At 41.0% G+C, this 121,896-nt stretch overlaps 3 protein-coding genes across 3 annotated transcripts in view; 1 reads left to right on the forward strand and 2 right to left on the reverse strand.

The window, feature by feature from the left end:
• Nucleotides 1-6,860, reverse strand: part of ajm1 (apical junction component 1 homolog) — a 16,975-nt gene extending 10,115 nt beyond the window's left edge. Inside the window, exon 1 of the mRNA XM_085414740.1 lies at nucleotides 6,599-6,860. The gene's annotated coding sequence lies outside the window, so the exon portion shown is untranslated. The remainder of the gene's footprint in view (nucleotides 1-6,598) is intronic.
• Nucleotides 6,861-40,413: 33,553 nt separating this feature from the next.
• On the forward strand, nucleotides 40,414-45,818 carry minar2 (membrane integral NOTCH2 associated receptor 2). The gene is made up of 3 exons (XM_085414741.1): nucleotides 40,414-40,571; nucleotides 40,964-41,209; nucleotides 44,714-45,818. The coding sequence occupies exons 1-3, from the start codon at nucleotides 40,425-40,427 to the stop codon at nucleotides 44,906-44,908; spliced, it is 588 nt and encodes a 195-aa protein (XP_085270867.1). The 5' UTR covers nucleotides 40,414-40,424; the 3' UTR covers nucleotides 44,909-45,818.
• A 344-nt stretch (nucleotides 45,819-46,162) lies between these two features.
• slc12a2 (solute carrier family 12 member 2) lies at nucleotides 46,163-111,201 on the reverse strand. Its single transcript, XM_085414743.1, has 27 exons — nucleotides 110,170-111,201; nucleotides 85,180-85,299; nucleotides 82,291-82,366; nucleotides 79,423-79,518; nucleotides 79,198-79,337; nucleotides 78,917-79,027; nucleotides 77,986-78,094; nucleotides 77,732-77,856; nucleotides 77,416-77,500; nucleotides 77,169-77,326; nucleotides 76,942-77,049; nucleotides 76,663-76,786; nucleotides 74,965-75,066; nucleotides 72,040-72,195; nucleotides 70,468-70,567; nucleotides 69,316-69,427; nucleotides 68,082-68,222; nucleotides 67,552-67,658; nucleotides 62,785-62,864; nucleotides 60,211-60,354; nucleotides 58,666-58,713; nucleotides 57,696-57,818; nucleotides 55,059-55,170; nucleotides 51,993-52,079; nucleotides 51,278-51,413; nucleotides 50,928-50,995; nucleotides 46,163-49,813 (listed from the first exon to the last, which is right to left on the reverse strand). Exons 1-27 carry the CDS (start codon nucleotides 110,716-110,718, stop codon nucleotides 49,678-49,680), a joined length of 3,453 nt encoding a protein of 1,150 aa, XP_085270869.1. The 5' UTR covers nucleotides 110,719-111,201; the 3' UTR covers nucleotides 46,163-49,677.
• Nucleotides 111,202-121,896: the final 10,695 nt, after the last annotated feature.

A 121,896-nucleotide genomic window follows, 5' to 3' on the forward strand; every position in this document is an offset into this window, starting at 1 on the left:
CAGGAGGTTTTCCAGGAACACCCAGTCAAGTCATAAGCAGAAAGAATAAACAACTGTTGAAACAGACAGGCATAACATTACATGGTTTTGAACTACTAATGCTGCTGAGACCAGTTGGGAACAAGTACAACTTATTGCCAGCAATGTGGACCAAGCTCTCACGACAATGGCTTGTAGTAAATACTCTGTACCCTGAAGGATGTGTTTTATGCCTTCAGGTTCACAAAGCACATGTAGACTGGTTGGGAGAACTCTCTGCAGACTCAAATATCCTCAAGAGGAAAAAGAGCTGGTCCAGTGTTCTACTACCAGGAAAAAGACCACTGAAGCTGATGTTCCAATAGGACAAAGTCTCCTTTCTAGTACCTTGGCATTGACCTTCTTAGGGAGGCTGAGTAGTGTGATGCCCCTATAGTTGGAACACTGTTGGTGATCCCCCTTCTTAAAGACAGGAATCACCACCCTGGTTTCCCAAACAAAAGGTTCTGCTCCAGATTTCCACGTGATATCAACCAAGACAGCCCTACAACAAGTAAGGCCTTAAGGAGGTAGATGGCTCCATTCACCTCTGGTTTGTTGGTTACCACCTCAACAGGCACTGTCACAGAGAGCCTGTGAACTTTCAGCACACTGCAGTGTCTTTAATCTATCTGTTGTGTATATTGCTACCACATTACTTTAAAAAAAATCATCAATGGAGTTGCTAAAAGCTCCACCTGGAAAAACCTCAGGAACTGCCACACCAGTCTGGGTCATTTTGGACTCCTTTTATAGTAAAGTTCCTTGGTGGTTCGATTCCTTGTTCCTCCATACCAAAAATCCTCGGACAAGACACTAACCCCCACCTGCTCTCCAATGCATCCATTGGAGTATGAATGCGTATGAATGTATGTTAGTTAGAAAGCACCGACAAAGCATAGACAACAGTGCTTGTGTGAACGGGTGTGTACGGATGAATGTGGCGTGTTGTATAGAGCGCTTTGAGTACTCCAGGAGATTAGAAAAGCGCTATATAAGAATCAGAATCAGTCAACAAACTGCTCGAAATGCATTGACAGAAACAGTTCAGGTATTTTGAGTAATTCTGCACTCTAGATGCGTCAATTGTGTTAATTGCAGCCAGCCTTCTCGTTGACCCCCATGGGCACACCTGTTCCCCCAAATCCACCAAGGGCAGAGAGCTCAGGTCCATCGAGACCGGGGCTCACAGCAACAGCACTACCATGGCCCACAGAGCCCACATAACCCATTCGACCCTACTGCAGAGGAAAACTACACCCACCCCAACATTCAGTCAACTCACAGACTACACCTGCAGAGTGTATTCCACAAGAGCAGAAACCACCTGCAAAAGATGGTAACAACCTCCCCGCCATCTAAAGAGGCCCTAGCTCTACAAATGCACCAAAGGCCCCGCGTCAGTGCCAGGCCCCATTGCATGCACCCACGCACAACTCCGGTGATACACCAACCAGGAACCAGGCCCCCAGGCTAGCCAGAACACCAGCTTGGAAACAAAGCACCCACAGAACCCCAAGTCCCCAAGCCTGGCCCGGACCCGCACTGCAATGTCTGCCAGCATAGACCTCCCCGAGCCCTGCTGCATGCAGCCACCATAAAGACACCACCCAAGAGCCACCAGAGCCCCATCCCAGCCAGCACTACAGCCCCCAGGTCAAGACCCCCAAAAAACCCACTCCTAGAGAACCCCCAGACAGTCTGCTTAGGATTTGCAGAAGGCAGTGAGAGCCATGTGGACTGTGTTCATCTCCATAGTGAAATCATTTAAGTCACTCAGCAAGCAAAGGGGAGGCTGAAATGTTACATTTCAGACATTGATAGTCTTCGCATATCCTGCGCTAAAATGTCTGAAAAAGTGGACAGAAGCAGAGAGCGGGGATATAATTGTCAGGTGTATTGTCTTGACAGTGTGCGCAGAAGATGTAAAACCCATCCTGAACATCCGCTGACCTGTATAGTGCACCCTGTGTAGTATTTTATATTGTAGACTGTGATTTCTAATCAAATTAAATGTTTTTAAACATGTCTGAAGAAGAACATGTCAGAAGCTGTTGTCCAAGCTGACTGATAGATCCGCCTCCTATTTCGCAATAGGAAGTGATATTGATTCATTTATTTAGGAGTGTCCTGTATATTTTAGACAGTAATTTGAGGGGTTTTGAGATTAAGGAATTATACCACACTTGGTGGTGTTTATAATTTGACTTGATTAGGCTTAAATTTATTTTTTACTATAGATTTAATTTGTTAATATTCTAAAAATCTATTCTTGATAATTCCATATTGTTTAGCTAATCTGTCAAACGGTATAAAGTCTGTTTTTTTGATTATTCATAACTGTTCAAAGTATTTAATTCGTTTACAACTCAAATCTGCAAAGTTTATCATATCATTGTTCTGTAGTATGTCAGGGTTGTTCCAAATGGGTGTTCGAAGACCATGGGATCAATGAAGACTCAGTCATTTTTAGAAACTCCCACCATGCTGTTAGAGAGGAGCTGATATTGATGCTTTTAAAGCAATGAGCTATCATCATTGAACTACCGTTCATTAGCTCAATGATGATTGAGCTAATGAACGGTAGGATTTAAATCTCTACATTTTCCATAGTTCCAGTTCTACATCCACTACTCACTCCACCACACCAATCTTAGAACTGAAGAAGCTTCTCAGATGAGAGGTGAAACATCTTCAAGAAACTAAAAGAAGTCCAGATGTTTTTCTTTCCAAGCTACTTAGACTACCTAGACATTTTTTGTTCTGTACTGTCAAATGTTTGAGGCATGGAAGCCTTGAAAATCTAAATTATAATACAGTATTAAAAACTGAAGTTGTTATACATGTGTACTTGATTTTTTTTTTTATTGCGGTATTAAAAAATATATCACATATACCAAAATACTTATAACTACAGAAGAAGGTAAGAAGACTTTTAAACTGATACAGGAATTCTGTTCAGGAGCAGTATATGGGAGGCTGTGTGTGAAACTCCTTCATCAAAGCTTTTCAGTTGTGCCAACATGCCTAACACAGTTTTTGGTTCAGTAAAAACTACTATTTTCATATTAAATATTCAAATGGACAGATCTGACCAAAAGATGACATTGGGAACAGATGAAATATTTCATGGTAAAAAAAATAAGATGGAAACATAACAGTGAGAATATGGCATATACTTTATACAGCAGTAAGAAATTACAGCAACAGCAAAAAAATTATATACTGTAACAGGCTTCAAAATATAAGCCCGTTGTTCCTGGGAAAATTTGATCTTTTGAAAACATCTCCCAGTGATCTTTTTAAAATAACACACTTATCATGATAATTTAATGCTTGCTAAAGAACCAATACCAAGGAAAAGCAACAAGCAGAAGGGATTTGTTTGGGCCAAGAAACACAAGGAATGGACATTAGACCAGTGAAAATCTGTGCTTTGGTCTGATGAGTCCAAATTTGAGATCTTTGGTTCTACCCGCAGTGTCTTTGTGTCTTTGGTCTCTACATGCATAGTTCCTGTCATTAAGTATGAAGGATGAGGTGTGATGGTGTAGGGGTGCTTTGGTGGTGACACTGTTGGGGAATTTATTCAACACCGAAGGGACACTGAACCAGCATGGCTACTAGGGCTGCCACAAACGATTATTTTGATAGTCGACTAGTCACCAATTATTTTTGCGATTAGTCGACTAATCAGATCATCATCCATTAGACGTAAAACTACAGCTTATTGCACCAGCAGCATCTGCTCTTATATAACTATCATTAGCTTACAGCTTTAAGTGTTTAAGGTATGTGCTAACTAAAAATAAAGACAAGATGATAGTTTATTGAATTTTAATGAAATTTGCAGATTGTTTCGGTGAAGATTAATAAACTCCTTGCTATCTAAAATATAACAGGACACTGGAGTATATTCTGGAGCATCTCACACTTCTGATAATCAGCTGTCTGCTTGACGTTTATTCAGCTGTGTAAAAACTATAACTTTAATCTCAGACAAACTGATTTACTCAGGAACAAATAAAATACTAAAAAAAAAAAGCCAAACAATAACATTTTAAGTTATCTAAGTGACTCATATATATTTAACCTGAGTAGCGAAAGATGGCGGTGGGTTTGAAAACGATTTGCGGGGAGTCCGGTGTTCTCACGGCGCTAGTGAGCCTAGCCCCCGGCTCGCTAACGAGCTAGTGGGTAACAGATGTCTCCGAAAACGTCGGAGCGCTTTTGAAAATATGTGGTGTCCTGATAAACTGAGCAGATATTTGAGGTTTACACAGTTACATTCTCGCCTGAAAATATGTTAAACGTTTATTTTGTGACCCAGAAAGAATAATAAGAGTAACATTAAAACTAACTAGCTGCCGCCATTGTTGGAAACTGCGCTGGGCCGCGCTATGAATTCTGGGACACAGCTGCTTCTTCTTCTTCTTCTTCTTCGGGGTTTAACGGTAGCTGACATCCTTGTACATGCAATGCTGCCATCTTCTGTTTCAGTCCGTTATTACACTCTTAAATCCTGCCACTTATTCCTGCGTCTTTTGTGATCGTACAAAGTTTCAAACGACGCGTCGACTATTAAATCAGTCGTCGACGATTTTGATAGTCGACGTAATCGTGACTAGTCGACAAATCGTGGCAGCCCTAATGGCTACCACAGCATCCTGCAGCAGCGTGCCATCCCATCCCAAACACACCTCCAGCCTGTGTAAGGGCTATTTGACCATGAGGGAGAGTGATGGAATGCTGCATCAGATGGCCTGACCTCCACAGTCATCTGACCTAAACCTAATCGAGAAGGTTTGGGAGGTGATGGACCACAGAAAACAGCCAACAAGATCTTGGAAAACCATTTCATGAAGGACATTGACAGAATGTTAGTGTGCAAAGCAGTAATCAATGCAACGAGTGGCTGTTTTGAATAATATAAAATACAAAACATGTTTTAAGTTATTTCACACTTTTTTGTTTACTACATAATTCCATATGTGCTTCTTCACAGTTTTGATGCCTTCAGTGAGAATCTAAAATGTAAATAGTCATTTAATTAAAGAAAAAACATTAAATGAAAAGGTGTGTCCAAATTTTTGACTGTTAGTGTATGCTCGTATCCAGACAACATCTTTTGCAGGGAAGGAATTGTGTGTTTCAGCAAGATAATGTTAAACCAAATACTATATCAATTACATGTAAAATTCATAGTAGAAGATTTCAGGGCTTTCACCATATGCATGTTCAGTTATGATTCTCTTTTAGATACTAAATCATCACACAAAAAGACATATCTCAGCTTGTCTTGTTGTTGCATGTACGAGGGAAAGGCAATAGCAATGACATCCTAATATAACATTTTTATATCAAGTAAAATTTTAGTCCACGGACAGCATGATATGGCATAGCCCTAATGAAAAGCAAAAATCTAACTTCATCCCCTCCCAAACTGAAACAAAATAAAAGTAACTAGGACAAACTTATATGACAGCTGGATGTGTGGTTCATTCATTCTCTGTTTGGATTGTGTATAAAGTGTTTTGTTTTGACGAACATATGAAATTTCAAGACCAAAGTTCAACCCAAGACACACTGTACAGCAGACTTGAAGGCTCCATCTCTTTACTTGTTCTCAATCCAGGTGGAGCAGTCTCTGGTATCTTGTGTGTCAGCCCCATAACTGAACTATTACAAGCAAGCTGATTCCTCACCTCTACAAATGCCCTTTTCTTCTCACTTTCCTGCATCCATTGGCAGACAAATGATGTGTGTAGATGATTGACAGTGTGCTGGATCAATGTTTTTTGCTGCAGTTTCCTCACAATATGTCTATTGTTCTTCTTAGACACCTCTGTATGTGGCCTCTCTGTGGCCACATGCCGACCCTATTGCATTACAGCAGAAATCTGACTTTACTGGTCTACAGTGGTAAAATTATTAGTTTGTATTGACCATTTGATAATGGACCAATTAATATGGGAGGCAATAAAGCAATGATGGGTATTGATGGGTGCAATGATAGGCATTTGCCAGTATTTTTGACATCTGTGTATGAGGGCATACATAGTGCTCAGGGCTAGCACTAGCATTTTTTTTTTAAATAAAATGAACTCTCGTCTCAGAGCCGTGAATCAAGCGTGAATAAACGTCGCATGGGATCGCTGGGGTAGCTAATACTGCGCAGGCTACTATCCTGATTGCTGCAGCACATCCTGCAGCTCCTGCTGCTGCCTGGAGCCTGAATCCTTAAGAGGATGATGTCAGTGTTCGATGATGGGAACACATTAGCCTATCGTCAGCCAGCAGAAAGCACAAAAAAAAGTAGCCAAATGAATAATACAAAGAACCAATACCCCATCTATGCTCAGAACATGCAATGCTCTGCGAGCTTCGAGTGATTACAAGCAGTTTAATTATTAGACCATAGATCCGAGAACAAGGTGTACGGTCTGCATGTTGTTCGGCCCGTATTACCGTCGCAGTGTTGTGAAATTAAGCAGAGATTTGCGAGGGGGAGACGATCCAAACGTTCCTGCGTGCATAATAGTGGACAGCGCGATACCGTAAATCAAAAGCTGCATCTTACCGCATCAGTTCGGATTCCCAGCTTGTGCTTATCCATTTTCTGTTAGGGACGTGACACGAGGGAGTGTGATAGTGGTTTCTCAGTGACGACATCGAACATGTGCAAAAGGCAAAGCTGCTCCTTATTGGTCAGAATCTTTAGATTTTTTTTCCTCCTCCTCCCTACTCGGTAGATTGCTGCGTTACCCTGCTGCAACATCCACACGTATGTCGCCGCAACCCGTGCTCCGTCCCCCCTCCCGCTTTCTCTCTCGCGCTCTCTCCCCCTCCATTGCGCCTGTACCACTGACAGCAACACGCCTGAAACCACCCCTTCCAATGAGGCTGAGTGCCTCAGCCTTTCGCCTGACTGCAATGACCATGTACAAAAGAAGCAAAGCTCTGGCGCACATTTACACCGCGGTTCCAAATTATTATGCAAATGACATTTTTCTCTGATTTTCCTAAATAGTCGATCCAAGTGACAGTCAGCATAATTTTCGAGTCATCAAGCATTAGAGTATAATTGGAATGTTACTGAACAAACATCCCAGTGAAAACGGTATGTTTTTCAAAACTAACACACTAACAAAATGCACTATCCCAAATTATGATGCACAGCAGATGTTTCAAAACATTTCATAGGTTGTAAAGAACTGAAAATGGTAATTTGTTAAATTTGCAGCATTAGGATATCATATTTACTGAAATCAAAAGCCTTTTCAATCAAAAACATCTTAAGAGGTCAAGTTACATATTAACATAGGACCCTTTATTTGATAGCAGTTTCGCAATTCTTGCATCCATGGAACTTGTACGTTTTTTGGAGAGTTTCTGCTTGAATGTCTTTGCAGGATGTCAGAATAGCTTCCCAGAGCTCTTGTTTGGATGTGAACTGCCTCCCACCCTCATAGATCTTTTGCTTGAGAATGCTCCAAAGGTTCTCAATAGGATTGAGGTCAGGGGAGGATGGGGGCCACACCATGAGTTTTTCTCCTTTTATGCCAATAGCAGCCAATGATGCAGAGGTATTCCTTGCAGCATGAGATAGTATTCCTTGCAGCATCCTCATGCATGATGATTTTGTTGCAGAAAGAACGGTCTTTTATATTGTACCATGGAAGAAAGTGGTCGGTCAGAAAGTCCACATACTTTGCAGAGGTCAATTTCACACCTTCAGGGAGCCTAAAGGGGCTGACCAGCTTGGAATCCACATGATTCGGGCCGAAAACATGACTCCACCACGTAATTACTGACATCACAGCCTTGTTGGGACATGGTGGCCATCCAACAACCATCCACTACTCTTCCATCTGGACCATCCAGGGTTGCACAGCACTCATCAGTGAACAAGACTGTTTGAAAACTATTCTTCATGTAGTTCTGGGCCCACTGCAGCCGTTTCTGCTTGTGAGCACTGGTTAGGGGTGGCCGAGTAGAAGGTTTATGCATAACTGTAAGCCTCTGGAGGGTCCTACACCTTGACGTTCGTGGGACTCCAGAGGCACCAGCAGCTTCAAATATCTGTTTGCTGCTTTGTAATGGCCTTTTAGCAGCTGCTCTCTTAATCCAATGTATTTGTCTGGCAGAAACCTTCCTCATTGTGCCTTTATCTGCACGAGCCCATGTCTGCTGTGGCTCAGCCACAAATCTCTTAACAGTACAATAATGTGGAACATCCTCCTTTAGTAGTTTTTCATTTCATTGGGCTCACCTGCCAAGCTAATTATCACAGGTGTCCGAGATTGATTTTAGTAATCCAAAGAGCCCTGAGACACAATGCCATCCATGAGTGTAATTGAAAAATAACATTTTTAATCTTCATAACACTTAAATACAATTTGCATAATAATTTGGAACACAGTTTACATTCACATCAATTAATGAGATTTATTAATTTTCTTGCCATCACCTGTCTGTAATAACAACAGCAGCAACAATTAAGGAGTGCTGTGTTTTTCATCCTTAGCACATTATTTTACCAACAGAAAACTCAAAACCCGTTAATATAAAACGACAAACCTGTTCACGTCTAGATTTTCATGCAGCTATGACCATTTTAGGTTTTAGACTGATGTTTGAACAGTTTATAGACCAACTGATTATATTTTAGCTGCAGTTTAAACTAATTAACTGCACATTAATAACACTTCACAGCACATTTAAGGTTAAAAATACATCATTAGTAGGTATGCATAATTACAGATTGACAGTACAGTTACTAAGAAATTTCTATAGTAACCATAAACTTTTCTTTTCTTCAGAAGGTTACAGGGGTTTTATTATAAACATAGCTAAGCCTTTTTCTAATTTGGCAGAATCTGTGAAAGTTGAAATTTCTTCAGTACTGAATGACACAAAATAGGCTTTCTTGTCAGAGGGCATTTTTGGGAGAGGGAAAACTGCTGCAAGTGCACATTCAGGCCTGTGAGACTCAACTAGACACTCAGACACTGAACCATGGCTCTGTGGTACATGCAGACATTTCTGCATCTCTGCCATTCAAAGAAACTTTTATTTTATGAAATATTCAATAGTGGACTGTGATTTTAGGCTTTTTTAAGGCTGCAATTTTCATTCAGTGTTCTCTTAAAAGCCTTATATTTATGCATTTACTATGAGGTTGAAGGCCTGTTAAAGTTTTAAACCTTTTGTCCTCCACAATGGAAAATGGCTGAAAATAATTTCCCTGCCTCTCTGTGTACCTGGCCTGTACTATTACACTTGATGTCTTCGTAGTGTCTTTCCCCCTTCCTTCTTTCACATAATGATCACAGTCTGTCTTTGCATGTGATTGGCTGCATGGTGTGACCATGAAAATAAAGTCCCAGCCTTGCCTGCATGGATTCTCTGCAGGGCTGAACATTCAGCTCCCGCATACCAACGGGCCATTAATAACTGGCATATGAAATTGTCTCACAGGCGGATATAATTGTGTCATCTGGCTCGCTGGCCATGTGTTTGACACCCCTGGTTAAAAGAAAATGATGAGTATTGCACATTTTGGGTGGGTCTTGCATATAAGTATAATATAATAGCTTTACAATTCAATTTTGTTTAATTTGGCTTCAGCCAGAGGTTCCACACTGTCTGGTTTGTCTCCGCCAGCGTTTTCCACACCATCTGATTTGTCTCTGCTGGAGGTCGTCGTGCCATCTGGTCCAGCTCCATCTCCACCAGACGTCAGCACACCTGCTGGCTCCTCCAGGTCCTGCACGGCCTGCAAGGCCACATCCATCCACCAAGTCATGTGGTCGACCTCAGGACCTGCTTCACCTGCGCCACCGCTGCTTCCCACGCAGTCGGCCTCTGGATCTGTTTCGGCACAGCCCCCTTCCATGTGATCGGCCTCAGGACCTGCTTCACCTGCGCCACCGCTGCTTCCCACGCAGTCGGCCTCTGGATCTGTTTCGGCACTGCCTTCTTCCATGTGATCGGCCTCTGGAACTGTTTTGGCACAGCCCCCTTCCATGCGGTCTGCCTCCTGAAATTTTGGTTCTTTGTTTTGGACTGTTTTCATTTGTTCTGTGTAAATCTGTTAAATCTGTGCATGTGATAGAAACAGAGAAAGGTAACGATGCACCCGTGTTCCTTGGTTCTGTAGATACAGGTTCAGATCCTTGGTCAGTCCTTACTATCAGAAACCACAAAGTTAGATGTCTCTGTTATCCCAGCCCAGATGTATTACTGCATAAACTAATATGTGACAGAGTTATGTAAAGCAGATAGACCAGGTGGTACTCCACTTGATGTGTTGGGTATGTGAAGAGAAACATTATGCAAAGGTGAACAAGAAATACAAGAAAATGTGTTTATTATGAAAGATTTTCACATAGCGTTGTTAAGCAGGCCAGTAATTGTCAAGGGTGTGCACCTTGTGTGTAGAGCAGACAGCATAGACGTGAATGTGTTGAATGAGAACTACCCAAAGCTGGGTCAGGGACTGGGTTTAATGCAGCAACCTTATACTACTAAGTTGAAACCCAATGCTGTGCCTTTTTCCCTAGCCAAGATGGGTCCCCATCCCTTTGTTAGAAAAAGTGAAACAGGAACTGGAAAGAATGGATTCCATGGAAGTAATCAGCAGAGTCGAAGAACCAACAGGTCACTGTGCCAACAAAAAATGACTCAGTTTGCATTTTATGTTGACGTTACTCACCTCAATGAAGCAGTGTGCAGAAAAAAGTCCTGCCTTTGGTTGAACAGGCACTTGGATCCGTGGCTGGAGCAAAAGTCTTCAGTAAGTTGGATGCAAATAGAGGCTTCTGGCAGGTTCCATTGTCACCAGAGTCAGCACACTACACAACGTTCATTACCCTCTTTGGGCGCTACCTTTTGGAATAGCCTCAGCCCCAGAGGATTGTCAGTGATCCTCTATGGGCTGCTGGGAGTGGTTTGTCACATGGATGACATCCTCATTTGGAAATAGGATCAGCAGGAGCACAATGCCAGACTGCACACAGTGCTCAACAAATTGCAACAAAGAGTTAAAACTGTCTGCAGATGCCTCATTCTATGGACTGGGTGACAAATGGAGACCTGTGGCATACGCATCTTGCTCTTTAACGGAAATGGAGCAGAGGCATGCACAAGTGGAGAAGGAGGCGCTTGGATTAACGTGGGAATGTATGAAAGATTTAAAGATTTCTAATCGGGAGACACTTCTCCTTAGAGAATGACCACAAACCACTCGTCAGCCTGCTAGGAAATCAAGCCCTAACCGAGCTCTCCTCACAGCGGACACACTGTCACACGCACCAGTCAATCAAGACCTAAGCTGTGTCCCAATTCAGCGTCTGCACGCTTGAAGTACGCGCACTACGCGTACTACGTACGGTGCGTACTATAAGTACGAGAAGTGCGGAAGTGAGAGGCTTGTGAAATGGGACAGTATACGCTTCGTCGCGCTGTTCAGGTTGCCTAGCAACCATGATACTAACCGCGAGACACGTTACATACAGCTTTGTTTGACAGAGATGAAGGAGAAAAATGTTTTGTTAGTCATTCATTTTTGTCATGACATCACTTTGATTAGTTGAGTATCTGAGGCTGAGACCAGAGGACTGTAAAACATGATTGTTGGGCTTCATTTCTGTGCTGAACAGTCATTTAAGATTAGTTAGTAAATAAGAATTAGTTAATGTTGTTCATGAGACTAAAGTCATCTCACTGTGGTAATGTAAATATAATATGGCCAATATTATAGCATTGTCAGATTATTATGATATAAAACAACACCCAGCACGCCCCTGCGGGCGGTTTATCCTTCAAGCTCGGGTCCTCTACCAGAGGCCTGGGAGCTTGAGGGTCCTGCGCAGTATCTTAGCTGTTCCCAGGACTGCGCTCTTCTGGACAGAGATCTCCGATGTTATTCCCGGGATCTGCTGGAGCCACTCGCCTAGCTTGGGAGTCACCGCACCTAGTGCTCCGATTACCACGGGGACCACCGTTACCTTCACCCTCCACATCCTCTCGAGCTCTTCTCTGAGCCCTTGGTATTTCTCGAGCTTCTCGTGTTCCTTCTTCCTGATATTGCTGTCATTCGGAACCGCTACATCGATCACTACGGCCGTCTTCTTCTGTTTGTCTACCACCACTATGTCCGGTTGGTTAGCCACCACCATTTTGTCCGTCTGTATCTGGAAGTCCCACAGGATCTTAGCTCGGTCATTCTCCACCACCCTTGGGGGCATCTCCCATTTTGACCTCGGGACTTCCAGGTTATACTCGGCACAGATGTTCCTGTACACTATGCCGGCCACTTGGTTATGGCGTTCCATGTATGCCTTGCCTGCTAGCATCTTGCACCCTGCTGTTATGTGCTGGATTGTCTCTGGGGCATCTTTACACAGCCTGCACCTGGGGTCTTGCCTGGTGTGATAGACCCCAGCCTCTATGGATCTTGTGCTCAGAGCTTGTTCTTGTGCTGCCATGATTAGTGCCTCTGTGCTGTCTTTCAGTCCAGCTTTGTCCAGCCACTGGTAGGATTTCTGGATATCAGCCACCTCTGCTATCTGCCGGTGGTACATACCGTGCAGGGGCCTGTCCTTCCATGATGGTTCCTCGTCTCCCTCCTCTTTCTTGGGTTTCTGCTGCCTGAGGTATTCACTGAGCACTCGGTCAGTTGGGGCCATCTTCCCAATGTATTCTTGGATGTTCGTTGTCTCATCCTGGACTGTGGTGCTGACACTCACCAGTCCCCGGCCCCCTTCCTTCCGCTTAGCGTACAGCCTCAGGGTGCTGGACTTGGGGTGAAACCCTCCATGCATGGTAAGGAGCTTTCTTGTCTTTATGTCAGTGGCTTCTATCTCCTCCTTTGGCCAGCCTATTACCCCAGCAGGGTACCTGATCACGGGCAGGGCGTACGTGTTGATGGCCCGGATCTTGTTCTTACCATTCAGCTGACTCCTCAGGACTTGCCTGACCCTCTGCAGGTACTTGGTGGTTGCAGCTTTTCTAGCGGCCTCTTCATGGTTCCCATTCGCCTGCGGGATCCCCAGGTACTTGTAACTGTCCTCTATGTCTGCAATGTTGCCTTCTGGTAGTTCAATCCCCTCAGTTCTGACTACCTTCCCTCTCTTTGTTACCATCCGACTACACTTCTCCAGTCCGAACGACATTCCAATTTCATTGCTGTATAGCCTGGTAGTGTGGATCAGTGAATCGATGTCTCGTTCACTCTTGGCATACAGCTTGATGTCATCCATGTACAGGAGGTGGCTGACAACTGCTCCGTTCCGTAGTCGGTATCCGTAGCCCGCAGGGGCGTGCTGGGTGTTTTTTTTAATATATATATATATATATATATATATATATATATATATATATATATATATATATATATATATATCACTGACTTTCAGCTTGTTGTGTTTGTGGATATATGACTGACTTTAATTATTAAACATTCGCACATAAATAAGTGACGTCATATTCAGTACTTTTGACAGTTCACTCTTCGGCCACTCCATCTTATTAGGGAAATTCCACATACATAAATGTAAATTTCAAAACTCAACCCCATCATTTAATTTGTTTTTGATTGAAATTGAATATTACTTAAACTCTCTTAAATTAACTTCCAATAAAAAAGGTTTATCATTGATTGAAATTCATTCAGAAATGTTTAACGAATGAGCTGTCACAACTTTCAAGTACAAAGTTGTTATGAAGTCTGTCACATTTCCCCCCTTTTTTTCTTTTCTATCCTTTATTTATTTATCCTTCTTATTTCATTGTGTTTGCTTTATAAGTTCAATAAAGTTTGGAAGAAAAAAAACCCCTCTTCGGCTGCTCCCTTCTGCCGTATTTTGCGGCAACATTATCCACACACCCCGCCGCGCTATGAATTGTGGGATATATGGGACCACGAAGCGTGTACCGGACCACGCTTGATATTTGGGGAAATCAACGGCGCATTTAGAGTATGCATTTGAAGTACACTTCGAATTGGGACAGCCGTCGTCGCGTGGCGGTGACGTAACCGCACTTGAAATGCGTACTTCAAGCGTGCAGACCCTGAATTGGGACAGAGCCCTAGATTCTAAGGCTACAGCTGAATTACTGGATGACAAAAATATCAGACCAACAGAGGGCGCCTTGCCCGCATCAAACCAATTAGCACCTGCAGCTCTGACTCCAAAGACAGCTGACCCATGTCCTGTCAGAACTAGGTTTGGCAGGCTTGTCATAAAGCCACAAAGACTGGATTTATGAAAGGGAGAAAAAAGGTTTAAATGTAAAGTATATATTCTCTTAAGACTGTGGTGTTATCAAAGGATGGAGGATGTGGTTTATTCTGTTTTAGTGTAACCTTTTTTATTGTGAAAAACTTAACAGGAAGTGAAGGTTGACTGTGAACCAGCAACTTTCTGAAAAGAAATGACTTACAGGGATTTTGACAATAAAGTACGAGTTTGAGTTGCTCAACAAAGTGTCTCTTGAACTCTTATGCCTCTAAACATGACAGCCACGACGGGTTGGGGATGAGTGGATAATGACAACACAGAGACATCCTGTGGAAGCACAGCTGGACTGGCCTTGGGCGGATGGTGATTTCTTTTCTTTTTATAGGCCGATGGGGGGTTTTTTGGTTTTTTTGTAACGGTATAAACAATGAAAGGTGGTGGATTGGCCAATTGGTCATGATCAACTCTGGGCTGGACCAATTACAGCCGAGGAGGTCAGATGCACCCTCCCTCTTGCTTGGGCAACAGCTCTGAAAGCAACCATATCACAGACAAACAGAAGAGGTAGCCGCATTGAGGTGAAAAGGAACACAATTTGTTCTGTACTTCAGCTAGAATAAAAAAAAGACACAAAGCTGGAGTTATTCTGTGTCTTTACGCTGTCAGCTGCCTCTTCTTCGCTCATCCTCTCCCCCTCCCTCTCCTGTTGCTACTTCAGTCATGAAATTGATCCATGATCAGCTGATTGGCTTTTCTCTTTTTGTTTGTTTATTGCCCACTTTGTGCCAGAAAGAGGAAACCAACAGATGTCGCGCTAAACAGCAGCAGCACGCTGAGAGATGTCCTTGCTGAATCATCAGGGCTGAACAGGTGATGGAGAAACAGGTTTATCTTTTAGGTGACATGGATGAGTTGAAGGGAAGTTATGAACTGCTTCTGAGAGACAAATAACACCAGGATGCTTTTCAACGTAGCTGACAACTGGTAACTGTGCAGGGGCGGGTCTAGCAAAGTTTTGCCAGGGGGCAGGTAGGGCATTAACAGGGAAAGGGGGGCACAAAGAAATACTTTTTCTTTCTTATTGTCATTTAAAATGTCTAGCTTTTAAAAAATAATTATCTGAATCTTACAACCAAAGTTGTCATCTGATGTAAAATGTATAGAAATACATACATATATATCAACAAGACAGTATACATCAGTGTCACAACAGTGTTTGTTTTCATTCAAAGGCTTTATGGCTTTTTCTATAATACCCGGTGGGCCGATGCCCGGGCCGATTTTTTGTCCCAGTCCATCCCTGTGTGGAAGAGAGACCGATATTAATAATAACAAATAATTAAATGCAGAGAGATGTATAAACACATAGTGAGTGAAAAAGGTGACTGAAGAAGAAGCACTCATTGCATCATGGGAATCTCCCAGCTGCCTAAACCTATTGCAGCATAACTAAGGGAGGATTCAGGGTCACCTGATCCAGTCCTAACTGTGTGCTTTATCGAAAAAAAAAAAACAGTCTCAGCGCAAAGATCTCTTATTGGGTGATACTATAAGGTCATTTAAGCCCTCTTTCCATTAGTACCTACTCGGATCCACTCGCCAAGGTTTGCTATGGTTTTCAGGGTTATACATTAGGTCATAGTAACTGGTAACAGGTACTAAAATAATAGTGATGGGTCGGTCGCGAACGAAATGGCTCTTAGAGCCGGATCTTTGACGTGAACGGCGCGAGCCGGCTCCTTATCGCGAGCCGTGGGTTGTTTTTTTTTTCTTTCTCTCACCCTCTCTCTCGCACTTTTTTCCGCTTCACTCCGCATGCGAGCCTTGTGCTTTACGCTGGGAAGAGGGGGGAGGGGCGGTAGTTAAACTCAGTAGCACAGGAACAGAGCGGGAGGGAGAGAGAGAGAAAGAGCCAGGGACAACAACGTCACATTAGAAAGGTATAGTAATCATCCACAATAGTGATGATAAATTTGATTCTTTTTACTGAATCGAGTTTTAATGAGTCACTCACCAAAGTGAATCTGTTTTTTTGAGTCATTTGATTCACTGAGTCAGTTGACCAGAGAGTGCAAAAAATGTACATTTTCACTCAAACTTAATTTGTTTCTCTTTTCATGTAAATCCTACTGCTAAGATGAATGATTCTAAAAGAAAACAACTATTTTATAGAGCAAAAAAGAGTAAAAACATTTCTAAAAATTAAGCAATTTCCTATCAAAATTGCTTAATAAACATTTATTTTGTTTATTTTTATTTTATTAGTATTTTCCTTAAATGTGTCAAATATATATTTTCTCATCTAAATGTCCACTGAGCTGTGAGCCAGGGGGCGGTAATGCGCCTTAACATTGGTTGCCAACCAAGAAGAAGAAGAAGCAGTGAGCCAGGAGGGAGGGGGTGAGTGACTCCTGAGTGATTCACTTACGCTTAGGATTAAGCACAGGAGGGAGGGGGTTAGTGAGTCCTGAGTGATTCGCTTACGCTTAGGATTCAGCACAGGAGGGAGGGGGTTAGTGAGTCCTGAGTGATTCGCTTACGCTTACGATTCAGCACAGGAGGGAGGGGGTTAGTGAGTCCTGAGTGATTCGTTTACGCTTACGATTCAGCACAGGAGGGAGGGGGTTAGTGAGTCCTGAGTGATTCGCTTACGCTTATGATTCAGCACAGGAGGGAGGGGGTTAGTGAGTCCTGAGTGATTCGTTCGCTCTTTGATTTAGCACAGGAGGGAGGGGGTTAGTGAGTCCTGAGTGATTCGTTCGCTCTTTGATTTAGCACAGGAGGGAGGGGGTTAGTGGGTCCTGAGTGATTCGCTTACGCTTACAATTCAGCACAGGAAGGGAGGGGGTGAGTAGCTCAAATGTGCTGTTAGCATGTTAGCAGACCAATGCTACTGTGAACCGAGGAGCTATAGACCCTGTGCACGAGAAAATGCTAACTTCCTGGTTTGAGACCGGATGTAGAGTTGTACATTTCCGGTAGCTTTACTTTGCGGTCAATCGCTACTGCAAAGATATACTCCAAAATCATGTCCAAAACTTGAAAATGGAAAGATCGCGTTAAGTTACAAAGAGCAGAAGGTGGGAACACTCACCACTGTTGTGTCATAAAAAATATAATGATCAATTTTGATGTTTAAAGAGTTTAGATCGATCAGTTGTTTACATCACTCAACACAAGCAGAACTGCATCACTGCAGCAGAAGACACATCGTCCACATTCAGAAGCACATCTCTGTATAGTGACTGGTCTTATGATTTAAACAGGCAAATGTTCAGCATTCAAACTACAGGTGAACAATAGTCAATAGTTTCACCCGTTATGTCGATATCAGCAAGTCAAGTACACACCTACACAGCATGTTAGCAAACCGTGAAAAAAGCCACACAAAAAATGAATGATTGCTGGTAAGGGTTTCTATACATTAGTATTTACGAAGGGTATGTTGTGACTTACCTTCAAAATTACAGTGGTCCTTCGCTATAACGCGGTTCACCTTTCACCTCGCTGTTTCGCAGATCTTTTAGTGCAAGTTTGCATGCTTTTTTTTTACGTCACATTGTGTCCTGCGTCCTGATCGCTGCAGACGATCTCCTCCACAACGTCTCTCCTGTACAGTACAGAATCGCTGCATCGATCGCTAGCAGTGTGACTCTGAAGTGCAGTACTGTATGTCCACAATGTCCACGAAACGTTTTGCACCGTCAAAATATAACATTGGCTACTTGATTTCACCTATCACTGGTTATTTTTAGAACATAACACCCACAATAAATGAGGGACCGCTGTTTACAGATACTGAGAAATATAACATTTGAATCCCTTTTCTCTTTTGCCCTGAGGCGCTGGGGAAAAATATCGACAAGTCGATGAACATCATTTACAGATATAGTGCATAAATGCCCAAGACATTTAGAGAAATGTAAATTGCCGCTTGATTCATTCATTTGCTTAACTTGTTTTGGACCGTAAACAAGGCGTGAATAGGACACCGGAAACAAAGCTCCCCACAGGAGTTTCCGCACCGGAAGTAGCATATGCTAACATGCACATAGTCAGTGTTGGGGAGTAACGGAATACATGTACCGCAGTTACGTATTTAGAATACAAAATATGAGTAACTGTATTCCGTTACAGTTACCGTTTAAAAAGGTGGTATTCAGAATACAGTTACTTTGTTGAAATAAATGGATTACACTGCGGTACTTTCCTGTTTCATTTTGTCGCGGGTCAGGACTGTTTGGGTTTTGTTTGACAGCTACGTTCTTTCGTTCCAGGCGGCAGCGTTACGGTTGCCATTGTTACAGGGCGACGCTCTCTCTCTCTTTCTGCGACTGTGTGTTTCCTGGGTGAGAGAGCGCCTTTTCGTTGTTGTTGTTGTGCTAAGCTAACAGGCAGAATGCTACAAGCATAGCTCTAAAGAATGTAGCATCATGGGCAGTATAGTCCGTGTTGCAGGGAGAATGCACTGCCATACACGTTATGTGTCTGTGAGCGCGAGGAGGGAGAAAAAGGCGAGTGGAAAGGTACGAGTTGTCGTCTAGGAAAAACGGGAGCTGGAAACATGTAAATATAATAATAACCACTGCAGCCAAGAAGAGTGCCTGACGAGCCCAGTTGTAAGTAAGCTATTAAGACTCCGCCGTATTAGTCAGAGGTCCCTTTACTACAGTTCGGAGTCGCGGCTAACAGCAACAGGGATGAGTCAGTGAGTCAGTTGGGCTTGTGAATCATGATTCATGAGTCAGTAAAGTGATTCTCGAGTATTGAACGATTCGTTCATGATTCGTGCATCACTAATCCACAACTATTTTCAGTTGCAGATGATCTCCTCCTTGAATCGCTACCTTATCGTGGTGGAGGGGTTTGCGTGTCCCAGGGATCCCAGGGGCTATGTTGTCTGGGGGCTTTTGCCCCCTGGTAGGGTCTCCCATGGCCAATTGGTCCTGGGTGAGGGACCAGACAAAGAGCGATTCAGAAGACCCTTATGAAAAGAATATCGAGGGAACAGTTTACCCTGCCCGGGATAGGGTTACCGGGGCCCCGCCCTGGAGCCAGGCCCGGGGAGGGTGCCCGAGGGCGAGCGTCTGGTGGCCGGGCCTTAGTCCATGGGGCCCGGCCGGGCACAGCCCGAAGAGGAGACATGGGCCCATCCTCCCGCAGGCCCACCACCCGCAGGAGGCGCCATAGGGGTCGGGTGCATTGTGTGCCGGGTGGCGGCCAGGAGCGGAGGCCCTGGCGGACTGACCCCCGGCTGCCAAGACTGGCAATAGGGACATGGAATGTCACCTCTCTGGTGGGGAAGGAGCCTGAGTTAGTGCGTGAGGTTGAGAGGTACCGGCTAGATATAGTCGGGCTCACCTCTACGCATGGCTTGGGCTCTGGAACCAGTCTCCTGGAGAGGGGCTGGACTCTGTCTCAGTCTGGAGTTGCCCCTGGTGAGAGGCGGCGGGCTGGGGTGGGTATTCTAATATCCCCTCGGCTTGCTGCCGGTATGTTGGGGTTTTTCCCGGTGGACGAGAGGGTTTGTTCCCTGCGCCTTAGGGTCGGGGAACGGGTCCTGACTGTCATCTGCGCTTATGCGCCGAGTGGCAGTTCGGAGTACCCAGCCTTCTTAGAGTCCCTGGGGGGGTGCTCTGTTGTCCTGCTGGGAGACTTCAATGCTCACGTGGGTAACGACAGCGAGACCTGGAGGGGCGTGATTGGGAGGAACGGCCTCCCTGATCTGAACCCGAGCGGTGCTTTGTTTTTGGACTTCTGTGCTAATCACAGTTTGGCCATAACGAACACCCTGTTCGAACATAAGAGTGTCCATAAGTGCATGTGACACCAGGACGCTCTAGGCCGTAGGTCGATGATCGATTTTGTAATCGTATCACCAGACCTGCGACCATATGTTCTGGACACTCGGGTAAAGAGAGGGGCTGAGCTGTCAACTGATCACCACCTGGTGGTGAGTTGGATCAGGTGGCGGGGGAGGACGCTGGACAGACCTGGTGCACCTAAACGCGTAGTGAGGGTGTGCTGGGAACATCTAGCAGAGGCCCCAGTCCCCGAGATCTTCAACGCACACCTCCGGCAGAGCTTCAACAGCATTCCGAGGCAGACTGGGGACATTGAGTCCAAATGGACCATGTTCAGCGTCTCCATTGCCGAAGCTGCTGCATTGAGCTGCGGCCGCAAGGTGGTTGGTGCCTGCCGTGGTGGTAATCCCCGAACCAAATGGTGGACACCAGAGGTGAAGGGAGCCACCAGGCTGAAGAAGGAGTCCTATTGGGCTTGGTTAGCCTGTGGGACTCCGGAGGCAGCCGACAGATATCGACAGGCCAAGCGGAATGCGGCTCGGGCAGTGGCTGAAGCAAAAACTCGGGTGTGGGAGGAGTTCGGAGAGGCCATGGAAAAAGACTTTCGGACTGCCTCGAAGAGATTCTGGCAAACCGTCAGGCGTCTCAGGAGGGGAAAGCGGTGCTCTACCTGCACTGTGTATAGTGCTGGCGGAGCGCTGCTGACGTCGACTGAGAAAATTGTCAGGCGGTGGAAGGAATACTTCGAGGACCTCCTTAATCCCACTGACACGTCTTCCGGGGAGGAAGCAGAGTCTGGGGATGAGGGGAATGACCCGCCAATTTCCGGGAGCGAGGTCACTGAGGCAGTTAAACAACTCCTTGGTGGCAGAGCCCCTGGTGTTGATGAGGTCCGCCCCGAGTTCCTGAAGGCTCTGGACATTGTAGGGCTGTCCTGGTTGACACGCCTCTGCAATGTTGCGTGGAGATCAGGGGCAGTACCTGTGGACTGGCAGACCGGGGTGGTGGTCCCCATCTTTAAGAAGGGGGACCGGAGGGTGTGTTCCAACTACAGGGGGATCACACTCCTCAGCCTCCCTGGGAAAGTCTATGCCAGGGTGCTGGAAAGGAGAGTTCGTCCGCTAGTCGAATCTCGGATACAGGAGGAACAAATGCAGTTTTCGTCCTGGTCGCGAAACACTGGACCAGCTCTTTATCCTCTCGAGGATACTTGAGGGTGCATGGGAGTTTGCCCAACCAGTCTACATGTGTTTTGTGGACTTGGAGAAGGCATTCGACCGTGTCCCTCGGGGTGTCCTGTGGGAGGTGTTGCGGGAGTATGGGGTGTCTGGCCCATTGCTACGGGCCATTTGATCCCTATACAACCGTTGCAAGAGCTTGGTTCGCATTGCCGGCAATAAGTCGGACTCGTTCCCGGTGGGTGATGGGCTCCGCCAGGGCTGCCCTTTGTCTCCGGTTCTGTTCATAATTTCTATGGACAGGATTTCTAGGCGCAGCCAAGTGGCGGAGGGCTTTCGCTTTGGTGGCCTCAGAATCTCATCTCTGATTTTTGCGGATGATGTGGTTCTGTTGGCTTCATCGGGTGAGGGCCTCCAGCTCGCACTGGAACGGTTTGCAGCTGAGTATGAAGCAGCGGGAATGAGGATCAGCACCTCCAAATCTGAGGCCATGGTTCTCAGCCGGAAAAGGGTGGAGTGCCCACTCCGGGTCGGGGATGAGTTCCTGCCCCAAGTGGAGGAGTTCAAGTATCTCGGGGTCTTGTTCGCGAGTGATGGGAGAAGGGAGCCGGAGATCGACAGACGGATTGGGGCTGCAGCTGCAGTAATGCAGACGCTGCACCGGTCCGTCGTGGTGAAGAAGGAGCTGAGTGTAAAAGCGAAGCTCTCAATTTACCGGTCGATCTACGTCCCTACCCTCACCTATGGCCACGAGCTGTGAGTAGTGACCGAAAGAACGAGATCGCGGATACAAGCGGCAGAAATGAGCTTCCTCCGAAGGGTGGCTGGCCTCTCCCTTAGAGATAGGGTGAGAAGTTCGGCCATCCGGGAGGGGCTCAGAGTAGAGCAGCTGCTGCTCCACATCGAAAGGAGCCAGCTGAGGTGGTTCGGGCATCTGACAAGGATGCCCCCTGGGCGCCTCCTGGGTGAGGTGTTCCAGGCATGTCCCACCGGGAGGAGGCCCCGGGGCAGAACCAGGACACGCTGGAGAGATTACCGTATTTCCCGGACTACAAAGCGCACCTGAATATTAGCCGCACAAGCTAAAATCAGGGGAAAATCCTGTTTTGTACATACATTAGCCGCACCTGACCAAAAGCCGCAGGTGTTTCAATATTGACTTATCATATGTAAGAGAATATGCACAAAGCGAATTGTCAGGAAAGAGATGGCTGTTTGGAGACACACCCCTTTTATTAATATTTTGAAAATCAAGTTATGGGTACATATTTGCACATGTGCTGTGCTTCATAAATGAGTAACAAATGTAGTACATAACAGTAACCTACAGCACACCAGAAAAATAGATTCGGACTACCTTTTAGGCTCAGGTGCAGTGACACAGCTTTAACAAGAAGAAAAGTCAGTCATTCACCACCATCTTCCTGCGCACTAAAACCACCAAAGTCCTCTTCTCCAGTGTTGGATACGAACAGGCTCAGGATGGCTTCGTCATCCACTCTCAGCTTCTTTCCTTCGTTGTCACTTTCAAAACCAAAGATAATCCTCATTGTCATTGTCAGTGTCGGAGTCGAACACCCTCTGAAGGGCCGTGGCGGTGTCCTCCTCTTCATCATGCAGCAGTCCAGCCCTTCGAAATCCGTTGGTGATCGTGGATGTTTGCACACTTTTCCACGCTGTCAGAATCCACCGGTGGAGTTGAGCACAACTTGCTTTTCGCAAGTTTATCGCCGCTCGTCATCCACGACTCCCGCTGAACGCATAGCGCTACTTTGAAGTTTGTTTTTCGCGCTACTTGTACGGCACTATGTTGCCTGGCGGATGGACATGTGACCAACATACCACTCTTGAACCCCGATCCTTCCGCCAGGCAACGTAGTGCCGTACAACAGCGGAACAAACAAAACAAATCGTCTTACGATATCACAAAAATCATGGAAAATCTATAGAAAAGCCGCACCTGACTAAAAGCCGCAGGGTTCAAAGCTTGTGCAAAAAGTAGCGGCTTATAGCCCGACAATTACGGTATATCTCTCGGCTGGCCTGGGAACGCCTTGGTATTCCCCCGGATAAGCTGGAGGAGGTGGCTGGGGAGAGGGAGGTCTGGGCCTCTTTGCTTAGGCTGCTGCCCCCGCGACCCGGCCTCGGATAAAGCGGATGAAGATGGATGGAGATGATAAAGGATTCAGAAAGTTTATTCATGCAGGCCCATATGACAGAGAATGTGCATCTTCTTTTTTTTTTCATATTTTAATTTATGTTTAATTGTGTTGTGGTTTGCAGTGTTTTGTGTTGTTTCACTTTAAATTTGTTTAAAAGGAAAAAGCTGAAAATTTAAATAGTTAAAAGTTGAAATGTGAATAGTTGATTTCTGTATTATATGATTTATTTATTACATTTTATGTGGAGTGAATAAATAAAAGTATATTTACGGTGGCCCCTACAGACAAAGCACATACAAACTCCAAAACACGTACAAACTCCAAAACACGTACAAACTCAGAAGCACATAAAAACACAAAACACGTACAAAAGACAACAGAAGTGCTCCAGGATGCTAGGGGAAGTGTTGAGCTTTTGTTACCTAGTGGCTACACAAGCCAGCAAGTACCAACGACCTGATTTGGTGTGTGGTAATAACAGGTAAATGAACTTTTTTTATTTTTTTTATTATTTGACTATATATGAATGCTTGTGTATAAATACACAAACAATACACATATGCTTTCAATTGTGTAATTTAAGTGATCTAGGTAGCTCTGTTTTGGAAGTTCAGTTAACGCTAGAAATGCGTTTTGGAGTTTGTAGGTGCTTTGTCTCTAGGGGCCACCGCATATATTTATATATAAACATATATAAATAAATCCACTTTTTTTTTTTACATTAGTAATTCCTTTTGTGCATAAATTTATATTATTGGTAATTAGGGCTGGGCCATATTATACCGTTCACGGTAATACCGGTATAATGTTAGGCAACGATAGGAAAATGAAATATCGCGATAGAATGGGAGTAAAACGCGCATGCGCAGTGCCTTTGTTTTCATACGCACATGGCCGGTTGTTGAGTGAAACAGATGAACCAGAATTGGTTTGTAAAAATGGTGCAACTTCCGTGATGTGGAACTGGTTTGGTGTTTATCCGTCAGATACACAACAAAGCACATTTTTTTGCAGAACATGCAAGCGGCCGTTGTTATTGTCGTATTTGTCGGACTAAGATGCTCTTAAATCTGGGAGTAATCTGGGTCCTAAACTCCGTATACTTCAGGTCAAACAACACTGCAGCATCACTTAGAGTTAAAAACTGTCTAAATTCTTTCATCTTTAATAAAACGATCAGCATTGCTGCTTTACCAGGTGTAACTATAAAGTTTAACTTCCAGGCATCCATGAAAACAAAAGTTATTACATTTAACGGAGTTAGAAGTCAGAGGTGTGGACTCGAGTCACATGACTTGGACTCGAGTCAGACTCAAGTCATTAATTTTATGACTTTAGACTTGACTTGAAAAAATGTTCTAAGACTTGTGACTTGACTTGGACTTTTACACCAATGACTTGGGACTTGAATTGGACTTTAACCGGTTTACTTGAAAAGACTTGATATTTTACCCCAAATATAAAATTTAACATGCATATTATATGGAGATTGAAAATGTGACGTCATTCACGGGTAGAACCGCAAAGGATTCTGGGAACTCGTGGCAAGCGGTACTAGCGCACGCAGGCTTTCAATTAAAATCAGTTATACAGCGATAAAAAGAAACACAAAAATGTCAAGAAGCTGTTGTATTATTAACTGCAATAGCCGGTCGCATGACAGCCACGGGAAGCTGACGAGTAAAGAGATCGGTTGTTATCGGATTACGTCGTTGAAGAGAAATTGTTCGAGCCATGTTTCCGAAGTAACAAAGAGGCGACGGGTGGCCTGGATTGCAGCCATTCAAAGATCAAATATAACGTCCCAGAACACTCCAGCTCACAGGTTAGTCTGCTCCAAGCATTTCCACAAAGGTCAGTCTGCTGTTGTAGTTAATGCGTCATTTTTCTTAACATAATTGGTGATATAGGTTACAAGTAAGTCTGGCGCTGAACAGAAATTGTCGCGCTATGCTCCTTTATTTATTGTGCATAAATAGTGAATTGTCCTGACACAATATTGCGTTTCGCTTCTGTTATTATGGTACACTGACAAAAACACATACTTTTATTCACAGGATAAAACAGGTTTTTTGTATCACTAATTGCCCAGTACGATTACAGCATACAATATTATTGTCACTGCTACATTTCTGTGATGCTACCAGAAATTATTTCCACTACTAATTAATTACCGTTGAGCTCAAAGGTCCTATTAATAAACGGTTAACGAATGTGTATTTATGAAGACGATTTGTGAGACTGGTAAACTTATGATACGTACGATGGTCTTTCGTTCTACACGGTGCATTTCAAGGTCCTGCACCCATCCGTCGGTAAACTGTACCTGGGCTTGTTGCAGTGACCGGAAGTTACTAAACTTCATGAGTGTATGCACTCACTCCAAGAACCGTATAATTATAAATATGCATATAAATATGCTAAGATGAGATAGCTGACTTCATCTAACTAGCAAATGTTTTCCAGGCTACGTTGGTGATACGGTTTTTTTTAATGTGTATGATATTTTTGTCATGCGATTTTAAAGCTGGTCCTACAACCGCATCCAAGAATAACATGCAGCTTATCTCAGAACTGTCGGTGAAAATTATTCTTGGAGCTAGGTTTAATTGAGCTGCATTTTAAAGAGGTGCAATTTCACAATTTGTGTATATTTTCTAAGTTCACTATTTTGTATGTGTTGAGGAAAAACACAGATTTTAAAATTACATGGTCTAATATTTACATTTAGCATAACTGCAACATTATTTTTTCGTTTTTTTTTTTTAAAGACTCGAAAGGACTTGAAATTCAAAGTTTCAGACTTGTGACTTGACTCGGACTTTTACACCAGTGACTTGAGACTCGACTCTGACTTGCCTGACATTACTTGAGACTTGACTTGAGACTTGAGGATAAAGACTTGAGACTTACTTGAGACTTGCAAAACAATGACTTGGTCCCACCTCTGATTTCTGACCTATCATGCAGCCACAAAGGAGGGAAGCAGTTTCCAATTATGGTTCATTACAACCACCCATCCCTGAAAATGATTGGTGTGGATCATAAACCTCAGTCAATGTGGGTTTAAGGCTCACCCAGTGAAGAACCTAACAAACATGACCTTTGCGAGTATGCAAATCCTTAAATCATTCAGTGCAGCCATTAAATTGTTAACAAGCACAGTCCTTCCATTTGCTCTCTATCCTGCCAAAGTCAGGTTGTAAACAGGCTATTAAAGGGTCTGCCTGTGTGTCAAGCGGCCTCTGGCCTCGGTCTCACAGCACCTGCACTGGAGCTCTTAATGAAGCGGAAAATTAAAAGGTTTGGTCAGACACTGGAAGCTTGTTTCCTTCTATGAAAGGTTTGTTTTCTGTTTATCTCTCTTTAGTCTCTTTTTTCGTCGCCATAGCCATCCACCCTCGTGCTGCACTCACATTCGAGTAATCAAAGGTCACAATTAAACTGATTCGCAAAGTGCTTCACATGCAAAAAGAAATGTGGTCAAGTGGCTGGGCCCAACATTACTACCAAAACAAACCAGCCACAAACACTTGGTAAGGAATATTAAAAAGGAATGAGAAAAAAAAAAGACATAAAGCAGTGGCATGAAAAACAAATAACAGCTTTAGAAATGTGAGCTTTGATAATTTTTTATTTGCATACTCAAGTAGATTTTTAATAAAGTGTTGTAGCAATGACATGCTCTGCATGTTTCAGAGTTCCTTTGGGTCTCTGATAATATTCAGCCCAACCAGAACACTAAGGTCTCATCATAATATTACATCCAGAGGCTTCATAATGAGTATTGCATAGTTGAGCAGATGTGTAATAAAGTGTTGCGCAGTACTGCAGACATGACATGTATGTGTTTCTTAAGTCCCGTTGGGTCGGTTTTATTAACTCAAACCAACCAGGGCTTGTTGGGTCTCATAAGAATTTAACATGGTCTGTATTGTTGCATAAGTGGCTGCTTGTAACACATTTAATCTGTCACCAGCTAACCTTACCAGTAGGCTGTAACACAAAGGAAAGCAGCATTAACACCCTGTTGACCTATTGCTATGAAATATTTACAAGCTCCTTTCTTATACAACATGCTCCCACTTATTTAAGTCTCAGACAGGAGATTGCATCTCATGCTTAAGTAGCTAGCCCGGTCCTGAAGGCTCTACCAGTGGCAAGACTGTATGTCATTTCTAAATGCCACTCTCTAGCTTTTTAATAACTGCAACCACAGATATATCGTCACACTCCCCGGGGACCACTTAAAAACTAAGGGTCGGCTGAAAACATGCTTAGTCATTATATCGTGTCATTTTTTAAGAGGGTGTCCAGAGTATCTAAGTCTCAAAGGATTCAAATGGACCTGTAAAGCACAGGAAATAGTTTTCTGAGGGAAAGATGTGACAGATGTGTCAATATCACCAGCCCACCAGCTCTAATTAAATTCCACGGGCTCAACCGTGAATGAGCCCCAAATACTTTTGAGGGAAGCAAGAGGGCTCACAAGCTACTCTGATTGGTAGCCAAGGGACAAGAAATTGTTTGCCAAAGGTAAGAGGGACTTTGCTCTCAAAATGACACGCTGACCTCTTGCATTGACCTCAATCTCTCAGCCCTTGCTGTGTCCCACAATCTCCCCCAACTTTTGGCAGTTTCCCTGGGTTACCACAGAGACGGCCTAATTTAGAAGAGGTTGTGGGAGTAGTGAGATGCAGTCACTTATTGTAGAAAAGGACCCGCGTTCTTCAAACCAGCGATTTGGCCCTGGCTCCCTTGCTTCCTGCTTTGTCTGTGCTGCTACAGTGAGTGAACATCTAAATTGGCTTGGCTTTTGTTTTGGCTTTGTATCCCTGGAAACACTCAGGAAGAGGACTTTGTGTAAATGATGCTATTTATCCCAAGCCTGTGTTTGATGCTTTTATAAAGGGTAATTTTGCCAGAATTTAAAATACTAATACTAATACTAATACCCACTGAGACTTGACTTGAGACTTGAGGATAAAGACTTGAGACTTACTTGAGACTTGCAAAACAATGACTTGGTCCCACCTTGAGACTTGACTTGAGACTTGAGGATAAAGACTTGAGACTTACTTGAGACTTGCAAAACAATGACTTGGTCCCACCTCTGTTAGAGGTTAGCAGGAAGCTAGCAGAAGTTAGCTCGCTAGTTTCGCTAGTTACCTAAGCATGATATAGCATGTTCTGACTGAGAGATTTCTGAAAAAAATCAAACGTACAGCTCTGCTATCACTTCCAACATAAATGAAGACAGGAAACTAAACAGCAGTGACGTTTGTAGGGTTACTGAAGTTGGGCTAGCTGGTATATAATGATGTGCTACGTGATCGCTAGCGACACAGCTATGTTAGCATAACATAAACAGTGAAGCTGGAGGACGAACACTAACACTTTTCCACTTATAAAAGTTAACGTGAAGGTTCTTCATGGTTAGAAACAAATGCAATCGCATGGCAGGATGCTGTAAACGGACCAAACTTCAGTCAGGAGAACAACTGAGATAATCCATCCACAATACGAGGTTAGTCATTAATATACTGCAACAACATGGGAATAGAGCAGCTGCCAGAGAATTCAACATTAATGAATCAATGGTACAGAAGTGGAGGAAGCAAGAAGAATGAGTTTAATAAAGTTTGATTTATCTGACTGCTTTGTTTCGCTTAATGTGCCTTATAATCCCGTGCACCTTATGGTCCGAAAAATGCGTACTGCACACTGCAGTTTAATGTTGCAAAGCACCTCTTTTTAACTTCAGTGGATATTATACATGGTTATGCTCAGGATATGTCAGCCCATTTCTACTGGAAATGCCTTTTGGTTAAACTTTCAGCAAGGAATTTGCATTTGCACTGTTACATTTTTATAAAGCTTTAATGTACATAAAAACCAGCTTCTTGTTTAAGTGAAAATAAATGGAAGGTTGTCTTTTTGCGCTAGTAATGTTGTGGAGTTGTATTTTGTCTCGCATCAATTATATCGTCGGTTATATCGTTATCGCAAATTTTCAAATATATATCGTGATAAATATTTTTGGCCATATCGCCCTGCTCTATTGGTAATAATAAATTAATTAAAGCAACAAAACAACGTGAAGAGCGTGTTCGGAGCCGAAAGAACCGGCTCTTTATAGTGAGCCAAACCGAAAGAGCCGGTTGTCTAAAAAGAGCCGGAAATCCCATCACTATAAAATGGTACCTGCTCTAATCAGGTTCCAAGCAATCCGACCAGGTACTCAAATATGACATTGTCAGATTACATTCCACCAATTGGCTGGTCAGTGATGTCACTCGATGAATCATGAGAGTGCCTTGTTCAAGAAAATTAAAATTGCCATTTATTAAACCCGGCAACAAGGGAAATGTCTACAAAAACACCGCTGTGATCCCCGAGTCTGACAAAAAGCCACAGACTGAGCAACAGGTCACCTCACCATTCACCTTTGTTGTAGCATTTGTGTCGCATATTAATTACGTCACAGGACATTTAGCCATGTTGCTTTGACAATGACTACACGCATTAGGGGGTACTCAATTGTAATGGAAAACCAGTTGTTCCAAGTTGAGTTGTGGTGAGTCGATCCGGGTAGGTACTAATGGAAAAGGAGCTCAAGATTAAAATGGGGTCTGATTATTCAAGACCTTGTATGTGAGGAGCAGGACTTTAAATTCGATTCTGGATTCAACAGGGAGCCAATAAGCCAATATAGTAGAAATATGCTCTCTCTCTTACTGCAACCTTTGGATCAACTTCTTAGGGAGTTTTTAGGACATCCTGATAATAACAAATTACAGTAGTCCAGCCTAGAATTAATAAATGCATGAACTAGTTTTTCAGCATCACTCTGAGACAGGATGTTTCTAATTTTAAAATAGATTTAAAAAAAAGAAATAACAAAACAAACAAGAGGTAAGCCCAGAATTAATCCAACACTTGTTCACAAAGGAGACAAACTGCGGGGGAGGAGCAACTAAACAGAAATTAAGGTAAAGAAATACAGAGACAAGACTGACATCTCACTGGACACACTGAGGACAAAACATAAAGACAGCAGCAGCATGGAAAGCAGTGTCCTTTGGGATGCTGGAGGTGATAGCAGGGATAAAGGGACCCCCAATAGTCTAGCAGTATACTGACAACAGCAACTTGTGATTGCTAAACCTTACCACCCTTAGCAGCAACAACTGCAATCAAGCTTTTGCTACAACAGGAAATGAGACTGTCACAGTGCTGTGGAGGAATTTTGGCCTTCTCATCTTTGTAGAATTATTGTAATTGTAAAAACTGCATTTTGTGTTTACTTGTAATGTCTTTGTCTAATATTAAAATTTGCTTGATGATCTGAAACATTTTAGTGTGACAAACATACAAAAAATAGGAAATAAGGAAGGGGGCAAACGCTTTTCTCATATCACTGTACAAACATGAGTTGGCATCAGGCAGAGTCTCTGGGAATTCCCCAGGCAGAGTGACAGTCTCTGGGAGTGTGAGCTCAGGATCTCAACCAATTTCTGCCAGTGCCCCAAGCAAGACAACAGGCTCAAAAAAGGCCAGTTCAGGAAGTTTCTGGGATAGGCAACTCAGGAAATAAAACTAACTAAATCTAACCTGTGTTGGTCAAGTTACTTGAAAAAAGTAATCAGTAACTAATTACTGATTACTTCCCCCCAAAAGTAATCCTGTTACTTTACTGATTACTTATTTTCAAAAGTAATTAGTTGCTTGGTTACTTAGTTACTTTTTAAAAACATGATTTACAACCTGAATAGGTAATAAAGCAATAGATCTTTCAGCCCAATTCTACTTTCTCTGCACAATCCATCATCTAAAATGTAATTAAGTGAAAAAGTCTCTTTTTAAAACTAGTTTTATTATTTTGAATCTTTTAACTTTATGCATCAAGCAAAAATGAAATTATATGTAACATTCTCTGACTGAAAGAAATTTGTTTAACATTGAAACCTATTTTCTGCATATTTCGGCATATAAAATAAAATAGTTGTTTGTGTTTACACTCACTCTTTCAAATAGATGCAAGTAAAACACAGCAGAAAATAAATAAAATGAAAGACTCAGCGGTCCTGTTGCTCTATTTTCACCTGTTTAGCAGGAGTGGGGCAGGCGGAGGTTTGCCCTGGTGCAGGTGTGCCGCAGCGGTCATGTCAGTGGAAGGATCTGGGAGATTCTCTGTAAATTTCACATTCCCGTGGCAGCGTACTCAGTGCTTGCTTGGAAAGTTTAGGGTTTTTTCGCTATAAAAAGAAGTTTTCTTCCACGCTTTAAACGCTGCATGGTCATACTCTCTCCCGCACTCGTTATATTATCCATTTTTGATCTGCACACAGCGGTTGCCACGAACGTCGCACTCGCTTATGTCATTGTCATGAGACATTGAGACAAAACATTAGCTGTGTCCGAATTCAGGGGAAGGATGCTCCGAAGGACGTATTTGGAGGCAATGACGTCACAGCGAAGCAACGAAGGCTGTCCGAATTCAAAGAGTACTCAAAATGTGGCGACAAATGCATCTTACTTTTCCCCGAATTTGAAGATGGCTGTGTCCAAATTCTGGGGAAGGATGCTTCAAATGCCATATTTGGGATCAATGATGTCATAGCAAAGCGGCGAAGGCTGTCCCAATGCAAAGAATACTCAAAATGTGGCGACAAATGCGTCCTACTTTTCCCCAAATTTTATGTAAGTATCCTTCGTGTCCTACCATATCCCAGGATTCATTGCGGGCCATACAGGAGATTTTTTTTCTGATAACGACGGTGGTCGAAGCGGGAGAGGAAAACACTTTCAAATGTAAGTATATGAAAATCTTGTCATAGCGGTTGTGTTGTTAAGCTTTGGGCATCTGCATAGACATGTTTCTTTTCAATTTAAATAACCGTAAACTAGCTTGTATGGTGGGTCCCGCGTTTTGGGCCACTGTGGCGTGGAGGTATAAGAATAAATCAGTTTACACATCATATTCATATGAGTACGGTCCTATTAACCCTCATGCTGTACAGCAGCGGTCCCCAACCTTTTTTTGTGCCACAGACCGGTTTAATGTCAGACACGGACCGGCCTTTAAGGTGTCGCGGAAAAATACACCAAAATAAAATGATACGACCAAGACAAACACTGTGGTATTTTGTAAATATAATAATAAACTCGAATTAACTGTGTCATTGTGTAACTTTATTAGCAGCGTCCTCCTGAAATGCGCCAACATTGAGAGTAACAACCTCCTCTCTGCGCCCCAATGCGCCCCGTTTGCTATGGTAACTTGTAAATATTTCTTTCAAAATAAGACACACAACTACAACACGGGAAAAGACCCAGGGAACGATACAAACCATGAGAAGATGGGCCTGCAGGGGAAAGTCACCCCCTTGCAGGCCAGAAGACATGGGATAACGTTAAAAAATACAAAGTACATATGTGTGTTATCAAGACAATAATTCTTAAGAACAGAAGTTAATAAACGTGCAATTACTAAGAGTTGTTGTGTTGTTTTTATTTGTCCACTGTCATTTTTTTTATTACCTCTGCCTTTAGGATTGCAAGTGATTGCAAGTGCAAGGCTCAGGAGAGAGAGTCAGCGGGAATCTCACTGCTGCTACTTGGCCCTGGTTTGCCCTCATGGATGAGGTGATAGGACGGAGGCCTTCCAAATTAGGCCTCCTGTCCAAATTTCCTCTCTCACTGAGGACACTCCAGAGCCAAGCGCAGCAGTGGGTGACCAAAACAAAAGCGAGGAGGAAGGGAGTGAGCCACCCACAACAGGGAGGAACAGGAGAAGAGACAGGGCTGATGAGCTGCTAGACCTCATCAGAGAGGACATGAGGCAGCAAAGAGAGGCTGAGGAGAGGAGAGCACAGGTGAGCAGGGAGAGGATGGACAGACTGTTTTCACTTCTTGAAAGATTAGGTCCAAAATGAGTTATGCATTATACCATTTATTTATTTTAATATATTTGTTACATTGTTATATGTGTTGCATTAGTTTAAAGGTTTTATGTTATTAATAAATTGATTAAAACAAACAGTAATTGTCACTGAACTCATTTTATTTACAGGTATTTGTAACATGTATGAACATAACACTAACTATGAACAATATTGCATGGATATTTATTTGATAGCAATAGAGTAAATAACAATAACCATTAAACAAGAATATTTCAAATACACCAACAGTATGTAGATGAAAAAACTATATTTACAGTTGTTCACACAGGGTTAACCTGAGTGACCTGTTCCTGGACAGTTTCTTTAACAACTGTAATAGATTACAGGAAGTCTCTGGCAGTGTTGCTGAATCTGCCCGAGCAAGATCAGACGTGGATGGGGTGCTGCAACTGACACCTGCGGTTTGCCTTTTCTGGTGGGTGAGTGGAGAATCACACAGGGTGGTCTGCAAAGAGCTTTAGGATGCTTCCTCCCCCTGTCCACTGCATCGTCCATCCACAGGGTTTGCAGGGCTGGCTCACTCGACGGCTGCCACACCACTAAGATGCTTTCAGAAATATGCTAGCAGGAGATGGTGGATGCCTTATTACTACTAGAATACTACTTGTAACTCTGTAGTAGACAACAGTTTAATAAAGTGCTATGTAAAAAAAGAAACCAAAAGATTAGATTCTATAAGTTTCAAAGATATTTAGTTTATATATTTTATATAATACAGTACATGTGTAAGAATGACCGGTGTTGTGCCAAAAAATGATCGTCTGCCTAAAACTGATTTCAGGTTTTTGCCCAAAACTGATTGCTCGTATTTAAACTGCTATAAATAACTTGTTGGTCTATAATACGGAAAACATATCAAATGTATCTCTCATTAATGATATCAAGTCACCTTGAGCCACAAGCAACATTCCTGTAACAAGGTAGAAGCTGCAATCAGTTTTTGGCAGTGACTTTTATTTATCCCTTATTTATCCAGTTCACAAACAATCTTGTTGACATTAAAAATAAATTTTTTAAGAGTAAGCTGGCCAGGAGGGCAGCAGACAGTGCAACAAATATATCAACTATACCTACATTATAACCAGAGTTATAAAGATACTTGAAAAACAGGTAATTTTTAAATTATATATATAACCCATTTGTAAACAATATTCACCGAAGTTTTTTTTACCAACATACATGAAGATATTGCACACGGAAATATTGGTAATCAGTTTTTGGCAGGCGAACACTTTTTGGCACACCATCGGCAATAATTCAATTATCCGTGTAATTAGCTAAGTAATTCCTAAATGCGTGTAGATTAAAGGAAATTATTTTACCTGGATATGATTGTCTCTGATGAGCCTAAGGTACAAAACAACCAGGCGACGACAATAAGGTTTTTCTAGCTCCTCGAGAATTAAAAATGTATAAGAAAACGGAGCGACATTTCTGGGTCCATTTTAACGTTTTCGCGCTGTGGCGCTAGCGACCGGAAAAACACCTAAGTAAGGGCGGAGTTCAACGAAGGCTAGAAGGCTGTCCACAGCCAACCTGTTATGTTCTATACTCTTTGTTTGTTCAATAAAGTTTCTATTAAGAAAAGGCTGTCCACAGCCGCTCACTTCCTGACTACCCGTCCGTTGAAGGACACTACCTACATGATGTAGGTAGGTAGTGTCCTTCGGAGCATCCTTCCCCTGAATTCGGACACATCAATTGTCTTTCTTCTACTTGTCAGTGTGGAAAACTAAGAGGCCGGCTCAGACAGACAACACTAAAAAACGCTTTCATTAACAACATAGATCCAGACCTGGCAATGTTTCATTTGCGAAACACAAAACTTTCATTTGCAAACACACTCACACACACTGAAAACATAAAGTTATTGTGGGCCAGTTTATAAGAAAAACAGAAAACTTTAGTTCTGGCTGACTCAGGAACAAAAGAATCAGTTTCTAAACTTTTGGTGCTGAAAACAAAACTCTTTGTTTTCTGGTTTGCTGGCTCTGAGCAAGCATAAAGAGAAAAGTGAATTTCCCTCACCACAGAGGTATGTTCAGACAACCCACCATGGACAGACACTGGTGTAGCCACAGACTCAGATGACATCAGGGGTAGGTGAAGCTGAAAGTGTATTTTCATGAGCGGTATGTTCAGTCTTGCTTTTGGAATTGGGTAGATTATGTGAATTCCTTTCTCGCATGTTCAAGTCTCACATTAAAGACCATGTCAGTTGGGCTAAATGCCATAGAGGAAATAATAGGCCGAAGTCCTCCATTTCTCCAGTTTGCCATCTCCTTGTTGGGCAGTACCGTAATTGAGTTAAGTAGGAGTTACAAGCCTGTGACCTGGGTCTCACCCGGAGTGACAGACAAGTTCAACATTGCTGGAGCAATATGAGTTAAAGAAGAGGCAATTAAACAACTCCTTGGTGGCAGGGCCACTGGGGTGGATGAGTTTCACCCTGAGTTCCTGAAGGTTCTGGATGATGTAGTGCTGTCTTGGTTGACACACCTCTACAATGTTGCGTGGAGATCAGTTACAGTACCTCTAAATTGGCAGACCGGGGTGGTGGTTCCCATCTTTAAGAAGGGGGACTGGAGGGTGTGTTCCAACTATCACAGGAAGGACTCAGCCTCCCTTGGAAAGTCTATGCCAGGGTGCTGGAAAGGAGAGTCCGTCTGTTAGTTGTTACTAGGAACAATGCAGTTTTCACCCTGATTGTGGAACAATCGACCAGCTCCTTACCCTCTCGAGGATAGTTGAGGGTGCATGGGAGTTTGCCCAACCAGTCTACATGTGTTTTGTGGACTTAGAGAAGGCATTCGACCATGTCAGAGTGGGGGGTGCGAGGTGCTTCAGGAGTATTTGGTGTCTGGTCCATTGCTATGGGCCATTCAATCCTTATATCACTGTTGCAAGAGCTTTGTCTGGACTTGTTTCTGGACTTGTCACCGTGTGGTGGGGCGTGGTCTGCGGTGCCATGCAGACGCACCTACATGGCATCCGCAATCACGCCTGCTGAGTTAAAGACACGGGGATTCAGGGTTGTTGGTGTGTGTGGTGGCAAGGAGTCTGTGCGGCCTGCAGCCAAGAGCTGCAGTCGGACTGTGTGAATAAAGTTGGCTCTCAAATTAAACCTCCGAACCCATCATGCGTCATCCTTGGCACAGTGGTGCCAAAACCCAGGAAGTGGCATGGCGGGTCCACACCTGAACCAGGGAAGGGAGGAGCTGGCCCAGATAGTGGCCGAAATGGCAGCCACCCAGCAGGAGCAGGCGGCGGAGGTGCGCCGCAGGCAGGAAGAACTGTGGGATGAGACCGAGCGACACCTAAGAAGAATGGTGGAGATGGCGGCCCTGCTTCAGGACTGGGCGGCCCCGCCGCCGCCACCCCCACTGGAATGTACTGAGGAGCTGCGGGAGGTACCTTGGCAGCCGGAGGTGGGGGATGAGGCGTGCGTTAGTCTGCGCCTGCTGGAGCAGGGGGAGCAGCCGGGCAAAGGGCTGGTCCTGCCGGGAGCGGTGGAGGCACCGCTCCAGCCGGAAGCAGTGGACGAGGCACGCAGGGGTCCACACCGACCGGAGGAAGAAGAGCCGCTCCGGGAAGGGCTGTTCCAGCCGGGAGTGGTGGAGGAGCCGCTCCAGCCAGAAGTGGATGAGGAGCGAGAGGGTTCGTGCCCGCTGGAGGTGGAGGAGCCGCTGCGTGAGGGGTTGCTCCAGCTGGGAGCAGTGGAGGAGCTGCCCCAGCCGGAGATGGCGGAGGTGCCAGTCCCAGGGGAGTCTGCGCAACCTGGGGCCGAGGGCGAGGAGTGAGTCACTCCGGAGCGACGTATGCCGGCCCAGCCACCCGTGAGCCGGGGCTCCCGACCATGTCTGCGGTGGTCGGCCTCCGGACGAGCGTTGCCGCCGCTGCTGGGGGCGTGCGCAGCCTCGGATTCAGGGTTGTTGGTCTGTGTAGTGGCAAGGAGTCTGTGCAGCCTGCAGCTGAGAGCTGCAGTCACACTGTGTGAATAAAGTTGGCTCTCAAATCAAACCTCTGGACCCGTCATGCATCATCCTTGCCACACACCGATTCTGTTCATAATTTTTATGGACAGAATTTCTAGGTGTAGCCAATTGGCGGAAGACTTATACTTGGGTGTTTTCAGAATCTCATCTCTGCTTTTCGCAGATGAGTTCTGTTGGCTTAATCAGGCGACAGCCTCCAGCGAATCTGAGGCCATGGTCCTCAGCTGGAAAATGGTGGAGTACCCACTCTGCGTCAGGGAAAAGTTCCTGCCCCCAGTGGAGGAGTTTAAGTATTGAGGGTCTTGTTCACGAGTGATGGGAGAAGGGATCAGGAGATCGACAGATGGATTGGTGCTGTGGCTGCAGTGATGCGTACGCTGTACCGGTCCATCATGGTGAAGAGTGTAAAAACGAAGCACTCAATTTACCAGTCGATCTACGTTCCTAACCTCACCTATGGTCATGAGCTGTGGGTAGTGACAGAAAGAACGAGATTGCAAGTGACGGAAATGAGCTTCCTCCAAAGGGTGGCTGGCTTCTCCCTTAGAGATAGGGTGATGAATTTGGGAGGGGCTCAAAGTAGAGCTGCTGCTCTTCCACATCAAAAGGAGCCAGTTTAGGTGGTTCGGGCATCTGACAAGGACGCCTCCTGGGCGAGGTGTTCCGGGCATGGGGCAGACCTAGGATCCGCAATATCTCTCAGCTGGCCTGGGAACGCCTTGGTGTTCCCCAGGACAAGCTGGAGGAGGTGGCCAGGGAGAAGGAGGTCTGGGCTTCTCTGCTTAGGCTGCTGCCCCCACGACCCAGCCCCGGATAAGCTTTTCTGTTCTCCTGGTGCACTCAATACAACATGGCTCCTTCACCCATACACACAAGCATTATTTTCATCCTTAAGTACTTTCTATTTGAAATTCAGACGCATTCATATTCCAATAGATGAATCAGAGAAAAAATTAGGGTTAGTATCCTATCTATTTGGCATGCAAACTGAAGCAGCCAGGAATGAGCCATCACCTTTGCGATTAGTAGATGACCCATACTACCTCCTAAGCTATGCTAATGACAAAGAACCACCTCCTTGCTCCAAGGAGTTTTCATTGTGCCGGAATAGGAGACCATGCACTACTTCTTGCATTTCAGCTCAGACATTTTCCAGTATTATTAGTTTCATATGATAGACACCATATTTATGGTGTTTACACTTGTTTGTGAAGCTCTGTGAAACATTCACTATTGTTTTGTGATAACAAAATTAATATTTTATTTTAAATGAATAACCTTTGGCATATTTAAGTTAAGCTACCCTGTGGCTTCAACAGGTCAGTGTATTTTTCTTTCTTTAACCCATCTTACAAACTTGTGTCATTTTTCTGAAGATAGCTGAGACTTGTTTGAATCTTGAGGTACTTTCATTTTAATTTATAAACACAAAAATAGTACTCAATAGTACTCAAAAAATATGGCAAAAATAGTACTCTATTTTTTTGTTATTACTTTAGTTATACAAAATACAACTAGTTACTACATGGATTAATCATCCATTTGCTTCTGCTTATCCTTTTTCAGGGTCGCGGGGGGCGCTGGAGCCTTTCCCAGCTGTCTTAGGACGAGAGGCAGGGTACACCCTGGACAGGTCGCCAGTCTGTTGCAGGGCTAACACATATGCACAGACAACCATTCACACTCAAATGCACTCCCACATTCACACCTATGGGCAATTTAGAGTTTCCGATTAACCTATCCCCACTAACTGCACGTCTTTGGACTGTGGGAGAAAACTGGAGAACCCACGCAAACATGGGGAGAACATGCAAACTCCACACAGAAAGACCCCGATCCAATGGTGGAATTGAACTCAATATTCAATTTTATTCAATTTTATTTATATAGTGCCTAATCACAACAACAGTCAGCACAAGGCCCCTAATATTTTAAGGTAAAGACCCTACAATATTATTGCGAAACTTCAACAATTAGATGACTCAATTGATACTTTAATTTTAGATTTACTGTGGTGACAGAAATTTTTATTTCAAGAGTGTGAAAATATTTTCCATCCATCCATCCATTTTCATCCGCTTTGTCCGGGGCCGGGTCGCGGGGGCAGCAGCCTAAGCAAAGAGGCCCAGACCTCCCTCTCCCCAGCCACCTCCTCCAGCTTATCCGGGGGAACACCAAGGCGTTCCCAGGCCAGCCGAGAGATATAATCTCTCCAGCGTGTCCTGGGTCTGCCCCGGGGCCTCCTCCCGGTGGGACATGCCTGGAACACCTCACCCAGGAGGCGCCCAGGGGGCATCCTTGTCAGATGCCCGAACCAACTCAGCTGGCTCCTTTCGATGTGGAGCAGCAGCTGCTCTACTCTGAGCCCCTCCCAGATGGCCGAACTTCTCACCCTATCTCTAAGGGAGAGGCCAGCCACCCTTCGGAGGAAGCTCATTTCTGCCGCTTGTATCCGCGATCTCGTTCTTTCGGTCACTACCCACAGCTCGTGGCCATAGGTGAGGGTAGGGACGTAGATCGACCGGTAAATTGAGAGCTTCGCTTTTACACTCAGCTCCCTCTTCACCAATATTTTACAGATGAAAATTTCAAAATACCAACAATTTTCTCCACATTCTCACTTTTTATTCTACAAGCTCCCACATTTTACAGTACTATCACGTCTTTAAGATAAGATGGGGGCCTGATTATTGAAGACCTTACATGTGAGAAGTATTTCAAGTTATTAAATAAACTTAAACTTTCTAAATGAAATAAACACATACTTATTTACTTGCTTACTCAGATGACATTTTACACAGACACAGATACTAGGTCTCTCTCTCTCTCTCTCTCTCTCTCTCTCTCTCTCTCTCTCTCTCTCTCTCAAACCCACACCTTCACCCCACCCTTTGGCCAGGTTGGGTTACACACATTACACAAGTGATACAGCCTCAGATATCACACTCTTCATAAATTATTATTGCAGAGCCTGTGAGACGTAGGGAGTATGTGGAATTAGCCAGGTAGTTGGCAAGTGAAGTGCTCAGCGTGGATGGAGCAGCAGAATCAGGATGGATATTTCTGCTTTGCCCAACAATAACCACCCTGAGAAATTCCTCCAGCTAGACGTTGGGATGCTGCCAGCCACACACAGCATGTTCCAGGTTGGGGCAGTAATGTCCAGTCAGAAACAATGGCAGAACAGGATTTACTCTCAGGTATGATCTTTGTGACAGTAGTTTGAAATAGCAGAGCAGGAGAGCACAGCATTGTTGTGTCATACTTGGCTTACAAGACACCAAAAACATGAACAAACATTAAGTTATAACATTATAGTACAAATATCTTTTGTTTTTAGCTCTTTAAATTTGCAGTGGAGCTTTTGACAATAAAGCTGACTTTGACTTTGAATTCGAAAGACAACAAACAGCTCCATGTTGAGCATGCATGAGTTTTGGTGGTATGTTTAACACACCTGGGATGGCTCCTCTGAAAAAGAAAGCCTTTAATTACATGACTCCCTGGTTTAGGCTATCTAACCAGTGTAGCCTACAGCTCCATAGAAAATGTTAAAGCTGGATGGATTGAGAATTCTTCTCTGTCTCCACAGAGGGAGCCAAGGGTAACAACCAAAAGCAGTTCTGTGCCACACCCAGACTGGAGTCCTGTGGTGTTTGTGGACAGATACCTGGAGAAGCACATCACTCCATCCGCTCTGAAGACCAACATCAGACAGAACCCTCTGTACATGGATGTAAAATCAGTGATTGAGCAGAATGAGACATCACACCCTTCCTGGACTGTCAAGGACTATGACACTCAAGCAAACCATAGCAATCTTGCAGAATATTTACAGGTAATTTGTGGAAAAGTAAAAAGGTTGTGGAAGATTAACAAGGTTAATGTTTGTTTGGATACACAAAACAGTTGTTAGTGCAGTTGTTTGCTAGGAGGACATGCATATATGTAAACAAAGAACTGTGCATGTATATATATATATGCATATGCATATACAGCGGGTAAAATAAGTATTAAATATGTCACCAATTTTATAAGCAAATATATTTCTAAAAAGGATTTTGACATAAATTGTCATGGCAAGAACCCATCCAATCCAGAAATGCAAAGAAATTAAACAGTTGTCCATAAAGTTATGTGTAATAATGAGAAGTAACACAGGGAAAAAGCATCGAACAAGATACCTGAAATTAATTTAATACTTCGTGTAAGAGCCTCTTTTGGTGATGGCATCTTCAAGATGTTTTCTGTATGGAGAAACTAGTCTCATGCATTCTTCAGCAGTGGAGTCTTGCGTAGTGAGTGTGCATACAGGCCATGGCAGTTAAGAAAATTATTACTTATTGTTTTCTTTAAAACAATTGTACCTGCTGATTCCAGGTCTTTCTGTAGCTCTCCACCAGTGGGCGTTGGCTCTTGGACAACTCTTCTGTTAATTAGAGTCTGAGTTAAAATCTAATGAGAAGCGCTTGGTTGTTGGTTTATGTTGACATGATTCTGGATTATGGCCCCAGCAGTGCTCACTGGAACCTTCATTAGCTTAGAAATACTTCTCTAACTAATGCCATCAGTATGTTTTGCAACAGTAAGATTCCAGTGGTCGAAACAGGCTTGTTGGTTTTACCCATCATGAGATGTTTCTTGATGCTTCTCACTACTGGAGTGGCTGTAGCTCAGGAGGTAGAGCAGGTCATCTGCTAATTGGAAGGTTGGCGGTTTGATCCCTGGCTGCTTCAGTCTGCATAACAAATATTCTTGGGAAAGATGCTCTCTAATGCATCTATAGGATGTTAGATAGAAACAGAATTGCAAAAAAGTGCTTGGACGAATGGAGCAAGTTGTGTTAAGTGCTTTCATTACTATTCCACTTTATTTATGGAAATCTATGGTTTGATTTCTTTGCATGTGATTTCTTTGACATTTAGTGAGAATGTATTGTCAATAACACCTTTAGAAATATATTTACTTACAAAATTGGTGATATGTTCAATACTTATTTTATATATTGTATAGGCACACTAAAGAACCAAAAGAAATAAAGAAGATATGAGCAAGTGAATGCTTAGGGCTCAATTGCTGAGCAAAAATCACTGACTAAGGTCTTCTAATATGATGATTGCCATCTAAACAGTTTTATTCATTTTCCCACAAGTATGCATTTTTGCATATTTGCAGTTGTTGATTTCCAAATATACTCTCTTTGGATCTCATCAAAAAGTCCTTCATTCAATAAAATCCCCACGTTTTGGTGTAAATACCAGTTTTTATTTATACCATTTAACCCTTGGAGCTTCTTTCCAGATGATGTCTGTGATGGTTTAATACTTACACTTTTAGGTGGCTTTGATTATTTTTATATTGTAACATAATGTGATATATTTCTCTTCACTAGTTTTTCTGACCACTGAAGGACTAAAAGTATTCCTGTCTTGCTAGCATTAGTGTGCCTTCACCCCTGAGTCAATATTTGCTAAGTCACTACTACAGTACTTGTGCCCCCAAAACTTATAGCTTACCAGCTGCACTTTAAATATTAAGGAAAATAAAAAAATGCCGTCATCAAGTGTTGACTTAAAACTTTTTTGTTTCAATTTCAGTAAATAAACATGTTTAGGGGAAGGAACGCTTCTGGGAGAACACTATGATTTGCAGTGGTCATGTATATTTCTGAACAAAATGTATCAGCACACTTTTAGTTGATGTGTAACCATCAAATTATGGCGTTCAACAACCACAAATCTTCAATTTAGGAGTCATTATTTAGCTTACTTTGATGCTGTTTGTGTTGTTGTGTGTAAAGATGCAACATAGAAATGATTTGCCTTTCTATTTCTGTAGTCCATGTTGCCAGAAATCCTAAGATTCAAAAGTGACCAGTGGTACGCTACTCTTGCGATTGTGGCAAATGTTAATGCAGGTTAATGCAACAGTTAGCTCTCCGTCCCTCGGCCTGTGCAGCACGTTATGTGCCACTATTCTTTGACGGTGCAGCAGCCAGTCTTTTTGGGTGGTAAGCAGTGTTGGTCAAGTTACTTGAAAAAAGTAATCAGTAACTAATTACTGATTACTCCCCCAAAAAAGTAATCCCGTTACTTTACTGATTACTTATTTTCAAAAGTAATTAATTACTTAGTTACTTAGTTACTTAGTTACTTTTTAAAAACACGATTTACAACCTGAAGAGGTGATAAAGTGATAGATCTTTCAGCCCAATTCTACTTTTTCTACATAATCCATCATACAAAATGTAATCAAATGGAAAAGTCTCTTTTTTTTAACTTGTTTTATCAGTTTTAATCTTTTAACTTTATGCATCAAGCAAAACATTTAATTATATGCACCATTCTCTGACTTGAATAAATTAGTTTAACATTTAAACCTATTTTCTACACATTCCTGCACATAAAATAAAATATTTTTTGTGTTTTCACTCACTCTTTCAAACAGATGCAAGTAAAACACAGCAGAAAATAAATAAAGTCAAAGACTCAGCGGTCCTTTTGCTCTATTTTCACCTGTAAAGCAGGAGCAGGGTAGGCGGAGGGTTACCCTGGTGCAGGTGTGCTGCGGTCAGTTGAAGAATCCGCGCGAGTGTCTCTGTGAGTTTCCCATCACGTCGTAGCTACTCGGTGCTTGCTCGGAAGTTTAGGGGTTTTTTTCGCTGTAAAAAGAAGTTTTCTTCCCACGCACGATGGACGCTAATGTTTTTGTCACTTTTTATGGAATCAAACTCAAAGTAAGGTCAGTACTTCCACACTTTAAACGCTGCACGCTCATACTCTCTCCCGCACTCGATATATTATCCATTGTTGATCTGCACACAGCTGCTGTCACCAACGTCGCACTTGCTTACGTCACTGTCATGAGACATTCTCGCAAAAAAAATCACGGTTTTAGTAACGCAGTAACGCAGCGTTCCTACGGGAAAGTAACGGTAATCTAATTACCGATTTTGCAATAGTAATCCCTTACTTTACTCGTTACTTGAAAAAAGTAATCAGATTACAGTAATGCGTTACAAGTAACGCGTTACTGCCCATCTCTGGTGGTAAGCCTTAAACTTTAGAGGTCAGCCTCATTAGCCAGGCATTAGCATTTGCCTTTGTATGTACACAGGCTGCTTGAAAGAAAGCAACAAAAGAACGGGAATCTCATGTAGTCAATGGGCATCTGTTGGCAGAAAAGAATGGTGCATTTTTTTTTTTTAATGCACAGGAAATGTTCTTCCTGAGTCTGCTAAAGGGAGCAGATATGTTACAAACACATATTTACTGTATGTCTAACAACAAGAATCTTGGTGCACTTTTTCATACACTGTTTCACATCTTTGTTTTCTTTGTAGGAAGAGGACAAGACTCCTAAAGATCTGGATTTCTGGCTCGAGGATCTCTACACACCGGGATTTGATTCTTTACTGAAGAGGAAAGAAGCAGAGCGCAGAAGAAGACTCTGTAAAATTATCTCTTCAATCATTGTGATTGTTTGTGTACTTCTTCTTTTTGTTGCAGTAGCTGTGGTTCTCCACAAAAACATCTGACTTTCACCCTAATGGCTTCATATCCATAATGGACATGTTTTGGCTACAATCTGTGGGGGTCGTGAATTCAAAGCACATTCTCTAATTAACTGTCAAGTATTTGCTGAAATATAATTTTTAAATTAGTTGAAATGCACTAAAACACACAGTTTTGTGAAGGTTTGCCTGGATCTGCTGGAGGTCTCTTCCTGTTTAAAGTGAGTTCCTCCTTCCCACAAATGCCGATTTCTAATACTGTAGGGTCCATTATCTTGCTATATAGTGATTACAAAAACATAAAATATTTTGGTAAGTACTAATCATGTTAATTTAGGGCAGCAGCAGGATTATATTTATACTGGCTGGTGATCTAATAAATGTGTTATTTAAAAACTGTGAAAGCCCAGGAAGAAAAGATATGATGTAGGAAAATAATTAATATTTGCCCTTGAAATTTAACACTTTGTCTTTATGTGGTGCGGTAGACTGATATAAATAAAGAGTGAGGGTGCACTTATAAAGATGCCCAGCCACAGATGTAACTGCGTACTTGTACATTTCAATCTATAAATGCTTTTCAACTCTTCATCTCAAAGTGTTATCTTTCTTTAAGGTGCAGAAGACAAACGTTTTGTATTTTTCTTCCGAAAGTGCAGGGAACAGATTTGTTTGGGTTAAACAGTTGGCTTTATGCCCTGTGTTGAAATGATAATTATCGAATCCTGACCAATAGGTGTTTGAGCTCTGTTGCCCCATCCATCTTATACCACAGAGCTTTTACGATAAATACAATAAGGATCTTAAAACTATTTTTTTAATTTATTGCTCTCTTCATGGTTTTGTATTTTCACTTTTAGTGTTATTATTTTATACATTAGATTTTTTATATTACATTATGCAAGTTACATGGACCAAAACACTGTAACTGAATAAAAATAGCGATAAGCGGGACAGTGTGCTGAGGGTTTATTATACATTTCTCTACCAAAAAAAACAAATACACTAGCTGTCATTGATTTAGTTGTGCAGAGTTTTTCCTATAATTTGTCTGCTGTAACACAGTATTAGACCTCCATTAACCCCCAACAGCAAATAAACCTAAAATAGTCCCCCCCCCCCACCCCCACCCCACCCTAAGGAGATTTCTTCCTCAGATCAGATCGCTGATTCACTTTAACACTCTAGGAGCTTTATCCATTATGCAAAATTCAGTAAATAATACATAAAACTGAATTAAATAGAAGCCTTGCAAACCACAAATGCAGACTACAGATGTTAATGGTTTCATTTGGTTTATTTATTGCAATAAAGATGTACAAAGTACTGGTAATCATACATGTTAAAATGTTAGAAAAAGCATATCTGTGACTGTTAACAGTATCAAAACATTCCTGCTTCAACCAGCTGGGCCTTACACGTTTGAGTTAAAGCAGGAGAAAACTGGTTTGAGCCGCTTGTCATCATATCTTTTTCTTCATTGAAAGGCTACAGATACAGACTCAAGGAGAAAGACAATTTGCTAAAATCAAAAGGAAACAAACTGCAAAAGAAAAAAAACCATTGACATGCAAATCAAATTACAACCAAAACTCCAAATATTAAAAGACAAAAAAAAAAAAAAAGTCTGAACTAAAATAAATACCCTTCCAACATGTTCCATGTGTACATACTATTACGTTTATTTACATGTTAGTTTATACTTACTATAAACTTAGTGATGTCAACCACCAATAGATTTTAGGACCATTTTATCATTTTTGAAATATTAGAATCCACCCTCATGGAACAACATGCCTGCTTTAGGAGGAACAGGGAATATGGCAAAGAATACAAACAATGATTAGGAGAACTCAAATAATGCCTCGACTTACACGTACATATGATTCGATCTGTTGAGGACAATGCAGTAATTTTGTCAGACAGATGTTAGGCTCTATCGAGACAAATGAGGGAAACACCCAAACACCATTAGCTGGCTGGAAAACGTTGATAGGAGGTATTTTTGTTTCGTTTAATGTGACATGAAAAAGAACCCCTCTAATTGATACATGAGTGTTGTGTTTTTTTATATTATGTATGTATGTATATAACTGTGTGTGTATAATTACAGATAGATACAGATATAGATAGATAGATAGATAAGCAAATATAATCTTTTTAAATATACAAATGGTTTAACCCGTGTTCTTGTTTGTAATAATGTTGTTCTGTACCAACAAGAGAACAAGAGTGAATGCCTCACAACACAACAACGAACAGAGATCTGAAAGATACACTCCTTTATTTTGTTATAGTACACAATAGTGCCCCCAAATCCCCATCTCAGATTTATATTGCCCAAAATGCACAGCAAAAAACAAACAAAAAAAAAAGACCAAAACAAAACAAAAACTGCAGTTTGTTTCACTAATTGTATTGCTTAGCAGTTAGTCTTCAAGAAATTCATTTGCATTTGCTCTAATACAGAAATATTGAGTCATACTTCATAGTTTGAGTTAAGCATAACTTAGTTTCACTGTTTAAGTTACAGTGCACAGGGATGCACTCAGCTGCAGGAACACCAAATTTTAGATACATTTTGTCTTTTATTTTGAAAAGCAGTGTCAGCTGGATTAGAATGAACACCAGCTGTGGTGTGGACGAATTTTGGTATTTGAGGCTGTTACACAATGTAGGACTGCCTTCGAAATGATCTAACAATGCTTTCCAAGCCCACACTTTCAACATAACTAAAACTTATTCCGGCTACATTTAGCACTCTGGTGAGTAAGAGTATAGATCTATATAATATGTTTGTACTGAATCCTATCAACAGTCCCTGCAAACATTACACACATGGATTATTAACGTAGTGATAATCCATGTGAACAACAGAGTGGTGGGCAATGGTGCTGCATGAACGCTAATAGCACAATGAAGCCGACAGACAGAACACTATTGTGCTAACTGCAGTATATGCAGGAAACATATGATACATATGACAATGGAAACCAAAAGGTACTACTAGTGTAGTGTACATTCAACTAACCTAAGCACTCTCACATTCTTCTTTTAAATTGCATATAGTAAAGTTTCATTTGCTTCATAGTAGTTTCTCACCCATAATCATAATGAGCCAAAGTCCATGCTGTTTAATTCAAAATAACGAGACCACCCACAATGACTTGTGCATCTCTGCTGTATTTAACAACACAATGCAGAGGCTTCAAAATATCATGACTAATTTTAGGGCAATGCACTTAAAATAATCATCTATGCTAGAACCACTCCAACCAACCCGTTTATGCTCAGCTGTTTTAATAACAACATTTGCAATCTTAACAAAAGCTAACGGGTTACTTTCACTTTACTGTCCATTTTCCCCACAAAACTCAAATGCAATGAGTTTTATGAATTGATTTTAGGCTCAGGGTTATTTTTCTCTGTGACGACACCTGTGACCACTCCCCAAAGTAACAGCTGTACTATTGCATACTGAAGCTAGTTAATCAATATTCTCTACAGTCACAGTAGAACAGGGGATACATGTGACCTCTACAGTACACTACAACTGGAAAATGTCTATGTATGGCTTTTTTTTTTGTGATGCCACGTCACCCCTAAAATCAATAGTAATAATTAAGCTAAAAGACAGGGATGTGCCACAAGTGCACACTAAATGAAGTGAGGCTAAATGACTAATGCAGATTAAGATGCATATGCGCTGAGACTTAATAATGGATGAATATCTGCATTTACACACAAACCCTTCAGCCAACATGGCTTAAGAGGGAGCGAGAACTTATGACAATCGTGACAGTATAGTATAGTTCTAGCATTAAGGCAAGGTTTGGACTAGCATCTTGAAGGGTAGAAGAGTTTCTTTACAGCGAAACAACAATACATGTGGCCACAGAACCAAAGAAAGCTGGTAATCGGCAGCTACTAGGGAGAGATTTTATCCACCTGAAAAGGCTAAAGAAAAACCCAGCCTCACATTTTTTCTGACAGAGACTTTAAGTCTATGCCCACATGCACCCCTCCCCTACAAACTGTGTCTAAAAGATCAAGGATCTTGTTGTGATGAGTATTCAGCAACTTATACGAAGGAAGACTAAAAAGTGAAAAATATAAAAATCAAAGCCCCAAATAAATATTGGTGATTAAGGTCAAAACTGTAAGAGTGTTCAAATTGACACCCTTTATAAAATTCTACTTTAAATCCACCTGCACAGCTAAGAAGGAAATTCTGTTAAAATTGTCAATCTGAATAGAGATTCTAATTCCGTTTCATCCGATTCGACTGGAAGGCACATCCATAAGGCTTTAGAAGGTGTTGCAAAGCATTTTCCCCAACTTGGAAAAAAAACATAACAGGGTGATTATTGCTGGAGCAAACAACATCTGGTCTGATAAACTTAAAATGTATGACATCAATATATTCCACATCATGAACACATCTATATTGTGCATGCCTGCTTTAGAGAGCCTGAGAGAAATCAACTTGAACAAAAATGACACTTTAATGAGGAAATCAGAAGGAACTAGAGCAACGAGAGAATAACCCAGACATCTTGGAATAAAAAGAAAGAAAGGAAAAAGAGTGGGCAACTTTACAACCAGCACCCACCCCAACATAAAATTCCTCCATCACAAAACACGTAGCACTTTTACACAAAAAAAATAGCACTTTCATTGGATTCATATTACTCAGCACTGTTTCCATCACTGGCTTGTATTCTGCTATCTCAGGAGTGTATGTGGTGGACCTTTAGACTTTAGCTGTGACTTAAATCACCAGCTTTTCCCCTTTAAGAGTAGAAGGTGAGGACACTCTGGTGGTTGCCACGCACCAGAAGGATGGGAGGCAGATCCTTGGACAATGCCTCCAGCCAGGCCATGTAGAGAGCACTGGACACAGCACCCTTCCTGGCTAATGGGAGGCTTCTGCACAGAGAAAGGCAAAGAAAGAGACTGCAATGAAACTATAACCAAAAAGGAGCAATAAGAAAAGTTCTAAAAATCAGGTACTGTTATCTCTACACATAATGGTTTAAGAATTGGCAATTCAAATTAATGAAAGCTCATCACTTCACTGCACATTTAAGGATTAGGTAGAAGCATCACTTATTGAAGCCACTCGTCTTGTGTAGACTGTTTTAAAGTGTCTTTAAGTTAACAAAAGTTAACTTAAACTGAATGTGTATCAACTCTTCTTTATAAAAGTTACAAAACCCACAAAAGGCCTTTTCAGGAAAGAGTGACTAAAAGCCAAATTTATCTGTTATGATCATTATCACCGCCAGCCCAAAGCAAGCTTTCCACTTTCCTTTTCCAATGTGGTTCATCACAGTTTTGCCTGTTGACTTGGTCAAATGTTAATAGTCACTTTCAGCCCGCATTTTTTAGCACTAGTTATCTTGTCATCTGTTATTAGATGGGGTAAATTAATGAGCAAGTGAACAAAGTAGCAGGAAAGATTTGAGCGACCCAAAGATGAGGGTCAAAGCATCTCCACACCAGCAGCCCTTGTGGGATTTTCCCACCTCACTTCTGAAATTGCACAAATAAAACTCATATTAATGAAGATTAATTTATTTTAATTTGTTCAAATTAAATGCTCCATTTTCAAAAAAAAGTGAATTTTCATGGTTCGGGCTTTAACAGTCAGTCGAGCTGCTGTTCTTGCTCCTGGTAGCTTCCGACAGCTGCCGTTTGGTGTGAAACTTTGAAGACGACGTAACATCGCTGGCCTCTGAGGCTTACTGAACAAACCGTTTAATAATATGAGAACGCAATCAAACTGTTTATCAGAGGGAAAGCGTGATTTCTAGGACATTTGCGCCCAACATTAGCTTGCATAATGTTAGCTTATAACCAGCTGGTGTTGCTATCAGTAGAAAGAGGTTTGTATGTCTAATCTGCTGACAACGAGTATTTTCATTCAAGTTTTTTCTTTTTTTCTTTTTTAAATTGTCATGTTTTTTTCTCCCCCACTTTGTATTATTGAAACTAAAACACATACGCACCCACCCCCCACACCCACCCAACCCAAGCTTACATAACAATGAGGTTGGCTGTGCTTGAGTGTTCCTTCAGCAGCTCGTTGAGTCTGATCTGCCGATGGGTCTAAAGAGAGACAACCACAGGATCAAGCAATCAGGTATCACGTAACAAGATCATTTTCGCAAGCCACTGCACCACAGACTTCGAGGCAGCAGTGTCGCTCACAGTATAAGCTACACTGAACTGCTTCCACTCTCCCTACAGAACAACTGAATGAGGCTGCAGAGGATCAAAGAATGAATCCCTCTGAACCCTGAAGTCATATGGAACTTTGACTGACTCAAGAATTTCATCTTATGAGATTAAAGACTCATGTAAATGGAATATGCGGGGAAATCTTGTGACCTTGGCACGATATAGCTCCAGCTCGTTGTCAGTGATCCTCCATGGTTCGCTGTTCTTCAGCCTCTCAGCTGCCTCCTGCTCCATATCATCTTCTTTCAGCCGATAAGGCTCAATCATCTCCTCGAAGGCTGCCATGCTGCGTCACAACAGCTTCATGGTTAATCCTCATGTAAAACAGGTAACTACACAAAGCTTTGAGGCAACTGTTGTGATAAGGCACTATATAAATAAAATTGAAATGAACTGAATTTTCAAAATCATCTCACCAAAGAAATGAACAAAAATGGATGTTTTGAATAAAAATGAAATTACTAATTACCAAGTCTCGAGACCCAGGCGGATGTCTGGATCTGGACTGTGATACTTTCTTGAAAAGTCTTCAGATTTATTAATGTTAAGAAAATGTTCCCTTGTTAAAAATCATCATTTGTTCAAACCAAATCAACATGGTCTCAAAGCCACACGTCTTTTCCCACACAGACCACACGAGGGCGCCAGTAATTTGCTTTTCAGCTCAGCTTACTGTCCTCAAACATGCTAAACATTGAATTTCAAATGCTGACATAATTAAAACGGTTAGTTTTCTTTTCTTTATACCGTGCCAAATAGAGCCAACAGTTTCCTCAAGGCACTTTAGATACTGAATGTGTGACATAATACACGTTAACAATTGTGGAGGATGTTCAAAGTGGGAAGCTTAACAAAGTGGACTTACTGCTCCTTCTTGGGCTTGGTGTTGATGTCTCCAAGGACAGTAATGTCCGAAAAGTCTATCCTGAACTTGCTCAGCAGAGTAGCCATCCTGTAACAGGAATGTCAAAAACAGAGAGGTAGGATCAATACTATAAATAAGCTGTTAAACAAGACGTGCAGTCTAAGAAGCTCTGGTTGGATACACGGGAAGCTGCTTTGAATAACTCTGAACACTAGCGGGTGGTACAGGGTTTATAATGTGGAATTCTATCTATGAGAATAATTTCCTTTAGCTTTAGTTTCAAACACTTGGTGCCGGAGAGCATCATCTGCTATCTATGTGTCGTGGGCTACAGGACTACGTGTTCAAGCTCGTTATTATTGTGTTGGCTACGTGACTGTCATGTTTCCAGTGTCAGTGCCAAGCATTTATTCATTTACTTTAACAAATTTGTTTTATTTTTGTCTCAAATCTTTAGTTCAGCTGCTTTCCAGCAGGAGGTGCAGTCAGGACTCCCAGCTTTGGAGGGAAAAAAAAAAGTTATGCTTTTCCCGTGTTTACAGAAACATTTCCCATTTTCATTGATCATTTAAGAGTAAAACGATCCATTTAAAGGGTGTAGGAAACAGCAGGTTTTACTTTCTGTCTGTTGGTAAGAGATGAAGTTAGACAGGAACATGTTGAAATGTCAGATGTCTGTTGAAACAAACTGTTGATAGTTTTGCAGTCACGCAAACATAAAAGCTTCTACACTCAGCTAATTTCATACGACAAAAGCAGGACAATGAGTGGCACATTCTCCGGCCAATAAAATCGTGTTGACTTCTTTGGCAGGAGGGATGGGGGTAAGGGATAGACTCACATCATCCCCAGAGAATAACTTTTGAGAATGAACTCAATCACATTTTCTTCACTGATTTGAAACTTTACTGGATTCAGACTGACTGTTCAGCGCCTGCTAATCTGTCAGCTATGCCCTTTTTGTTCCTGTGTTTTCCCTACTGGCCAGCTCTCTGCCATCAGTTTCATTCAGCTGCTTCTCCAGTCTCTCATTCCACAACAGATGGACTAACTCTAGCACTGGTCTTGAGCTGGCATCGGTATACCTCGTTCTGCACTTGAGATCTGCTGCAACTGAAAATCCAACCACAACCTGTAGCAGTTGTAGAACTGCTTCATGTGTCGAGCGAATCTATTTTTTTTAAGAGGATAACAAAGACAAGTCAGAGGAGGTGGAGTCTGTCTGCAGGATGAGCAATTTTTGTAAGCACACATAATAAATAAGGTATATTTACTAAGATACATGTAATATTAGCACCTACAAAATTCAATCCATTTAAGAAAATGTGGGTATGGCTCCTTTCGAGCACCCACACACTTGCATGCATACACCCACACAGCAAGTACAAAGGCAAATTTATCATTTATATGTAGCAGGTCAGCTTCTTAGATGATTTTTATTAATTTTTATCACTACAAATAATATTTAATAGCTAATATGAGCTTTGTGTGATTGTTTCCCTATTTATGGTCAAAAACATGCAGTGTTGAATGCTGCAGTATACATTATGTGTACATTTTACGTTGTATGTGCTTACATTAACCTGGAGAGATGTCAGCCTTTACAGAAACAGTCAGGGTTAGAACTTTGTGCATATAAAATGCATTTTAAGACATCTAGTTTTTGGATACATCCTTATGTTATAAACAAATGTGTGAGAGTGGTGCTGAAAGGAAAGACATACCTACACTGTGTTTTCTGCTAACTGCACAGCATGTATGGTAAAGCACAGCTTCCTCGTGTCTGCAACAGTGTTAATTTCGTTGACCAATAATTGTTGTCGTAGTTTTTGTCAACGAAAATCTTCTTTTGACAATAACTATGACACTTGTATCAACAAATAAAAATACTGGTGGTGGCCAGTGGTCGCCCTCAGCCTCCTGATAAATGCGCCTATGGTGCGAATTTGTCCTTGTTCAAGTTGTCACGTTCGCTAAATTTTCAGAAAACCTCTGACCCCTGACCTTAAGGCCAAACTCATGAACTTATTATAAATCTATTTAAGATCCTAGGTGACCTCCTTCTCCAATTATGGCATTTACAAGGTTTTCAGAAAACTTGACCCTAAGGTCGAGGTCACTGAGATTCAAACTAGTCTGGATTTTCAGTAGATACACCTATGGTATCAACTTCAAACTCCTACATTGCTTCGTTCTCGAGTTACCACATTCAAAAGCTTGGGTGTCCACTAACCCTGACCCTGCCCGAAAGAAGAGATCCACGTAGAACTAATTAAATTGTATAGACAGGTGAATGAGTTTGAAAGTCATCAAATCATAACTAATCCCCTTGAGCAATAAGGTTAAACGCACACATTTGCTGTGCCCCCCCCCCCACCCCACACACACACACACACACACACACACACACACACACACACACACACACACACCCCCCCTTAGGGGCACCTCTCGTTGGTATAAATCAAAACAAACTTTCACACTTAAATATTATACTGCTATACCTTTATATTTAGTTTCATTTTATTGTATTTACGGGCCCACGCACAAAATACATTAATAAGTTAAAAAGAAAAGGATGCTTTGTGCCAGATTTAGCTACCAACTAACTTCCATCAGCAGTCTGCATTCTAAACCTAGACTAAAACTAGACTTCAGGTGCCTAAATTATGTTTTAGTCAAAAGACTAAAGGCAGAAGAGCACCGGGGCTATTTACAGCTTCCTCTTGTTCTCATCCAATGTTATGAATCCTTTTATGTTTAATAACAATTACATTTAAGTGTAATTAACAATATGACTGAATTTTAAATTCAGTTTATTTACTTAGTGCTGCTTATAACAACAAGTGTCTTTAAATTTTTAAAAGGCAATTAGAAAGATATTAGAAAGTTATTATTATTATTATTTTAGATAGTTTGGTTTTGTTTACATTTTTTGGAGTGCTGGCTTTTGGTAGTATCGTTTTGATTTCAAAGGCTGAATAAAAGACTTCATAGGGTAGGCACTCATTCCTTTGTACAGTACTCTCCAGTCTTGACAAAACTGTCAGCCTGTACAGTACTTACGCTCTGCGGTCGTGATCAATCCTGTTGATCTTGCCTCCAATGAAAACACGGATCTTACATTCCTTCCACCGCTTCTTATTGGTAAGAAGGTAGGGGATCAGCAGAGTCAGACCTAGATGGGAAACATAAAAACAAACCAAACTGCTCAATATACAACTTTTGTGACACAAACATTTAAGATCTGTACACTCTAAAGTCCAAACCTCAGACCTTTGGACTTTCTATAGACCAGCACTCAGTGCTGCAGAAACCGATTCATGATCCCTTTTGCATTAAACAGAGTCAAATTAAATTCAAACAGAAAACAACGTAGTGGCCCTTTTTCCCCTTCTTCTCAGAAACAAAAAACAAACAAAGAAAACCCAACTTGACAAACAAATTTTTCTAGCATGTTTGAGATGAGCAGTTGTTGAATCTGTCACTTCAAAATGCAAATGCAACATGATGCTACCAAAATGAATTCAATCCTGATTTATAATCATTGGGAAGTGTGAAAATGACAGATCCTGTCAGAACATACTGTCTATGTGTTTTTGTGGGTGAGAGTCTGCCTTTGCGTATCAATAGGAATGCAAAACATACCAAATACGGCTTTACTTGTTTCTGCTCATCCCCATGATGCTGTGACAGCACAAAGATAATCAGAACTAGAATCTTCACAGATGTTCTTTTGGGCTTAAAACTACATATTTCAGGCTGAACATTACAGAAAAAGTCAGCAATTTAAATTTAATGCTTTGACACTTAATGTGAAACTTACAGGTGCCAGAATTGTAGAGGCCTGAGTACTTTTAGGATCTACTGCATATGCTGTCAACAGTTGTATCTGCACTTTTTAGTGCCGATGACACTTAATGTCATAATGATGATGATGAGCCAGATCTGAAGTGACACTCATCAGCTGGTGTTAAAAGCCAGAGTTCTCCCGCTGGCCCTGGTCACATCTTTACAGAGGTGGAGCCACTGCAAACTCTTACTTGCATAGAAATGTTTGCCAAGCAACGTATTTTCTTTAAGAACCAGAACGACGAGCGCACAACAACGAGCCCACAGGCTCCGACGGCTATGACTAAGCAGACCGAACCCGGGCCCAGAGACCTGAGATCCAAGAACCCCCCACACCCAAGTACCCAGCCCCAGACACTGAGAACCACCAATGCACCGGTGTGGTGGGCGGTGATGGAGATGGGGGGCCCAAGATGTTCCAAGAGAGGTTGAGTCCAAGACCCAACCTGACACACAGATGTAGACAAAAAGGCACACACAGACACAAGCATGCATGCCCACCCTCATGCACACATATACAAATGCTGAGCACCTGCCCAACGTTTCCATGGGATTAATGAAGACTCAGTCATTTTAGAAACTCCCACCATGCCGTCAGAGAGTATCTGATATTGATGCTTTTAAGAATAACTGTCGTTTGTTGTTTGAGCTAATGAATGGTAGGTCAGAGATATTGTTGCATAGTGGCTGTTTGACATCTAGCCAGGGCCAAGAGGGTATGTTTTAACCATCCTGAGATGAAATGTAGCCCACTGGCTAAGAAGTAGTAATAATAATAATAATAATGGATTGGATTTATATAGCGCTTTTCAAGGCACCCAAAGCGCTTTACAATACCACTATTCATTCACTCTCACATTCATACACTGGTGGAGGCAAGCTACAGTTGAAGCCACAGCTGCCCTGGGGCAGACTGACAGAAGCGAGGCTGCCATATCGCGCCATCGGCCCCTCTGGCCAACACCAGTAGGCAAGTAGGGTAAAGTGTCTTGCCCAGGGACACAACGACCAGGACAGAGAGCCCAGGGATCGAACCGGCGACCTTCCGGTTACAGATGCGATTCCCAACCCCCTGAGCCACGGTCGCCCTTAGGCACATCTAGTCCTCCTTTATCCTTGGTCCTTTATAGGCATGTTTCAGCTAATACATGTGGGTTTATCTCTCCATAAGAATTTGGAAATAGACGATTCAGAGCCTGCAAACTTCAGAGAGAGGTTAATACCAAAATAGTGTACTTTAGTTTATTGAATAATCTGAAACTCTCGAGAAAGAGTCTAGTAATGCAATTACTTCAGAGAGAGTGGATTATGAGTGTCTCATGAATGCTTGGACTTTTTTGTTGCTATGATCTTTTGTTTGGTCTCATGTTGACCACAGAAAGAGACTTACTGTCGCGGTATTGCAACTGACGGTTAGAAAATGGTTAAAACATTGCAATTCATTCAGATTTTTTGAATTCAAAGTAGAAAAAAATATTAATTGGTTGATTTGAATGAGTATACAAGTGCAATTTTACACACTATACGGTTGAAAATAACATTTGTTTATGGAGGTTATTTAAACATATCGTGATATTTATCGTGTATTGTGATTTAGCCCCAAAAATATTGTGATATTAGATTTTCCTCATATCAACCAGCCCTAAAAGTAAATGTGAGTATATTACATGTCCAACTGATGCAGGCCAAAAACCCCCCAAAACTAACCTAAACTTGTACATGGTTCAGTACACAAGTAACCTAATATGTCAATACTTATGAACCTGTTCAGTATGACAGTATTTTAATAACAGACCAAATAGAGAATTTTGAGATCAATAATGGTCGCACAATAATATAACTAACAATCACCTCCATCATCAAACAGCCACCAGACATCCACTGTGCCCTTCCCCTGTTTCTTCTGGAACTGTTGGCTGGCCTCTAGCAGCCTCTGGTCGGACACATTCAGAGGTACTGTCGGGCTCTTCTTGTCTGCGGGGATGCACACCACAACAAAAGACAAAATAAAAGCAAATCTCATTAATAAGGCATAATAAAACTAATAATTTTGTGCTTGGTAGAAGTGTAGCTCAATAGGACGCACACATGTCAGTTATGGACATGTATATAAAGAATATACATGCCCATAGCTGAAAATGAAGTATACAGTAGAATTCTGTTTATTGCTTGTAAGTATAGTGTTCTATTATTAGAAAATAAATTCGTTTAATTTTATTATTTAAAAGTTTTAAGTGATATAGGTACAGAATAAAAAAACATTACTACTAAAAACCAAACAAATGGAAGTGTGAAAACAGGAGAGCAGTTTCCATCCTAAGAAGAAAGCTTAAGGCAAATTAGTCAGCTCCAGAATGTGGCAAGAAAAGCAGGTGAGAGACTGAAGACAGCTTGGAGAAAACAGAAATGTTGGAACACAGGCGCACACACACACACACACACACACACACACACACACACACACACACACACACACACACACACACACACACACACGCGCCTACCTACAGAAAAACAGACTAAGTTAAAGGCAACATCATATACAGTACAGCTTTAGAGTTGGCTCACGCTAGGGACATGAGAAAGAGACATGTTATATCCCACAGCCAGGGACCTAGCAGGCCAGAAAGAAGGAACAGAGGGAAAGGGAGACAGCAGGGTGGCGACAGTATGTTAGTACAAGAGGGATTCAAAATATAGTGCGAAAAAAATGGTGGCAGAAATGAGGGGAGCATAGCAGCAGGAGCTCAGAAAAGATACTAAGATCAAAATGGAAAGAAGGGGAAAGGTTTAAGGCAACTAAATGAAGTGGATCTCCTGCCTTTTTTCAACAGGGGCTGAGTTGTAGCTTTGCCATCATCTTCATCATCTGGGAATTGAGACAAAAGGAGAGAAAACAAAAATTATAGTTAAGGTAAAATGTTACCTTGACATGTGACGTAGCAAGATGGAGTTAAGTACGTCAGGGGATACCAGAGGAAGAATCTAAAGCTGTGTTAGAGGCAGTTAACTGTAACCTCCCACAGTGGGAGACAAACAAACACTGAAATACTCTAGTGACACTAATAAACACACGGCTCAACCTTTTCCCTGAGTTCTAGAAATTCCTAATGTCCAACATGAACAAAACCATCAGCAGTGAGCCGAGACTGTCTGGTTACAGCAAAGTGGCTTCGAGTGGCCTCGGTAAGGAAACTGCATCGAATGGAAACTTCCTGCCAGGAGTGGATTACCTTAGGATGGAAATGGAATCTGATGAGAGGAGGGAATTCGCCAAAAACTGTACAAATGACAGCACGGGTTCATGCTTTGGCAGCAAATCAAAGGATTACCCAAAGCAACCTTTACCAGACCAGTGTGTTGTTATTTTGTATACCTCAACAATTTCTAATCCAGTTCCCAAAACACTGTTTATCACGCGGATACTTTAGCAAAATAAAGAGCTGATAAAAGTATTGTTAGACAAAAATCTACCGAACAAAAAATACAACATTTGCTATATTTTGTCTCCGAATTCCTACAAAAATTGTGATATTGCTCCGAATCTTTAATGAACAATCAATAAGGTAGTAAAAGCTTAATCATGAACTATTACTAATTAGTTCAACTTTATGTTTTTGCTCTATACTACTACCATCATCTAATACTATAACATATGCCATCTAAGTATCTAATACTTAATATATTTGTGGCAATGAGAACCCAATACCAGTTCAAGGTGCTATACTATATAGCTACAGACTCTCCAATATTAGAAACAATCTAATCAATTCAACAACCCCCTATGAGAGAGCACTTGGTTGTTGAGGTGGGGCAAAAAAAACAAAAAGGAAAAGGCCAAGAGCAGAGCTAGAGTTGGGGGAAAGCAGCCATCTGCCACGACCAGCTGGGGGCTGTGGGGAAAGAGCAAAAGAGCAGACAGATTTTTGTCATCTCTCTTCACTTCTTTAAAGAAAACAAACAAACCAAACAGCTTTCATGAAGCCAGGTTGAAAGTAGCCCAGTGCTCAGGCTGCAACTGGGAACGTTCATTACTCCTCCAATCTGGAAACAATTGTACGCCTGTTTGAGCTGAATTAGTCTCTCTCTCATACGGTAACAGGGGACACACGCACACACAGCCCAAAACATATGCACAGCGGGGAAGCTGGAGCTGTGGGTCTCAGGGCAGTGCATATGTATGCTTGTGTATGCAGAATAAGGAAGGCCACTGAAAGAAGAAAACTTAAATAGTGACATGAGGAATGTAGAAAAACACAAGGCTTGCAATGCAAAACCAAAAATACAAACGCAGACGTCAATGTAAACACTACCGCACCTGGATTACAGAGAAGGATTTTATGTAGTCATACTGATGATAGCTAACCTTTCTGGACTGCTGGGCTGTTCTGGAGGCTGGTGGCCTTAGAGGATGGCTTAGAGGAATCTGCATCAGAGTCTTTGCTGGTGTCTATGGAAACGATCACGTCTTTCATCCCTGATGGCTTTTCCTGCGAGGACAGCGACTCATCTGGCAGAAAATTAAACGGAAGGGGGAATTAGAAATATACATAACAATATACTAAGCTAGTTCACATACATAATTAGTAGGGGTGCAACGATATTCGTATCGATATTGAACCGTTCGATACAGTGCTTTCGGTTCGGTACGCATATGTATCGAACAATACAAAATTTGTAATTTATTTTATCAACTTTCCTTCTGACGATGCTGTCTGTGTTGAGCGCTCAGTGAATCTGCGTTCGACTACTCTGCCTAGGGTCGACAGTGCAGCCTAGGCGGAGTAGTCGAACGCAGATTCACTGAGCGCTCAACACAGACAGCATCGTCAGAAGGAAGAGCGCAGGGTAAGCTAGCGAGACAGAAGTTAAGCTCTCCTTACAACATGGACCTCCCCCACTCTCATTCAGATCTGGCGTTTGGAATTATTTTGGTTTTCATGTGACGTATGACCCTGAAGGTAAGCGAGTCATGGACTAAAGTAAAACAGTATGTTGGATGTGCCATGCAATGCTCAATTACATGGGTGGGAACTAGTGTGTTAGCGCAGTTAGCTCGTTAACGTGTTGGCCGTCTAGCCCCATGCACGGGGCGATCGGCGGTAGCTCGTTAACGGAGATTTGCCGTGTTGTGGCGTTAAGGTCATTTCAGCGAGATTAACCTGAAAGCACTAGTGGGAACACAACGAATATGACTGCACATTTACGCCGACATCATCCTAGTGCAAAGACAAGTGGAAGCAGAAAAAAAACAAGCAAGCATGCTGCTAACTTTAGCCGAGTCATTTAGACAGCTGTTTAATATGCTGCTGAGAATATAGCCCAGAAAAAGCGGATAGTATAGCTTTTATTTTGGAAAGAGCCATTTCTCTGTAATAAACTCTCTTTTCCAAAGATGAGTGATTCCTCAATCAGATACAGGGCTTGCAATATCGCTAGCCCAACGTCCCGGGGCTAGCGATTTTTTCAGTCGGGGTACCAAAATCTATCTCTGCCCTGCCCGTCGGGCTATTGTAGGAAAAATATATGTCAATGCTTTTGCATTCTTTCGGAAATGTAGCTGGGTAATTATGTCATTGGCATCGGTGAGCCACTGTCAATATGTGACATATTGAAATCGCGTTTGAATTTGCGCTTGTTTTTTTGCTTTCACTTTGCAATCGCGCGAACTGTGTATAGAGAGCGACAGCACTGATCTGTGAGTGATGATAATTTGTGCACCAATTCCTCTGACATCGTCTTATTAATCGTTAGCTTACTATGCAAACATGACAAGTGAAATCTCCCGCAGCTTAAACATGTGAGAGGTTGATCGCGCAGAGAATCGCTGAGCTTATGTGAGTGCGTGTGTAAAAGCAGCAGGATTTATATTTGACAACGATGACCTGGATGACTGAGAACCTTCACAGACAGATATATATTTCAGTTCTGCTGAGCCAAATAAGACAGGTCAGGGTGAAGAAGTGACAGCCAAAGAAAAGCTTACCACAAAACGGAGAAGTTATGACAAATCAGACTATAAGGCAAAAAGAAAGTGCAGCTTTATGGTTTCATGGACAAAAGAATTTCTGTGGCTGCAATATGACGAGCTAAATAACCAGGGCTGCACATAAGTGGTCCGCAGGTGCGCATTCGCTGTCAAAATAAAAAACACGCACAAGGGTTAGGGTTAAATTTAAAAACTGTACTTTTGAGTTAAAATATATATTTATAATTTTAATAAATGACAAATTAAAAAGGCATGAACATTTTTTTTGTATCGAAAAAATATCGAACCGTGACACCAAAGTATCGAACCGAACCGAACCGTGAATTTTGTGTATCGTTGCACCCCTAATAATTACTACAGCAATCTTATGACCAGGCTTTTTAATTTGTGGTAAAATCAAATTATTCCAATTCTTTACATTTATTCACTAAGGTTGCCAACCTGCAAGTTGTTCTTGAAGCAAAAATGTCAAATATTTGTTTGCAGCCACTCAAAGATGTGGATTTGATGAGTTTTTCTGCCACACAATGCATATTGACAGTAAGTATAGACAGTTTATTACACATTGTGTGCCACTGTGCTGGGACTTTTGGTCAGACAAAACCAGATGTCACCTCAGTCTGTGGAAAACTATCATTTTTTCCACTTGCAAGTTTTCATGCTTAGTATTGTGAATGTGAACATTGTATGAACTGATGTGTTCGGTTCCAAACTGGAACGTCAATCAATGCTTGAAAATATCTTAAGACTGATAAGCAGACTGAAGAAGAAGGAAATATAATGAATGCTTATTCTCCTTCTAAGTTGATTTATGTGATGCTATGTGATAATACTGGAAAAACACTCAGCTATATTTAATTAACCTTTATCTGTATGTAATCTGAGCTGATGCTACATATGTACTACAACAGTGTTTTTTTTAGAATAAGCTGCTCTGCATGTGTTTGGTACCTTGCCCTTGGATATGGGAGACATCCAGCCCCTCTTTCAGTCGCAGGATAACAGCACCAAACTGGAAGTCAAAGGCATCACTTCAAAGGAAGGGGGAGAAAAAAAAAGGTTCCCATTAACAGTGGACTGAAGCAATTTGCCCTCAACTAAACAAAGACAGTAAGAAACCCACAGAGTATTTAAGAAAAAAGATAAACAAGCACACAAGAAGATTCAAACATCGTTCTCAATGCCACAGGTTGTAGTATTGTATTGCACTGGACAACATACAATGGAAAATAAAGGGCAAATTTTTAAGCGTATTAGCTTTGATTTTAATACTATCGGACTGAACAATCTGTGACATTCAGCTCTAATGCTATAATCCTCGCATTACAATGAAGAACCCATTCACCTCAAGTCTCACATGACTGCTTTAGAGTTCAACAGGACAACAGATTTCTCATGGACTTGTTTTAATCCAAGGGAGATCAAAAAGATCAAAAACATGACAATTACACTCTATCCCATAATGGCTAGCATGTTTCTACTACTGTTTATGTAAAAAGAAGTTTTTGTATACATTGTATTTGAACATATTTGAATAATATCAGTAATATCAAAAACAACCGATTCTGTTTATCTAGAAGCGTTTTCAGTGGGAGAAACATTTTGTCATCATGTAAATTACTTCAGTCTGAGCTGACTGGAGGTTTCCCAATATTACAAAATGTACATTTGCATAGTCAAAGGAGCTTGCAAAGAAAAGCGTCTGGACTTCTTTAAGTTACTTGAAGACGTTTCACCTCTCATCCGAGAAGCTTCTTCAGTTCCAAGGTCAAATGGTGGAGAGTCCCAGATATAAACCTAGTGGGAGTAACCCCCCACAGAGGGACAAAAGGACCCCCTGATGATCCTCTAATCCCCTGAGCCAAGGTGTGAGTCCCAATCAGCCAGAGTTTCGGGTGAGTTCATTGTGAAACCTGGCCCCACCTTATCATGCGAATTCCTGAGGTCAGATGGCCCAGGATGTGAGTGGGCGTTAAGGTGTCTGGGAAGGGATCTCAAAACTGGATTATAGATGGCAGAGAGTTGGTATCGTAAACACCAACTCTCGGTGGCGGAGGTTTACGACACCAACTCTCTGCCATCTATAATCCAGTTTTGAGATCCCTTCCCAGACGCCTTAACGCCCACTCACATCCTGGGCCATCTGACCTCAGGAATTCGCATGATAAGGTGGGGCCAGGTTTCACAATGAACTCACCCGAAACTCTGGCTGATTGGGACCCACACCCAGTTTCACACCTTGGCTCAGGGGATTAGAGGATCATCAGGGGGTCCTTTTGTCCCTCTGTGGGGGGATACTCCCACTAGGTTTATATCTGGGACTCTCCACCATTTGACCTTAGAACTGAAGAAGCTTCTCGGATGAGAGGTGAAATGTCTTCAAGTAACTTAAAGAAGTCCAGACGCTTTTCTTTGCAAGCTCCTTTGACTATGATGACCTGGATGACTGAGAACCTTCACAGACGTACATTTGCATAATGACCAAAACTAGCACCACTGACTAACAATGAACCGTGGTCAGGTTCATGATCATTAATATGCAAACTGTCATAAACATTATTCAGTGGCCATTCACAGAGATTTGGGGAATGGCTCCAATCACAAACTTGTAAGAAAGAAAGATGCACCCTAGACATTTGTCAAAGCTGGGAAGACACCTAAAGAATGCTTCAAGCAATCCAGAGTGAAAGACAACTGCTGTATAGAGCACACAGCAGTTGTATAGAAACAGTATGAGACAGCTGAGATGCATTTCCTCTAATCATTGAGTCTCTGTGGTTTTAAAACCCCAAAACATGCTGTGTCAAAAATGGGTCCATCCCAAGGATGGGGTCAAACTGCATAAACAGAGTAACATAGCGTACGCTGTTAAGTGCCAAAAGGATTGCTATGATTTATACATCGGGGAAACCAAACAACCTAAGGGGATTGGGACAACACAGAGGAGCTAACTCATCAGGCCAGGACTCTGCACTTTATTTACACCTAGACGCTCTCAGTGATGAGGATGTACACATCATGGACAGAGATGAACGCTGGTTTGAGCGCGGAGTCAAGGAGGCCATTTACGTGAAAAGGGAAAGACTATCTCTGAAACGAGGAAGGGGCCTAGACATCCAGATGAACAGAATCAACTTTTTGGGAATGAGAGGAGTTGTTAAGGATATCATTAGTTTTTCTGTTGGTAAGCTGTTTTTGCTGCTGTGAGCTACCGTTAGACTCTGTTAGTTGTTATTAGCTGTTGTTAGTGAAATATGTCTGTGAAACTTCTCAGTCATCCAGGTCATCGTAGTCCAAGGAGCTTGGAAAGAAAAGCATCTTACATTAAATTATTTAACTTAAATTTCTTGAAGACGTTTCACCTCTCATCCGAGAAGCTTCTTTAGTTCTAGGAACAACTGGTGGAGAGTCCAAGATTTTTAAGTCCTATGGGAGTGTACCCCTCATGGATCCTCTACCTAATCACACCAGCCAAGGTGTGAAAACTAGAGAAGGCACGATACCACTTTATGTCCAATACAGATACCGATATCATAAATTTGGATATCTGCCGATACTGATATGAATCCAATATAGTGTGTTTTTTAATCAATAAATCAGTTTTTTTGTTGTTGTTTTTTTAAATATCTTGCTGCATTTTGTATAAGTTCATACTCAAGTCTTGAGAAAAAGTAAAAGAAAACAAAAAAAACCAAACAAACACTAAAGCTATTCTGTTATACCTGTATGCAAAAAAATACACTGCACCCAAAATATTTCATCGTTCAGCAATACTGATCAATCTAATGAACTTAAACCTACTCCATCCTCCCTATTCTGGTATTTTAAAGAGTACTTAGCGGAAATATTAGGCAGACAGACAGACAGACAGACAGACAGACAGACAGACAGACAGACAGACAGACAGACAGACAGACAGACAGACAGACAGACAGACAGACAGACAGACAGACAGACAGACAGACAGACAGACAGACAGACAGAAAGAAAGAAAGAAAGAAAGAAAGAAAGAAAGAAAGAAAGAAAGAAAGAAAGAAAGAAAGGTTCCCAAAGGAAAAAGTACTAGCTTACTAGGGTATATTAGACTTAATAGTTACTATATACAGTAATGGACTTCTATACATAAAACTTTGGGTGTAAGATTCAGATAATTATTTATTAAAAGCTAGACATTTTAAATGAGAATAAGAAAAAAAAAAAAAAGAGTATTTCTTTGTGCCCCCTTTTCCCTGTTCATGCCCTATCGGCCCCCCTGGCATAACTTTGCTAGACCCGCCCCTGCACAGTTACCAGCAGTCAGCTACGTAGAAAAAGATCCTGGTGTAGAAAGTAATATTAAATAAATTCTAAATTCTAACTGATCATTGACCAGTTTCACGATTGAAGTAGCAACAGGAGAGGGAGGGAGAGAGAAAAGGCAGTCGCTCCATCGGTTGTTAAGCTTAATGTGGGAATGCTTTTCAAACATTCAGAGATGAACTTACACACTTGCTTTACTTCCCTCTGGGATCACTTCCTCGGAGATGAAATGCCGGTTTGGTAGCAAGGCTACAAATGCTCAAACAGACCGCCGAGAAGTCTCGCACGCCACCGCTGCTCTATCACGTGAGCACACTGCTCCGACGTGCTAAGGTTATGAGGTGAGTTACGCCATGTCGCAAGTTTTGTGAGGTGCTTTCATGATATTTAATGGATCGGATTACGTTTTTTTTATTTATTTATTTTTATTTCTCTCCGATATCCGATCCAGTAATTTAGGTCAGTATCGGACCGATACGCAATATCGGATCGGTCCATCTCTAGTGAAAATGGGTGTGGGTTACAATCAGCCAAGGTTTCAGGTGAACCCACTGTGAAACCTAGCCCCACCCTATCATGTGATTTCCTGAGGTCAAACAGCCAAGAATGTGAGTGGGTGTTAGTGAAACTTTCTCTGAAGTGGATCCAACATTGCTGGACTCACATTCCTAAAGAATGAACCATCGTACCCTGCGAAAGTGTAATCAAACTGTTTAAGGAAAAGTGTGATTTTTACGACACTCGAGCCCAAAATTACCTGGCAAAATGTTAGCTTATAACGAGCTGCTCTAATGGCCCTGCTGACAGCTGAGTTCTATTGGCCTCCACGTTTGGGGTACTAAGAGTTTGGCGACATGCACAAAACAGGATATGTTGTAAGAGAGACATCGTTGTAAGAGAGACATCGTTCCCAGCCACTGAATTCAAATATGGTGAGAGAACTTGGCAGCTTCCAGCATGGACCAATTGTACCTTTTATGTTACCTAGAACCTATACCACTGAAAATTTTATAAATCTGTTAGGGTGAAATATATGAAAAATATAAAACGTACAATAACCTGTTTGCATGTGTGTGCATACCATTAAACTACGAAATATTAGTTTATTAGTGTCAACAACAAAATTGTTGAAGCACCTTTTTGATTTAATCACAGCATTCAGTCTTCTTTTGTACACACCTGCCAACAATTACAGAGACCGATTAGCCCTATGTAACATCCAGCTGTCCTAGTAGGAGTTTCCTGACATTTACCGAGTTGCGTACTAAAGAAAAATTCACGGTTTGTAGAACACTTACAAAGCAGGAGGGTATAAAATTTCCACAGCATCGGATGTACCATCGAACACAGTGAAGACTTGTCGAAAGAAGAGAGTGTTTTTTCTTTTATATAATTCTTTTCTTCTCTTATTCTACTTACTGGATCATGCTGATGTAAGTCTCCACATTCATCATGTCCCCATCCCTCCAGTCATTCTTGAAGCCCAGAACAAGGGTGTTTGGCTTGAGGCGGCCAAGACCAGCAGCCTTGATTGGACCAGGAACAGGAATCGCAGATTAATCATTTCTTAAATGTGGCTCATTTCCAAAGAATAAGCAAAACTATGAGTGTGGAGCAGGAAATAAAAACAGTTCAGTCCATACAGTGTTCAGCCTTTCACTTGGGTTATGAGTCCAATCTTAAAGGAGACTCATATTATCCACTCTCAAGTTCCTCAAGTTTCAATCATGGATCTGCATGACTGGTCTAGTCATTGTCAGAAATATTAGTTAGTTAAACTTACCAATAATGTACAACATCATTTACCAGTTCAAGTATTATGCCCCAACCTCTACTATTGATGGCTCGGCCCAACAAACACACAAAAAAAAAAAAAGTACTTGAACAATGCTTCTGTGCAAAGAGTTAAGAACAAACACACAACTCTGAATAGAATTTAGTTTTCCTACCTGAAGCAAGTACTGACAGCCTTGTTTTAGGTCCTCAGCAAACACTGGCGTGTAGAAGGCTTTGGTCTCGTTCTTCAGCAGCCAGCGTTGGTAGCGTGCCTGATCTGTGGCAAGCTCTTTGAAGTTTGGTCTTCTATAGCCCTATGGAGACAGGAGGCCAAATTAACAACAGCCTTAAATTTATCAGTGTTGGTATTGTACAACAAATGACCACAAATCTAAGTTTCAAAGATGAAAAGATGCGAATTTCAACAACTTTTGATGTGTGAAAGTTAAACAGAAGAATTTAATGTGCGGCTCAATCACCTGCTCTGAATCTCTGCCTGCTTTTGTGACTTTTTCGTTCAGTACTCTGCAGTACTTATTTTTAAAATACAAAAGACCAGGCTATTCCAAATCGTTCACTAGCTTTGTGTGCAACATTAGGGCTGTGCGATATGATGATATATTAAAACGACATATTGTACTCTATCGTTTATTTCATGCTGTCGAAAACTCTTCACTGGAATATGTTTTTCATTGCTTTCTAGAAAAAGGAAAAAAAGTCCCCACCACCATCCAAATAAATAAAAGGACAGATTAAAAAATAGAAATGCACAATGTATCACCAACTGCTGCACCTGCAAGAAAAATAAACATAACACCTGGAACAAACATTGGAAAATGCGCAGGTACATAAATTGATCTTCTATGGTTGTGTGTGCGCATCTGAGGACAGAAAATTGGCTTCCTACTAAACATGTGGGGACCAGCATTCACTTATGGGGACAAAATGCCAGTACCCACGAGTGTGAAGGCGTGTTTGATGCTCAAAATGTGCTTTTAGTGTCAGGGTTAAAATTAGCCTCAACCTTACCATAACCTGAGGTTAGGGTTAAGCATTGGTTTTTTGATGGTTAGAGCAAGGGAACAGGGAAAGCATTATGTCAATTAGATGTCCTCTCCAAGATATGAAAACACCTTATACACATTTCACATTTTTCTCCTGGTTGCCCCTGCATTGGCTCCACATCCTACAGTCTAAGAACCACCGATGCAACCAAATCCAGAGGCTCCCACAGCATATCAAAGTCTTCTTTTATATTGCCTGCTAATCAGTGCTATGTGGTTTAAACAGTTTGGTGAAGAACTGGATGAATCTAGCTAAAAACTGACTTTTAAACAGCAATTTGACAGCTAATTCATCAGTAGCAAAAAACAAAAACAAAAAACAAGCCAAATGACATCTGCTCACCGTGCGAATATGGCCGCAGATCATCATGCCTACATTCTTGGTGAAACTGTGGACCAGATCCAGAAGGGCAGGACGAGAGTTGGGATAACCAGTCATCACCAAACACTGGGGTCTGCAAAAAGACACATATGAGAGAAAACATCCACCAAGTCTGCATCTGCATCATCCTTTACCACATCTATAAAAGCAGAGAAGGGACGCCATATTTTGCCAAGTTTACAGAATTGTTTGATTTTATGCTTTATGTGTAGCCAACTTTTCATTTGACCTTCCCAGTAACCTTTAGTCTTCTTAACACACAAACACCCACACCCATATACAGTCAGACACCAGAAGCAGAGCAATGAACATCAAAGCAAATATGTTAGCATGATAGGATTATTGGACACAATACAGAGGCAAGAACAACTTCAGAGGAACAAAACAAATTCTTGAATTTTGAAGATTCATCCTTTTAAACTACTGCTTGGTTTTCTGCCATGAGAAATGTGCAGTAAATCCACAAAACAATTACTGAGCCAATTTGTTACATGTGCAAGCTTTAAGAGAATGAACACATGCACACAACATGAGGCCGCATATATAAATATACTCAATAAATTTCAATACATTTGAAAATTAATCATCTCCCCCTCCACAAAGTCTCTACTTTTTCCCCATATGATGGTAAATTATTTAAATTGTTTCATGAAACACTAAGGCTAAGTTATTATCATGTCAAATTTTGTTCTTCTCAGGCTGCAAAAATCCAGAGGTGAACGACTGGCTGAAGAACCACAAAGATTGCGACACATGGTGCAACGTCAAAATCACTGCATGGCACTCACAACGATGTGAGCATAAATAGAGCATAGCAGCTGAACTAAACCTAGCACAACACGACGATAAACAATTGACAGAAGTTTAAAGAGACTTTGGGAATGAAGAAAACCCATCAACTAACATGACGTTGGGGAAAAATAGATTAGAGGATAACATAACCAGATGTCCATAAGCATCCAACCGAGAGCTACCAAGCAATCGCTTTATATGTGGACCGAGCTTGAGTGTTTATCAAGCATGGTGAGTAATAATATTGTGCTTCCATAACTCAGATGCCATCTACACTTGCAGGCAAGAATGGTTCAGCTCAATCACGTTTGTGTTTGGTACCTGAAATTCTTGATGTGGTCCTCCACTCCACTAAGGTGCAGAGTGTGGGTCAGGGCCTGGTGGTAGGTCAAAGCCTGGGTTGATGAGCCCCAGTTCACATCTGGAATGGAGGACACATGCAGGCAGAAACACAGTGGAGTTAGCAAGTGTGTTTATGGGTCAGATTGCTGGACTAAAGGCTACCTGACCCATGTGGTGTTAACGTCAGTGAAAAGGCCTAGTGTATGTGTAGCTGCATGTCAAACTGAGTGTTCTCACAGGTGTGTTTAGAACTGTATAGCCAGCTTTTAGTTTAAAGAGCTGCCCCACTCAGATTATGGATTCAAAACCAGAACCTTCTTGGCTGACATCCCAGAAAGTTGATTCTGTTCATCTGGATGTAGCATTTTCAGTTTGAGAAACAATTTGCCTTTCTTCTCTCCTGGATCACTTGGAGCATTCTTTAGGTACATTTAACATATATCAGCTGGGATAGCTACATTTGCTCAGGGCCTTTTTGATATGATGTTCTTCAGCTTCCCTCATGGCTGTGTCTGTAGGGATGGGGCTCAGTCTTTACTGTAGCATCTTACAATGCTGTGATTGCAGCCATTCCCCAACTTCCAACTCTTTGCATATTAATGATCACGAAACTGTCTCACTGTTAGTCAGTGCTGCAAATTTTCATCGTTGTGCAAATGTATAATAATAATAATTTATAGCCATTAGGGAAATCCGCAGTCAGTCAAGACCGAAGAACTCACTTGGATGAGTAGTGAAACGTTTCTCCCATTGAACACGCAACATCCAGATAAAAAGAATCAATTTTCTGGAATTTCCTTACCTGGATGATTGAGCACAAACCAAGATTCCTTGCTGAAAGGTAAAAACCACTAACCACTACACTACTGTCCACCTGATTTATGAACTTATATTATTTCTGTTTGCAAATTTCACACTAAAGGTAAACCATAAACACCTCAACATTTTTGGAAAAAGCCAGAGATATGTAGAGGTTCCATAAAAGACTGAGGTGTGCAGGGACTTTTAAATTAACCAATCAATTTAATGCAACATATTCCTTATGCAAATGAATTCAATACAATAAAATTGTATTTATACAGCACAAAATCAAAACAACATTTGCCTCAAGGTGCTTTATATTGTAAATTGAGACCTACATTAATACAAGAATACAAAAAAATTACAAAATTCCTATAAGACGCCATATCAGCAGACACTTGGCGAGAGTGGGAAAGAGAAATTCCTTTTTAAAAAGAAAAATCTTTAACAGAACATGGAGGAGAAACCATAGGCAGGTTAGGGCTAAACACCATACTGTGGACAGAACACTGCTTATTATCAAAATACTTCACAGCATGTTATCTTAAATCATGGTTAACTGTCATCTTACCTTCTCTCTAGTGTCTTGAGACAACTGTCGTTGTGAACTGGTGCTACATTAATAAAACTCAGCTTAACTAAATGACAACCAATATATAATTCTTATATCATATTGGTACTTGGTAATTATTTTACTCCATAAAAAAAGTGAGGAATTTTTGGCCAAATTTGGCGTGCTCTCCAACTCACCTGGCTTCTTGTGACTGACATAGATATACAGAGCCATAACAATGACATTTGTAAGAAGGGCAGCTGCCCAGTTGATGACAAACATCACCCCACAGCAGAGAATGGCTCCAGCAAGGGAAACCCACATGTTGTAGTATTTGAAGCTAGGTCTCCAGCCTGTAACATCGATGTAAATTAGTCACAAAATAGCAAAATACATTTAAAATGCCACACAAACAGTGCTAGTCACATATAAGGTGCAAACAAAAAGTTCCATAACTGCTCCAGCTGGGTATGAACATGGTCGTGTGCATGAAACATGACCTTTGGCAATGACAATGAAAGCTTATGTTATTCTTGTTGTGACTATTTGCATTGGTGCATTTGTAATTCATAACATGAGAGCAAAAGAACCATTGTGTTGAATTCTACGAGCATTTACTTTAAAAGCAACTCAAGATTCTTCATCACTGGTAAGAAGAGTTGGGTCTAGTTATGTTAGACCCCAGAGCAGCCCTTAGTGGGTGGATCTGCAGTCAAAACCAAAGAAGGCTCATCAGGTCAAAAGCAATTCTGACATGGTGAAGGAGATCCAGATGGTACCGCTGAGCACTTCAAGTAAAGCAGTAGGACTGACTGCATCAGTCACTGTATCAGGGTACAAGGTGACAAGGGCTTTTGCTTTTTATTGGAGCAGTCACAAAACTTTTTGATTTCATTTGATACAGTTTAGGTATTATGTGCAAAAATTAGAACTGAAAACTGAATTAAATTCAGTTAAGGCTGAGTAGAAATTCTTTTTCAGACACTTCAGCTGGGAACAAATTAAATAAGACCAGCAATGTGGGAGGTTAAAGAACAGGAAACGTTGAGTCAGCCTCCATTTAAAGAAGCTTATTATAAAACGGTCAATGTTGCTGTTAGAGAGGAGGGATAATGTTTCAGATGGATCTAGGCATATGTTTGGGTTAAAGAATGAGTTGACAGTCTACTAGAAGTTATACGAGACATTAGGGACCATATTCATTCATTGGACAGTACAGTAACTAGAATAGTGGGATTTTAGTGATGGAATACAGTTGGTGTGTGTTTGGTTACACAATGACAGAGTCTTTAAAAAACAGGACATAAAGGGTACATTGACAGTGTCGTTCCTGAGTCTATGAAGGGACTTTAGGAGTCCCAGAAATGAGAAAGTAATTGGCCCTGAACTGAAAGTAATGTTTGTGTTCCAAAGAGAGAAATCTATTACACCATCATACTGTTTCTGTACTCGCTAAATGAGTCATGTACCATTTAGGTCCATGTAATTTTATGACCTGCTGGAGGAATTGGAAAGAGAAAAATAATCTGTACCTGCAGTTCTGCTAAGGCTTTGGTTTGTCTGTGTGTGTGTGTGTGTGTGTGTGTGTGTGTGTGTGTGTGTGTGTGTGAGAGAGAGAGAGGGATGAGGGGGTGTAGAGAGAGGGGGAAGCAAAGAACTCAATATACGCCATCAATAAATGGTAAATGAACTGATTCGTATATGGAACATTTCTACTCTACATGATCACTGAAAGTGCTTTATACAACTCACCCCCTGGGCTTTTTTTCCCCCCTATGCAAGTGCTTTCTAACTAACATTCACACATATTCTTATTCCGATGGATACATTGGACAGCAACTTTGAGTCGGTATCTTGCCCAAAAATTGCAAACTGGAGCAGCCAGGGATCGAGCCACTAACCTTCCAGTTAGTAAATGACCTGCTCTACCTCCTGAGCTACAGCCAGACGCATCACTGAATTTGTCATCAGTCTACAAAGTTTGACTTCACCAAAGTTAGTTTAAAAGAAAAAAAAAAAAAAAAAGAAAGAAAAAAAAAAGAGAACTTTCCCTTATCAGTAGCTGAATCTATTTGTTCAGTTTTGTATGCATTTCTGACACTTTAGTCACTAGAATAGAGAGATGGGTACCAAGGGAGCAGGAGACCATCTTATCCCACCTAAGATTTATGGTTACTAATCTTAACAGGTAACACATCAGATATACCACACACTTTTTCCACAAATACTAAAAGACTGCATCATATAGATGGATTACTGTAGAGAAATAAGAAGTAAAAACAAGAACATGAGTATCAGCCATTTTTGAAAATCTCCCATTCTGGGCAGTTTGAGATTTTTGACTTTAACTGAGGTTCTTCTTTCAGACAAGTGGAGGTAAATAGTCTAAAAACAACTTTCATTTGGCTAGCCCTTTGTGGTTGACAAAGACTAACATTAGAGGAAACAGACATCACCTACCTTCTTGTGTAACAGTACTGTCCCAATATAGTTACAACATTAACCTCATCATCACATTTTGGGTTATTTAGACCAAAATACTGAATTTTGCTCTACAAGGGCCTGATATCCACTTACGAGGACATTATACTGCTCCTGTTCTATCAAAATTTTAAACGAATATGCTCATATGTGGCTCTCATTTTTCTTAAGAACAAAAATAAGGCAAAAAAAACAAAAAAAAATATCTGTTAATTCTTTGTTTTTACATTCATCAGGCCCCAATATGTCCAAATATCAAAGAGAGATTAACAATGCATGCAGTGGAAGAGTTTGGGTCTTAGGAGATTAATGACAATATGCTTTCTATATTTATGATCAACTGTCCAAATTGAATTTTCTTTGTCTAAGATGCATCAACTTCTAAGCCTAAATGTATTCAACCACCTAACCTCTGGTATGTCATCAGTGTGAATGACCTCTCTTATGAGACACACATCAGGACAGTCTCATTGAAAACCAGTAACTGGTTTTTAAAAAACACAACATTATACCTAATGACATGAAGGCTTCCTTTTTACAGTCTGGATTAGGATGACAATAACTTCCTCTATTGTCTTAATATGTTGATCAAGAACTTTATTATGCTTAGATTCTCCCATTTCTAAATGTACTGATCTTACCTGGTGAGTTAGCCAGTGATGCATGGAACACGGAGAAGTTGATCAAGGCATATGATGCCAAGAAAAAGTTGGAGATAATGGGTGCAATAGTGTTCAGCTCAGCTGCAAGAAGAAAAGCACCAGTCAACTCAGAAAAGTTAAAAATTTCACCTGTGATTTTATGTCCAGTCAAAAAAAACAAACAAACAAAAAAACAAAACAAAACCCTTTGAATAAACACTCAAACTCTCAGGATGAAGACAGTGAACATATCGGCTGCTGCTGACTCCAGCATGTGGTCATGCAGTGCGCCATTACTGTAAAATCTTAAATATTTAGGCATCTAAAAAGGTAAAGTTTTCAACAGCTGTTGTATCAATATTAATTTAGTTCACTGGTCTGTAAAAGTGTTTTTATTAGGAGCTTGCAATAAAACAAACAAACAAAAACTACAGACAAGAGTTATTGTCAAATTTTAGACCAGTTGCCATGTTCATAAAACTGACAACACTTTAGGATGAATTTCAGAGGACAGTAATGACCCTGGTTCTGTATCAGTTCAAGCAAACAAAGAATGAAATGTGGAGCAGAGCAGCTGAATCAGGTGGGTTTCAGGCCTACAGAGGGGGAGGTGCCAATATACAGCTGCAGACTGGGGCTGAGCAGTGTGAGTGCTGGATGAGAGAGGCCCTCCAGGTCCGCTCAAGAGGTCGCAGATGTGGACAAGACGTAAAATGTAACCATTTTACAACAATTTATTACACTGTGTTATCATTATGTGTCTTATTCTATTGTTTGCTGGTTCAATCCTTTTCACATCAAGCCCTCTGTTTCATTATATTTATTTTAGCATAACTAATACTACACGTTATCCAAGGTTCATTTGAAAGTTTTCCATGATGTTCTTCTTCTACAATAATTACAATATTTAGACTCGTCAGGTTTTAAAACCTAAACTCAAATAAAGGGGGTAAAACAAGTATTGAACACATCACCAGTTTTCAAAGTAAATAAAGGTGCTACTGACATGAAATCTCACCAGATATTGGCAACAACCCATCCAATCCAAACATACAAAGAAGACTGTGTGAAAAGAATGGGCCAAAAATCACATCTGAGCCATGCCTACGACTAGCTTTCCCATACAGGAGGCATCTTGAAGTTGTCATCGCCAACAAAGGCTTGGTTTGAAGTATTAAACAAATTTCAGTAAGCGGCTTTAATACTTGGAGATCACACAGGGTTTCTTTGAAAGTGTGGATTGGATGGTTTGTCACCAACACCTGATGAGAACATCGTGTCAATAGCACCTTTAGAAATATATTTACTTATTTATCTATTTTACTTGCTGTATTTTAGAAAGCTGACAACATAACTTTTTTAAGAAATGACTTCTTGGCCATTAGTTCTTCTGTTTCAGCATGGGGTCAAAAGTCTCCCTTTGGTATAGAGTATTTTTCTGGGTATAGATATCGTGATTAAAATTCTAGTATCATGACATCATTCTAAATGTCCCTTAGGCAAGGGCACAGTACAGCATGCACCAACGTGGGTTTTTTCTGTTTAGAACAAACACTGCGTGAAAACACCGGTTCTCACAAAAGAGAACAAGGGTTCTGAGAACCACGGTGCTCTTACTTTCCAGCTAATATTTTTGTACGGTTGTATGTGATCAAGTATGAAAAGCAACCAGCGAGCAAGCAATGAGTGAAGCCATACCAATGAGGATAAAGGCCAGACCGATACCGAAGGTCAGGATGTATCCTCGTAGGGGTTCATTGTTCTTGCCGTAGCCTTTGGCAAACATTTGCAGGCCAGGATAGATGTTGTCCTTACACAAAGCCTGCGGAAACAAAAGCCTTTGTGTTGTCTCACTGGAGTTTAAGCTGTTTATAATCAAACGCTATAAGAAAAACTAATTAAATCATTTACATTTTTCCATCACTCAATACTGCAATTTATTATATACAGTACTTTAAAGCTTGGATCTGATCTTACCTGAAAAACTTTAGGTGCACTAACTAAAGAGGCCAGTGCTGAGGATAGAGTGGCAGAGAAGATGCCAGCAGTGATGATGGGCCCAAAACCAGAAACAAGGCTCATAACCTGAACAAAAGATTACATGTAAATTGAAAAGTTAGATGTCTACATTAAAAAACCATTAACATTCATGTTCTGATAAAGTTGTTTTGTAATATTCATATTCTTTTACACTTATTTGATACCTGGAAGTCCCTATGCAGTCCATAGCGGCAGGTATCCTCATTCTTGCAGGTAGAGAAGTCATAGCCAAATTTGCAGGCAGCAGTGGAGCAGTTTGCCATGAGGTGAGAACTGATTGTGTCATTCACATTTCCACTGGCATCTCTCAAAATACAGGAGCCTAGTTTTTAAAAAGTATTATCCACATATTAGATTTTGTATTTAAAAAGGATGTGACAACCTTGGAAAAATGCAGGTACTATACACCACCTGTTGAAATAGCAACACCCAGGTAGACTATCCCTGTGATTAATATGGCTAGAAGGGTCCCTTTGGGGATGGCCATCTGTGGGTCCTGCAACAACCAACCACAACAACATTTTAAGATTACAATATATAACTGGATACAAGGCTTTAAGATGAGTACATCAAATCCTACAGCCAATTCAACGCTATGAGTTCCGTCTCAACAGCCTTAATCAGTGGAAGCATAGTCATATTCACCTGCACAGTACAATCTACAAAGTAAACCTTTACTTGGTTTGACACTATATCAACATTCATCACATGGTTGCACATGACTTACAGCAAGGTCTCCTGAAATGTTGGCTCCAGCCAGAATACCAGTGGCGGCGGGGAAAAAGATGGCAAACACAGAGAAGAACGTCTCTCCTCGGAAGTCTGGACCCATGTTCTCCCACATTATTGAAGCTGACAGAAAAAAGATCAAAGGCCAACTGTGACACAGCAGTGTAAAAGCCAACATGAGCCCTCAGATTTATGAGGTGTTTCTTATATTATTTTTTAACAAACAAACAAACAAACAAACAAACGTCCTACCATCATAGCCCAAGAATCCCTTAGCTTCCTTTGACTTCATAGGAATGAAGCTTCCAATGAAATAGTTGAAGATGGCTGTGACAAGGACGACGAGTAAGAAGATCTGGGCCTATAGGAAGCAATTAAAACCAGTGTATTAATGTGTAGTAGTTAAATCGACTACACCTGTAGTATATCTGCAGGGTTGTCCGAGTCTCATGTAAACATTGGTCTGGGATGATTTGGTGTCTTCAGTATTTGGGATTGCAATGTACCGATTCCAAGTTACCACAGCCTTCATAGTAAAATTCAGTGCAATTCAGTTTTATTTATATAGCACCAACTTACAACAACTCGTGTCTCAAGATACTTTATGTTGTAAGATAAAGACCCTACACAGCAATAACACAAATATAGCAATAAAACCGTTTTTGGCTGCCATGCTTTGAAAAACTCACTCTAAAAGCTTTCCAGCATCAAGCAAAATTAACAACATTGGAACAGAGGCAAGCACACGGGCACATCATGCACCAACATGGGCTTGTTCAGTTTAGAGGGGGGAAAAAAACCCAAAGGACAAAAAAACAAAACACCCCATCAAGGCAGTATGAGATCACTAGAGTAAGCAGCAACAGAATTACAACCATTTTCCAGCTTTCTAAGTTGCCAAATTTTGGAGTGTAATCCTGTATTGGTTTAGCTTGCGAAACTTGCTAACAGCTTGCCAACAAAGTAAGCTGAAGATTTTCGTGTTACCTTCAAATTTTGATTTTTGTGTGGACCCCCCACCTCCCAACACCAACACAATCACACATGCACACAATAAGACCGAACTTAAGTCTTTATAAAAAACAAATTTTACAACCAGTGAGTGTCACTACTTTGGCTACATTCATGTTTTATGTAGTTTCATATAGATGTAAGTTTCTATGAATTGGGATGTTGTGCATACCTTGGCCTCCCACTCCATTCCTGCTACAGAGATGCCCAGAAGAATGATTATTGTAATGGTGCCAATTATTCTGATATCGTTGACTTCATCTGTCATGACGGCATCCATACCCTGAGATACAATACAAGGACTTGGTAAATTGAATGACAATAATCAGCAAACAGTGTTTTGATATGTGCTTTTCTCTCTCAATGATGCCAGGACAACCCACTCCTGCTGATCACTGATCAGCCATAATTAGCAGCTTTCTTGAATTCAATGTGAAATCCTAATAGACTTACAATCAGAAGTTCCACAACAGTCTCAGCAAAGCCCACCACATACATGGCAACAGCCACTGCATTGGCAAAGGCAAAGATAAGACCAATAGAGCCTCCAAACTCTGGGCCAAGACTTCTTGAAATCAGGTAATATGCTCCACCTGAAAATAGCAGGGAGTGTTAGCAAAAGTTCAGTCATGCAAAGTCAGTCATGCAAAGTCAGTCATTCAGTCAAGTAAAACATACCTCCCCTTACAAATCCATTGGTGGCAATGGCAGAGGTGGAGAGGCCAGTGATGGTTGTCACTACTGTAGCCATGGCGACGATCACACAGGAAAGAGCTGCAGAAGAGACCACATCATGAACTGATTAAAAAAAAAAAAAAAAAAGCATAATACTTAACAGTTTTTAGCAGCCCTTCCAATCACTCTCATGTCTCTGTAAAAAGTAACAGGACAAGCCAATGCAACAACGTCTGTCGCACGTCTCACGTTGTGGTGATATTTCACATCAAAGTGGAAAATGATCAACAAGTGCCAGGAGGCTAGGAATACTGGGCTTAGCTGAGTATGAGCTAGCAGAGAAAAAGTGATGAACACAAAACTGTCAATAAACAAGGGGCAATGAGACATATGCACCTTGCTAGGTTTTCTGGAAAGTAATACTTAATACCACAAACCTTGTTTCATTTTTTTATCATAACCCTGGTAGATGGCAGCTGCGTTTTTATGTTGGGTTTTTGTGTCTTTTTAAGAACATCTCAGTCATTTTTTTCATTAATCCTTCCTTCAATTACATGAAGCGTGCCAGTGCTGTGTGGTGAAAAACAGCCCCAAACCATGATGTTCAATTTTGGTCCCATCATACCAGACTAGATTCTCCCAGGATTAAACAGACTTGCCTCCATCTTTTTCAGCAAACTTTAAACACACTTCAACATGCCTTTTGCACCATGCAATCAGTGGAGTCTTGCATGGTGAGCAAGCATACAGGCCTTGGTGGTTTAGTGCATTATTGATGGTTTTCTTTGAAACAATTGTAACTATTGATTCTGGCTCAAGTGGTTCTTGGCTCTTGGACAACTCTTCTGATAATTCTTTTCACGCCTCTGTTTGAAATCTTGTGCGGAGCACCTGGTTGTGGCTGGTTTAGGTTGAAATGATGTTCTTTCCACTTTCACATTTTGGCCTTTAGAAATTCTTCTGGCACGATGCTATCATCACGTTTTACAGTAATAAGGTTACAAACATCTTGAGAGAGCTTATTTTTACCCATCAAAAGATGTTTCTTGTGTGACACCTTGTTTTTTGGAGAGACCTTTACATAGGCCATCTGCGGGGACTGAACCAGCTGACATTAATTTGCACTAAGTGGCGGGGTTGCTTTCTAAATCATGCTTATTTGAGCTGGAGTCATGACTTTTATGCCTTAGAAATACATTTACTTAGATTGGTAATGTGTTCAATGTTTATTATACCCACTGATCCCCTTTGAGAGAGGCGCTTTAGTGACAGTGGGAAGGACTCCCAGCAGAACCAGGCTCATGGAGGGGTGGCCATTTGCCCAGCAGGGGTAAGGGGTCAGAAGCCAGTAGTGTCCCGGTATCAATACTGAAGTATTAATAAGCCATAAATGTTAAATTGACTAGTGCACATTTTAACAATGGCCATTTAACTATTAGCACAAACAATTATTGTTCGTGGCCAATAATATAAAATTACTTTCAGATGTCTGGTCTAGAGTGTGGAGAACTAAAGTGTGAAATCTGGATCAGAGGAGCCAATTCAGACAGGTTTCGGGTTTGAAGAGCAAAGCTGAAGATATAAGGAGTTGCAGACTGTAAACGTGCAGCTGTGTGAATGCTGAAAAAGCGAGAAAGAGAGAGGGAGATGTCACGGATGTGGAGAAGAAGACGAGCTTAAAACTTTCTACTCTTACAATAATTTATTCATTTGTATTCCTTTAATTACTGTGTGGTCAGTTTGAAAATGCAGGGACTGGTTCAATCTTTTGCAGTAAGTACTCTGTGTTTTTATACATTCTTTATTTGTGTGTGACTAATACTACACTACTATTCATTTCTCCAAATTCATTTTTAGCTTTTCCATAATACTCTACAATCATTATATAATTTATGTATTATTTAATCTTTGTTCATTAGTATGTTTTAAAATACATTTTACCTTCTGTAAACCATCTGTACAAATGAAATCACTTAACGTAATTGTAAATACTTATTTTGTTAAACCAAAGTTATAATTAAAGTTAACATATTCAAGAAATGAAAACAGGTACCGAGTATTTCCTTGGCTATCAGGATCTGGCTTGAAATTCTAGTATCATGCCAACCCTGGCTCTCATTTTAATGCTAATGTGGATGCAAACAGATTCCACATTAAGCACCTTAAAATGTTAATGACCCAATACCAACATTTACATAATAATGTAAATAACCTAATAATGATCCTTATTGCTGTTTTAGAGAGGAGCGGTGCTTCAAAGGACAGTTGCAGATTTCTGTCAGAATCTGCAGATTATACAGTATAAATAAAATGTTCATGTTTCTCCAACGCTGTCTTCCAAACAGTTTCACTGGATGGCCAGGAAGCGTTCGCGATGTCTTATCGGGCGCTGATAATTGGCGTCTGTCTTGTGTCAGTGATGTAAAAGACGGATTTAATGCGACTTGACCGTTCAGACAGCAGTCGCTTTCTAAAACATCGGATATGTATCGGATTCAGTACCACAAACGAAAGTGACCCAGATCGGATTTGAAAATATTGGATTTGTGACGTTCACACTGTCACACCATGATCGGATATGGGTCGCATAGGGTGTAAAAAAAAAACAAAAAAACAAAAAAACGATTTGATGCGCTTTCGCCTGCAGTGTTGTGAACGTAGCCTTATTATAACTGAAAAAGATGCAGTGAAACACTTGCACCTCTGACTAATCTAGAATAAAAATTATGAAAGATTAGATTAGAAAGATTAAATAAAAATAGAATAAGGACTCTTCTACCATCCAACATTTACTTTTGACAGCTGGGGAAAACTGAGCTCAAACCCCTTTTTACAGGTGACCCCCTTTAAGTTGGACAGCTTTCTACTTACCAATTCCAGACTGGCCCACAATCCAGGACATGCGAATGAAGAGCATTACACCCCAAATGTTCAACATGCAGCGTACCTACAGAGATGAAGAAGTGTTACTGTTGACGCCATTTAAAAAAACAAAAACAAAACACATTTGTCAGTCTATATTAAAGTACAGAAAGTTAAATACTAAACTTTTTTTTTTTTTTTTTAACTTAAAATAATAAATCTCCAAACCTGCACTACGTCACAGACAGTCAATCGCTGTCAATAAAACAAATCTAGTTTTCAATGTTTTTTTTGTTTTTTCCTTTTATACAAATAAAACCAAGTAAAAAACAGTCTCTCTCACTCGGGGGAGGGGGGTCGACTACAAACAACTGGATCTAAAACTGATCATATCATGTTCAAGCTGGTACTAATTCATTACTAATGCCATTACATAAGCACTTGTTCACCATTAGTTATTACAGTAACATATAATGTCAAAGAAAAAGATTTTTAAAAATTTGCTTGTTTGTATGCTTGTTGAAATTTGTACTGCAAAGTTCAACAAGCTTGTTCTTATTTTCACACAGCAATGAATAAGAGCCCTTTTATTTTCATTAAATATAAATAAACTAAGCTACAAAAAAAAATATTCTCTGAGTTCAAAAACTGAGCAGATAACATTAAACGTTGAAGTGAAAACAGATTTCTGTTAACCAAGTCTGTGGAAGTTCTTATTCTGACAATGTGATAAACCAAAGATTTTATCGAACACCAGATCTCTTTTCAGTGCTTGTTGCCTGTGACTGCAAAAAACTTCACATTTTGTATACAGAGCTCGCACTGTAAGCAGGTTTTACCCCTCTGGCAGAATGTCATTTAAAAACACTTAAAATTCCTCACATAGACTCCATAAGCAACACCCCTCCCCAGTAGGGATCAGCGAGGATCTCATTTTACAAAGTAAACGTGAAGACAATACTTGAAAAAAAGTTATTAGAAGCCAAGGTTTATATTACAGAGGAAGTAACACTTTCTCATATTAAAACAGAAGTAAGATGACAATATCCAGACACATGAACATGAATAATCCTTTAACCGCTTACTAGATTCAAACATGTCCGTTTTTACCCTCAATGGCTAAAATAACTAGCATAATAATAATAATAATAATAATAATAATAATAATAAATTGCATTTATATAGCACTTTTCTAGGCACCCAAAGCGCTTTGCAATTTCACTAATCATTCACTTTCACATTCACTCACTAGTGCAGGCAAACCACAGCTGTAGCCACAGCTGCATCGAACCTTCCGGTTACAGATGAGCTTCCCAACCCCCTGAACCACGGTTATGCCACAATTATGCCCAGACAATTATGAATTGGCTGGGCTGGTGAAAGACAATAATAGTAAGTGGACTGCAGATAAAGTACAGAACAGAATGGAAAACGCAGTACAGCCAACTGATGCCCATATTGGACTATAGCAGATATATCAATATTAATTTGTGCTATCTGACATAAGAAAACATTTTCTTAAGAACACAATGCAAACTCCAACTATTTTAGAAATATTTTTGGTTTTTACATGGAATTTGTTATTTTTCATCACTGTCTGCAGCACATGCAGACCATTTCCAAACACAAAGCTACATCTCAGACTCTACAGGCTTCAGTTAAAGCCACAATTAAAGACTGAACAAGGCAAGCTTGTTTGGAACAGTTCCTTGGAGAAAGCCTCTTCTGTCTAACACAACTTGGCAGCTTAGGTTTATAAAGTTGAATTTGCACTAACCACAAGACTCCTTTGGACAACTGTCACTAAAGTGGGCTTTGCACCTTTGTAAAAAATAAAAATGGCATATTACCATAAACCTCTCATTTGTACTGCCAGTCAAGGTGTTGAATTGGTCCATTAAAAGTCCAGCTCACTACCTCATTAAATTACTATGGCAGTACCTTAAAAGTAATGTGCACGAACTAAAGCAATATTGTAAAGAAAACTAGGTCCAACTTTCTCCGCAGCTAAAGTCCTGTCCAAACACATGCATCCTTCCTTCTTTATATTTTGATTTAAAAAACTAACAAACTAGGAAATAAGTGAAACATAAGCACTTAAGCCTGTTTACAACTAACAAGACTGAAGGTCAATATTTGGTAGAGAAAAAAACAAACAAACAAACAAAAACAAACACCCACACACAGCATGAACTTTGTCATTTAACTAGTCTTCAGGAACAGTTTTGAAGGGCCAGCTGGGTTCTGTGTCAACACTTTGCTGGATTTATTTTCCTATTTCTTAAAGATATGACTTTCAGTTACTTACTGTTCGTCTATTGAAGATAGTTTTGTAGGGCTGGCACATCTTTTTTGTTATGCACTTTTCCAATTTCCTCAGATTTTTAAGGGCACACTGCACACCATCAGTAGATATTCCAGATTCTCAGCTAGGCTCTTTAGGAATCACCTTGTTTTTATACAACTATTATTTGTTTTGGGGATATTAAAGTGCAGGCAAAAAAATTCTGGCACAACTTCACCTGCTTCCAAGGTGCGTGGAGAGGATGGGAAGAGGGGGGGGGAAAAAAAAAAAAAAAAAAAAAAAAAAAAAACAAGAGGAGGAACAACTTTATTGATTGACCAACGCGTTTCGGCTTGTGGCCTTCATCAGGGTCAGGGTTGACCTTGATGAAGGCCTAAAATTAGAATTTAAAGTTGGTTCTTTGCTTAGTTGTCTGTTATATGTAGACAAAATTCATTCATCCCCTGGATTAGGTGCCTTTTCTGTGCTTGAATGACTTAAAGGTCAGTGTTAAGTGGCTTAACAGAATGACATACTTAGTTTTTAAATCGCAAGACAGCATATTCACTCTGCACACAAGTAACAAAGCAAAGTAATAATTAAATTTGACTTACCAGCACCCCCTTAATCCAGCCAAACTTGACCACTCCTTTTGACTCAGCTGCTTCTTTAGCAGCGGCCTCCTCCGCTGGTGTAAGTTCATCACCGTTGGCAAAGCCATCCTCAAAGGGTTCCTTAGAAGCACAAAAAATTGAATCAAAGTCAGCAACAAGTAGAAGTAAACGTAATCTAAAGCGAAATGCTGGTGCCTTATTTAAATCTGATGTTTAAGCACAAAATGCAAACAAAGCACATGAAAAGTTAAAACTGAGAAAGTGTTTAAAGTTAGGAACATTTGGAACACATAAATAAAACTGATGCAAGAGTATGTTTCCCACTGTACAGCATGACATTAAACAACATACTACATGCAATGAGGAACAGAATAGACTAATTGCTATAATTTAGACAGGAATGTTTACCTGTTCATCCTTGAAATAAAATTTTAGCTGCTCAACAGTTTGTGGCTTCCTTTACATTTCACAATCTGCCAAATGTTTTCAATATGTAACAGACTGACTGCAGGTCACTATTTTTCTTCTCTGTCATTCTGGGATGTGTTCTAATAAAGGTTTTTGTTGTTTTTAAGGTTTGGACTTTCTGAGCGTTTCTGTTCATTCTGAGTGTCCCAGTCTAAAATTTGTTGAAACACACTGTTGGGACTAAATTGAAAATAAATACATGAAAATGAAGATTTCTCAGTTTGAACATTTGTTGTAATTGTACTATTCTTAATCAAACTTAATAGATTTTAGATTTAAAAACTGCTGCATTCACACATTTTATACAGCATCAAAAGTGGTTCATTTGCTAATAATAATAATGCCTCGCAGCAAGACAATCTGAAATTCCAACCCAGACAAGGCCCTTCTTTTGACAGTTTGCAGGCTTCTTTGCAGCACTCTGGTTTCTCCTGCCATCGAAAACATTCTCCAGGTCACCCTTGCAAAAACATTCCGAAATAACAAGAGTTTCATTTCCTGCTTAAATCAAAGGCAATTAAAAAAAAAAGGAACACTGGCTTACAGACACAGGTCACCTTCTTTACTTTGTGTAGCCGTTAAAAATACTAGAAGCTCCCTTCTGTGCACAATAGTGTCCCACTGGCATCCTCCCTGGGTATACAGTGTATTATATTAACTGCATTGATTGCCTTCTTATTAACCTGAAGTAGAACAAAGGACATCTGCAAGCCAGCCCTCTGCACGTATACTAGTATTTGGGGTAAATTTGTTTATGATTAACAGGAACACAGTGGAAAGTAACTATTATTGGGACTGTCTAAATTATTGGTAGAAACTACTACTTCTTCCGCCTGACAGAGTGAGATGCGAAATACAGCTGTATATTGATGATGACCGTCATCACTGATAGATGTCACTTGTGGAGTTCTTTGGTGCTGCAGAACAGGAGCTATTGTTTTTGATTGTTAATTGAATATTTTAAAATGTAGGTAATGACTTCTTAGGTTTTTGATTTCTTATAGGATATTTCTTTATAATTAAACAATAAAAACAACGAGTCTAATGTCTTGTATTCATTATGAAGGTGCAGTTTGACATACACAACTTTTTATTTTGATTTTCCAAACACATCAAGTTTTTGTACAGAGTATCTGGATCTGATCAGTATCACTAATACCAACCTGAATTTTACTTGGTATTGGGGCAAAAATGTTATCTGTGGTAACGCACATTACTAACTTATACTAAAGCTTTTACTGCATGTCCCCATTCAGTGTTACTGTAGGCCAAGGTTATGCCATCCAGAGTAAGAATCTGATTACAATATTAACAGATATCTAAGATTTTCAGGGCCGAATACAATAACCTCAGTTTTATCTCAATTTAGAAGCAGAAAATTAGAGGTCATCCAGGTCTTTGTGTCTTTAAGACATTCCTGCAGTTTAACTAATTGGTGTGTGTTATCTGGCTTCATGGGTAGATAAAGTTGGTACGATCTCATATCCTTGTGTCAGTGTTGTTCCCATATCATCATAATAAATGTTGTTGAACCTGGAACAACGTTTATTATGATGATGTGGGAACAACACCAACACGAGGATTATCAGATCATCCATAAAGGCATGATCTGATCAAGTTGGGTGTCATCTGCATAGCAGTGAACATGTATGCTATGTCTTCTGATGATACTGCCTAAGGGAAGCATGTATAATGTAAACAGAATTGGTCCTAGCACTGAACCCTGTGGAACTCCATAATCAACCTTAGTGTGTGAAGAGGACTCTCCATTTACATGAACAAATTAGAGTCTATTAGATAGATATGATACAAACCACTGCAGTGCAGTACCTGTAATACCTACAGCATGCTCCAATCACTCTAAAAGAATATTATGGTCAACAGTATCAAACGCTGCACTAAGGTCTAGCAGGACAAGCACAGAGATGAGTCCACTGTCAGAGGCCATAAGAAGATTGGGTGTAACCGTCACTAAAGGAGTTTCTGTGCTGTGATGAGCTCTGAAACCTGACGGAAACTCTTCAAATAAGCCATTCCTCTGCAGATGATCTTTAAGATGTTTGGAGACTACTCTTTCAAGAATTCTTGAGATGGAGGAAGGTTGGAGATGAAGGCTGGCCTATAATTAGCTAAGACAGCTGGGTCAAGAGATGGCCTTTTAAGAAACCGTTTAACTACTGACAGCTTGAAGGTCTGTGGTGCATAGCTGATTATTAGAGATAGGTTTGATTTAAGACTGAAGCATTAATTAATGGTAGCATTTCTTTGAATAGTCTTGTAGGAATGGGGTCTAAAAGACATGTTGATAGTTTGGAGGAAGTAATAACTGAAGTTAACTCAGAAAGATCAATTGGAGAAAAAGACTAAATAAATATCAATGGTACTGAAAGTAGCTGTAGGTAATGGTCTAATAATGGTGTGTATGTTCCAGGTACATATGTTTTTGGGGGACTAAATCTATTAACTTTGTCCTCCTTAAATTGTGAAATTAGGTAAGGAGGAGCCAGTGGGAGAAGCCAATATGCTCTCTTTCTAGTCCCCGTTAGCACTCTCGCTGCAGTATTTCATTTCAATGGAAGGCTTTTCATGGAGTTTTTAGGACATTCTGATAATAATGAATTACATTGGCCCAGCCTAGAAGTAACAAATGCTTGAACTAGTATTTCAGTGTCACTCTGAGACAGGATAGTTCCACTTTTAGAGATATTGCAAAAAAAGAAAAAAAGGAAAAAAAAAGAAAAAAAAGAAGAAGTACAGATAGCAGTCCTGCATATTTGCTTAATATGCACAATGAAACACATATTCTGGTAAAAAAAAAAAATAACTCCATCATTTCTCAGTGTTACTGGAGGTCAAGGTAATGCCATCCAGAGTAAGAATCTGGTTAGACACAGACGTTTCTAAGATTTTTAGGGTTTAATACAATGCCCTAAGTTTTATCTGAATTTAACAGCAGGTAATTAGAGGCCATCCAGATCTTTATGTCTAGAGCTATGCTCCCTCTTCACAGTCACACAGCTATCATGCTTTCCTGGCTGATGGGACAATCTGCTGGGGTGAGAGCTAATGGTGGCTATGCTAACAACAGTTGCACTGAATACAGGAGCCTGGCTATGAGTTTTTCGCAATAGTGCAGAGCTGGGCCTTCAATTCAGTAATCCTGGTCGCCAGAGCAGTAAACGGACTAGATTATTACAAGAGTAGCTATACACTGAGCAGAAAGGTGCAGGAAGGACAGGTGAAGAAGCCACGCTGGTTGCGAGTTGGCTACAAGCCAAGCGAGAGACTCCCTACAGTCAAAGTGAATAAATACATTTAGTGTCAGTTACAGAGGGTGCACCTTGGATAAAGCACGTGAAGATTACACTTCGTTATCTAGACGTAATCTAAAACGTTTTCATTAAATAGGCTACACAAAAACACCACTGTGCATTGTGACAGGAATATGAAGTGATACTGTACTGCAGAGAACACACGCATGAACAAACGCACAGAGAGAGAGACGTGTCAGTGGACCGGGTCTGTTACACTGGCTGTATAAATAGGTGTTATAAATTATTCAAGTGAGCTGGGCCTTTGGCACGTGCAGTGCTGAGCTGTGGGAGGGAGGGCCTCAAGATCACTCCACTTGGACCATCTGTCAACATCCCCTCAATGACTCAGCAAAACTGCTACAATCAAGCCATGGCAGCTGGATGGGCTAAAGGCTTCTGATCTGAATTATCATAATTGTATTATTTTACCAGAATTATAAAAGTATTAAGATGATGGATCAATCCATTTTAAAATCTGTGAAACGTAGACAGAAATTGCTCTATAGACACAATTTCTTGTACAACAAAGTTGAAAAGGGACCCAGGCAAAATGGAACTGTGCTGTGGAGAGACCTATCAGAACTTTGAGATGCATTATGGGAATCATGGATGCTCTGTCTCCAGGCTAAAGAGAAGAGCGAGCATCAGGTTTGTTATCAGCACACAGTTTAAAAGCCAGCATCTGTTAATGGTGAAGGATGTCCATTATGAAATGACACTTCATAGTATTTCCTAGAGCTGGGCGATAGAACGATAACCGAGCGTGACCGAAGATTACCGAAGAGAAAATAGATGGTGGTTCCAATGCCGGAGAGATTGTCGAACGGAAGAGCCATAGAAGTTCCGTAGTGTGAAGGTATTTCGGCTATTTCAAGTCTGACAAAAAGAGTAGCGCGCACTATAAATTGTGCCGAAAGCAAGTCTGGAAATGCAATAAACCGGTGCATGCTCAATCTCTGACTGGAAGCGCTAATTCGTCATTCGGCTTTTGTCAGACTAAAGTAACTGTTAAAACTGTTTGAAAAGCTCAGCTATACAACAAGGAGAGATTGAGAATTTCCTTTTAGTTCTCAGTTTATTTGATACTGACAAAAGTTAGTCAGTTTTGTCTGTTCTTCTGTAAAACAAACTAAGATTTATTTTTAGAATTAATATTTTGTTTCTAAGTGGAATTGACAATTTAGTCTGTTTTGTTTGTTCTATTTTGAAACTTAAACGCTTTAGCGGCTGCCTTTTGTGTAGTTTGCAATATTTGCCTTTATTTATCTGAAAAAGTCTCATGTTTCTTTAGTACATCTACCCTGTTGAACTTATTATGGGAAATAAATATTTAAATCAAAACAAGCTGCTGATTATTTCACATTTTACTTGTGAGCAACGGCACATTTAAATCTTACAAATATAGTTATTTGGCTTATATCGTGATAGATATCGTTATTGCCTGAAATGAAAAAAACATATCGTGATATGAAAAAAATCTCATATCGCCCAGCTCTAGTATTTCCAAGTATCTACCTTGAAATCAGTCCAAACAATTATCACCATATCCAGGGGGGAAAAAGACAAAACAGGCCATGACAAAGCACCAGCTCTACATGATCCTTTCATTTGAAGCATTTCTTTTCTTACCTATTGTTCTTTATAACAAATCCCACAGGAATACAGTAACCTTTTCAAACTGCAGTGACGATACGCAGCATTAGCTACTGACGCAAGTCTGCATTATGTGCCCCAACACATTTGCAATTTAGTAATGCACCCGCGGCTTTTGGACAAGTGGTTGAGGATACCTTTATGTGGCATTAGGACAGCTTAACAGATCCAAAGGTAAAATAAATCTGCTTCGGGCACATTTTTAAACAGCTGGGCAATATGAAATTGAATTCCTAACTATGGGTGATATCAGGTCATGTTGCTTATGTCATTGCGCTATTACGGACACCATAAATCAGGAGAGCATCTCGTTTGTAGAAAGAGGTCAGACTCTTTCCTGGACACTCTTCATGACGAATGGAAACAAACAACGCCCTTTACTGTTCTACTACAGATTGAAGAAATTCATTTATACATTTACACTTGTCAAAGTTCAAGAATGCATAACTAGTTATTCAGCATCATATTCATGAATGGTAGACATTTGATAACTGTTCACACATGCAGCCCCATCCCCCTCATTTTGACTCATTTTCTGTGTTTGTACTGGAAAAACTGAATGATTCTTACTATACTGAGTAAAAAACAAAGGTGGAAAAACTATTTCCAGATCGTACTGCAATGACAAGTTCCAGCTGGTTTCACTTATGTTCCCTGCAGACATTTTCTTCTGTTACTTCTTTGTACAAATGAGAGTTTAGCGTTTGTTTATCTCAAACTCATTCTCAGAGTTCCAATCAAACTTAAGCAAAGACAATACTGCATTGTTCAACTGGTAAAAAATAATTCCAAGTACACTTACAGTTAAAACTAATTTGTGGAAACCTAGCATTGGTCAGACTATATTTCAGTAAAGATGTTCACCATCTTAGAGATTACTTAAAAACACAAATCTGGTGTTAAATGTCTCTTAACAAGCTCCACTTCAACCAGACACTTTCAGCAGCCACGAACAAGCTTCTGACATAATTGTGGCTGGACCACTCCTCTTGGAAGAATTGGTAGAGTTTTATTTAATTGACTTTTTTTCATGGCAGAGAACCAGCCTGTAAACAAAGACCACAAATTTCCAACAGAGTTGAAGTCAGAGCTTTGGGAAGCTCTAAAACTCAGCCTACTTTAGCGATTCCAAAACCACATTTGACGTGCGTTTGGGATTGTTGTCCTGCTGGAACACCAAGTTGTGCAATTTTCAACCCCCTTGTTGTTTTGAGGTGAAGTTAAAGAATCTGGACATACTCTTTCTCAGTTATTCTATCCACATAAAAAGACAGAATATAGACTTACAGTGGGGCAAAAAAGTATTTAGTCAGCCACCGATTGTGCAAGTTCCCCCACTTAAAATGATGACAGAGGTCAGTAATTTGCACCAGAGGTACACTTCAACTGTGAGAGACAGAATGTGAAAAAAAAAAAATCCATGAATCCACATGGTAGGATTTGTAAAGAATTTATTCGTAAATTAGGGTGGAAAATAAGTATTTGGTCACCTCAAACAAGGAAAATCTCTGGCTCTCACAGACCTGTAACGTCTTCTGTAAGAAGCTTTTCTGTCCCCCACTCGTTACCTGTATGAATGGCACCTGTTTGAACTCATCATCTGTATAAAAGACACCTGTCCACAGCCTCAAACAGTCAGACTCCAAACGCCGCCATGGCCAAGACCAAAGAGCTTTCGAAGGACACCAGGAAAAGTATTGTAGACCTGCACCAGACTGGGAAGAGTGAATCTACAATAGGCAAGCAGCTTGGTGTGAAAAAATCAACTGTGGGAGCAATCATCAGAAAATGGAAGACATACAAGACCACTGATAATCTCCCTCGATCTGGGGCTCCACGCAAGATCTCATCCCGTGGGGTCAAAATGATCATGAGAACGGTGAGCAAAGATCCCAGAACCACACGGGGGGACCTGGTGAATGACCTGCAGAGAGCTGGGACCAAAGTAACAAAGGTCACCATCAGTAACACACTACAACGGCAGGGAATCAAATCCCGCAGTGCCAGACGTGTTCCGCTGCTGAAGCCAGTGCATGTCCAGGCCCGTCTGAAGTTTGCCAGAGAGCACATGGATGATACAGCAGAGGATTGGGAGAATGTCATGTGGTCAGATGAAACCAAAGTAGAACTTTTTGGTATAAACTCAACTCGTCGTGTTTGGAGGAAGAAGAATACTGAGTTGCATCCCAAGAACACCATACCTACTGTGAAGCATGGGGGTGGAAACATCATGCTATGGGGCTGTTTTTCTGCCAAGGGGACAGGACGACTGATCCGTGTTAAGGACAGAATGAATGGGGCCATGTATCGTGAGATTTTGAGCCAAAACCTCCTTCCATCAGTGAGAACTTTGAAGATGAAACGAGGCTGGGTCTTCCAACATGACAATGATCCAAAACACACCGCCCGGGCAACAAAGGAGTGGCTCCGTAAGAAGCATTTGAAAGTCCTGGAGTGGCCTAGCCATTCTCCAGACCTCAACCCCATAGAAAATCTGTGGCGGGAGTTGAAAGTCCGTGTAGCTCGGCGACAGCCCCAAAACATCACTGCTCTCGAGAAGATCTGCATGGAGGAATGGGCCAAAATACCAGCTACTGTGTGTGCAAACCTGGTAAAGACCTATAGTAAACCTTTGACCTCTGTTATTGCCAACAAAGGTTATGTTACAAAGTATTGAGTTGTATTTTTGTTATTGACCAAATACTTATTTTCCACCCTGATTTACGAATAAATTCTTTACAAATCCTACCATGTGGATTCATGGATTTTTTTTTTTTCACATTCTGTCTCTCACAGTTGAAGTGTACCTCTGGTGCAAATTACTGACCTCTGTCATCATTTTAGGTGGGGGAACTTGCACAATCGGTGGCTGACTAAATACTTTTTTGCCCCACTGTAAATCAACTTATGTGCTATAATGTCCAGCCTATTTGAAGCCAGAAAGGATGCTAAATGGTAAATGGCCTGTATTTGTGTAGCGCTTTACTTAGTCCCTGTGGACCCCAAAGCGCTGAACACTACATTAGTCATCCACCCATTCACACACTGGTGATTGCAAGCTACATTGTAGCCACAACTGCCCTTGGGGGCACTGACAGAGGTGAGGCTGCTGGACACTGGCGCCACTGGGCCCTCTGATCACCACCAGTAGGCAACGGGTGAAGTGTCTTGCCCAAGGACACAACGACCAAGATTGTCGGAGTCGGGGCTCCAACCGGCAACCTTCCGATTACAAGACGAACTGCCAACTCTTGAGCCACGATCGATCGCCCATGCTAGGAAAAAAGCGAACTGTATAAGTTAACAGCCTTCATCAAATCACCACTCTTAAGACTTATGACGTAAGTCCTAAGATGTAAGATTAAATATATATCAGAATTCAAAAGTAGGCTTAGTCTACGTTAAAATGTGACATAGGCACCAATTTATTCTGGCCAGAACATGTTTACCAGAGCCCTGCCCTATAGGCAGGCCTAGGGAGGAAGCTTAAGGCAGAGCCGGACTATAAACTGTGCGGCTCAGTCAGGCAAAGCCTAAAAAGGTGACAAGGGCCCATTCAGAGTTAAGGGAGTTAATATAATTTGATATCTTATTCACAAGTGATGGGAAGGTTTACTTGGACAGGTGGATTGGTATGGCGTCATGGGTCATGTAGGTATTGTGCCAGACTGTCGTTGTGAAGAGAGACAAAAGCAAAGCTTTTGATTTTAATCAGTCAATCTATGACCATGAACTCTGGGTAATGAGTAAGGTCATGAATAGGAGTTTCTCGGCCTTAGAGACAGGGCGGGGAGCTCAGAAATCTAGAGGAATTCTGGCTTAGGAAACTGAAGAGGACCTGGAATGTGGCTGGGAAGATAGACATTTGGAAAACCTTGCTTAGCATAGACCCACCACAACCTGACTTTGGATGAGAGAAAGATAGTTGATAGTGGATAGTGGATGCAAGGCAACAACAATCTTTTTATGTTTGTTTTATGGAATGTTTTCCCTTTCTGAAAAAGTTGCTTTTATTGGATTTTTAAAACTCATTAGATATCCATTAGGGCTCCCACGATTAGTCGACTAGTCACGACTATCAAAATCGTCGACGACTGATTTAATAGTCGACGCATCGTTTGAAGCTTTGTAAGATCACAAAAGACGCAGGAATAAGTAGTAGGATTTAAGAGTGTAATAACGGACTGAAACAGAAGATGGCAGCACTGCATGTACAAGGATGCCAGCTACCGTTAAACCCCGAAGAAGAAGAAGTAGCTTTGTCCCAGAATTCATAGCACAGCCCAGCTCAGTTTACAACAATGGCGGCAGCTAGTTCGTTTTAATATTACTCTTATTATTCTTTCTGGGTCACAATAAACGTTTAACATATTTTCAGGTGAGAATGTAGCTGTGTAAACCTCAAATATCTGCTCAGTTTATCAAGACACCACATATTTTCAAAAGCGCGCCGACGTTTTCGGAGACGTCTGTTACCCACTAGCTCGATAGCTAGCCGGGGGCAAGGCTCACTAGAGCAGCTGAGAACACCAGACTCACGGCAAATCGTTTTCAAACCCACCGCCGTCTTTCGCTACTCAGGTTAAACATATAGAAGTCACTTAGCTAACTTAAAAATGCTATTGTTTGGCTTTTTTCAGTATTTCATTTGTTCCTGAGTAAATCGGTTTGGCTGAGGTTAAAGTTTTTACACAGCTGAGTAAACGTCAAACAGACGGCTGATTATCAGAAGTGTGAGATGCTCGAGAATATACTCCGGTGTCCCGTTATATTTTAGATAGCAAGGAGTTTATTAAACTTCACCGAAACAATCTGCAAATTTTATTAAAATTTAATAAACTATCATCTTGTCTTTATTTTTAGTTAGCACATACCTTAAACACTTAAAGCTGTAAGCTAATGATAGTTATATAAGAGCAGATGCATGCTGGTGCAATAAGCTGTACGTTTTATGTCCAATGGATGCATGATCTGATTAGTCGATTAATCGCAAAAATAATCGGTGACTAGTCGACTGTCAAAATAATTGTGGCAGCACTAAATCAGTATGAGTCTAATAAATCCTACATCAGCTGGGCTCTAAGAGAATTTATGGTCATTATTTTTATAAGCATGTCTTATCTTATATAAGCAGTAAAAGGAGAAACAGTGTTCATGTGCTCAGTAATGAAAGCTGGAGAAGAAGCTGAAAGCAGTATCACATGCTGGTTGATCTGATATCCTCGTGTTGGTGTTGTTCCCAGATCATCATACTAAATGTTGTTCCAGGATCAACATTGCAAGTGACCAATCAGAATGTTGTGACGTCATACTTTTGCGACTTCGGGAAAAACCGGCGTAAAACAAAAAACTGTACTAAAGCTGCGTGAAACTGCCTCTGTCCGCCGATCAACGGACCCTGACCCTAACCGTAACCCTTTAACAGTAAGCAGAATTGATAACATTGGAATTTCATAAATGCACGAATGGCTTGGCGCGCAAAAGAATAACGTCACAACAATGTGATTGGTCACTTGCAATGTTGAACCTGGAACAACATTTTCATGATGGTCTGGGAACAACACCAACACGAGGATATCAGATCATCCATCACATGCTACGTATTAGGATAGTATGTTGTTGAATTTACTTGCTGGCTCTGTGTTAGGAACAAATTTAATAAGTTTAAGTCACTGCCTTTTAAATTCAGCTCCCCATTCTACTTGCACAAAACAAAACAGAATGGGTTAGTGAACAGTTTCTACATGACTGAAACAACACAAAGGCCGTCTCTGCACAACAATGACAAAGCATCAAGAGCTTTGGATGTTTTTGAAAACTGTACCATGATGTGCCACAAATGGTAGTTACACAAAATAAAATTAATTAATTTTGCAGTTTAGGTTTTACAAAACCTAACCTTGTGCACAGTAAAGTTAAAAAACAAACAAACAAAAAAACCCTCTTGTGAATCTTGAAGCACACAGGAAAGATCCTTAAGTAGACCTTTGATTGACAATCTGTATCTTAAGGGGGGGGGGGGGGGGGAGGCTACTCTCTCCCACGGAGAGGATTTTACCAAATCATGTAGCAGTGCTGAATTAAGGAGCACATCATAGAATAGGGAACTGCGGTTGGGGTTGTTACTAAAAAAAAAAAAGTTATTATTATACATTACTCATTACTTTCCTTTAAAATAATGCATGTTACATTTGTAAATTGACATGTCACATAATTTCCAGTTAACAATGTAGAACTTGTGGTTACTAGCATAACCCAAGTTCTCTGAAAACAATGTGAGGAATCTCGCACCTCTTGTCATGACCAATGATGGAAGGTCCACCACCACCACCTATGTCCAAGACAGACCAATCACTTCAAGGACACAGTGTCCCCCAACCCTTTTAGAATACTTCCTTGTTGTGGGGCTACGGGGTATTTCTTCCACATGTCCATGAAAGTAGGGGATTGTGCTGTGATATTGCCATCACAATAGCCTTTATTACCTGGCTGGTGCAACACAGCTTGCCAGTATTAGAGGAAGCCCACAAAGAGCTAGTTGCTTCTCATAAACCCCTTAGTACCGCCTAGATAAATGCGTAACGCAAATTCCCTAACGTTAGGCACAAAGGCAACATTAGGGGGCAGGGTCTTCTTACTATAGTTGGGGAAAAATTGCAGACAGATAATGTATAACGATAAAGCATGCAACTCACACATCCTTTTCAATGATGACAAACCGAGGAATACGACAGTTTTGAGTGAAAGAGCCTTTAAGACAACTCACTCCAAGGCTTGAGTGAGTTGCTTAATAGTAGGCCTCAGTCTGTGGACATCATTCACAAATCTCCTTATCAGAGAATGCTGGCCAACTGGTGCATTACCAAAGCCAACATGACTTGCTGAAACTGCAGCTAAATACACTTCAATAGTGGAAAATGTTCCCTCCTTATCTAGAAAAGAGAACTGATAAGGAATCATATTGCTAGCTGTGCACTCTTTTTCAAATACACAACATTTGCCATCATAAAGTGAGCATGTGGCAAAAGAGTTCTTGCACTCCAAATGCTCTCAATCACGATCAGAGGGAGCCCAGATACTTTTAAATTCAGCCTGCTCTGAATGTATGGCGTTATTTTTGTGCCACTATTCTGAGCGCACGTAAAAAAAAATAAGAAGAAGAATTTTGCAGGTGCAAGTGTTGCATTTTGAGAAGAAATTTATTTTGAGCGAATAAAAGCTAAATTTGAGTGATCAAAATTCATTGCTGCATGAATTCTCGCATGAAGCTGTGACTTTCTCGCATGAAAACATTTTTAAAAGTTTATTTTGTGACCCAGAAAGAGTAATATTTCAAACTCCGCCACTCTGTGTTCCTCCGCCACTGCTTTGTTTGAGTTTTGGACCAAATGGATTCTGGGATATTACATTTCGTCATTTCGAGCTGATTGGAGACCAAAACAGCTAATCAGATTTTTTTCATCCAAGTCTGTGATTGGCTGGTTTTGTGGCACAAATATAACTGTGTACAGAAAGAGTTCAGCGCGCACAGGCAGAAATGTTGAGAGTGCAAGCAACACATTACGAGCAAGCGCAAATGCAAAAACTGAGCGAGAAGAGCTGCTATTGTGCGTGTGTGTGGATAATAGCAAACACTGAAATACATTTTTTGCACGCAGCAATGAATTTTGTTCACTCAAATTTAGCTTTTTTTCGCTCAAAATAAATTTCTTCTCAAAATGCAACACTTGCACCTGCAATTTTTTTTTCGTGCGCTCAGAATAGCGGCACAAAAATAACGCAATATGAATGTGGATGAAAAATCTATCCATGCTACTGAAATACCAGGTCCCTGTGCAAGGGCTCGCAACTGAGCAGATAGGCTAGCCCCGCCATCCATGGCTATGCCAGTAAGGAGCTATTAAAATCATAGACCGTCACTGCTCCGTCACTACTGAAAAGAACAGAGGTCATTGTGATTTTTTTGCATGATGTGAACAGATCTGCGGACGCCTGGCCAAACCTCTCCCACAGGTGGTGGACTATTTCTGGATGGAGTGTCAACACCCTGTAGTTTCCCCTCAGGAGAGCAGAGCCAAATTGATGTTCAAAGCACCGGGAATGTGTGTCCCACTTAATGACATGATATGTGCTATCAGGTTGTGACTTTGCAAAGTCACAGAGCGAGTGGCTCCATGACCATTTATATGTGTTGCCATTGTATTGTCTGTCCAGACCAAGACAGGACAAATTTTCAAAAGCAGCAGAAAAAAAAACAAAAAAAAAAAAAAACAAAACCTCAAAGCCAGAAAAACTGCAGTCAGCTCCAGGTAATTTATATTTACGCACAACGGACCCTAAGGGGCCTGGAGCCTCCCCCATGAAAACAGCCCCCACCCCGTCAACAAACCATCTGTTGTCAGAGTTTTGCCTCGTAATAACTGTACCAAAGGGAACACCAATAATGAACACTGTAGAGTCTCTCCAGTGACTTAGAGCCAGTAAACATTCAGGGAAATTCTCACTATATGGTTCACGTCTCAGGGAGGACACCCAACCCTGAAAATCCCACATCCTCAACAGTCCCTGAGCACCTCACTACAGAAAGGCCTGAAAAGAAAGTTTGAGGCCTAGATATTCTATACTCTGAATGGGAGATGTCACTGGTGCCGAAACCTAGGCCAGATAGGCTGCGTAACAGTACCTGTGTGTTTTTCCTCTGCTTCCTCTTTACTGTAAGTGCATACATAAAATATTCTAAATATGATGAAGAGTCCAAGTCCCGCTCCCAGCTCAATGGCTTTGGAGAGCAGACACTGAAAACACCACACCACTGAAAGTGGGTGGTTTCATTGCAAACTAGTCTGTAACCCCTGCCAACAATGGTCAAGAACCATGAATGGACTGCACATGCCCACCAATCCTCCATCCGGCCAAGGGGCCCAGGAGGATGGAAGTTCAAAGCCGGGACAGCTGCACTCTCCTTGGGCGACCCAAAAAACCCAAACACGTGTACACGTCTTTCTCTCCTTGAATTGCCCCCACAAAGCATTGAGGAGAGGTGAATAAATTGAAGTGGGGGGCACTGAAGGAACCCGTGCTCCTCCTTGACTGTGTATATGGGTAGAACAAAGATGGCCATTACACAGCTTAGATTAGAACCTGAGAAAGTGTCTGACTCTCTCGATTTATTGAGAGAAGAAGGGAACAGTTAATAAGTACTTGGAGAGGTTAGAGGAGTGATCTCTGTGAGTGCTGCCCACTAAGACGCTGGCAGCCACTACAATTCCTAAGTTGAACATTTTCCTTGTGGATGGTTGGATTGACGGCTTCAAGCAGCAGCAGGTGTGGCAGCAACAGAAGACTTTTTCCCCATTGGTAGGCAATCTACAGACCCTGCTACTCAGGCAGCTGGGAAGTAGGACCGCTGAAGCCTATATTACACTCCCTTACTGGCATATCCACAAAGCCCGGGTAGGCAATGGATAGTGTGGCATGGGTTTATGGGGAAGACAGAGGTCAAAAGTCTTAACCTGCATCTTCCTCCGGTTGTTTTCGCACTGCATAGAAGTTTTTACCTTCTCAAACGATCCCCTAGGACATTATGGCTGGTACAGAGAATCAATAATAACCTGCTTATCCTGGCAAGGCAGGCTGGAGAGACTGAGTCACAGAGATCGCTCCCCTGCAATGGCCATGCCCATAACGTGGCCACTGTATTGCACCCCTAGAGACCCAGAAAATGAGATCAGCAGCAATACACATCTCCTCTCAAATCGTGGGACTAGCTAGTTTTATAACATGTGGGTATGCAGCAATGCATCAACTTCTCCAAGAAGAATATATTTCCTCAACAAAAATGTATCATTACAGCATAATAGATATTCCTGAAATCAGAAAAACCCACATTTGTGGACTACCTTGATAGCTGTGTCAGTAAATAGTTAAGTAAAATATCCTGGTCTAGAACCACTGAAGAGCTCTTATGATCTTTGCAAGGAAAAATAAGCAAGAAGGGCCCAGGAGCTATTATAAAGGGGTCACTGGATCCCTGTGTCCTTGGCGCGTTTGTCTGTGTTGGATAGACATGGTGGTGGTGGAGCTTCCATGATTAGTCATAATGAGATACAAAGTGAGGTTTGAAAGAGAACTGAGGCTACAGTTCAACAACCCAACACAAATCCCTATTCTAATGAGGACAGACATATGAGCCTTCAGCTTTTACGTATAAATACAAAACCAACAACACAAAACAAAGACGAAAACCAACCTAAAGAGACTTTAAAGTGATAGTTTAGAATTATTGTGGTAATGTGTTAGCATGCTGTCTGTAGAGATGCATGTAGAGACCTGCATTTCTGTTGCAGTATTATGCATCCGTTTCTATTCCGACCACAGTTTGTAATTCATCACCCCAAAACTTGATGCAATTTTTTAAAAACATCGATATCTGTACAAACTGTGTGCTGCAGGAAGAAAAGATCGACGCAATCTACAGTTTGGATATGGACATTATTTTTAGCTTTATTGCAGGATGACAGCGCAATGTTTGCCATTGCGCTGTCATCCTGCAATAAAAAGTGGAGACTGCTCCAGGAAGAAGAAAAAAAAGAAAAAAAAAAGATTACACTGTTAACACAACTTCCGGTGTTCGCAAGCACCTGCATGTACAGTATACTGACACTAAGCTAGCAAAGAACTCTGAGTGATGTTAAAGATGAATGAATGCTGACCCCAGCCAAACACTGTGATAAAGAAAGTCGTCATTTGCGGTGAAGCCAGCTGCTGCTGAACTTCAACAGGTAACAAACTGATGTCAGGTTGCAATTGCCGTTTAAAGTTTCATTGTAGGGCTGAACGATTATGGAAAATAATCTAATTGCGATTTTTTGCCCCAATATTGCGATTGCGATGCGATTATTTTTTAAGGTCTTTGTCTTCTGTATTATTAAACAAAGACAAGCAATACATCATATAGTATGGCCAATACTATATTACATTAATTTTAAACTGTTCTTTCCTGGAAGACAGACCTCTGTTATGATGACATGAGGTGATGCATGAATTGATGACTGACATTTTTATTTAACTTCTTCAATCACAACAGTATATTTGAACATACACAATAGTTTATTTTTAGCTTACAAACATCTGAGCATAAAGTGCTGACAAGGAACCCTGGTGTAAACATTAAAATGAAAGTCAGTACAATGTGCAGATTGCAGAAATATACATAAACAAAATCAGTGGCTTTACCACACTCAGTTTTTCGACATCTGTGAACTACTAGACAGTCATTCAATTAAAAAATAATATTAAATAAATAAAACTAATAAATAAAAAATACACACATCTTACTGATCTCTGCAGTCAGTAACATTACACATAAAGTGAAAACATAATAGCAATTGTATAAACACACACACAAACACGCCTTTAAAGTTTAAAGGCGTGAAATTGGACGGTCTAGCCTTCTGATTAGCGTCACCGCTGTCTCGGTGGAGTTTAATAAACTCGGCCGTCTGCTTCTTGCTATCTAAAATATAACCAGACACTGGTGTAAATTCTCGACTGTCTCATACTTCTGTTTAATAAGTTTTCTGTTTGACGTTTAGTCAGCTGTGTGAAAACCAAGGAGGAACCCACCCGGGGGATTAATAAAGTTTTATTTTATCTAATCTAATAACTTTAATTTCAGCCAAACCGATTTACTCACGAACAAACAAAACACTGAAAAAATCCCAACAATAACATTTTTAGGTTGTCTAAGTGACTTATATATTACGTTTAACCCGAGCAGCGAAACTCCGCGGTGATCTGAAAATGATGTGCCGGGAGTTGTGCCGTTCTCGGCCGCATCAGTAACCCTCGAGCTCCCGGCTAGCTGTCGAGCTGGTGGGTAGCAGACGCCTCTGAAAACGTCGAAGCACTTTTGCAAATATGGGATATCTTGATAAACCGAGCAGATATTTGATGTTTACACAACTACTTTCTCGCCTGAAAATATGTTAAAAGTTTATTTTGTGACCCAGAAAGATTAGTATGAGTAATTTTAAAACTTAGTAGCGGCCGCCATTGCTGGAAACTGGAGTTTGGCTGGGCCGCGCTATGAATTCTGGGATATGGTAGTAATTTGGACAGCCTTCGGCACGTCGCTGTGACGTAATCGGTCTACAAATGCGGCCTCAGGAGGATGCAGCCCATGAATTTGGACATGTCCAGAGTATAATCGCAGCCTTTGCGGTTAGAAAATTGCACTTGATCATGTCGCGATATTATCGCAAATGCGATATATCGTTCAGCCCTATTTCATTGTGCTGGTTTTCATCTTTGATTTGTACTGGTGGCTTTGTGTTCATACCTAAATACTAACCGAAAGACCGCATTGCTTGTTAGTCATTTAAGACTTAAGGATATCTCCATAGCTCTGTTCACAGGTACGCTCTGTTCCACATACTATACATATTATACAGTGGTAAGCATCTTCTGAGTCTGATTGATGCTGATGAATGCTCAGGCTGACAGTCCTCCTTGCACAATGATCATTGGCCAAGAGGGCCGATCATATGTCCACTCCCTCAGACATCTCACCATTGTTTGGAGAAACCTCCCACAACTCAGTTCATTATTCTTTTACGGTCCTGAAACGCTCCCAGTGTTGGATTTTCCGCTGTCTGCTGAGGGCCGCTGACGGAATCAAAATGGCCTGTCCTCACAGTGCAGAGACTTTTGTTTTCCCAATTGTGTCAAATTACTATTTAACTCTGGTGTGAGTGTAAAAGAGGTGACGAGTGAGGTAGAGGTAGAGTCCCACAAACAGAGAAGCTTTTGATAAGAGCTGCTTAGCAGTTTAGAGTGTAAGTATCGGTATGTTATCCACTGGAAGAGTTATCCACTGGTTGATAGTTAGCTAGTGACCTGTGACTTGTGACTTGTCACTAGCTAACTAGTGACTAGCTAACTATCAACGAGGCCACTTGTCAGTGGCCGCTCACGAGGCCACTGACAAGTCACTTGGTCTGTGCAGGGTTGAGCAATAATAAAGATATGTATTATAAAATAAGATCTCCAGCGTACCCAGAGAGAACCCATGGAAACACAGGGAGAACATGTAAGCTCCACACAGAAAAGCCCCAGCCAGATGATGGAGTTGAACTCAGGACCTTCTTGCTCTTGCAAACTTCCGATTAGTAGAGAACTGCTTGAGCTATAGACACTTGTTCTGTCACTGCTAACCAGCTAGCTGTCCTGGGTAACCAGATCCTTAGTGTTAACATAAAACACTTTTTATATATGCCACATTTTCAAAAAGCTGTTCTTTTTGAAACAAAATTATCATTTCACATCACATTTCTTAAACATTCAGACTTTCATAGACACTCACATTCTGAACAATTTTGCTTATTTTTGCACTACTGATGACTAACTGTGCACCACATGGGCTTTGTGTACATCTGTGCATGGAACTAGGCTACCACGAGTAGTTGAATCTTGCAATAGAATGCTAATTAGTCCAACTGTGGGCACATCCTGCCATACGGCTTGCATGTGCACACACAAGGGACAATTTGTAAACACTTGATATAAAAGGGATGTTTGCCAATTTTCCATGATGCTAACCATGATCAAGGGAATAAGATTTTTCTCCTTGTGAAACAAGCTCTAAGTAAGCAAAGGGAGAGGCTGCAAGCACATGAAGTTGACCTCTAAACATCTTTGTCCTTTTCATCAAATTGTTTCCTTCTGAACAACATGCACATGTCCCCTCTCTAGAAATATGACACGTTAACTCACAAAGCTCTTTTTGTCCAACTGTCCCCAATTCAAGGTGAATGAAAAGTTATGACCCTTGCTGTTTTCTGAGCAGATTATTGAAGAAAACAGGAAGCAGCATTAATTTCCTGTCAGACACGAGACTAACTGGAGATGTAATGTGAGACCAAACAGCAGGGTTGTTCTGATGACAATGATGTCAAAGTACACGGCATCAGCTTGTTTGTCAAGGCATTTTTTTTTTTTTTGAAAAATCTCATTTCCCGAATGGATAGATCAGACTAATAATGAATTATTAAGAGACTCATAAAAAATTCAAGTTGCCTTGCTTTGGCACATCTCCACATATAACTGATACTTGCAACACAGACGTATCTGGGTGTGCAAATTTGTAATGTGTATGAATTATCAATGAACAGAGAACATCAAAGACACCCTGAAAATTGAAGTGAAAAAAAAATGACGTGGGGGCTAGTCCTTTTTGCTGGAATTTCATTGCAACAACTCAAAAAAAAAAAAAAAGGTACTCAATAGTTTCTATGGCGCCCACACACTTGTATGGCATTCCCGACAATGACAGAGCGTTCTAATGAATAATTAAGTGTCTTGAGGTGACTGTTGTTGTGAAATGAATTGAATTAATGAGACGGTGAGTAGTCCAGATCAGCCTAATATTAAAAGTACAGAGGATGTCTGTTTCCCGAATCCAAGCTGGGAGATGGTTCCACAGAAGAGGGGCCTGAAAGCTAAAGTTTCTGCCTCCTATAGTGCTTTTAAATATCCTAGGAACCACAAGAAAGCCATCAGTCTGACAGTGAAGTCCTCTATTGTGGCGATACAGTACTATAAGGTCACAAAGATTAGATGGGGCCTGATTATACAAGACCCTGGTATGCGAGGAGAATTTTATATTCGAGTCTGGATTTAACAGGGAGCTATTTTTCCAAACCATTTCCCCTTTTCCCGACATTAAAATTCACCTCTCATGCTGCTAGTGAGTCCCCAAATCAAGGTGGGGTATGGGCTTTGTGAAGTGCTAAACTTATGTGCTGGGAGTGGCCAGTCAAGCTGTTGTAATACGCCGAGCAGAAACTGCAGACAACAGGAAATGTGGTTATGAAGGTCAATTCTGTTCTGATCCTTGAAGGGAAAAAATTCCACTCCTCTGAAAAGAGGGGGGGAAAAAAAGAGTGGAATTTTGTTGCACTCCAACAGAGCTGGGGTGATTGAGGTATCTTAGAAAGTAAACTGGAACCCACATTTTTTGTTAATGTCAAAAAACAATTCATGTCCTGATTGGCTAGTTAAACATGGAAATAATGTCTAAACAGACACTAAGAAAACTCTTATTAGCGCGTCTCAGAGTAACTACAGTTTCTGTGACAGCACTGTAAAACACATTGGTTGAAACACGAGTGTCAACTGACAGGGTGAAGTTACATAATAAATTATTTGCAACCTATAAGGACAATATAAGCAGTATAGAGACTGACAAAAGTTTGAGAGTCATGATAAGAAGTATAGAAGTATATATAATAGGATGGTTTTGCAGCACTTGCTTGTTTTTCAAGGACTGTTTTATCATATCTAAACTAAAGCATCAATAGTTACATATTCTCACAGATACATTACCGCCAAAATAAATTCAACGGAATACGCACAGCTACTGCTAATACCGCTATTGTTTTACTCTCAGCTTAATTACTGTACTTGCGTCTCACAAGGGGGTGGGGTCATTGTGCTATTTCTGACATCAGGGTCTATGTGACGCACACGGGAATAAGGAAGAAGCCAGGTCCTCTGCAGACAAAAAGCTCTTTCTCTCTCACGCAGTTGCCAAAAGGCTCTGTGAGAAAGAGACACAGAGAGGGTGTGCACGTGTGCGAGCCAGTGAGCGAGATTGTTACTACAGCTGTAAGACCATCATCTATGGCTGATTCTGAGACAAAAGGACTCCACTGCTTGTCAAATGACACACTAAAAGCCCAGGGGGTCCTTCGCTTCCTGTTTCTGTATACAGCCTGTACAATCTGCAGGGCTGTGAGGTACTAGAAACACAGGAGGGATTTGCTTCAAAAGGGGGGGAAAAAAAAAAAAAAAGCTTGTAAGACTTAAACAAGGGTTCCATTGTGCAAATCGACCCTGCAACGTCCCCTGAAAGCAGCAGGCACTTTTACAATGTGTACCTCTCTACTAATCAACAACTTACAATCCCACATTTCATATCCATATAGACTGACAAAACAGCAGCACTTAACTGTAACCCCTTAAGCATTTTATCCACCTTAAGAATATGCAAACTCCTCGCAGAAAGCACCCAGCCTAGTAGCAAATGGTAACTTGGAACCTTTTTTGTTCTGAATAAACAGTCTTAACCGATGCACTACAATGCCGTCACACTTACCCAATTAACAAGGCCACCGGGCAAACAAGCCTTTGACAACTATAACAATACCAATCACAAAATACTAAATAATGCAGCTGATTATTTAATTAAATTGAACTGAAAGTTAAAGGTTCTGCCTGCCATTCTACTTCTAAATATCCTGTAAGCAAGCAGTCTGATAGCAGTTTTCTATCGGTGTGATATCCCATATGGAAAAGATATAAATCTTATAAAGTTTGTATCTGTCTTGTGTGAAACTTGTATGAAAAGCATATAAGAGTGAAAACAGATATAAGATCCCTTGAAAAATTATATAATGAAACTTGTATGTTTTGGATACTTACTAAAACAATATATGAAAGTAATGAGAAAGTGGCCACTTTCATGAGTAATCACATATAAGTTTTTACTATTTCTTTTCCATATGGGATTGTACTAAGAGGTCTTTAAGACCTCACACATACCTACACACACAGTATACTATCATAATATAATTTAATTATAATACAACATCATTATAACATGTACATAATATGCCTAAATTGCAGGATATTTGAACTTTTGACCTCTACTCTTACTTGGTCTTACTTTGACCTTCTCCGTAGCAACAAATCTGATGATGCAAAATAAGGCTACAGATTTTTTTTTAAAGATTATTATAATAAACTTTAAAAAATAAATTATTTTCAGATATGTTGTGGAAGGTACTGCGACTCAGAATTTGACACCTTTGCACATCCTCCATTTGTGCATGACATTGTTGAATTACTTTTGTTTAGTTGTGTAAACATCTATTTATTAAAAAAAAAAAAAAAATGATGTGTGGTCAAGTGATGAAACTAACATGAATAAACATGTGGATCACATGTTCAATCACTTATTCATATCTGGCATCATCACGAGACGTCAGACCTAACTGATTAACTGTGCATGTCTCAGTGTCACAGCATCCCACACCCACATCCTGACTTGGCCTACCTCTGAATAAATTCGGGAAAATCTTTTGAGATTTGATGTGGAACAATCCAGCTGTGCCTTCCAATATAATGGTTTGCATCAAGTGTTCTTTATCTCTTTTTTTTTTTTTAAATCTTGTTACAAAATTAAGAAAGCGTCACATCACAATAATTCACCTACCATATACAGATAGAGATATATCTCTATGCTCACAATGTATGATTGAAAATCATCTAAACAAAGTGCATAGGTGTAAAATTAAACTAAATAGCTTATCCATAGTTTTTTTTAACTGTCGTTTTTGGATTCAGCACATTAAAATCCAGGAGCAATAAGAGGACATGAAAGAAACTGTGCACATTTTGCAAGTATTGCGGCAAAAATGCCATTAAGACTCGAGTTAAGACTGAACTTATCCTTAACTACTGTCCCAGCTACTCTAAAAGTATAGAGAGCAGTATTTTATGTACAATATTCCAGTCTAATGTCAAACTTCAGCAGCACTGAGTGCGACATCAATATTTAAGCACAGTGTGTTTATGCTCTGCTGCTCTGGACTGAATAAAATCTTCCCTGTCACAGTTTCCCTTCCGGCTCTTCAATATGGACCCATAGCGCAGGTGCTGTTTTGGAGCTCAACATTACAGGACGGCAACACTTACTTACCTGCCTGTTCCTGACGGCCCATGTCACTAGAGGCTCAAGACTCTCAGTGGAGTTTACTGCCACAGTCAATTACATAAAGACAATGCGTTCAGCTTTCACATAGACACTTTACCAACTTTATAAGAGGACTCATTGATTGCCATGAAAAACAACCAGAAGCAACAATCAATTGGTGGAATTTCCATTCCACATTTCGATCTGGGCGTGCCACACAAACACTGCAAAACACTCAGTGACAGACATGATAAAGTAGTAGCACCAAGGTGACCATGACCTTCAAACTAAAAGAAACCCCATGATATTTAATGTTCATAGGCTATTTCCAATCTACTGAGCCAAAAAGTGCAGCTTGTATGAATATCAGCCAACCACAGCAGCTAATTAAATTCCATTGTCCATCAGCTGATCATGCATATCTGCTAGCAGCTGTAATTCTGTGGTGTTGAAACATACTTGCCTACTAAATATTTGCCATAAAGTCTCAATATAGCCTGACTGGGGAAGACAATAGAAGCCCTGTTCTAGTTGAAAAAACAAAACCAGCTTTTCAACACTAACTACTTGATGTTTAGATATATATATTTTAAAAAAAAAAAAAAAAAAAAAAAAAAAAAAAAGCGATCAGAACAGACTTTACTTTTCATTAAGTTTCATAAGGTATACAATCGACTGGAGTGGGCAGGCATTGACAAAGGCGTCCTGCTTTAGTTTTGAATGATATACCGGAAAATCAAGTCTCGTGTCAACAGACTTGATTTGGTGCCAGTAATTCGGCACCAAGTAACAATTCTTGACTTGCAAATGTGATGACACTGGTTTGCGCTGAAAGACAGCATAAAGTTAATGCAATTTTCTTTAGACCACGCCAGTTTATAACAAAAGTTGTCTCGAAACACTTTGTAGTAAATAAAGAACTTCTACACGCAATAAAAGTGTAAGAATTCTTCCGTTTTCCTTTATCGCAACATCCAACAATCTAACCTGACCCAGTAAGCAAGGTGACTTCTCACCAGAGCAAAACACAGCATACAAATGTTCTGTTAAGCTATGGACGCAATACAAGATGAGCAATATGGATGAAACTGAAGTGGATATTTTTTTGGAAAAATGTATTTAAAACACTGAGAACCTGGGCTTTGTCATACAAGCTTGGGTCCGTGTTGGAGTTCATTGTGGTTAGTGAAAATCAGTTCGTCAGGGTACTGCTGCCAACAGTCACTTTGAAGTTTATCAGAATATAACCTTGACAATAACAGGCTACTCCAGGCCAGTTAGAGGAAAAGGGGGGGAAAACACCACCACAGTTCAGAAATAAAGTTTTTACTTAAAAATGAATTAATACTAGCAACACGAAAGTGCTTTCAGTGCGACTGTCATTTACAAGGGAAACATCTGCCATGTTCTTTAGATATGTTTGTTTCTTAATAACGTAAACAGTGACACAAACCAGCAAACACAGCGGTAGTCTGGGTTCAGTCATTTTGACCTGAACATCTTACAGAGCATCTGTCCGAAGAAGAAAAACAAAAACAAAAACCACACCACAACAACAAAAACAACTTTATCTGACAGGACTGCTGTGACCTAGATGGAGTACACGGGAAAAGCAGAGGTTCCCATCTACCAATAACACGTAGAGCGGCATGTGATGGTTTAAAGACAATAAACGGAGATTGTAAATACATAAGGTGAACACTCTGACAGTTGGGGTTAATTCCCATTATAATAAGATAAGTTGTAGTCTGATTTCTATATGATTCAACCAGTAGTTTCGGGTGATGCGAGTGGTCTTACCTTGTCCAGCTCATCGTGCAGCTCCGACAGGGTGGGTCTGGTGAGTTTCTCCCCCAGCGGTGCTGCTGTCTGCCGGTAGAAATCGATGTTGGGCACGGCATCGATGGTATTGTGACCAAAAGTTCTCAAGTAATAGGTATTGGTGTGCGTGTCATAGTGATAGTGATGTTGCCCCCCAGTCGACGAATGTAAGCTAGTCTCGCTCATCACCGTGTCTCCGTTCTGCATTCCCTCAGTCGGCGCTGCCTCCGGAGAGTCCACGCTGCCTACCCCAGTCGGATCCGCAAAGTTCACCACCCGAAACCGGCCTTTAGCTTCCTCTCCGCTGACAGCTGGATTGCTACTCGGAGCATCTGGGGCAGCGGCAGAGGCGTCGGAGCTCGGAGTCTTATCATCGGCGCCCGCAGCCTCAGCCACGAGGTCCACTTGGAAACGGCTTTGACTGGGCGTCGGACCGGGTGGCTTCTGCCCCGCATCCGGGGCTAGAAAATCATGGTCCGTCGCAGAGTTCTCCGCCGGAGCGGAAGACGCAGAGGATGGTGCTGACATGGTACAGCAAACAGAGATGAACGTGGAAAGCGTGTGGATCAAACGCTTTACTCGGCCACACAATATAATGGATGCGAGCAAAAACCCGGTTGCCACCCGTTACAAAGCGTCTTCCTATTTACAGGAAAAATGAACTCGCTGCTCTGACTGGTTAGAAAAGGCGCAGGATAGCGGCGAGGAAAGGAGGAGTAGTGAGGGTAGCTTGTTAGCACGGTCGGAACAAGACTACAGATTGTAAACTTTCCGTCGCTCTCCTACTTCTTCTTCCACGGTGATAAATCCCAAAACTCACAATTTATTGTCCCTCGCTCGGGGACACAGCACTAGATCCCAGCCACTTATGGTCCTTCTGCTGCCCTGAAAACGATGCTGATATCGACCTTGCCGTAGCTCCTCCTAGACTCCCAGAGATTTCCTTGCTGCTATTTTACACACTTCAGACGGCATCGCCAGAGGGCGGACAACGACTAACAAGAACCTCGCGAGGTGTCAGTGATCGCGTTCCTTTTTAAGAGGGAAGGTAATGTCGCGAGAACATATGACAATACCCAAAGAGTAGGCGTGACGTTGTTTGACCCCTGTGAGATCGGAGAAGAGGGGAGGGGATTTGGGGACGGGCGGGGAAGGGCATAACTGCACCACTATATGTGCTGCTGTTTGTCTGTTTGTCCGTTTGTCTTTGTCAAAGCTCCATCTACGACTTCACAAGTATAGGTTTTGTCTGTTGTACATTGCCTATCTCACTGTAGTATGTGGATGGGATAACGTTTGCCCTTTAGCGGTGTATTGTACCCAGCGTGGCCCAAACCCTTCATGTCCCAAAACATTTTGAGTTTTCTCTGCATTTATGCAGACGCATAGCACAGAACTCTCAGTCAATACATAAGCAGTCTGTGGGCCTCCTTCCTTTCTTGTTCCATATCTCTTAAGCTACCTTTGAGGGGTTTTTAAACTATTTGAATAATATTTTATAAGTTAGTACATTTTAGATTTATTATTTTAATATACAATAGTCCGTAGTGGTAATTAGGGTAAGAAGTAATGAACTCTTCATATAACACATCTGTCTGTGAACATTTCATCACATTTCAACCCTTATTTCTCAACATACAGTATTCTACCATTAATTTCTGGTTAAAAACCATTTTGCTTGAAGTGTCAAGCGAGTACCTTTTTTCATTTTTATTTATTAGGGCATTAACATAAGTTGCACAGGGCTAATAGCAGTATGTTAAAAATGGATTCGATTAAAATGATTATCCCCTCCATGAATTGCTACCGTTTTTGTGATGAAGGGATTTGTGTGTCCCAGGGATCCTAAATTCATCCTGGGTGAGGGACCAGACAAAGAGTGATTCAGAAGATAAACATGAGTGTAACATCAGGGGAGCACGTCATCCTGCCTGGGATAGGGTTACTGGGGCCCAGCCCTGGATCCAGACCTTGCTCCATCGTGCCCAAGGAAGAGCGCCTGGTGGCCAGGCCCCATGGGTTACCTGAGCACTCAAAGCGCTTTATACAACTTGCCCCATTAATACACCCATTAATATAAGCATTTGTGAACACATAGGGACTCACACAGTGATCTGATTGCTTTTTCTTTAGTGTTTATGCACACAGTGCTTCTGATTCGGCACTGATGTTCTCCAAGCGTCCTCAGCTTTCCAGCTGACTGCCCTCACCTGTCGGGCAGATTTTGCTCCATGGTAGGATCTCTCATGCCAAATTGGTCCTGAGTGAGGGACTAGAGTAAGTATTTCAGAAGACCCTTATGAGTACAAGACCAAGGGAACAGTTCACCCTGCCCAGGATAGGGTTACCAGGGCCCCGTCCTAGAGCCAGGCCCGGGGAGGGCGGCCAGTGAGCACCTGATGGCCATGTCTTAGGCCATGGGGCCTGGCTGGGCACACCCTCCTGTAGGCTCACCAGCCGCCAGAGGCACCGAAGCGCTTAGGTGCAGCGTTTGCTGGGTGGCAGCCAAAGACAGAGACCTTTTCAAACCGATCCCTGGTTAACAAGACTGACAACTGCTACATTGAACATCACCTTTCTGCACCTTTTGGTCAGGGAAGGGGTCCTCACTGTCATCTGCGCTTATGCACAGAATGACAGTTCAGGGTACCTGGCCTTCTTGGAATCTCTGAGATTCTTTTAGATATTTTAACAAAAATCCTTTTTGTAATGTCAAGTTAAGTAACATTTTTTGTAGCTTCTTATATTTGACTTAAAAAAAAAGAAAAGAAACAAAAGTGTATAGATACTGTTACAGTTATGTAGAACTTGTCCCTTTCAAGACAACATTAATTAATTTAAAAAAAAAAAGTCACCTGTAACCTCAGGTAGCTAAAGATAGAACAAACAATACTAACCAGTACTTCATTACCTGTGATCTGTCTGCTGAGTGGTTTGTAGTGATTTAATTAATCACAAATAGTTAAAAACCAGGCAGCCTAAGGCTGTTTTTACTGAGTTTGAGCTTGTGACTGTCTCCAATTTAGAGGATGTGATTCGCCATATTAAGCCCGCAGGTTCCCCCCGGGATCCTATCCCTCCACAATTTTTAAAAGAAATTTTTCCTAGTATAGGGCATTCTGCCCCTGCCATTATTAACAGTAGTCTGTCCTCTTGTGTGGTTCCTGCAACCTTGAAACATGCAGTAGTGCAGCCACTGCTTAAGAAACCTGGTCTTGTTCACACAGTTTTAGCTAATTATAGGCCTATTTCCAAGCTACCTTTACTTTCCAAGGTTTTAGAGAAAACTGTTTTTTGTCAGCTGAAAGATTTTCTAGATAATAATGGCATCCTTAAGATTTTTCAGTCAGGTTTAAAAACACTTCATAGCACAGAATCTGCATTATTAAGGGTCTTTAATGACATCCTTCTGGCATGTGAGTCTGATAACCACATTGTTCTGGTCTTGCTTGACCTAACTGCTGCCTTTGACACAGTAGACCACAGCATCTAATATCTCGATTAGATGATCTAGTGGATATTGGCGGCACTGCATTTAATTGGTTTAGGTCTTATGTGGCAAATAGAACTTTCTCTGATAGCCTTCTCAGTTCCGAATCATCTAATTCTTCAATTTTAGGGCCACTGCTCTTTTTACTGTATTTATTGTCTCTGGGCTCCATCCTTAGAAGGCGTGGGATCTCTTTTCATTGTTATGCTGATGACTGCCAAATGTATTTGCCACTAAAGCAGAAGGTTGGCATCTCCATAAGACCTCTCTTGACATGTCTAGACATTAAAGCTTGGTTGGCTTTAAACCTTTTTAATTTTAATGAAAAGAAAACAGAGGTCTTGGTGTTTAGACCTGATGGTCCCTGTGAGTCCTCCTCTGTTGACTTGGGACCCCTGGAAGTTTATTTTAAACCTGTTATTACTGACCTTGGTTTTAAATTGACAGTGATTTTTAATTGGAAAGAAAATTAGAGCAGTGCAGAAGTCCAGCTTTTATCATTTAAAGCGTCTGGCAAGAGTGAATTCCTTTCTTTCCAGGGAGCACTTTGAAACAGTGGTCCATGCTTTTATTTCTTCCCGTCTGGACTACTGTAACTCACTTTATGTGGGGTTAGTCAGTTGTTGCTCTCACGTCTGCAGCAGGTTAAAAGCAGGTTGTAAAAGAGAGCATATAACCTCTGTGCTGGCCGGCTGCACTGACTACCTATGTCTTTTAGAGTTTTTCTTTTTTTTTTCTTTTTTTAAATTTTTTATGTTTGTTTTTGAATGCTTTCACAATCTTGCCGAGCCTTACCTGTCTGAGCTTCTTCTAAATTATGGAATAACTTGCCCTTGCGCATTAGAGAGGCCCCTTCATTGCCCACTTTTAAAACACGTCTTAAGACCCATTTTTATTCTTTGGCTTTTGTGAGTCATAATAAGTTATTTCATCACAATTACACAGAAACTAACAAACTAATTAATTATTTTATATTTTATATTTATATCTTATGTAATTTTATTATTTAGTTCCAATGTACAGCACTTTGAGTCAGCTGTGGTTGTTTTAAAGTGCTTTATAAATAAAGATGATGATGATAATGATGATGATGATGAACATTTGACATCACAATGGGAACACACAGTGTTATTTAGTATGTAAATAATTCTTATTTGTGTAACAACAAACATCTCCTCTCTGGTTAAGGAGCTGTTGTTTCTGTTACAGAGAGGACTGAGGGCAAGTCTGCCGTCACCTTACTTAGTAGCTACTCATGAGTGAGCATTATTTTTACATCAACAATCCACAAGCAGCCTATTCTGACGTGGGTGTGGGCAGTGACACAACTTGTAGTTAAAAAAAGTGTTGCAACTTAGTCTCAGTAATATACTTTCAGTGAAATATAAATCAAGAGAATGAACCAACAGCTTGTGATAATTAATAGTAAAATAATGAGCCATTTCATGTCAGTTATAGACTTATGTTACTTATGTATTCTATGATTGTACATATGTGTGTGTGGGTGGCTGTGTATCTGAGCACTCGTCTACAGGCACCTTCAGGCCTGGTGGGTGTGGCCCTGCTAGGGGACTGGCCACACCCGAAACCACACACCTGCTGCTGATCAGGGCTCGTCGGAGGAGCTAATTGAGAGTGTGGTGAGACATTGCGTGAGACTCCACGAGAGGTGTGGAGTGCCAGACAGCACCCAGCACGGGGAGTGCTGAGACACGGGAGCGGAGAGCACAAACACTGGGAGAAGACACAACACGGGAGTTTGGGGAAAGAACAAGATTCTCTTCATATTATGTCCAAAATGTGTGATGGTGTTTTCTCTAATTTTGTCCAATACATAATTTATGAAATAGTTGTAAGCAGAGCAAAAATGTCCTAATTTAGCAGCTCACTAACGCAGATATCTAATCAGCCAATCACATAATAGCAGTATTTAGGTATGTAGACATAGTTCAGAGTGTTAGATTGAGTTATAAGTAGGAGATGGATGGATAGAATAACTCCAGTAAAACATGCCAATGAAGGTTATTTAAGCAAAGAAATAAAAGCATATACAAGACACTGTTCTAGGGTTCAGCCTGACCTTGTTGTAAGCACTAGGAACACTGCAGTTTAGGGTCTGCCTGGAGGCCAGTAGCAGAAGCAAAGCAAGTCGGGAGGCTGGCTGGGTGGCCAGCGATGGAAACAAACCAAATCACGGAGCCAGCTGGGAGGCCATCCGGGAGGCTATGGACAGAACTGCCCTGGAGTGGCCAGGAGTTTGAAGGTAAATATGTTGCAAAGTGTGAGAGCTCGTAGAATAAAAAATGAGAATGTGAATAACAATTTGAACTTGTATTTTGAAATTTCCACTTGTAAAAATGTTTCCTTTCATTTTTTTGCTGTTTCCTGTTTTGTTGTGGTAGTTGTTAAGTACTCATTTCCTGTTTTGTTTTACTAAATTCTAATAAAACATTTTACTAAATCTGTCTGTTCATCATTATTTGTATTTATGATGTCTTTCTGTGTCTCTAATCATTTCTTTTCTTTAAAGCCACACCCTGGTGTTCAAACATTATTTTACAAGAAGAAACAAGAAATGTAATACTTGAAGAGTAATTTGTTTATTTCATCTACACTGTTTGATGGATGAGTAATGTTACCATAACTTTCAAGCTGGAGTGGTGGAGTATAATATATCATCAGTGTTTGGTTTATTTTGTCTATATTTGTGGCCTTTCAGTTAACAGGGTAGTGTGACGTTCAGTGAGGACAGCCTTACTTTATATGCCAAACACACTCAACTTATTCATGGAAAGGTGACTGTTAAGCCCCGTCATGTATGTTTATGTGGAGGGAAATAAATGTCAACATTCTATATGAACATGACATTTTTAAAAATGTCCACAGACTAATGTCATTGTCATGTTAAGTGTAAAATGTCATGTCTAGAGTACATTTTTAGTCTGTTTAGTAGACTAATGTCAACAGACATTTCATGTTTAACATAAATACATGCAATATTTAACTTTTGTAATGTGGGACGTATCATGTCAATAATTTACAGGTTTGAAATGAATGTAGTTCTAGCTGTGGTTAATTAAGTTAGAGCTGGAAATATATTGCGTGGATGGTGAGATAAGTGTAAGCGTGTTTGTATTTGTGTTTGAAATTATTAAACAACAGTTCAAGCTGGCTTGTATTTTGCAAACTCGTGTGATATTAGTTAGACATAAACAAAGGAACTTGGAAAGAAAGACACTTGACTTTTTCATTTCTTAAACCTAAAGGTGGAGAGCACCAGGTAATTAAACCCTGGGGGGGGGGGATCCTTTAAGAGGGTTGTTGATACACCATCAATCATGTGTGTCAACACATGAGCCAAAGTGTGAAAAGAGGTTTTTTGTAAAACCACTGTAATACCTTGCCTCACTCTATTGAGGTCCCCTCTTGCAAGATGTGAGTGGGGGTTGAGGCGCCTGGGAAGAGATCTAAAAACTCCATTGTAGGTGGCTGATAGCTGGTGTCATAAGCCACCACCTCTGTCCAATAATGTTTATTTGTAATGGCCTCTTTTACTCCTCTTTCAAACGATCTATCTTTTGGTCCAAAAATGTGACCACTGACATCCTTTAACAAGTGACCTTTATCCTTCAGTTGCAGGATTCACCAATAACGTCTGCAAACTTACGTTGAATCCAGATGAAAGAATAGGGTCATTTCATGTGGTCTCACTCTTTACTTTTATCCCATCAACTAAGGCAGTTTAGAATGTCAGAAATTGACTACAATGTTAGAACTCGGTCTTATCCCCAAGTATTTTACAGCAAGGATTTCTACAGACAAAACCATGGCTGTGTCATGTTATCTCCAGAATTAACCATTATAGCCAAGTAAAACTCTTAGCTCTTTCAAAGGGGTAGCACTTAGTCCTTGTTACAGATGTGTGAATAGCACCTGCATCAAAATCACTACAAACCAGTGTTAAAATCTCCCAATTCTTTCGATCTTTGGGCTGAAGGAAGGACAATACTCGGTGTATAAATGCTCAATCAACTATCATTTATTCCATACAATTCAACACTTTATGAGCATAAACCATCCAGATGGGGAGACATGCATGCAGAGGGACACAGCAAATCTCCAACTGGTGGAGGGTTACTCAAGCTCTTGTAGCCTCTAGTGGCCCCCACCTAGTCATAAAAAGCCTAAACTTACGTACCCTCTAACTCTCAGTGAGCCTGTGTTATGACCTTGGCTCCCTGCCTATCTGCTTCCAACAAGGGGGTGAAGCTCCTGTTGAATGTGCTTTGTGCTCTCTGCACACAGTATTCTCTTCTTAACTCAGCAGTATGAAATGTCATGAAACAGTGTAACTCACTCACAGTAAATCAACAGTATAGGATAATACAAACCTATCTAATGAATCTAATGATTTTCACATTCTTTTGTAATTCAGAAGCATAATGCAAACTAGAACTACAGCTACAAACTAATACTCTCTATAATAAGGAGTATGGTGTGGCTTACAGCAGTATAATGATTCACTCATTTCGATTATAGACATAGGATAGGATAATCTCACAATTCCCCCTTTGATCTCTTTTTAAAGAGATCACCAGTAAATCAGAACTACGCTAAACATGAGACAATGTGACCGGTAACATAGAAATACTAAGGGGTTTAATATGCAGGATGACGAGAGGATGGGCAACAGGTGGAAACGCAGCTGGAACAAATCTGTCTAATGAAACAGGGGAAGCAAAACTAAACATCTACACAGGGTAAGAGACTATCACAATAAAACAGGAAACAGACATCGACGACTCAGGTACCATCACAACTATAGTAAAAAACAAAACAAAGCATTAATAACATTAACACTTCAATGGAAAGTCAGAATTTAAGCCCCGTCCCCCAAATGAATAAATAAATAAAATAAAAAAATCGGGTCACGATAGCTGGGGTTTGTTAGTGAAGAAGGTCGAAAAGTTAGGAGTGAGAGTCATTTGGACTGGAACTGGAATTTAGAGTTCCAATTCCAAAAATGCAAATAAAACAAGTGTTGAACGCAACACAACAAATCTCAAAAAAAGTTGAGACAGGATTGTGTTTATGAGTGTTTATCATCCCCTCTTCTTTTAATAACACTCCTTAAATGTCTCATAAATGAAGAGGCAAGTCGCAAAAATGTTGATCAAGGAATGCTGTCTGATGTAGGATTCATTCTGCTTTTCTGTATTTCTCTTAAATCAGATTGAGCGGATCGGGGATGATGTGATCAACAGTACAAAAAAATGAGATGCAGAAGTTTTGGACTTACTTTATTGTAGTTTTAACTATATGGCCAATCGGGATGCAGTTTGGAGCATGGAGAAATTATTTTAAACATGAGTTGTTTTAGGACTTTATTCTAAAAAAATTTTATTCATAATAAAAAAAACCCATTGATTTTTATTTTGGAACAATCTACAAGACTCTTTGATCATCCTTCAAGAAAATGGCACACTGTGTTTCTCTGATATCTAATTAACAAATTCAGCTGCTATTGAGTTTTACCTCTCGCTTTCTGCCCAGATGCTCTGCTACACAAAAAACAAGTGGGTTGCCATTACAAACATCATGCAGGTGAAAATATTTTTCCATACACACTCTGAGCAGATGTAAAACCCAGCATTTAACAGCATTACTAACAAGTAACATATCAGAGCTCACTGCATCAACCTGATGGGAAGAACGTGAAAATTTATGATGGAAAAAAAGTGTTTTTTCTAACAGTGACTATTTCAAAATGAATAAAATATATATATTTATAATATATTTATACATACATGCTGGTATTGACAGCAGCCATCGCTAGTGATTTTTAATCTGTATTTTTAGCACCTTATTTTGCAACCCCCCCCCAAACAAAAAAACAAAACAAAAAACAAATACAAAAACAACCCCTTGTCATTCAAGAGCATAAGACAAACTATAGTTGTACAAAACACTGGAATACAGTAATGAAGTGCAATACTAAGAGTGGTTTTCAGTGTCGGGGTGGAAGAAAACCTGGGCATTAAGTGTCAGTGTGACCTCTCAAAGCGGTGTCAGACTATTAGCACATAGCTGGTCTCTGGAGCCACGGCACCAACCGCCTTCAAGTCATTCAGTTGTGAAATTTAATAAGTAACACAGTTCAAACAACACATTTTTATCAAAGGATGCCAATGCCTCCATCCTGCACTTCACACTGACACATCTGGATAAAACTAAAGTTCTGGACTCTACTCTCTGAACGCTGTTTGTGGACTTCTCATCGTTGTACCATCCAAGCTGATGGCCACACATCTGGGCATCAGCACTTCACTTTGCAACTTAACTCTGGGATTTCCAACCAACAGACTCCAGTCTGTTAGGTTAGATAGCCACATTTCCTCTGCCTTGATGTTTAGTATGAGGGTACCACAAGGCTGCATAGTCAATTCACTCCTCTAGTCACTGTTCATTTACAACTACATGAATCAAATAAATTGTGAAGTTTTCAAATGACATCAAGGCTTACAGGAAAGAAGTGGAAAATCTAGATTCTTGTTGGGGGACAAAAGAATCTGACCCTTAACAGCAGAAAGATGAAGGAGCTCATTGAATGAAGCTCACTCGTGTGAGTCTCAGTACCGTACTTCTTCTGTATGATTAGTTTTGGTGATAAGCCATGTCTCGCAGACTTCTGACAGTCCACATTGAATATAGTCCGGTTGGTCATGAAGTCATGAAGTTGTTCAAAAGTCTGCACTGGTCACACTTGTATTGTTCTAGTGAGTGGTTTAACCATGTTAATAACTTGTCTGTATGTTGGAATAAAAAACAGAGATCTGTTCAAATAGTCCGAGATGGGAGAGAGGTGAAGCCTTGAAACCAGTGTTACTATTATTGTGGTCAAGTGTGTTGTTTCCTTGATGGATATGCTAATAAAACTTGGGCAAGGGAGTTTTAAAAAAATGACTCTTTTGTCATCACCCATTACAAAAACTGTCGGGATCGGCCCTCTGTTGTTTACTAATAGTATGTCTGTGAAGGTTCTCAGTCATCCAGGTCATTGTAGTCAAAGGAGCTAGCAAAGAAAAGCGTCTGGACTTCTTTAAGTTGCTTGAAGACGTTTCACCTCTCATCCGAGAAGCTTCTTCAGTTCTAAGGTCAAATGGTGGAGAGTCCCAGATATAAACCTAGTGAGAGTAACCCCCCACAGAGGGACAAAAGGACCCCCTGATGATCCTCTAATCGCCTGAGCCAAGGTGTGAAACTGGGTGTGGGTCCCAATCAGCCAGAGTTTCGGGTGTGTTCATTGTGAAACCTGGCCCCACCTTATCATGCGAATTCCTGAGGTCAGATTCACATTTTGGACAGAGAGGACAGATGGTTTGAAAGAGGAGTGAAAGAAGCCATCTATGTCCACTGTGAGCGACCATCTTTGAACAGAGGCGGGGGTTTACGACACCAACTCTCTGCCATCTATAATCCAGTTTTGAGATCCCTTCCCAGACGCCTTAACGCCCACTCACATCCTGGGCCATCTGATCTCAGGAATTCGCATGATAAGGTGGGGCCAGGTTTCACAACGAACACACCCGAAACTCTGGCTGATTGGGACCCACACCCAGTTTCACACCTTGGCTCAGGCGATTAGAGGATCATCAGGGGGTCCTTTTGTCCCTCTGTGGGGGGTTACTCCCACTAGGTTTATATCTGGGACTCTCCACCATTTGACCTTAGAACTGAAGAAGCTTCCCGGATGAGAGGTGAAACGTCTTCAAGTAATTTAAAGAAGTCCAGACGCTTTTCTTTGCAAGCTCCTTTGACTTTACTAATAGTATTTAGCAAGTAGTCCAAAGCTGCTGTGATGTTAGCATCCAGGGTTAAGTAAGAACAGGAGCCTTTATGACAACTGTAAACTCTCATTGCAGATAGAACTGGCAACACTTAACTGTTACATACTCCAGTGACACCAGTTGTTTTTAATATAAACACAGAGCTCCCCTCCTCTGCTCTTACCGGTGTCCATCACCCTGTCCACTCATTTATGTGCGCTGCACTTGCTGTAACACTGCTTTAGACAGTTAAAAATATTTACTGTACCAAAACTATTCATGAACTAAAAGCTATGTTTAGTGTTGGTTTTCTAGGTTCCTCCAGGTTCATGCATCCCCCGTGTTTTGCAGTCAAGTCACATCTCCATGTCTCAGTTTCAAGTCTGTCTT

This window comes from Rhamphochromis longiceps, linkage group LG7, assembly GCF_057381845.1.
Source record: "Rhamphochromis longiceps isolate RC_006_pf linkage group LG7, R_longiceps_female_GT1.1, whole genome shotgun sequence".
Taxonomy (NCBI): domain Eukaryota; kingdom Metazoa; phylum Chordata; class Actinopteri; order Cichliformes; family Cichlidae; genus Rhamphochromis; species Rhamphochromis longiceps.

Bases quoted from the DNA above. Each gene is read 5' to 3' on its own strand.
- minar2 (XM_085414741.1), top strand. From the start codon at position 40,425: ATGGATATTTCTGCTTTGCCCAACAATAACCACCCTGAGAAATTCCTC. The intron at 40,572-40,963 runs GTATGATCTTTG...CTGTCTCCACAG, and splicing joins AGAACAGGATTTACTCTCAG to AGGGAGCCAAGGGTAACAAC. The intron at 41,210-44,713 runs GTAATTTGTGGA...TTTTCTTTGTAG, and splicing joins ATCTTGCAGAATATTTACAG to GAAGAGGACAAGACTCCTAA.
- slc12a2 (XM_085414743.1), bottom strand. From the start codon at position 110,718: ATGTCAGCACCATCCTCTGCGTCTTCCGCTCCGGCGGAGAACTCTGCG. The intron at 70,568-72,039 runs GTGAGTTGGAGA...CCTCCATTCCAG, and splicing joins TGTCAGTCACAAGAAGCCAG to ATGTGAACTGGGGCTCATCA. The intron at 68,223-69,315 runs GTGAGCAGATGT...CTGTCTCCATAG, and splicing joins TCTGCGGCCATATTCGCACG to GGCTATAGAAGACCAAACTT.